Source organism: Pangasianodon hypophthalmus, chromosome 4 (assembly GCF_027358585.1).
Source record: "Pangasianodon hypophthalmus isolate fPanHyp1 chromosome 4, fPanHyp1.pri, whole genome shotgun sequence".
NCBI classification, from domain to species: Eukaryota; Metazoa; Chordata; class Actinopteri; order Siluriformes; family Pangasiidae; genus Pangasianodon; species Pangasianodon hypophthalmus.
The window spans coordinates 20,069,968-20,203,330 of NC_069713.1; the positions used below are offsets into that span (position 1 = coordinate 20,069,968).

Genomic DNA, 133,363 nt, shown 5'->3' on the forward strand with positions numbered 1-133,363 from the left:
GGCCTGTTTCCTTGTTGTTTCATGACAAATTAAGCAGATAAAAGGTCTGGAGTTGATTCCAAGCGTTGAATTTGCATTTGGTAGCTGTTCATGGGAACTCTCAATATGTGGTCCAAAGAAGTGTTGATGCAAGTGATGGAGGCCATCATTAGGCTGAAAAAAACCCCAGACCTATCAGAGAGATAGCAGAAACTTTAAGAGTGGCCTAATCAGCAATTTGGTACATTCTTAAACAAAGGAATGTACTGGTGAACTCTGCAGCACCAAAAGACCTGGAAGGCCATGGAAGACAGCTAAAGTGGATGATCACAAAATTCTTTCCTTGTTGAAGAAAAACCCCTTCACAACATCTAGGTATGTGTTTCATTATCAAAGACTACAATCAAGAGACGCCTTCATGAATGTAAATACAGATGGTTTACCTCAAGATGCATACCACTGGTATCACTCAAGAACAGAAGGCCCAAATTAGATTTTGAAAAAAAAAAAAACCTCTAAAAAAAGCTTGCCAGTTCTGATGTATGATTAACTTGTACCAGAATGATGGGAAGAGAAGAGTATGGAGAAGGAAGGGAAGGGCTCATGATCCAAAGCATACCACATCATCTGACAAACATGTGGAAGCAGTGTTATGGCATGGGCAAATATTTCTGCTAACGGAACTGGGTCACTGGTGTTTAATATAAGTAGCAGTATCAATTCTGAAGTGTATAGAGCAATACTTTCTGCTCACATTCAGCCAAATGCTACAAAACTCATTGGATGGGACTTCACAGTACAGATGGATAATGACCCAAAATGTACAGTGAAAGCAACCCAAGAGCTTCTTAAGGCAAAGAAATGAAATGTTCTTAAATGTCTGATGACCTCAACCCAATTAAGCTTTTCACATACTGAAGACAAAACTGAAGGCAGAAAGACCCGCAAACAAGCTGCAACAGCAGCTGAATTAAAGGGCTGGCAAAGCATCTCAAGGGAGGAAACCCAGCATTTGATAATGTCCACGGGTTCCAGACTTCAGGCAGTCATTGACTGAATTATTAAAAATAATAGTAATATTTATGACTATGTTAATTTGTCCAATTACTTTTGAGACTGTGAAAATGGAGGAACAATGTAAAAAAAAATGGCTGTAATTCCTAAACAGTTCATGCAATATTTTTGTTAAACCCCTTGAATTAAAGCTGAAAGTTTATACTTCAATCACATCTTCATTTCAAATCCATTGTGGTAGTGTACTGAGGCAAAAGTACAAAAATTGTGTCTATATATATATATATATATATATATATATATATATATATATATATATATATATATATATGATGTTATATTCACTGCATAACGCTGTTTGTAGACTATGTGCATTAAGAATTGTTACGAACAGCCAAGCATTCTCGTTATTATTTTTTCCTGTTAGAGTTGCTTTCAGGGGATGTTCACATATTCCCTTGGTGGGGTTTTTAATAGAATCCAGGTAATGGAAAACAGTGACTAAGAGGAGAGCTAAGGAGAGAAGGACTGCTGAATGTGTACTCTTGTCAAGTGTCTTCTGCAAACATGATGTCTGTTGTGCTATATCAATAGTTGCTACAGCTATTCAGAGAACAAAATTTTGAAACATATATGCATGCCAGAAGTCTGACGAAAGTTTAACATAAGAGACAGGGATGAGGGTCAGGATTATAAATAGCATGTCCATGCACAAAATGGTCTTAATTTTTGTTTAATGTTCTTGTCAATTCATGGAGTTGAGTTTAAATTCATGGAGTTGAGTACCGTTTTCCAAATATAACTCCTCAGTATATTCATTCATTCATTCATTCATTCATCTTTGGTAAGGGTTGTAGTAGATCAAGACCTTGTCCCTGGAACACTGGGCAGGCACACACCCTGGTTGGGACATCATGCACACACACATTCACACACTTATTTACACCTAGGGGCAATTTAGCATAGCCACCTGCTGGTATGTTTTTGGGAGGTGGTAGGAAAGCTGAGAACCCAGAAGAAACCCACACAGGGAGAATATGCACAGAGACTTTGCACAGACAGTAACCTGAGCTCAACTGGGGACCTTTTAGCTATGAGGCGGCAATGATACCCACTGTGCCACCATGCTGCCTCTCCTCAATACTGTATAATTAAATGTAAACTAAAGAAAGTATAAATATCACTTATGTACACTATATTGCCAAATGTTTGTGGACACCTGACCATCACAAGCACATACTGTATAGGTATAGATTATGTGCTTGTTGAACATCTTATTCAAAAACCATGGAGTTGGTCCACCCTTTCCTGCTATAAGGGCCTCCACTCTTCTGGGCTTTCCACTAGATTTTGGATCGTGGCTATGGGGACAGTTGGTGTTCCAGTTCCTCCCAAAGTTGCTCAGTGGGGCTGAAGTCAGGGCTCTGTGCAGGCCATTCAAGTTCTTCCAGACCAGCCTTGACAGACCATGTCTCAGTTGTGCACAGGGGCATTGCCATGCTGGAACATGCTTGGGCCCCTTAGATCCAGTGAAGGGAAATCTTAAAACTATAGCATACAAAGGCATTCTCTATAATTGTGTGCTTCCAACTTTGTGGCAACAGTTTGTGGAAGGCCCACAAATGGGTGTGGTCAGATGTCCACATACTTTTGGCCATATAGTGTAGATCACAAACTTTGCCACTGATTGTATGCACATTGAGGTCTGTATGTAAATTGTACTACCTTTTGTCTTGGAGTTTGTACACACAGTAGTCAGCTATCCTGTTGTTTAAAACAAGAAGCTTATTCTAGGAAGTTTCTGATATTGTAGAAAGTAGCACTAGAGAATTACTACTTTCTGTATTTTTAGAATTCAAAATTGTGATTTTTTTTTAAATGAATCATGTTCACCTTTAGTCAGGAGTAACTAAACTTAGTGTAGATAATTAGCTCTTTTTGCTAGAAAGACCAGCCAGTTTCAACATATAAGATGTAATTTAGCTGTCCAAAAGTGCAGTGTGAGGTAATATCTGAGGGGAAATGAACACTGTTGAATAATAAGCTCGAACATGTTTTTTCAGTGTCAAACAATGAAAACTTAATCATCTGTAAACAGAAAAAGGTGTACATGAATCACACTCATATCAAGACAAGTGCTAGAATTTAGAAAACACTTCCATTATTCACAAATCTTCACACAAACATTTCATCTTGATCTTTTTCTTGCTCTGTGTGTGGGTGACATTCACTCAAAATAGCACCTTCTATGAACAGATGAATCAACTGGGCACCTTACGCTTTAATTAAAGATTCACGAGTACTCAGTGCTGCTGCACGGCGGTTTTGGGAAGCTTCACTTACTCTCCTGATTAGAGTTATGTAACACTGGTTAATACTGCATGCTCTGATGAAATAGTCATGAGAATGGAAGCTGTGCGGGAATAATGTTGCCCTGTCGGAAAACGTGAAGCATGGCGTCCTGCTGATCTTTATAGATTTAAGTACTGTCTTTAAATAGCATCCTTACAAAAAGCCGGAGTACATCTGTCACTATTCTTGACATGTTGCCGTACGGTTGTCAGATTTCACCTTATGACAAGGGTATATAGACACTATTAGTCCACTGAAGAGTTAGAAAATATTGTGCATTAACCTCTGGGTAATTCTCATAAGTTATAACTACTACAAGTCCTCCTTTAGCCTGCAGTGTTGGTAAGATATGCAAATTACAGATTTTAACAGCTTAAAATTTACACAAAACTCTTCGCAGTGTAGAATTCATTAATATGGTAGCAAATATTTACAATAAATACATAGGATTTATAGACTTGTTACACAGAATAACCAGGATAGATGAATAAAGTAAAATGCAGTAGACACCCATAGCCATAACTAGCTATGAAGACACCGAGATTCATATGGATTCAATATGGAAACAGAATGTAGCCTACTATGCAGAAAAATCTGCATTCCAAGACCCAATCAGCAGTGATGATTAGTTCTCAATGCGATGCAACACACATCTGACATAGATATGACACAAATGTTTAAGTGTATGTGAGAACATACATGATTGTTTATGAGGGCAGATGGTGTTTTTCAAAATGCAAACTACTTGTAACTACGCTAGCCAAATCAGCTTGCTATTTGCCATCACATTAGCTGATCGCAGTAAGCTGATATACTACGTGTTAGTTGCAGGTTAGATGGCATTTTTAATATATGATTTTTCAATAATTAGGAAAAGCAAGAGAGAAAAGGAGGACTAACAGTATACCTTGATTCAGAAGAATGGAAGTCTAACAACAAAGATTAGAAATTAGCAATCAGTGAAGCATGCATCAGTCAGTTTGGTAGTATAATAAATGTGAAGTGTCACATTTCTGCAATGTGGACCTCACTAAAATGTTCGATTCTGGTCATGGCCCTGTATTTACTGTACACTCAATAATCCACAATAAGCAGGATACAATTAAAATGCAGTGAAATCCAAGTGAGTTTGCATTACGCTGAAATCAGCGACATGCCAGAGGGACAAACTCATCCGTGATGTATGAAGCTTGTTTTGCAGACCTTGAGTTGGACTATGGGGCATGAGTCACATTGTTTTTCTTATATAACATCCCTCCAGACCTAAGCATACAGGGCAACAGCCTCAGGAGCAGCTGAGCCCCAGACGGTGATGGATGTCCTGAGTGCCATGGCTGTCACATTTCTCCACAACACTCTCCTTCAGTTCACTCTACCTACTGCAGAGGTGCCTTTAGGGCCAGCATTTCCTGTGGGGGCTGCATTATGGATATAATATCTGCTCAGTAGATTCCAAGAAGCTTGCCATGGTACTGTTGCTGTATTTGTATTCATGTTCCAAATTGACAGTCAGCCTTTTACATTAGTGAAAATCAATCAATATACTTCCTTTTACAGCTATTAACACTGTAAGAGTAGGCTTAAACTGCCAGTAGAAGGAAGTGTCCATCAGCCGGCTGTATAATTATCCAATATGACTTATGAGCTTATGATTAGTTATATGATCATGCCTTCAATACTTCCAATTTGCCTGAGAGATTTGCCAGCCTCCTACATACATGTCTTTAAAGCAGATTCAGGTATTTTGACTGATACCACTGGTATGCTTAGTATAATTTCACTGTCAGCCCAGATTCCCATGTAACGTGTGTACGTGTGTGTGTGTGTGTGTGTGTCCAGGGAGTAACTGCAGTCTCTTATAGCACAATCACATGTTACATAAGTATACTTTTTTCACATGTGATTATGTTAATAATATGTGATCAAAAAACTATAAACACTGTGTGCGTGTATGTGCATGTGTGTGTGTATGTATTACTCACCAGCTGGCATCAACCAGCTGGTTTTTGCTAGTGATAATAAATTCAGTATGTTCCCACATCTCACATGCTCTCCCTCTCTCTCTCTCTCTCTCTCTCTCTCTCTCTCTCTCTCACACACACACACACACACAGACACACTTTTCATGTCTGGTACCACATCTACTGTGTCATACCGTTTTAAGCAACCTAAAATGGGAAACACTTTTATGACAAAGCAGAGAATCATGGCATGTGCTATAATGAGATAACGCAGCAGGTTTATCAAGAGGTGTTTCAGCTCATGGAACCACATGGACAATTTGATATGCAAACCAACATTAATTGTTCAGTGTAGTACTTACAATTAGCACAAAAGCTGTTAGCCTCAGAAAACAAAAGAACATACGGTATGTGTATCATTTTATTGTTCATTCTTCTTATACAACAGATGTCCTATAGAAAAGCTTGTTATTTTCAGCCCTAAAAATACCACAAGCTGTATAGAAGTCTGCAACTTTTTAATTTAATGAGATTAGTCTTTGTGTCCATATATTCTATACATTTCAATTCATCAGAGTCAAACCATGAAATTGTATACCACACTTGCCTAAAAACACTTTTGTATACTTACTGTATATTATTTTGCATATATTGTACATATATATCTTTTTTTTTTTTTCATTTTCCTTTTATTTTAAACATGCAGGGGAGAAGAAAACTACAAAGGGCTGTTTAACTAACAGTGCTGCTCTTGACAAGCTGTCAATCTGGCAGCAAAGATAACAGCACACACTGAGCCATGACACTTGAACTGTGCTGGTGTCTTATCAATTATTTATTGCATATCAGCATTGCAAATATGGCTGACTCTGATCAAACCGCTTCTTTGGAGTTGAAACTCAAACTCTCCTACCCTAAACTGGGGATACTAATTAATTCCAGTCAAAAACTGGATTGTTATTTAACATGTGGCTGGAGCTTGAGTCCCTGATATCAGGTTATATAAGTACCACAAATGCAGCTATGGTGTTAGAGCATTAATAAAAAAAAAAAAAGACTCTTTTCAAATGTGACCTCTTTGTTGTTATTGGCCTAAGGGGGTCCATCCATTTTTCCCCAGCACTAAGCTGAAAAGACTTTATTGATGTGATCTCATGGACCTTCCATCCTACTCCCTGACCAGTCCTTTTGGCATCAGGATGAAAGAAGCACCCCCATGTCTAAAGCAAAGGTTGACTGTGCCATGGCCATAGGACCCCTGCAATGAGCCAAACCATTCATCCTCTGGAGAAAGCCCGATTGTACACTACTATAAAATTATGAGCAGCGTTCTTTATATGCACTCCATTATTTCACTAATGTGGAATAGTTCTTCATAAATTTGCAGGTCCACATCATTCACCGGCAGAAAAACCAACTCATAATATTCACCAGGGATGTGCAATTTTGTAAAATATGGTTATACAATCTGTTATTGAAAGGCATGAAAACAAGTCAAAAACAATCTAAAGGACTCTTCAATTAACGTTTTGCAATTGCATTCCTCAATATTTTTACATAAACCTGACACATACCAGATCGAAAATGATTGCTGCCTTCAAACAGTCACACATTTGGAAAGAATTGCAACCTTACACCCAAAACAACATCTTTCCTATCATTTAGACATTCCCACATTTGAACTTGATTGCATAACTGTAGTCCGGCCTTGTGTGGGACTGCCTTTGGACAGGAATGTGCTGTTTACTTAAAAGGATGTGGGATGTGTGACTGTGAAAACTTAGATGCAAGACAAGAGCCATCTCATCCACACACACACGCGCGCACACAGGAAATTGCCTTATTTGGTAACTGTCGTCTGTTTCAGTTGGCTGTCGCACAAGAATGGGCAGGTGGATCACATCCACTAGCAAAGGTGACACAAGGGAACATTGAATTTTGGGCTTTGGTGCTATCAGAGAAGTTATTTTAATCCGCTGCCATTTCACCGAAGGACAATACCTCACAAGACTCAGCGTTTCCATGGCGACATGACTCACAATAACTCTTTGATCGTACCTGCGCCAGCTGGGAGATGTCTCACGGCAGCCATTTCACGCTGTTTGTTTGCCAAACAGCGCTCTGTTTAGTGGCTCCAGTGCTTCACAAATAACACCTCCCGCATAACTTGCCATGAAACACAGAAGGGAACAACAAGGCTATTGTGTGCCTTTAACACTCTTAATATAACTCTTCAAGAGCAGATATGGACTTTAATTACCGTGTGAAGATGGAGCATGAAGATATGATTATTATCAAGCTGTGGTGTCAAGGACTGTTTTGAAAAGGGGACAATTGTCATTTGCCCTGATTGTGACACGTTCCTCGCTGCATGTTTAACAGTGATTATGGGGGCTGATGTATCAGTAATGTGTTCCTGCATGTAAATACACACACGCACACGCACGCACGCACATACACAAACACAGATAATTGCCCACACCTACACAGCTGTTGTATGAGCAGCTTATTTGAACCTTCAGAACTTACCTCGGGCAGGTCATGATGGGGCACTGAGTTTTCAGACAGCTGTGGTGCTTTGCACATGAATACAGACCTACACATAGCATATGAAACAGGTGCTGGAACACCTGCTCAACTTTGTTGGTGGCAACACTGCTGTGCTGCATTGTGTATTATGTAAAACTGGATTTGCTCATTCTTTACATTAAAGTGTTCCTAACTAACATTAATTATGGGAAAGGTTGACGTTAAGAAACACTGAACTGCACATAAGTAATGTTAATGTTAAAATACCCAGTAGTTTTGTTAAATGATGTTTGTTTGAAATGCCGCTAAATACTGATGAAGTCACCAGGTGTATATTTTGAAATCCACCAATCGGCCTCATTTATAAGCCAAAAAACCAGCAAGAACATAGTAATCGATTTATTCGTGTTGGACTAATTTTTAGTCAAAAACCAAAAGGTCAGGGTTGCAGTGGAACTGGACTCTGTCCTGAGAATACACCCTGGATGGGATGCACACACTTATTCACACCTATGAGCAATTTAGCACAGCAATCCATATACATGTATGGATTGAGCGGGAGCGGGAGGAAACCGGACAATGAGGACACGGGGAGAACGAATGCAAAAGTGCACATAGATAGCAACCCGAGCTCAGGATCAGCAGCGACCCTGGAGCTGTAAGGTAGCAACGCTACCCAATGTGACACCGTGCCGCCCTAGCATTATTTATACACATATTAATTAATTTTTAACATTATTTATAATCAATTATTGCTGACATTCATAGAATTACAAAAGGACATTAGACATTGGGTTTATAAACAAATGGTTATGTCTCTCTGTCATGATCCCAGTTTGTGCAATACTCAAATTGCACTGATGCAGAAGAAAAAGGCCTGCTACAATTACAAATACAGTACAGAAAAATGGATTTGCCATCTTAACTCATGAGATTCTTCACTTGGTAGTAACATGAGAAGATCCGATACAGCAAGATTTATCTTAAGTAGATAAATCTAGCATAGAATTCAGATCATGCCTGGACTGAAACTATTGAGCTTGGCACATTCATTAAATAATCCCACACATGAGATCTTTGGCCATTCTATGAAGATGACTCAACTTATGAATGCTCAACTTATGTACATTAAATATCATGTAGTTAAGTTTATGATGCATTTTCTTTGTTGGAAAGATCTCCCATTTCCAACTGGCAAAATATGACACATACCACTACAACCCTGTAGTGTCACTCCCAGTACATTAAAAATACAATTTCTGGTCACTTTGCACATGGCCTCAATCAGCAACACAGCAATGGTATTTGAGGAAGAAAAACATTACTGAAATGCAAATTAGGCCTATTTCCACTGCATAATAGCCAGTAAAATTGTACTCCACAAGGTGCAGATGGATTTAGAGTCTTTCTCTGCATGTGCTGTGTGTAATCAGATTCACTCTGCTTAATTAAGCAGGAAACTTCTGGTGGCTCTACAGGTTGTGAAAGCTATTGCATGTACCTCATACGTGCTCTTCAAGATAGTATAGATTGCAAAATGAATTCAGAAATAACACCTTACACCCACTACAAGCCACCTTAGATACATAACATAAATATTCAAGCCCATGAACCACAACAACATGAGCAGGAAATTGTGGATCACACTGAAATAATCAGGGGCATAATGCAGCAATGTTTTAAGCAGCATCTCCCACACACATACAGACAACATATACATATAACACAAACTTACTCCTATCTTTGCAAATCATCAAAGTCTAGACCCATGAGCATACTGCCATGCATACTGTGCAGGGTCCAGGTTTACTGAGCAGGGTGGTGAGGGAGGCAAATAAGAACCTGAAGATGTTCTCAGAATTCCATGGTTTGGTTAATGCTTGGGGTTGCCAACCCCACACACTATTAACATGTTTGGCAAAAATGGCCACTACATATAAGATAAAGCCCCCTAACCAATGTAATATAAAGAGGTGAATCAATGATGGTCTGGGGCTGTTGGGGATGTTTTGTGACTTGTGGTAAAGAGACTCTTGTGAAAAGTGATGGTATCAGGAATTCATCTCTCTGCCAGAAAAAAATCTGGTTCTTCTGCCAGGAGATTGTGTCCTAGCTACCGTTGGATTGTTCAACAACATAACGACCCCAAATATACGTCCAAATAAACACTGAAATGATTGTGGGACACAGATTTGTCAACTCAGTCTATGGATTTGAAAACTGGTACAGGATAAGGCTCAGTCAATAGGTTGGGAGTCTTCACCAAATATTAATTGTGGGGGTACTGATAATGTTAAAATGAATATTTTAAATAAATAAACTTAAATAAAACTTTACAATGCCCCTGAATGTTTAAAAATGTTTAAATCACCTACTGCGTAATTATTCATTTTCCTTATTTTCATGAAGGGTGTCAGTTATTCTGGAGGTGAATGCAAAGCCTCTATTTATGGATATTTATTTATAATAAATGAAAATTATGTAGTTAGTGTTCAGTTATCGCTTCTGCTGTATTTACTGCTATTTTGTAGATGCTCCTATAGTTCTATGAAATGTCACAGAACTGAACAAAACAAGTTATTCCCCACTCAGTCTGAATGGGTATTATGCCCCTGGCGAAAGTGCTTTTCTGCTCTAGTGTGTAAATTCTTTTCTTCCTCAGGGTGTTAGATATTTGAGACAAGACACTCAGGCAAACGGATTGTATAGAAGAAGACTCCCCATTATAGTTCTATATATAGCACACTGGACTATTGGACAGCTGTAGCAGACTAGCAGCCATTGTCTGGCTCATTTTATATTCTGTATGTGAGACTCTGGTCTCGCACTTTCCACAGAAGCCTATTGACTCACAGCCGAAACCGTGGCTTAAACTCTGAAACTGCTAAATGAGGTGTTATAATTGATAATTGAATACTAGCTCTGTGACTATTGTGTGTCTGCTGTAATGTGTGCCAGTGACCAATAGCTAAAAATAAGTTCCTAGGTTTACTGTCATTACTGAATTGTTCATAGTGACTGATTAATAAGCCTGGAGTTTATGTGTGTAAATGTAATTAATCTAGGATGGATTTTTTCTGTTATCTCAGCTATTGAAACTGAGGAATTTTCTTTTAGATAATGAAAATGCTACGCTCCAGGGAGAGTTCTGTGGATAAGTGGGATGTAAATGTTTGAGAATTATTATGCTTATAACAGGATGAATCCAGTTGCACATTATTGATAACATAGTTCTTAATTATTAAAATGTGTTTTTGTATTGTAACGTGAAACATTTTGTATAGTGCTATATCACTCAAATGTCGCCTGTAAATCTCCTCACATTGTTGTAATTGTGATTACAGTACACAGTTGCAGGAGTAATGGGCCTGTTGCTCTGTGGCCCCCCACGGTGGGTTGTTGTGTGCGCATGATCTGAGCACAAAGCGCTCGTGAGCTTGACAGTCGCATTGAGTTCGCGCTGAGAGAGACACACAAAGGAGAAGAGCAGTCTTGGGAGGAGGCACTTAATGCAGCACCAAACTATAACCAATCTGTTATCATTGTAACAGAAATGCATTGCTCAAGAGATTTGCGCGCGACTTTCAGGCGCTTTGGGAATTAAACCGAGACACTGGCGCGCGCGCTTGCGGTTCAGAACGCTGGACAGCGCACTCAGCGCGCGCTTCATCCCACTTTTTTTGGAGTTGATATATGCATTTTTATAAGAAGATCAAGACGTGCAAACTCATGAGGAATCATGGATGTTCCGACGTGTTTCCGATCACCGGGCTTGGGCGCACCTCAGCGAGACTTCTGAAGTGAGACATGGACTTGGCGGAGATCCTGCTGGCACTTTTCATCGTCGTAGTCGCGACGGTCTCCTTGCTGTCCAACTTGCTGGTCTTGCTATGTTTCGCGCACAGCAGCGAGATACGCAGGCAGGTGCCGGGCATTTTCACGACGAACTTGTCCTTCTGCAACCTGCTCATCACCGTGCTGAACATGCCGTCCACGCTGGTCGGGATCGTAAAGGACCAGCAGCCGTTCGGGGACTGCCTGTGCCGCGCGGTCAGCTTCCTCGACACGTTCCTGACGGCCAACGCGATGCTGAGCATGGCGGCGCTCAGCATCGACCGCTGGATCGCCGTGGTCTTCCCGCTGAGCTACTCGAGCAAGATGCGGTGCCGGGACGCGCTGCTGATGGTGTGCTACGCGTGGCTCCACTCGCTCGCCTTCTCCGTGGTGGCGCTGCTGCGCTCCTGGCTCGACTACAGCCGCGCGTACGCGTCCTGCACCTTGCGCCTGAACGCGGAGAGCTCCCGCACCGACTTCGCCGCCTTCACCGTGGCCTTCCACGGCGCCAGCTTTATGCTCTCGCTGCTCGTGTTGTGCGTGACTTACTTAAAAGTGCTCAAAGTCGCACGCTTTCACTGCAAAAGGATCGACATTATAACCATGCAGACGCTCTTCCTGCTTGTTGATATACACCCAAGGTATTCATGTCGCTTCTTCACATAGCTTCTGCACACTATGGTTGTCATTCTTGTCGGGATATTTCTCATTACGTTCCGTTTCTTTTGCAGCGTTAAACAACGTTGTTTGGCCGAGCAAAAGAGGAGGAAACAGCGCGCGACCAAGAAAATCAGTATATTCATTGGATCATTTATTATCTGTTTCGCCCCATATGTCATAACCAGGTAGGTGCTATTCAAATTAAAATAAAGTTTAGACGTTGTGACACGTTCAGTTCGTTCATTCCTAGTGTCGTGACGCTCTGAATTCTGAAGCAATGCCTATTAATAAGTTTTACTGCTTTTTTAATGGCGTCATTTAATTGAAACTTGTAGTGACGTAAACGCGCACCATAAAAATCCACGCTTCTAAGAATAGCCGGTGTGCACCAGAGGTGATAAGACAAGATCACTAGTTCTATCAATAGTTTCTGTTTCTCTGGGGATTTGCACTTGATGCCTTTGTATCACGCTCAAGGCATCTTAGCATCTTCCTCCTCATCCCTTCCTCTCTATTTCTACCCTATGTTTCTGTAATTCCTGCTGCATCTTCTTCTCATAAGGCCAATTCTTCAAATCACATAAAAAAAAAATTCATCAAATGGATACAGAAATATAGAAACACACACATAGATCTTGGGATGTTTCTTTGATAAAACAATTGCAGAATGTCTGATATCAGTTTATCCCCTTAAACCTTCACTTAAATATTTATTTATTCTCCTTAAAGCAGAATATTTAGCAAGGGCTCGGAATTATTTACTAAAAGCGTATCATTACAATGGAGAGGAGTGTAAGTCTGGGCCTGGCAACAGGTTCTAAGCGTTTAATGGGTTAACGTTCAGTTTTGTCTCCTTTTCCCCCCTGATTGTTACTGAGTTGTTAATGGTTGCTGCTCTCTGCTTTCTAGGCTGACAGAGCTTCTTCCCTTTGTGGATATCAACCGATACTGGGGCATCATCAGCAAGTGCTTAACATACAGCAAGGCAGCTTCAGATCCATTTGCATATTCCCTCTTACGCCAACAGTACAAGAAAGTACTAGTAACAGTGGCCAATCGCCTACTGAAACGTGACTTATACCCTTCCTCTGGACACAACAGCTCACTGGACACAGAAAATGACTACTGCCTGCAAAGAATCAGCTAGTGGCACTTTCCTTACACTGAAAAATCCTAATGCTTAGACATCAAAGTATATAGGAAGAGAGAAAAAGAGTGAGAAAGTGAGAGAGAGAGAGAGAGAGAGAGAGAGATGTAATGATTATCACTTAGATATAGCTGGAGATGCTGACTGTTTGAAGCACATGTAGATATGTGCACCAGACAGCAATGATAAATATGGACAAAGGCAATATGTGACTAAGTGGCCATGTGCTCTGTCCACAACACCTTCGTGCACGCACATACACACACACACACACACACACATACAAACTAACATCAAAGACAACACGATAATTGAACCTCAGCAGACATACAGACACACCATCATCTGCAAGTGTGTGCTTTCTTCAAAGTTTTTTTTTTTTTTCCAAGATTATCAAACAAGTCAGTGGAAGGTGTCATATGATATGATCTACCTTGGTGCACACACAGTATATTAATGGCATTGCTGAACCTCTTATAATGGATAAAATGTGTTATAATCTTTAGATGTTTCTACTGGTAGGCAGTCTGGTCATTTATATATTATGAAAATGGCTCTAATTCTTAATCTAGTGTGAATTCATTCTGAATTCACTCATTTATAATCCCAGATCAATCACTGGAAAATACTGCACTTTGTTCTTATAAATTATTATTTGCTATTAGTTACCAGGCAGCCAAAGTTGAATATCACACTATATTACCTAGAACAGGTTGTAACTGAATGTACTAGATTCTTTATACAGCAGCATATTGTGCACACTAAGTTGTGTTTCTACAGGTAAACATAGTGTACATACTTTGCACAGTATAAAGTAATTTATAATGTAAATTAAATTGTTTTATTCAGTATGGCAGGTGTGTGGTGTGGGGAATTATGAACTAAAGAAATGATAATGAAGTGCTTTATACAGCCATGTTTGTGCCAGTTTTGTTATACATGTACTGTTTTGTGAACATGGTGAACAAAGGAGAATATACATGAAGCTAAATGAAGCTATGTAGTATTTTAAGTAAATGCATGCTTCCAATAAACAATAAGAAAATCACAGTCACAGTGGCCAACATCCCTTCAATAGCGAAAAATACATCAGTGCCAACTTGCCCCCAAGGAGACTATTCACCTATTAATGTAAAAACAACAACAACACTGCCTTGTACACACTTAGTGGCTAAGGTTCCACAATGATGTGGAGAAGCAAATGAATGGGGATGATGACTAATACGGAGAGTCTCTCCGGCTAATGGGCAAAGCAAAGAAAGCCCACTGATCTGTCATGTTAAATTCTATTTTTGTCTCAGAGAAATACCTTTCTCAGTAACTGCAATGGATAGAGAAGGGCATTAGAACTGACAGTTCTGGGCCTGACATTTAACATTACAGCTTTTGCCTGAAGGGATTTGAAGACGTTACCTTATGCCTGAGGTTTTGCCACGTGCCAGATAGCACATAGCACATACCACAGTCTGCAGAAACCCTTTGCCTGGTACTGTTATTCTTGCTACGTACTTGCTAAATTGCCATGGATCTTCAGCCTGTAAAATAACCCTAAGAAACCATTCAGAATGGAAAAATCATTCTGGTGAAACTAACCCTACAAAAACTTACTTTAAATTGGTTCAGAGGAAATTTTTAAAGTGCATACACATTTGGACTTGAATTAATCAATCAATCAAGATGTCTGCTCCTTTAGTTATGTCCTGGCCCTGACATATTAACATGTAATGGAAGCTTATGACCTCATATTAGCAACATACAAACTATGCTCAAATCATCATACACGTAACACACATCAGTATTCAGACTGTGGTCCCAAATGTGGTACCTGGCACTGTGACACACTGTTCCTTCTAAAAGTGGACTATCCGTACACTCCTCAAGGGTTCTTCAACAGTTATTTAAGCGTTCATTGGACAATTAATGATTCTTAACCACCAAAAAGGGTTTTATTTGGAATAATTTCTGATACGGACACACTGTTGTCAGGTTCTACACAGAACCTTTAAGGAAACTCTTCAGCATTATAATTTTGTTAAGAGCGTAGATGAGTACTAAAGGGTAATGGCAACCATTCTGGACCCAATATAAAGGTTTCTGTTTTTAATGAATCTGTACAAAAGGTGCAGCTGATTTTAACATTCAGGATGCATGATGCTAAGCAGAGGTATTCACTTGTTAGCTACATTAGCCTTCCCTGCTGAAAAAAAACAATAGAAACCATCACAGGAATTCTAATAGTTTTCATTACAAAGACAATTACAGACCATCAGCTAACCATTAAAACTGGTCCTTAATGGTATCCACTAGACATAACATGCCACCAATAGAAGGCAACAAATTACCAGTAGAGACCCACAGGGACCATTAGAGTTTCCATTAAAACCAATACAATTACCATTATAACCATTAAAACCATTACAGATTCTATGAGGGTTTCTATTGTTTTTTTTCTTTTTTTTTTTTTTTTTTTTTTTCAGCAGGGTTGTTTCCTCTAAGGCAACAGACAAGTCCTTTCTGACAAGTGTCTATTTGAGTTGGGAAACCTGTGAAAATATGATTATCTTCATTGTTTAAAAAAAAAGGTTTTTGTATTTTGTTTGTGGTCTAGGCTGTGCTCCTAATTTGCCATTAAAAAAGTCAGTAAAGAATTCAAACAGTTTTCATTGTTTCATCATGTTTTATTGTCATTGTCAGAGTATGAGTACAAAGACAAAGAAATGCAGTTAGCATCCCAACAGTAGTGCAAATAGCAAATAAGTTAAAATGAGGTAAGAAGGTTATGGTGCTATAAGGTAACAGTGTACAGTGATAAACAGTATGATGCATACCAGCAATGGAAATGGCAATTAAGTTAAATGGAATAAATAAGAATTATGGTGCAGCTGTTTGATATAAACAGTATACAAGTAGTAGTGCATGGTGTATGCAATATGATGCAGTGGATACATACAGTGGATAAAAAATACAGATGTGCAAATAGCAATAATGTGCAAATAACAGTCTGATATAAGTAATAGTAATAATGAAGTTTAAGTATTTAAAGTCTCTCTTTACAAGAGATCAGTGGAAGAGGACATGCCACTGTATATTTTAAGCTTCCTTTCAAAAATCTCGTATTGCAGTTTGTTGTTGTGTTTGTGTAGCATTGTGTAGCATTGTCTTTCACACACAAACTCGCCATAAACTCGCCTCATTTGAGGTTTCACCCAAAGTTGTCCTAGCGTTCAGCTGTTTGATCTGGAAAAAGAAAAATATACAGGCATGCCAGTGCCTCATCTCGGAAAGAGGACAGCAAAAGCAGCGAGACGTTAGTGTTTTTCCTCTTGATTTCTTCTCCTTGTGTAATCTGAGAGTGCTGTACAGTCTGAGTGCACACATCCGGAGCGCTGAGGGTGAGAACAGCGCGCGCTTCGGACTGACTAACTGACTGACTGACACACTTTACACTTTACACTTTACTAGCTGCATGGATATAAACCTGGACAAAATGAGAGGGTTATGGACGTTTCTTTTGCTCAACATCTTGGGAAGAGCTATCTGGGGTTTCCCGCAGCGGTGTAAACCTGGCAGCTATCTTCAAGGTTGGTCAACTGTATAACTGATGTTAACAAATGTAAAGCTATTGCATCATTTAATCCGAGACATGAGTTAGACACTATATAGAATTTCAAAGACCTGCAGGAGCTCAGAGTTTGGGGTCAAACAGAATTTCTAGTAATAAAACTTGGCAGTCTATTGGATGTGCATATAGACAGGCTGTGTGAATCTGTTTTAAAGTGAATGCCTGACCCCTATCTCCCTGTATATGTGCACTGCACTGGCTATAAGGTGATGACTTTTACTTCTTATAAAGTGCACCACATCTTACACATGGAGCCAGTTAGAAATCAGGCACTAATTTCATTTTCCGTATTTTACGCCATCTAGCGTTTTATACACTATAATATTACCCGATTTTTAAAATAAATATTTTCTCCCACACAGGACAGTGCAGAAGTCTTCCTGAGGAAAAACGTGAGTTGACAGAGTTGTGTGTTTGTGTATGTGCAGGGTGGGGCTTCCTTATGCAATATTCCCATACATCTCACATGCTAATTACATGTGATCACGTGAAAAACACGTGAAAGTGCATTTCAAAGCCTGCAATTGCACGTGTGAGCACATGTGACGTGTGAGTAATGTGATCACGTGGAAAATGGGAAATAAATGAATTATGTGTGAAAACTATATTAATAAAAACACGTGCACGTGTGAAGCGTCCATCTGTGAAAATTTGCACATTTCTGAATCATGTGATTATTCACATATGAAGCTTTTTTGGAACAGGTCTACAGTGTAGTAGTCACAGATGTAGTAAAAGTAAGTAAGAGTAAAAGAAAGTAAGCGAAGGAGCTTGATCCTGCTAGCTGAAGAAATTGGCATTAATAATGACAGATTCAGCTGGTATAAAGCCTCATTATGTATTTGCATATGTCACAATATATGATTTTGCTTGATTAAAAAAAAATAATTAATGATAATAAATATATTTATATATAATTTTATAGCTCTCTCTCTCTCTCTCTCTCTCTCTCTCTCTCTATATATATATATATATATATATATATATATATATATGTATATATATATATATATATATATATATATAAATCAATAATAATTAAATTAGTGGCCTATACCACTGATATTTTTAGAAAGCATTTGGATTAGTTTCTTCTATAGGCTATATATAATATAATACATGTATAATATAACACACCACCAGCATTAATGAAGTCTATGTGTTTACCATACAGATGTTAACCTTAACATCTGCAATAAGGCCTGTTTTGTTTGAATTATTCAGAACATACAAAATGTCGCACTGAAAAGAAGTGAAAAACATCTATTATTTTAGTGCTTCAGTTTTTTTTTTCTGCAAGACAAAATGGAAACCTGGTTGTCCAAGAGATCTTGATATTGATATATACAACTAAGCATCTGGGCCATAATAAGAACAGTTTCGAAAGTGTCTGAAACAGTTGAAAATTTGCCAAGAAGAGGATACACAAGTGAGGCTGCCAGTCATGGACTGTATTTCTCACTCGGAATCAGTTCTCAGTCAGAGAAATGTGGACCAGTGAAGTCATGTTGGAACACACATACAGCTTTTTATTGTACAAGGTAGCAAACATAGTGCAGATATCTCAGGAACAGCCATTGCTACTGCTTTAAGTGTCATATAATGTAACCAGAAAATACACCACAACAGGTATTATAGTATATTTGCACACAAATTACAACCTATACTGAAACATGTAATGAAGCACTTGAATTTTAGTTACTACTAGTGTTTTTATGTTTTGTGTTTTTCTTTTACCTATCTAGCCAAATGTACAGAGATCATCTTGACCTACTGTAAAGATCTGCCCTACTCCACCACCATGTACCCTAACCTCCTGGAACAAAAAAGTCGCACTGAGGCTGAGCAGAGTGTGGAGTATCTGCTTCTGAATGTAGTTCATTCAGTGTTAAATGGGGAGTGCAATCCAGATATACGCATGCTGGGCTGCTCCATCATAGCGCCACGCTGTGAAAACAACAAGATCCTAAAGCCCTGTCGCAGCGCCTGCGAGTCTGTGCACAAAGCCTGTGACCACATGTTTGAGCGCATTGGAATGGCTTGGCCCTACTATCTAGACTGCGACCGCTTTTTTGTTAGTGAAGAAGAGGGCTGCTATGACCCACTGGAAGGCCTGAGAGGTAATGTTTAATCTGGTCAATTGTTTCATACTTTGTATGAACTTTCTTTATTCTTCGTTCTCATTTGAGTGCACAAAATTCTAGGTATGTTCGTTGTTTGGAAATACAGTACCTGTCATGTGATATCACGTATGACCCATTGTAAATACATTCTTAGAAAAAAAGGGGTTTGCTCAGTGCATGGTTAATGGGTTTTACTTAGAATGTTTTCTGAAAATAAAACCCTCAGTTCTACTGTCCTAGGGTTCTACATAGAACATTTAATGGTTCCCCAAGAGGGACAAACTGAAGAATGCTAGATCAAAACTTTTACTAAGAATAAAGTAGTAATCCTAATAAACATATTGTGAGTCCACATTTATAATCAGAAGCTTGTACTTCCATCTAGCACCATACAGTGTTCATTGATTTGCCCCTGAGTAGGACAGGTTCTATGTAGAACCCTTCAACAATGAAGTTTCTGAAAGGTAGGACTCTAGCTATTAAAAGAAAACGTCTCCAGGTTACGTATGTAACCATGGTTCCCCGAGGGAACGAGACGCTGCGTCACGAAACGCTATGGGAACGCCCCCGCGTGACCGCGCTCTGAATCACGTGTCTAATCCGTCCAATGGATGGGCGAGACGTCACGGGCGGGGTGACGTAGCGACCCGGAAGCATAAAAGCCCGAGCGGCGAGCCCCGCGTTAGCTTACTGGAAAATGAAGCAAGCGCCGCAGGGACGCCGGAAGTGTGGCACCGAGACGCAGCATCTCGTTCCCTCGGGGAACCATGGTTACATACGTAACCTGGAGACGTTCCCCTTCAGGAACTCGAGCTGCATCACGAAACGCTATGGGAACGAGTATACCCACGCCGCCAGACTTACAAGTCCCTGCCTCCAGGAGGAGGCAAGCCTAAGGCACAAGGACAGAGGAGCCGGGAGTGGCTCGGGTATCTAGGTCATAAAACCTGGCAAAGGTCAGGGGCGTGGACCATCCCGCCGCGTTGCAGATGTCCTGTAAGGACACACCTGCCAGAAAGGCCTTAGAGGCCGCCACCGCTCGGGTAGAGTGAGCCTTGACCCCCAGGGGACTGGGGAGACCAGAGGACTCGAAAGCCAGAGAAATGGATTCTACAATCCACCGGCTGAGGGTCTGCTTAGAAGCAGGAAAACCCCTCTTAGGGGGACCAAAGCAAACAAGCAACTGGTCCGCCTTTCTCCACAGGGCAGTTCTGTGGACGTACGCGTCCAGTGCTCGCACTGGACACGTACAATTGAGCTTCCGATGGTCGGGCTCCCTGAAGGGAGGAGGACAGAAAGCCTGCAGCACGACCGGCCGTGGTGCCGAGGAGGGGACTTTCGGTATGTACCCCGCTCGGGGGTACAAGAATGCTTTGGCCAAACCAGGCGCAAAGTCTAAATAGGAAGGGGCCACCGAGAGGGCCTGAAGATCCCCCACTCTCCTAAGAGAGGAAATTGCCAAGAGAAAGGCAGTTTTCAACGTCAGAAGACGGTCCGAAATCTCCTCTATGGGCTCGAAGGGGGGGTTTGCAGAGAGCCTCTAAAACCACGGCTAGGTCCCACGAGGGGACCCGAGATCGAGCTGGAGGTCTGATCCTCAGCGCACCGCGGAGGAAACGTGTCACCCAGGGGTGCCTGCCCACTGACTGGCCATCGAGAGGGGCGTGGCAGGCCGCAATAGCCGCCACGTACACCTTCAGGGTGGAGTGGGTCAGTCCCGCGGAGAGGCGGGCCTGCAAGAACTCCAGCACTGTACCAACTGGGCAGTGAACAGGGTCAAGCCGGCAGTCTCCGCACCAGGAAGTGAAAAGTTTCCACTTCAGGGCGTACAGTTTCCTCGTAGAGGGAGCTCTGGACCGGAGGATGGTCTCCACAACCTCGGTTGAGAGACCGGAAGCGCGGAGTTGTGCCCCCTCAGAGGCCACACCCACAGCTTCCACAGCTCCGGGCGGGGGTGAAGATGGCCCCCCGCCTGTGAGAGGAGATCCCTCCTGATCGGAATCTCCCATGGGGAGCCGTCTAGGAGGGAAATCAGGTCCGAGAACCATACTCGGCCCGGCCAGAACGGGGCTACTAACAGCAGACGAATTCCGTCCTGGCGCACTCTCTCCAGAACTCCCGGGAGCAGAGCGACCGGAGGAAAGGCATACAGACGCAGCCTCGGCCACGGCTGTACCATGGCATCCAGTCCAAGAGGAGCTGGATGAATCAGAGAGAACCAAAGGGGACAGTGCGACGTCTCCTGCGTCGCAAACAGATCCACCTGGGCTCTGCCGAACATACGCCATATGAGCTCCACCACCTCCCAGACCCGCTACGTTGCCGGGCGAGAACTGGGAGAGGTGCTCGCCGGAGACCGCTGCGCCCTGAAGCACCATAGGTGGCAGGGTTGGCAGATCGACCGCCTGAGGGCACTGGGGGGACCCGGGCACCGTAAGATGAGGTGTACGCCGCGTCGCCCCAGAGGGGCCCGCCCTCGGAAGCCCTGGGCCAAAACCATCAGGGCTTCTTAGCCGCGGCCCTTCTGGACATGAGGACGGTCCTCAGATCCGCCTTAGTGCCCGAAGGGCCGGGCCCAGAGCATCGACGCGACTCCTGCTCCCGCCTCGGGGGAGCACGGGAGGCGACGCTCTGCTTTTGGGCCTCCCTGTAGGAGGGGGCCGTACACGGAGGGGGCTGCCCCCGCCCAGCAGCCCCACGAGCTAGAGAGCGTCCAGCTCTTTAAGCAGGTCGGCCTGGTACGCCTGTAACACCGCCATGGGGTGCAGACACGCACCGGCCTGACCTGCTGCCGTGTACGCCTTGCCTACCAGCGCTGAGGTGGTCCGCAGCGGTTTGGTAGGCAACGCCGGAGCCGTCAGGGACGATGCAGCAGCAGGGGACAGATAGCTGGCTAGCGTCTGTTCAACCCTGGGCATCGCCCTGTAACCGGAGTAGTCCAGCCCCGCCACATTAGCGTAATGGGAAGAAGTGGGGCTGAACAACCGGGCTGAAAACGGCCTATTCCAGGACCTCGACACCTCAGTGTGGAGGTCCGGAAAAAAGGGCAGGCTCCGGGGCGGAGGTGGCGGCCTACTGCGTAAAAAACGCTGTCCAGTCTAGAGCCCTGAGGCTCAGGCCGTGACTCAGCGGGCCAGTCAATGCTAAGCTTAGCGACTGCCCGCGTAACCACCTCGAGCAGCTCCCCGTATTGAGGAGACTGCGGCTCAGGGTCGACGCTCTCCACATCGACCTCCTCGGAGGACGATAGGTGGAGCGCCGAGTCTGCTCCCCGGGGGGAAGAAACCGCAGAGCGTGCTTCCGAGCCCAGGGAGGGGACAGTGGACCTGGAGGGTGAGGAAGGAGAAAGGGACGGGCCCGTCTCCATTCCCTCCGCCAGGTCCATCTGCGAGCCCCACGAGCGCAACCGCCGCTCTGCCTCGGCAGAAGCGGGGCCGGCACCGCGAGGCACGCTAGTGAGGGCTCCCTCCTCAAAGAGAGCCCAGCGGGAGCGGAGAGTGCGCAGCGGTAAACGCTCGCAATGTGCGCAGCCGGCTCCCTCGAGAGCCGACTGAACATGCTCCGCTCCCAAACAGGCAACGCACAGACTGTGTGTATCCCCGCCCGTAATATATCGCGGACAGGGAGGAACACCCAGCCTGAAGCGCTGCCCGCTCTCGCCCTTTGTCTTATCCTTGGCTTTAGGCATGCCGCCGATAAAACACAAACCAGACGGAAAATAGACAAACAATCAACATAGAGCGCTTGCTGAAAACAGGAAGCTAACGCGGGGCTCGCCGCTCGGGCTTTTATGCTTTCGGGTCGCTACGTCACCCCGCCCGTGACGTCTCGCCCATCCATTGGACGGATTAGACACGTGATTCAGAGCGCGGTCACGCGGGGGCGTTCCCATAGCGTTTCGTGACGCAGCTCGAGTTCCTGAAGGGGAACTTTTTTCATACAAGTGTAAATAGAAATGTTTTTAAATAGCATGCACTGACAGTTATGGATAGGTCTACAGTATATAGGCTACATTGGATATAAAAAGTCTATACACCCCTGTTAAAATGACAGATTTGTGGGATATAAAGTAAAAAAAACAAATAGGAACATTTTAGAGAAAAAAGACTTGGTTGAATAAATGTGCACACCCCTTAACTAATTTTATTCCACTGTTCTGTGAAAAAATGCTCCAGAACTATCAAATTGAGATGGGATCTCCTGTGCACTGCCCTCTTCAAGTCATTCCACAGGTTTTCAATAGGATTTAGATCTGTGCGCTGACTGGGCAACTTTCCAAATGTTAATCTGCTTCTGAAGCCATACCTTAGTTGACCTAGTATTTGTGCTTTGAGTTTTTTTATGCTAGAAGGTAAAAATTTCCAGCTGTCTAACAGAGGCCTGCAGGTTTAGTACCAAAATAGATTGGTATTTGGAACTATCCATGATTACCTCTATCTTGAGGCCTAGCTGAAGAGAAGCAGCCCCATAGCATGATGCTGCCACCACCATGCTTCACTATGGGTATGGTGTTCTTTAGGTGTTTTTGCACCAAATCCACCTTGGTCTCATCAGACCATAACACATTTTGCCACATGGTTTTGGCAAACTCTGGGTGAGAAAGGGCTTCCATCTCGCCACTCTACACCAGACATGAAGAGATTGTTGTCACATGCAGGGAGTGACCAGTACTTGCCAGATATTCCTGCAGCTCCTTTAATGTTGCCATAGGTCTTTTGGCAGCCTTTTTTTTTTGTCTTGTCATTTCAGTAATTTTAGAGGGACATCTTATTCTTGGTAATGTCACTGTGGTGCCCCATTTTCCACTTTTTGATGGCCTTCATGGTGTTTCATGGAATTTCATTTGTACCCCTCTCCTGATAGATACCTTTTGACAATGAGATCTCATATATGCCTTGTAAGCTCTTTGCGGACCACGGCTTCAACAGTCAGATGAAACCAAGAAGATGTCAAGAAAATCCTACAGAAACAGCTGATCTTTATTTGGTGTTAATCAGAATCACTTCATTGATGACAGGTGTATGATAATTACTTTTGAAAATGAGTTTTGAACATGAATATGATTGATTAATTCTGAGTACAAGGGTGTGCACACTTATGCAACCAGGTTATGCAACTTTTTTCCATAAAGTATTTCTTTTTGTTTTTCACTCAAATTTTGTTCCCAATCAGAGAGGGTTTCAAATAGACCCACTTAACTATCCAAAGTACCCTTGAGGAACCCTTTTTTTCTAAGATTGGGTAGTCAGCTGATTTCCTGATTGAGCACCACCATGTCAACTGATTTGATTGAGCACTACCATGGCCAACAAAAAGTGAACTTGTATGAAAAATACAATAGTGTGAAGTTCCATCTGTGAGAGGTGCAGTTCATTGCAGTCAGAATACAGAAAGCAGTTTAGAGAATGGGCATTTGCTTAAAAGGTGACTTTCCTAGCTGATCTGAGTTCACATGAATTACATCTAGGTCCTGCACAAAATAAATAAATAAAAATCTTGATGGATGCTATTAATTCAGTTCAAATGGTGACAATCTGGAAAGTTGTACCATCAAAAGAGCAATATCTTCAATGTGTCAATCTTAGGTAGGTTTCTTATATGTATGCTTATAAAATTTTTAAAATTCTAATTTTTAAAAACTTTTTAAACTCTTTTATCTAAAGAGAAAGAGGAGCCTGAACTGGATAGCATTCCAATAGAGGAGTCCACATCAATAGTGCCGTTCATGTATCACTCCAACACACAGATGTTCAACATCCTCAATAAGACAGCAGAAGAATGCTCTCATATTTCAAGAACATACAGCATTGGACAGAGTGTTGAAAAGAAAGACCTGCTGGTAATTGAGTTTTCAAGCAACCCTGGAGAACATGAACTATGTAAGTGATTCAGAAGCAATAGCAGTAAGATGAATCAGTAAATGCAGTGGAGCAGAAATGAAATCTAACATCTTGTTCTGTAGAGCACAACCCTAGGCTACATTTAACTTTTTCAGGGGTACTTTATAAAGCCTCCAAAGGCAACACTATAAACACACAACACAGTAGCTTTTGTAGAAAACAGATACCAAACCAAATATTTGATGATAGTGGCCTATTTCTCTGCAAATCTAATTGTTCTTCTGTGTCCTCTCGTTTGGTAAGTGGAACCAGAGGTCAAGTACATTGGAAACATACATGGAAATGAGGTCATGGGCAGAGAGCTACTGATTTACTTGGCTCAGTACCTGTGCTCTGAGTATCTGGTGGGAAATACACGGATCCAGGCTCTCATCAACACCACACGCATCCACATTCTGCCCTCCATGAATCCTGATGGCTATGAATTAGCCCATTCTGAATTGTCCAGAGTTTCTGACGCAGATTATGATGAGGTGAGAGGTTATTAACTCTCATTTTCCATAGATTCCAAGTAATGCATTTACTATTGACTAATGTCACCATTTGAAGAAAAGTTCTACTTTCTATCCTAATGGAGGAAGGAAATGTTTATATTTTATTGCATTTCGATCTAACCTGTTCACAATCAAGCCATCTGAAGGTGTCTAGGATTTCAAGTGTTCAGCTACTTTCCTGCAGACTTTATATCCATGTGAACTATTGGACAAATGTCTTCAACTCCACTGATGTAACATTAGTCTTACTATCTGTAGCTTCAGAAGATAGTTTTACAGACATGTCTTTGTCCTGATGGGGGTGATACACAATGTTGTGTTGTTACACAAGAAATTCAACTTATTACTAAAAGACCATTTTGAGAGTTTATGATGCCTTTGAGGTAAACCACTGAGGTATGCAAGGATTTCACAGAATGTTTTACAAGAATTTGCAAGCAGTAGGCACATCTGGTTTTAATCATCACTACCCCAAAAACACTATTACTGAATACTTTAAAAGAAACATTAAAAGCATTGTCCAGATAACAAACCCCTTTATTGTCATATTAAATCTACAGGACGCCATATACACTGGGTATACAGCTGGTCGTCACAATGCCCAGAATATAGACCTCAATAGGAATTTCCCAGACTTGAATTCTTTTGTCTACAACCAGCGTAGACTCAAGTACTTTCGCAGTGACCATATTCCCATCCCAGACTCATACTGGCTTGGTAAGGTAGGAATTCTCAATCCTTGTGTACAGCAGCACCACAAAATGCATTTATAACTATATTTATTACAATAGATCAAAAAATAAAAAATGATTTATTTGTAATGATTTTATTTATGTAAATAGTTACACCGCAGTGTAATGTGTGTGTATGTGTGTGTGTGTGTGTGTGTGTGTGTGTGCATGCACCTATATGAAGGTTGCTCCAGAGACGTATGCTGTTATGAAATGGATACGGTCCATTCCATTCGTTCTGTCTGCTAGCTTTCATGGAGGAGACCTGGTGGTGTCTTACCCTTATGACCTTTCAAAGCATCCTCTCGAAAAGAGCATGTTCTCTCCCACTCCAGACGAGCAGGTGACTCCTGGCAGCTAATAGGCAAATTTCATCACTGCACTGTTGTAACACTGCCATGAATAAGTACTAGTTACAAACTGCAGCAAGCCAACTGATGCAACGCAAGCAATACAAAACTCAATACAAAATACAATTGCAGCAGTGTTACACAAGACATTTGAATTACAGGTCTTCAGACAGTTGGCCAGGACTTATGCAAATGCCCATGCCACAATGTCCAGCGAGGACACAGACAGGTGTGGTGGCCACTTTGCTGATAAAGGGGGGATTGTAAATGGGGCTCAGTGGTACAGCATACAAGGAGGTAAGTATGGTGAAAATACATTATAGGCTATTAATTTAATTAATGTTGCCATGATCAGGTTAATACAAAATTAATTCCCACCTTCCTTTTTATGGCAGGAATGGGAGACTTTAATTACCTCCACACAAACTGCTTTGAGATAACAGTAGAGCTGGGCTGTGACAAATTCCCAGCAGAGGACGATCTATATACAGGCTGGAGAGAAAATAAAGAGGCTCTCCTGACTTTCTTGGAGTCGGTAAGACAATCTTTGCATAAATTTTTTAAAAAGTGTAATTATATATAATAAAACTGCATAATGTGTAGTTTATTGGATACATTAAATGCCAATTTGTTAAAAAAACAATTGTTACCTGTAACAATACCTGTAATAATTATAGAATAAAAAGATTAGTTACTTAATTTCAAACTTCTTCTTGACATTTTTCTGACCCAGAAATTAGCCCTGTCCTCAGCTCAGAGCTGTCCATCTCTTCAACCTTTCTCAACCAAGCCACTAGTTTCAGTTTTGTACACTCTTTTCCCCCTCAAGCACCAGAATCCTGAATTTTGCAATCTCTCTGAATTCCTTCTGTACACGAGATTCAAGCAGGAAAACAAATGTGACATGATAAGCTTTTTGGAGCAAGTTATTTACTGGAGTGGAAAAAGTTCACAGAATCTCATCTTTAAAAGCTACTGAAGTGCAGGTAGTGGTGTATAAATTCGATAATCTCATGTGTTTTGTAATGAGCTACAGGAAAAGGTCTGTGGTTGTTCTTATCCCTGTTTATTAATGCAACATACCAGACTCTTGTGCAAATAAAGACAACAAAAGAATAATGACTCTTCAGATTGTTAGGGCATTTGTATAGCTGTATTACAAAACAAAGTTTTTCTAAGGTACTTTTGAAGTTGTATTATTATTATTATTATTATAGGTACTGCATATAAAATGACATAGTAAGTTCTTAATGCTTTTTCTGTATTTTTGATATTTAAGTGCAAATAATTTGACACTTCTGTTAAGTAGTATTCTCATGATGTGCGAGTAAGCTATCTTTTACTTAAGTATGGCTAAATATGTATGACTAAATAAGTATTACACTGTCTAAATGTCATATTTTACTGACCGTCAGTCCTGTATCTTTTAGATTTCAAGCAACACTTATAATTTTTGTCAAACACGTAGTATACAGTGCCCTTGGGTGGGAAAAGTCATGTTCAATCTTTTAATATAGTTATGGATCCTGGCACTGATTGAGTTTGGTGTTATCTTTAGACTCCAGCCACTGACTATTGACACTGAATGCTATAAATGCAAAATGCAAACAAAGCAAATGTATATTCCAGGTGCATATGGGAATTAAAGGAATTGTGAAAGATGAAGATGGCCATGGCATTAAAGGAGCCATTGTGTCAGTCAGAGGGAACAGGCATTACATCACCACAGGTACTAATGTAGGAAAGGCTTTACTATGCTTTTATGACTTACATGTGCATGCCATTTCCAATCAACTCATTTCCAATCCATATATAACGGTCTGTCTATTCTTGTACTTAGTATTGACTTTTGTCTAAATGTGCATCTCTCCCTGCATTATCAGCTGAAAATGGTGATTATTGGAGACTGCTGACACCAGGCACCCACATTGTCAGTGCCTCAGCACCGGGTTATAGCAGAGTCATGAAGAGGGTGCACCTCCCTTCTCACATGCAGACTGCTGGTCGAGTGGACTTTGTGCTCAAGAAAGTTCCACTGGAGCCAGATATTCATGAATTAAACAATCATTTGGATAACTATGAGCGGTTTGACCCTTATAACCAGCTGGCACGGTATTACACAAGGGAATCTAGGCAGAGGGAGGAGGAGAGGGAGCAGAAGCCGTGGTGGTGGTCCTATTTTACACAGCTGAGTAACCAAAACCCCTCCTGGCTCCTGAGGAATTAGCTCCATCTAGTGCTCTGAAAGTATCTTCACAGCTTGCACGTTGGTCAGTTTTAAGAGCATTATTAATGAGTGTATTGTAGACATATAAAGCAGAAACACAACCATATATATCTACTGCGATTTCACAGCACGGTCTACGAACTTCTCTACAAAAAAAAAAAATATAGCCTAAACAAGTCAATATATTTTCACCCCAAATATCCATTATCTATATCTGTATCAAGACAAAATCAACTTGAATATGTATACTTTCCAGTATTGCTGTTACACTACTTTAATATAATGATGTGTGGAAAAAGTACTGAGAAATTATACTTAAGTATAGGTAATGTGTCAAAATCTTACTCAGTTAATGGTGGAAGTATCCAGCCAAAAATGCACTCAGATGAAAGTAAAATCGTGGCTACACTGAAGTATTAAAAAGTAAAATAAAAATGTTTTAACTGATAAAATTAAGTGACTTTTATAACTCATCTAAAACTGTTAGAAGATAATTGTCCTTTTAAAGCATCTACGCAGGTTTACCTGGAAACATTATTCAATCTCTGTAAGTTTGCTGGTCATATGCTTGGCTAATGTTATGTAGTTTGCTAATGAATTAATCAGGAATAAAATACCTTAACTATACAGTAAATAACCAATATTTACTATTAGCTATTGGTTTGAATTTACAGAATTTCACTTGCTAGCCAATTACATTACATACTGGAATCTAGGCTCATCTAACCTGGTATTAGCAAAGGAAACAGGCTAACTTAGTTAAATATAGGTAGGTAATATTAGCAAATTATATTTTGTATGAGTCTTTGCTTACTCCAGCATACTAAAACATTTTACTAAGATAGGGCCAGGGCATTCATCCTCAAATTCCACACTGCAGTCCAGTGGCTTATCCTATTATCTTCAGATGCACCTGAATAGCTATAGCGCTACATTGTGTGAGAAAGTTACAGCAGATGTCAAATTAGCATGATATTTGATAGTGTTTGACATTGATGAACTTGATTGGATGTTAAACTGAAATGATTGGATGCTAAATTGAGCCCATTCTATTGGTAAGTAGTGTACAGGCATTGGTTGGATGAGAGAAGAAGAGACTTTTAACATTTGTAATGAGTTCTTCGAAGGTCTGCATAAAGATGTAAGGAGTACATTTGGAAATGAAATTAAATAAGTGTACAAGTATTCAATTTCAGTAATACTGGAGTAAAGTATAAATATGGCAAAATAAAGTAATACATAGAAAAATTACTCAAGTATTCATCCCTGAATATAACGACCAGTATACTTACAGCACTTGATTTGGGATGGTAAAGTATACAATTGTAAATTGTATCAGTGTCAAGACATGTTGGCTGGAGAGAGAATAAAGTTTGGGTTAAGAAACTACAGTGTGTATCTGTTATGTTAGTGCAAGAGATTTTTTTTGTCCACTAATCAGAAAGTCAGTCTTGTGTAGCTGAGTTAGTAATGAATAGAGTCCATTATTAATAGAGTAATTATTAATAGAGTAGTAACAGAGTAAGAGTAAGTCCATTAATTAATAGAGTAAGTAATAGTAATAGAGTAATAGAGAGTAATATAGAGTAAGTCCAATATTAACAGAGTGATGAATTTGTGTCCATTATTCCACATGTGCGGCACATAAAAAATAATTACATCTACAATCTACAATGAATGTTAATCCTGTTTCAAAAATGTTATAGTCTCTTACTCTCAGTGATCCAAAGAGACTCTTAAGAGACTGAGAAAAGCAGAGGGTGATGGAAAGAATCAATAATTCCTCATGAGGGTGCCAGATGTAGTCAGGAGGAAAGGAAAAGCAGATCAGAATGTGTGTGTGTGTGTGTGTGTGTGTATGTGTGTGTGAGTGTGTATGTGTGTGTGTTTGTGACACAGTTATTATGACTGTCATGTAGTGTAAGTTGGTAATGATTCCTCCAACTGTAAAAAATGAAGATATACATGGCAGTAGGAGGAACTTAGTTAGTTTAAGTGTTCAGGCATCAGACTTTTCTCTTCCTGTTGAGCTTAGCCAGTGCATATGGCATATGCTCACCGCATTCAGATTTACAGGATGATTTATTGCCCATCTCATTAGCTTTCTTCATGCTGTCCAATTAAATACATGAATATATCTATATGCAAAGCTGTTCCTGAATGTTTGGGGGCCCTATGTGACACCCTACTTTCCCCTCCACACCCCCAACTGTAATCATTCCTCTCAAATTGCAGAAAACACAGGGTTCCCCTGTGACCTATGGTGACAAGCATGGGCTCATTGTCCCTTATCAGCAAAAAACATTAATACAGTAAATTAATATATTATTTTTCATCATTGAAGCTAGCAAATACACAAAAAGTGGATAACTGGCATCCATACTAATAGAATGAGAGCATTAAGGACATTCTAATGATTTAATTAAAAATTTGTTTTATTAATAATTTACTTTCAGTCTATAATCTGGGTAACAAAGTTGTACTTTCAAAATTGGGTCATCAGTCAATCTCGAAATATCACTGAAAATAAAGAAATAAAGAATGAGAGAATTTGATTTCCTTCTTCCCGTCATCTTCAGGAGATTTGGATAATGCAACTTCCCACTGAACATGTGACTTGTGGAATATTTCAAATATTTCATAAGGGTTTCATTTCACTTCAAGTAACAGGGCTGGGTAAAAGTCGAGGGACACTGTTTTTTTTATAATCTGTAATGTATGGCTTGTGGAAAAGAATGTTTTAAGCATGAGATGTTACATGGATTCACACATTAATGCAAAAGTAATGACATTTCAAGGAAAATGTATTCATAGGGAGCTGGAACCGGCAAAATGATGTATATAGGTTTTACTGATGTTTTAATTTATTTATCTGAAATGTGCACATAGGTTGTCATTAAGGTCACTTTACCCATGTTAAAGTCTTTTACATTAACTTTACATACATATCAGTGTGACACACATGGTATCCCAACAGTGGAATTATTTGTTAATGTTGAAGTATAGCCTAGGTTAATAGCATTTAATAATGTTACAAGAAATAATTTCTATGCAAATAATTGCTATGCTATCGAAAGCTCATTTAGGTTGAGGGCATTTTGGTGCAAGTATCTGGGAGTGTATCTGGACAGTAGACAGGACAGAGTTGGGAACTCTCAGACTCAGTACAAAAAAGGTCAGTGTAGACTATAACTTGTGAGGAGAGGAGGCTATGATGTTTCAGTGTCTGCAGAGCTGTATGTTCTACCACTCAGTGATGGCCACTGTGGTCTTCTGGCATCTGATGCCAGTAGGATCGACAAACTGTTGAGAAAGGCTAGATCTATTTTGGGTGAACAGACTTGCTAGAGGAAGTGGCTGAGAGAAGGATGCTTCAGAAACTCCACAGCATCATGGATAACACTGCTCACACACTCCATAACACAGTACTCCGTCACAGCAGTATTTTCAGCAAGAGACTCAGGCCACTCCGAGTAATACAGAACACGACAGGAGATCTTTTCTCCCAGTGACTGTAGACTGTATATCTCCTCACCTTTCTGCACGGAAGTGTTTCTCCAAAACCTAAATGCTGCTTACTGTCGAGTATACTTTTCGCACATGTAAAGAATATTTATAGTTTTATTACTCACTATAGGTTTATAATCGTTGTTAGTTGTTTATTGTTTATTGAACAAACTAGAGCCATTAACTTTATCTGATCTTTTAGCTGATAGTTAACAGCAGTGGGCACTGCTATACTAGAATTATTGTAATACAATTCACTAATATTTCAGGAATCAGTTTCAGGTGTGCAGTTATTTTTTCTCTTTTTATAAATTCTATAGGTTTTATATAATTTTATATAAATTATACATTTTATAAATTAGCTGCCTAACCCTTCTGTTAAATAAGTGCATGTATGGCATGCCTGGATGATGAATTGTGTAATAATAAGTAATCCAATAGGGGGCCATGTTGTTCCACTAAGTCAATTTCTTTAACAGATTTCATAGACTATATGTATGAAGTTGTATTTTAGTAACTGGTTGTTGTGGTTGTTGTTGTTGTGGTGGTGGTGGTGGTGACTTGGCTTAAGACTTGATATTGTTACTTCAGTAGATTTCATCAAACCACAAGAAGGCAGCATTTTATGCTTGACCAAGTGCTGCTTCATGACCCCTAAGTATGTGACTTAACACTTAAAGTGTCGAGTCAGGCTAAATAATAGTCAGCCAGACAGAATTAACATTCAGCTTCTCACATCTCAGTAATTTCACTTAATGTAAAACGTAAAACAGATGGTTGAGTTTACTATATTTTATAATACTGTAGCTATATAAGCACCACTTTCTAATTGTTTTACAGTGCTATTTTTGAATTGATTTATTTTGTTATATAGCATGTTAGGATTTACTTTTTTTCATCACCCTGATTCGAAATCAGTATTTTTATGTCTGCAATGAAGTAATGTATATTCTAAATGCAATCATTCTTCTGTTTCCTTGTTGAAAATCATTTTAGATTCTAACAGTCCAAAATCTCTCGTAGCTGTTGAATTGGGTTGAGATCTGGTGACTGTGATGGTATTAACACATGATTTACATCATTTCCTATACTCATCAAACCATTCAGTGAGCTCTTGTGCCCTGCAGGTGGGGACACTGTCATCCTGGAAAAGAGCACTCCCATCAGGATAGAAATGTTTCATCAAAAGATAATGGTGATCTTTCAGGGGGAAAAAATGTATTTCAAATCATAATTTCAGTTTTCTAGATTTTTTTTTACATAGGTGAGCTCGATTATTTCAACCATTTGTAGTTTTAATGTGAACTGAACCCCTTGTCTGGCTTTTCAGGCTGTGTGATTGTGAATAAATTACCTTTTTTTTATGAGAGTCACCAGAATGATTCACTGTGCTCAGCCAAATAACATAATTACAAGAACAGTGTTTGATTCATCAGTAATAGCCCAGTATCACCTCTGATTCTGCTTGCTCAGCGGCAGCAATTACTGGACTGTAGGAGATAATTACTTCAACAGGAGATAATAAGCTTGTCTCTTTGTTAAAGACCTTAAGCAAAATTGAGCAAAACACATGAAGCAGGGGTAACATGGCAAGTCAAGCATGAAGCTCTAGAAATGCCTTGGCTATATGAGCAAACCAAGCTGTGTTAAAGCACATCCTCTTTATTGGTTTGCTTAATTCAAACAAAATATAAAATACAGTTTTTTTTCACACAGAGATCATCTCCTTCTACAAAACACATTTGCTAACACTAATAGCTTTAGTGAAGTTTATTGTAGCCATGTTTTATTTGATTTTCTGTCCACAACCATGACAGGTCATTGCGAAGAATAAGACTGAAGCTTAAGCTTGACTCTGAGACTAATGTATTTGTTCAAACTTGTCATGGGTCAAGTCTCTGTTTATGTACATTAGTCTTTTCCATCTGTTGTTGTTTTGGTCTAGTGCACTTCTTTCAGTGACGCTAAACTGTGTTGTGTGTCAGGTGGGCTCAGTCATTTGAATACATTTTTTTGAAGTACAACTGTCCTTATTTTATAAACTGCTCTGAAATGAACATCACAAGTACCCAGGCCTAAGAGATGGTATATACATTAGTTAGAAATAAGTTATTCTTGCACTGACTTATTTAGCCTGACAATGTCTTGAGATTGTGAAATTGAGTAGAATTATGCATGTGGAATTATGCAAGTGCTAACATCTAAATAAATGTTCTTGATTTTAATGGACGTTATGACCACACCTCCACAATAAAACATTTATTGTGAGAACTGCTTGTAACAGTGGGAGTAATGAAACCAGGACTCCCGAGAATATTTCTTTAATACAGGAAACTACATTAGATGTCATGAAGCAAAAGCAGACTGCACAGTAGAATGAAAAAAAGTTTCGCTAACCACTGCCTACAGCTTGATCTTATAATAAGACCCTTGGCAAGTGTGAGGCAGAGATTGTCTCTGGATGTTGCGTCAAGCCGAACTTCATAATCATATCTGTCAGCAAGAGAGCTACAGAAGAAAATGCCTTATGATGGCACTGCTCAGCCACTGCTCCCAGACAGAAAGAGAAAATAGACAATGTCATAAAGTCTTGTGAGAAGACAATGCGGGAAATACAAACTATGTCTCGAGGACAATACACATCCGACACCAAAACAGTGATGTTAAAAACCACAGAAGAAATTAATCTGATGCAGCCACAACTAGCTTTTAGGGTTGCCTGTAGGAAGACAGGAACTGAAATATGAGATTGTATGTGACATTCTCTTCCACAAGAGTACAATGTCTGTTTCTTGATCCAGCATTACTCTAGCAATGCATTAGGAGATGTTCCCATGTTGGCATCTAGTGAAGAATCATAATTCTATGAACAAGTTCAAGTGACAAATTGCTGCAGAATAGCAAGCATGGTGTAGCTACTCAAGAAACTAACCAAACCGGGGTGAACTTGCACGTGAGCTTATTGATTTGGCTCTGAAACTTGTGCTACAGCATGGTAGTAAAAAGGGAAAACAAACAAACAAAAAAACACATTTAAGCAGAACAGAAAATTTTCAGTGCTTTACTTCATTTTGGCTCATGACCACACACTCCTTCAGCTCAGTGCTCAAGGGAGAAAGAGAGAAAGGAACTCAAACAGCTCATTTATAACAGTACAGAAAAGTGTCAGGTGTGTCACGTTAATTAGCTCTTCTCTATATAGAACCCACCCACTGAAGACTCCTGCTAAACCACGCCCCATCTTCTAAACCACGCCCCCATGAGCAGAACCGAAGCAAATTAGTTCTTATACCTCTGTTTTAGTAAATTGTTTTCTGTGTGTGTGTGTGTGTGTGTGTGTGTGTGTGTGAGTGTGTGTGAGAGAGAGAGAAGTTGATACCAAGAACACTGAGCTCTGAAGTTATTTTTAGTAAGAGCCACCTCAGCTTGATACACAGACAACACTGGCATCAAGAGGCAAAGGGTGAATTTAACCTACTGCTTTTTAATAGCATCCCTTGTTCCCATCCAATTCACTGTCCCAGTTTCATCTTTATATATGAAAACCTTCCATGATCTTCTGTTGGCTATGAGGCATTAACAAGTATAAATAATTAAAGAAAAAAAACAACATAAAGTGTGTTTGTAAGATATTGGACCACCATGAGCCACCAGAAAAGCTTCACTGTGCCTTGTCACAATCTCTGGAAGTCTCTGGAACTGTGCTGGAGGGATGAACACCATTCTTCCAAGAGTGATTAACAAAATTTTTTTGATGATGATAGTGCAGAACAAGTCATTCCAAAATCCCAGTGTTCAACTGGTTTGAGATCTGGTGACTGTCAGAATAACTTTGTACTGATTTGCAGTAATGCTATCCTCTAAGGGAACAAGTTAAAATAAACTGTGCCAGCAAAATGATCCCCACAGCATGACAGAGCCACCAATTTTTCCCCTGTCTGTCACCTGTCTGTAGGTAGCCACTATTATTAAATATGAAATCTGGAATGCAGAAACTTGCCTTAAGTGCATTAGCATTTTCTGCACCACAGATGTTAATTAGGGCTAAGCCTCTTTACATGACCTTTAAGAATGCATTACTCATCAAAAGCAATATGGCATAGGCTCCTGAGTGGAGAAACTGAAAAGCTTTGCATAATTGCAAGGCAGCATGCTCAGCGCCCAATTTAGCGCCATACAGTTATTACTGCAAAATTCAAAACTGGGAACTACAACAACAGAGGCCCATTTGGGTAGGAATCACTCTGCTCCATGCCTGCTGTATGAATATTTTATTTATGAGTGTGGAAGACAACTGTGCCCCAAGAAATGAGAGTAAATCAGCTTTGGAACATCAGCTTATATCTGTCGAAAAAATATTGGTCACTTACTTGAAATTCCAAATATATGGGGTTGTAAATGAGGAATTTATTAAAATTAACATTTGTTGAATGGCTGATGTACATGTATATGCTTGGGCTTGGCCCTACATGCCCCTAAGGATAAGCCACCACTTGTGTGATCTGTAAATTCATTTTCAGATTTAAGGACATTTTGAGATTTAAGATTTGAGACATTTAAGATTTTAAGATATAAATCTTCTAAATTTGTATATTGTAAACAGTAGTTTAAATAAAATAAGCACATAAAAAAAACAATCCTTCATCTCCAAATAAAATGGTTATTGTACTTTTGCAATTTCACCATTGAAATGAAAAAATCCTAATATTATTTAAACTAAACTATAAAATGCATTTTTGCAATGAAGACAGAACTTCAAATTCTAAATGTGTAAAGACAGGCCATCTTAATTTCAAACCATATTAATTTTTAATGTGGTAAATGGGATTGGGATTGAGAACAACTGGACTATGAAAGCTTTTTTTAATTATTAAAATGTGGTTTATATAATAAAATATTATTTTACTGTGTTATATATGTGCTATCAGTTATTACACAGAAATGAAACTCATTGAAATGGATGAATAAAGGTCATGTAAAAGAAGAATGTAACTAGGGAAAAGTCTCTGTCGCAGTGTAATTGCATTTCCTGTGCTTATCACTCATTTAATGCAGAAGCCCGATTATTAAATATGCAAAATTAGCCTTTTAAAGTAGAACATCTTAGTGTGAAGTGCTCTGAGGCACTTAAGCTCACACATGCATATAAAATGCAATCGGTCAGTTCAGCAGCTACTGTGATGATGATGGGACAGCAGATACACTGAGTGCTAAAAATCAAGTCGTAGTTATACGTATGTCAATAATGCTGACATAGTGCATTTGGAAAAAACGCATATTGGGTATCAAGACTTAAATTATTTGGGAGATGTCCTAGAAAGAAGCTGTAACAGAGCACTATTTATCCTCAAAGTATTTAAGGCCATGATTATCTGTTTAATTTCTCTGAACACCATAAATGAGCATACGTGGATCTCAATGTGCTGCCTATGTTCTCAAACATCATAAGTTGTTCATATATTTATAAATATACAAGGGAAAATAAGGTTTTATTTAAGATTTATCTTTAACTTTATCTACAGAAAGTTACATTAATTATGTATTACTGACTTATTTCTCCTCAACCTCCAGGGAGAAAAAGGTGATTAACATTAATAAGCATTCAATTTTAAAAGTGCTGAGGACAAAAGAGAAAAGCATGATGTCTCAGGAGACAGTGAAATTGAAATGTGCAGAAGGCTTTGGAAAGATAAGTCAGACACAGGAGTCAGATCATAGATATACACCTGAAAACAATTTACAGCATAAACTTTATTTATCCGGTAAACTTCATTTATCCTGGCTACAAACCATGTCACCCTACAGATGGAAGAAAGAATCATTAGAGATGGCACTTTTTCTTTTCCGATACCGATACTGAAACCTTGAGTATCAGCCAATACTGATACCAATGTTGTTTTCTTTTTTTTTATTTTATATATTTTTTTACACAAAATCACCAACATTGTAAATATGATCATATAACAAAGTATAAAGTATAAAATATAATAAAAATCAATCCTAACAAAAGAAAAACCAGTCAAGTCTCTTTATATGTACATATTTCCAGTTCCAGAAATAAATTTCTTTTCCAAAACCAATTCCAATCTTTGTTTTTTTTTTTGTTTTTTTTTTACAGGATCCGATAGTCAACATATTCTATCCAATCCAATTTTGCTGGTATCAGAATGATACTGATACTGAGTATCAGATTAATGCCACCTCTATTAATTATTCTTTGGATTTATTGAACATGAATGTGCAGATGAAAGAATCTTCAAGTCCTGTTCTGACCTGCATCAATCATAATATATATTATAGGTGTAATCCTTGGATAAATTAGTGCTTTAAGGATCAAACATATCTCCTATTAAACTATTTCGCAGAGGTTTATTTCATGTGAGAGGATTTATTACCCAACATTTAGGTCTGATTGATAACTACGATAATGCATCACATGCCAAAATAAGCTCAATCCTTAACCCTGCTCTTTCACTTTGTTGTTCCACAAAATAAAATGGTGGTATTAGGAGTCAGCAGTGTAAACCAAATTGGATTTAATGCACTATTTAACAAGTGCAATGAAAACAAAATTAACTCACTATTTAACAACTGCAGTGAAAACAAAATTGTGTTTAACGCACTATTTAACAACTGTCATCAGAAGAATGTTACAACAATCAACATAATTGTGGAATTACTAAGAAATAAGCAAGGGATACTTTTATCAAACCTTAGGCCTTTAATCTGTGCTCTTGAAGTGGAGATATGCTTTTTGAATGTTATTTCACATTTAATTGTGAATGACATGAAATGAACCCTTGTATTCATGGCCAGGTCAGTTCTCTGTTATCAGTTAGTACTAAATGAAACAAGTTCCTGTTATTATTTATATTACAACTGCTGGAAACCATTGTTAATAACATAGCTTGACATGTTTCCAAGAAACTGTGAAGACATTCCAGTGTTGGAAAACTGAAAAAAAAACAGCCTGAACAGCCTGTTAGAAAGCACTGACACTGGAGTCTCCTTCCAAAAATGCTAAATAAATGTTTCCTCACTGAAAACTTCACCATATCAACAATTATAACTACTATTGTTTGATGTTTTCCAATACATTTAAGGATAGCATGGGTGTTGAGCTGAGATAAATGTGCTTGTGATTAGTATGAGGTGAGGAAACTTTCTGTATGCAAAGCAGGACATCACATTTAATTGATTTGAAAGCTTTTGTTTTTTCTTTAAAGAAAAAAAAAAAAAAAGCTAATGCTAATGCTTTTTTTGCTGTGATCTCTGGCCACAGGCCCATAGGGCACCATGGCTATAATCAAATGCAGATTATTATGAGAAAGAGAAGACAAAAACACCATGAGAGACGCCTTTAGCCTGGTAACAGAAACCATCTCAGAGCCAAAATCATACTTTAGAGTTTACTCAATTCCCTGATGACCAACCACTGCAATACTAAAGATCACTGTATTGCTTATACATACAGTCAGGTCCATAAATATTGGGACATCGACACAATTCTAACATTTTTGGCTCTATACACCACCACAATGGATTTCAAATGAAACGAACAAGATGTGCTTTAACTGCAGACTGTCAGCTTTAATTTGAGGGTATTTACATCCAAATCAGGTGAACGGTGTAGGAATTACAACAGGTGCATATGTGCCTCCCACTTGTTAAGGGACCAAAAGTGATGGGACAATTGGCTTCTCAGCTGTTCCATGGCCAGGTGTGTGTTATTCCCTCATTATCCCAATTACAATGAGCAGATAAAAGGTCCAGAGTTCATTTCAAGTGTGCTATTTGCATTTGGAATCTGTTGCTGTCAACTCTCAAGATGAGATCTAAAGAGCTGTCACTATCAGTGAAGCAAGCCATCATTAGGCTGAAAAAACAAAACAAACCCATCAGAGAGATAGCAAAAACATTAGGCGTGGCCAAAACAACTGTTTGGAACATTCTTAAAAAGAAGGAACGCACCGGTGAGCTCAGCAGCACCAAAAGACCCGGAAGACCACGGAAAACAACTGTGGTGGATGACTGAAGAATTCTTTCCCTGGTGAAGAAAACACCCTTCACAACAGTTGGCCAGATCAAGAACACTCTCCAGGAGGTAGGTGTATGTGTGTCAAAGTCAACAATCAAGAGAAGACTTCACCAGAGTGAATACAGAGGGTTCACCACAAGATGTAAACCATTGGTGAGCCTCAAAAACAGGAAGGCCAGATTAGAGTTTGCCAAACAATACCCTCAAATTAAAGCTGACAGTCTGCAGTTAAAGCACATCTTGTTCGTTTCATTTGAAATCCATAGTGGTGGTGTATAGAGCCAAAAATGTTAGAATTGTGTCGATGTCCCAATATTTATGGACCTGACTGTAAATGTATTAGATTAAATGTCTAATGTCTAAATGTCCATTTTTATTGTTTATTTTCTACTTTCATGAAAATCAGCACATGGTTAAAGCAATATTTAGGATAGTAATGTTTTCAGGTCAACCAAAAAATTTCAGTGAATTATTTTAACACTGCAAGACACACGCACAACTCAGAGACAAGTCCAGTCCTTCATGTGTTATCTCATGACTTGTTCATCTCTTTTGTGCAGATGGCTATGTAGCTGTCAAACACAAGTGGTGCTTTGGCCATTCACATGAGCATTTGTGCTATCCGCCCTAAATAACACCTCTTGTGAGTGAAGTCTGAGCAGAAGTGGCAGGCTTAATTAGCCTTTTCAATAAGCAATAATTCATACTTGGCTCATTCACTCTGGAATGATGTGATTCCTTCTGTCATTTTGCTCTAGGCAGGGAAGGCACACTGTTTAAATGTGCATTAAGCACAAAATCAAAAAAATCTAATATAGAGCTCTTTAAGTATTTATTCCAACAGTTCCTTCATGATTTCATCTGAGAAAATGGACTGTGAGATTCCATTATATTAAAGACTAAAATTCAAAGATGGGTCTTTCATGGACTGTGAAAAAAAACCAAAAAAAAACTTTTTTTCTAATTGAGCTAAAATGCTTGTTTGAGAATACAGGTTCTTTTTTGTAAATTTGATTGACATGTTTGGGATTTTTAATGAAAAGGTGAAGTGGAAGCAGATGAGTTAAATTGATGGCATGTGATATCTATTGTGAGTTTTTGGTGTTTGTAAACTTCATCAGGGATTAAACCTGCTCCATATTTATACAAACAGAACATTTTGCCCATCATTGGATCTCCATAGGCCTCTCAGCTTGGTAGCACAGGCACTCAGCAGTTCTAAAGAGTCCTCAGCCGCTCCAGTTAATACGATGTGATGTGAATAGAGCAGACAGGAGAGAGAAGTGGGTCTTCCAGTCATGCATAATGCAACTTGAATATGACTTTATCATAGCCTTCTAATGGTGACATAACAATCTGTTAAAGCACTTCTTACATCTTACATGTAGGCAAAGAGCAATATGTATATGTACTGTGTGTGTGTGTTTATATATATATATATATATATATATATATATATATATATATATACACACACACACATACACACATAGATATATAGCATATATATATATATATATATATATATATATATATATATATATATATATATATACATACACACCAGTCAGCCATAACATTAAAACCACTGACAGGTGAAGTGAATAACTTTGATTATCTCGTTATAATGGCACCTGTCAAGGGGTGGGATATATTAGGCAGCAAGTGAACAGTTGGTTCTTGAAGTTGATGTGTTGGAAGCAGGAAAAATGGGCAAGCGTAAGAATCTGAGTGACTTTGACAAGGGCCAAATTGTGATGGTTAGACGACTGGATCAGAGCATCTCCAAAACAGCAGGTCTTGTGGGGTGTTCCCGGTATGCAGTGGTTAGTATCTACCAAAAGTGGTCCAAGAAAGGACAACCGGTGAACTGGCGACAGGGTCACGAGCGCCCCAGGCTCACTGATGTGTGTGGGGAGAGAAGGTTGATGGTTCAGTAATCCAGACTGTATCCTCTTCAGTATAAATAAACCCCTGTTTACTGCAAGTGCTATCAAACATCCATGGATAGCTATATCAACCTCCTATTAACCAGTATGTTTACTGAAAAGGGAGATTTTTGGTTTAGAATTAAATTATCGTAATAGTACAGAGTTAACATGAGCAATATTACCTCAGGTGTACTTTTACTTGGTTAACTGAGCTCTGTTACAGGTTTTACATGGAATGGAATTAGGACGGTTTTTAAAATGACATCATTTACATTGAACTCTGAATAACAGGTTAATTATTAACAATCATGTATATTCAATACTAAACTGCATCCCTGCACCAGATATCATTTCAAAACCATCTTTACGTAAAGCCTGGTGCCATTTTTGATCGTAGAGTAAACATTATGTCATTTTATATTCCATGACAGCATTATAACTGTAAATATTTTTCAGGACTCTATTTCTGTCTAACTCTGTAGATTTGAATTTGTTGATGGTTGCAGTTACTGTGAACTCTGACCTTTAGAAAGATCACTCATTCTTTCAAAGGCTAATGTTAGCAGTCATGTTAATCATGGCATGAATTGTCTGTGACAGATCACATCACAGTTCATTGTGCAGACTGCATGCTGCAACTAGCGGGAGATGCTCATTTGAACCCCAGGCTTCTGTCATGTTTGTTAACACTCATGGGTGAAATGTGCTGAGATGTAATAGTTCGCACTCTTATTCTTAGTGAGCTTGCTTACACGAAAAGTAAATTAATATGAAACCAGTATGACCTGGGTTTTTGGGGGCATTTACTTTACTACTAATTTGATCATGGATTTTGATGACACAATCGTTATAAATATTAGAGAGATGTAGTTCTACAGGAAAGATGTAATCACATAGTCTATAACAACATGTGAGTTTCACTCACTCACACACTTTCAGTAGCTGCTTTAACTGCAATTTTAAGTAATGTCTCAAAGCAGGTTCATAGTATATAAAATGTTATCATTGCTGCTTAATCAAAAATCAGGACACATTTAGTTAGCATTGTTACCTCAGCATGTAAACACTGGAATGAGGTTGTTCTAGGGTAAAGCATAATTTGAAAAAAGTATTTCACTGACTTGTTACTCACGAGGGGATACAAGTCTCTGAATATGTGTATGAGTCAATGACCATTACATGTTCTCTAATGAAAGAGACAAGCTAATAGACTGCACTAATGCACTGCTGATACACTATTGATCTGTAGCTCAGAGAGAAGGCCTCACTCTCCCCGAGTGACACAATATAGCACTAATGTTCTGATCAAACCCAGTCGATAATCATCCATTAAAGGCAGATAGACTGTCACACTGTGACCCCTGGCTTCAGCCAGCCACATAAACACAAATTTAACCCCACATCCATGTCTTGGCTGAGCCACATCCATTAGTGCAATATCAGTTTTCACCAACTCATAATATTGATTTTCTAATATTTTTGCCAGGCTATGTACAATGGTCTGAAAACATGAAATCTTCGATGAACTGAGCAGATTGCTGTCACCAGTGTAATGTGAGTTGGTCCCATGTTGTTGGTCAGATGTCAGCTCCACAAGGGGTCCAAGTGCCAAGAATGAGATTATAAAGGCCTGAAAAACATGCAGCTCTGGGGAGGCAAGAGGTCATTGCTTTTCATTTGACATGTCTCAATGTTATTAGCCATATGTAATCATTAAACCAATAGCAGTGCTTCTTTTCTTTCAACACAAATGACTAATAGTTCAGTACAAAATGGAGAATACAGTACACTCTGGAATAGAAAAATAAGTTTATATAATTTTCCAACTGCCTTATATTGTGTAATCATTTTGTTGACAACCTTGATTAATCATTTTAATCATGCTCTCTATGGTTTCTTGTTTTATTTTTTGTTACTATCTACTTAATAAATTAATCAAAAATAAAATTCATATTAATATAATACAAACATTTATTCACTGAATTTCATTGAGAACTGTGATTCTACAGGGACGTAACAAAGTGCAATTACTTTGTTATTGTGCTTACATCTAGTTTTTAAGTATCTGTACATTAGTTTTACTTTTGCCTAATACTTTGACTTTTACTCAAAAATCTCTGCTTTTACTCACTACTTATTTGAACACTACATCACTATATTTCTATTTATAAAGGCAGTTTGTATTGTGACTGCTAATTATTAGCATTCAGCTAGTTTGTATAATCAAAGTTATTATCATATTAACAAACATTTGAAAGATTAGGAATTAAGCTTTTATCAGTTAGATTCAGCACATTCCTTGGTGATCTGAGGCAGATATCATTTTCTTTTATGAATCTTTCTTGTATTTGTATTTTCATACTTTCAAGTACATTTAAGAGTTTTATTTTTCTACTTTATACTTTATATTTCGACTATATTTTTTGAGTGAAGAATGTGAATATTTTACCTTTTACCAGAGTATTTAATTATATGAGGAATTGCACTTTTATTAGAGTAAAGAATTTTTTCCTGGGCTTTTATGTATAGCTAATTCATGGCTACACTCTTTTATAGAAACATACTTCACTTTTTCAATTACTCTATCTAGATTATTTTATACTCAAAGGCTTTGTCTAGAATAGAGACTAGTAACTGTACATACACACACATCAGCAACAAGTATGCAGATTAGCTAAAGTGTATTTAAGGAAAGTGATTACAATCATTAAATACATTTAAAGCATAACTTTCATGTGGGTTCAGTATTTAATAAACCCACTGGAGTCCTAATGTCAAAGCATTAAGTCATGTCAGGCTCCCGGGTTGCTCTAAATCAATAAGCCATTTGAAGATCTTATGGGAGGATTAGGTTTACCACAGTTCTCGTTTGGTTTTAGATTTTAATGAATGGGATGTTGTTTATGTTGTAAATTACTTTCATCAACAAGGATTTTGCTGAACTCCTCAGCACCATCCTAGAAATAATCATCTTTTCCTTTACCTAAAGCCACTCATAATACTTCATTCTGTAGGCCTGAGGTTTTAGACAATGAATTAAATTTTAATGATGAATAAAGTGTTTGTTATTTCTACTTTTATTCTCAGCTTGTTTACTCAATAAAAAGAACACGTCACACACATTTCTCATTAATTTAGCAAGAGATTGAGATCCGCATAAATGGATGATCTTTTTTTTACATCAATTTTTTGTCCAGTGAATAATGCAGTTATTTGATTACAGTTTGCTCATGTAATTTTGACAGTATGAATGTGGTTTTGAATAAAATTTCATTGGTATTTTAGATATTTTTTCTGCTTTGTGTGTATGATTTAGATTTTTTTAGAACATTTATATCATATAGTATTTAATGATTTATTTAATTGGGCACATTGACAACAAACTCCAAGACAAGCCTTCAGTATTTGGATTTCTGCAGCATAAACCAGCATTTCTACTTATTTTTTCAAATAAGTGGAATCACTGCATACAGGCTGTTGATCCACTGTGGTGCTCTGTACGGTCCTCCACCTCTGTACGGCTCAGTTTGTATCACCAGAAAAAAGGAATTGAGCTGTTGTCTTTTGGATGATCAGTTTTTTCCACAAATGCTCTCTTACGTTACACTACAAAACAGCCAAAAGTGTGTCAACACTGTTCATAACCACGACTAAAAGTCACAGGACCTGCCCTACTACTTTCACTGTCGTCAGTGAATAATATGCTTTAAAATGAATAACTGAAAAATAAGATGGAAGTTTAAGATGTGTTTTTAAGAAATTATCTACACTCTTGTGTCAGTGTTATGTCTTGTTTTCTAAGGAACTCCTTAATTGTTGGATCTTTAACCATTTTTGTTGGTAACACAAAGAAGTAAAAATACCATTTTTAGTTCTCCATGAAGTTTGACGTTATGTGGAAAATTATTTAGTTAACTGTGGAAATTGTGAAAGGGTTTTAGGGAACAAAAACTGTTCTTTAAGGAACTAAAAGTGTTTCTTCTATGACTTCAGTTTAAAGAGTGTTTTCTGGCTCATTTATTTATTTATTTTTTGTATTTATGCAATGAAAGTAATTTGCTAAGAAGTAATTTTTTTCAACAAAAACAACAACAAAAAAAATTCCTATGCAAAGTACATTATGCATTTTATGACATCATTAAGTTTATGCCTTAGAATCTTTCTTGCTATTCATTGCCATCTATTTCCTCAATAAAGCATTAAGCATTAAAGTTCATGTATGTAATATGCATAAATAATATTATCATCATTCATTTTGAATCTAATTCAGTTTGGTGAAAAATCTCAGCATAGAAGCTCCTCAGTAAATGATATTTCTCCTCGATAAATGACATTTCATAGGAATAAACTGTTTATAAGTGTTATTGCTTATAACACTCATTGCTGCCAGTCATCTGGATGTGAAAACCAGTAAGCATGAAATGATGAATATACTGTACCTGCTTTGGTGGATCCTTATATTATTGTTTGTATATTATTTGTCTTTTATTACCTTTGTAACATCTTGTGAATATTTTGACTATTTTGAACCAGAAGGAATATAATATTTTTGTGTAAAATTTTTTAAAAGGTTGAAGTTAGGGTTGGTGTGGGTTCAAATTCAAATTTAGCATTCATACCGTTTCTTACATCTTCAACTGGACTAATCAAACAAAGCCCAAGCTCATCGCCCTTGAATTTGTATGCATTTTTCTCGACATCATGCTCTGTGCACATATAATAACGTAATTTATCAGATTCCTGCATAAACATGCTGGTACCTGGCTTAATGATGGATAAACATATTATATCATCTAAAGCTACAAAAAATAAATATAATGTACATTTATTTAGATTTGACCCAAAAAATATAAAATAGTTCAACAACAGTACGCTTAAAAAGAGTCATTGTCATTTTACACCAAGAGGAAACATGTTCTGTGGCTCAGTTTTAGCCAGAACAGAGCAGTTTCAGGCTTAAATCTCCATTTAAATATAAAGGAAGTTGTGGTAACTTTAGTGAACCCAAAAGCATGTGTGTGTATACTATGTAGAAATGTGTAGCAGTAAGTCAATAGCTTGTATTAAAGTGCCCACAAGCCATCGATATCACTAAATGAGTGCATATGGTATCCTGGCATTAGGAGCCTTTCATCAGGTGAAGCATTTAACGGATTTCTCTTCTCCTCATATACATGACTCCACATCGCAGAGTGGCTCAGCAACTAGAAGGTCATTTATACCTTGAGGTTCTAGAGCAAAGAGCAGAGCGGCATTGGGTAGCTCATACGCCACCAAGAGTCATCGCAAGCAGAGCCAGGAAGTCTGGCGGCTACACTCAACCCCGCCCCAACACACACACACACACACACACACACACACACATACACACACAAACAACTATCACACCGTTATCAAATAAACAATGTGTCAGAGGATTACACGGCAGATTAAAATCAACAATATCCCATTATACCATGTTCATATCATGTCAGAAATATAAGCAAATTCACATATTCCACTTTGTCCAGCTCTGCTAGTCCTCTGCTTGTGTAAATGACTTACCATTGGATAGGTTACAGTGTGAGTTGATGCAGATGACAAAGTTGTTCATGCAGATGATGCACTTTTGGCTGAATTTGCTGCTGGTGGTACACCGTTATTCTGCAGCTCCAAACAAAAGTAAACAGTCCTGAATAGGAGGAAACAATGGCTTAGCCAAGCATTGTGCTAGGCAATAAAAACATAAAATTAAATAAAAATGATTATAATAATAAAACACATGCCAAAAACTTTAGAAAAACTGTTAAAAAAAAACAAAAAAAAAAACTAACTTTGGAAAGACTGTAGAAATAAATATTTCATTTTGTTTGCAGCAGTATTGTAATATTAATTTATTCTTTCTATGTTCTTATTCTTAAAATCTACATTCATCAAAATATTCTCTTTTAGTTTCACTGATAGTAAAATATTCATACATAATATTGCATTCATAGCCTATGGAAATTCTTATAGAAATCCTTTTGAAACAGCTTGGTAAGAAACTACCTGTACTTCTCTTTAATTAGATAGAAATTGGATTTTTTTAATGGGTTGTTGTAAAATATTATAAATTCACTGCTTGCTTCTATTTCTTTGGACTACAGTGTACCAGACTGGACTAATCTCATCATAAACAGGCTATATTTCAATTTGTTATTCATATCTTCAGCTCTTAGTTTTTAATCCAAACAGGTAAAGATTCATGTCCATGTTCTTAGCTGTTGAATTATATTTTGAGAAGGCTTGCCTATTGTATCCTACTATATACTACTGTTTATTGTACACTGCAGAGAAAAAAAGAATATTTTCAGGAATAATAATAACTACATCACTAAAATAAAATGTAGAATTTTCCGAAGAGCAATGGTGCTATACAAACTAGTACAATCAACAAGAAGAGGTTATTACTCTGAATGAACTTCATCATAATGCTGCATTTATCCTTGCTTTCATCTGACTAGTCCTTTTAGCCTACAGAAAATGAGACAGGTACATCCAGTAGACATCTAATTGGATTTTTGGTGAGATTGTGTAATGTGTTTGACTGCATGGGAGAAAATCAAATACAACCACAAACTGGGCAAAAGTTCAGGTTTATTAAAATATTTAGATTTTTATTTTATTTTATTTATTTATTTTTTACATTCTTCTTTTGCAGAAACCATTGAGTGGCCTATAAATGAGACAGTGTACATAGATGTAATAGTTTTGTGCTTAAAAAATTAACCAAAACAGAGATATAGGTTAACTATATCTATAGTTACCTATAGGATGGTGTAGGTTAACACTGACAAAAGACTATAATGATCTGATATTGTCCTTTTATTTGTTAAAATTGTAATGAATCTTTAGTGAAAACAGTCTCTTTTCTGAATGTTTTTATCAAAAACAATAAGAGTCGGCTATTATGGGATGATAATAATAATAATAATAATAATAATAATAATAATAATAATAATAATGAGAATAAGGGAGCTACATTATAAAATACAGTATTGAAGTGGCTCAGTTTTTGTTAGCACTTGGCCTTTGTATCGTTGCATATTTATTTGAACACAGCAGATTTGCCAGCAGGTACATGAGCATGAGGTGTAAATGATCAACACTAAGTATTTTCTTGGAGGCTGTATGCACATTTTGGCTGGACCAGACACTTAATTTTCTCTGAACGATGGAAGCAGAGAAAATCTAGAACACAAAAGAAGTAAGTGACCTGGAAAAATCAGAGAACGAAGCTAGCTATGGCCTTTGAGGACGCTCTCCAAATAACGATTTTTTTCCCCCTGCTCAAATGCTTTAAAGCTATAAATGTATTTAGTTATTATAGATTCTGTATGGATAATTGTATGTGTTTCTTTGTATGATTACAGCCAAATAAATCCAAATATTTTCTAAAATGCTTAATGACAATTTAGATTTTAATAATATCCATATCATTAGCTTAGGCTTAGATTATTCACACACTTCATTAGATAAGAGTAATAATGCACCAAGATAAGAGCTAAGAGATATTTTTTATATTTAGAAATATTGCCCAGTCTAGAAATGCCAGAAGTGTAGCTATTCAAGAATAATATATTTAACAAAATAATGAAATCCAAATATTGGTATCCAACACTCTCCCAAATTCCATTTCTGTTATTACATTAGCTCATATTTAAACTGTGCAGTCAGCAGCCTGTAGTAGTCTAATGATTTACAGTTTAATTATATTGATTAAAAAAACCACAATATGTTCTTCTTATAATAAAAACTAACTTCTAAAATAGCAGATCCTTTGGCAAAGATCTTGATTGTCCTTTAGCAAAGCTGTATTTTGTCTTTAAATGATGTGATTTTTTTTCATTGTATGACTGTCACATGCATGATAAAGCATATTAGGGAATTGTTTGATGTTTCCCTTATTAATATCTTGCATAGTAAAATAGGCATGATACGATTACTGTTCAATCTTATTTGTGCAACTGTTATCACAAGTTAAATAACTTCCAGTCCAGGATTGTGCCTCCAAATGTTTGCGTATTCTCCATGCAAAAAAACAGTCTGTGCTTTGAGAAATCACGTATCTCCATTGAAAAGGCTGAGATATTTGCTGGCATGAGAGAGATACAGGTAATGTGGATACAGAAGTGAAACAGGCATCGGCAACAAACATCCTCCCAAAATATTCCTCCCAACACTTCCTCCGTACGACCCGTCCGAGTCTGTGGAGATCTGGCGTTTCAGTTTATTCCTTCTGTTTTGGAACCAGATTTTGACCTGTGTCTCAGTGAGCTGTAAGGAGCTGGCGAGGCATGCTCGCTCAGCGCTGCTCAGATAGCGCTTCAGGTCGAAAGTCGACTCCAGCTGCAAGATCTGTCTCCTGGAGAAAATGGTGCGGGTTTTCTTCTTCGCCAGTGGTTTGCTCTTCTTGTGGTTTTGTTGATGCTTAGACAGATCATCTCTGCTGTTTGTACTGGACTTGCTGGGAAACTTGCCAGTTATTTCATCCATCGTGATGCTCAGAGAGTGGCCATAGCCGTCGTTACCTCTGTGCTCTGTCACAGAAACACACTGCGCCATTACACTGAAAACAGAGCTCAGGAACAGAAACCACAAAGTACTAAACTTCACCTTGCTTTGTCGCTCAGGTGCTACTGTCAAGCGCACACCTGTTATACATTTAGTATCTTTTACCTTAGAAAGCCGAATAGTGTACCTTTAAATCTAAAAACATAAAGGTCTTCTTTGTACCTTAAATTATTTCAAATGTATATATCCTACTACGGAAGCCCTAAGAGGCCATGCATATATTTTGATTTCTCGTGTTCTCGACATTGGCCTAACAAAATAGTTGCTTTCTCGTAATTTTGACTGTGATCCCGACTTAATTTTCTCGTGATCTGGACTTAATTTTCTCATGATCTCGACAAAACAAACTTGTTTTCTCGTGATCTCGACTTAATTTTCTTGTGATCAAACAACAAACAACAAACAAACAGTTGTTTTCTCGTGATCCCGACTTAATTTTCTCGTGATCTCGACATAAACTTCTTTCTGGTGATCTCGACTTAATTTTCTCGTGATCTCGACATAACAAACTTCTTTCTGGTGATCTCGACTTAATTTTCTCGTGATCTCGACATAACAAACTTGTTTTCTCGTGATCTCTACTTAATTTTCTCGTGATCTCGACATAACAACAGCTGTTTTCTCGTGATCACGACTTAATTTTTCTGCGTACTCGACATAACAACATGTTTTTATTGCTCTGGAGGCAGCAAAAGCTTCGCGCAATCCCGCAGCATGATGGAAAAACAAATTCGTTGTTACTTTGATCAGAGCCTCACTCAGGCTGAAATAACTCTATATGTGTGTCAGTGATTGACAACTTCCACATTAGTGTGTGACTCTTGAGAAGGAGGCTGTCAGGTCTACATCTCTCTCTTCACAGGGCTTCCGTACTTCCGTATAATATCCTCATATCAAGTGAAAGCTACACACGAAAAGTACAAATGTTGCACGCAGCAGTGACAAGAAAAGCCTAGTTTAGTACTATTCTTTTCCTGAGAGTGTTAACTAAAACGAGAACTAGTTTATATTAGCATTAAAGCACAAAACATTCCACTCAGTCTTTAAAAGGAGTGCATTTGTATTACCTGTTTCATGACATTTCTGATCTTCACATGATGCACAGCTGCTCTCTGAACTGAGGTGTGAATTTTGGCGATTTACATCCAAGTCCTTATTAAGGATGTGATCAATAGTGAATTTCAGCGCTGCTGGTCGGCACACCATGTCTTCTTCACCCATATTTTCCAAATCCAGCTTACTGTTAGTTTCCTAAAGGTCGCTGATAGATACTGGTGTGAGAGACACAGAGGCTGTGCAGGGCGCGCGCAGCATCATTCCGTGTTCAGCGTTATACTGCGTCCTCCACACGCGCGAGCGCTGACCGGAAGCGCGAGCTGCTGCAGCATCCGATTGGCTGAAACTGGAAAAGTGTGACGCAAAGCAGCAGCAGACTGGCCTTTCAGGACTAAAGGGCAACATTCATATCTCAGAAGTCTCAGAAGTAGCAAGTTATTAGCTATTACTGAACATCGCAATAAAACACCTGAATAAAGCCAGGAAATTAAACGAGGGCTGAGATACTGATCATCTGCTTAATGCTGAACCATTTTTTCTCTGCTTTTATTTGTTTGCTTGTTTAAACAAGCATTTTTCTTCTTTAATTTCATCTAGTGCTTATGGTATATCAGAAACAGTAGCCTGAGTGGCAAATTAGGTCTTCGGTTATAATAATAATAATAATAATAATAAAGTTTGTGAACTCTTTGGCTTTGCCACGTATGTATAAAATGTCTTGTGGTCTTTATAATAATAAATAATGGGCATACACAAAACTCTGCAGGACCACACATTTCTTTAAAAAAAAATTGGACGAACCCAGAAGAGAAGTTTTAAAGCTCATAAGAACCGACTGTTTTGTAAATTATAAACAATTATTTATGTGTTTATTTCCTTATTTCTTTTGCTTATTCATGCATTTATTTCTATGTTAATTTCCACAACAAGACAATAATAATAATAATAATAATAATAATAATAATAATAATAATAATAATAATAATTTTTAAAAATCATATATTAAAATATATTAAATTATTATTATTATTATTATTATTATTATTATTATTATTATTATTATTATTAATAATAATAATAATGATAATAATAATGACCACTGTACTTCAGACTCACATAAGAATAGGGCACTGAGGAATGATGTACTGCTGTTTAACTTATCAGACCCCATTAGACCCCGAATATCCACGTTTAAAAGGAAAGATTCTCCAGTGCATATAAAGTATATTAATGCAGCCTGCTACTGAGTACCATTTCCATGAATGCCATTTCTCTCGAAGGTTTTTTTTCCCTCCAGCATTCCTAATTGTACTGACCTTTGGAAAATGATGACACTTTATGCTCAGCTTTGGCTGCATCTTCAGACAGGACATCACTCTTAAGCATTGCCTGCTATGGCTTCAAAACCCCTCAGATTAGATTTACAGTTTTACAGAGCTGTGTTCAGCCCTGCATCCTGGAGCAGATCAGGGAGATGTTAGAGCCTATAGTCAGTCCTAAAGCTTATCGAGGTCATATTCCCACAGATGGAATGACATGAGGTTATTTTAGCTTGTCCAGCCCCACCACCTACTGTTTATTTCTATCACTGCAACCGAGTCCTGCCATGCAAAGCGAATGTCTGCGTGTATTTGTAGGTCATTCTGCTTTCATGTCAGTAAGAGAAACTGAAAAAAATGAAAACATGAATGGCTTTTTCTGCTCCAGGCAAAATCCAAGAAGGAAAAATGAAAACGTAAATTACTAGACCAAGTGCAGCCAATACACCTATGAGACTTTAATCAGTGTATCATCCATTCAGTCCATATCCATATCCAGCCTTAGCTACGAATTTATATATATATATATGTATATATATATATATATATATATATATATATAAAGAGAGAGAGAGAGAGAGAGCCTTAACATTAACACTGATCAGCCATAACATTAAACCCACCTGCCTGCTATTGTGTAGGTCCCCCTTGTGACACCAAAACAGCTCTGACTCCTCGAGGCATGGTCTCCACAAGACCACTGAAGGTGTGCTGGAGTATCTGGCACCAAGACGTTAGCAGCACATCCTTTAGGTCCTGTAAGTTGCGAGGTGGGACCTCCATGGATCGGACTTGTTTGTCCAGCACATTCCACAGATGCTCAATCGGACTGAGATCTGGGGAATTTGGAGGCCAAGTCAACACCTTGAACCCTTTGTCATGTTTCTCAAACTATTCCTGAACAATATTTGCAGTATAGCAGGGCGCATTATCCTGCTGAAATTGGCCACTGGCATTAGGGAATACCATTGCCATGAAGGGGTGTACTTGGTCTGCAACAATGTTTAAATAGGTGATACATGTCAAAGTAACATCCACGTGAATGCCAGGACTCAAAGTTTCCCGGCAGAACACTGCCCAGAGCACCACACTGCCTCCACAGACTTGCCTTCTTCACATAGTGCATCCTTTAAGTCCACATGATGTAAAAGAAAATGTGATTCATCAGACCAGGCCACCTTCTTCCATTGCTCCATGGTCCAGTTCTGATGCTCATATGCCCATTGTAGGCGCTTTCGGTAGTCTACAGGTCAGCATGGGTACTCTGACTGGTCTGTAGCTACATAGTCCCATACACAGCAAGCTGTGATGCATTGTGTTCTGACACCTTTCTATCCTAGCCAGCATTAACTTTTTCAGCAATTTGTGGTACAGTAAAAAAGAAATCAATCCTTAATTAAGAAACATTGCAACTACAATGTACCCTCTAGTTATATAACATTTTACCACATGTGAGTAATACACTATATGGCCAAAAGTATGTGGACACCTGAACATAACACCCATATGTGGTTCTTCCCCAAACTGTTGCCACATAGTGAAACCTGTTCCAGCATGACAGTGCCCCTGTGCACAAAGCGAGCTCCCTGAAGACAAGGTCTGCCAAGGTTGGAGTGGAAGAACTCGAGTGTCCAGCACAGAGCTCTGATCCCAAGCCCACTGAACACCTTTGAGATGAACTGGAACACTAATTGGAACACTAACTGGAACCCGGTCCTTCTCACCTGATATCAGTGCCTGACCTCACTAATGCTCTTGTGGCTGAATGAACAAATCCCCACAGCCATGCTCCAAAATCTAGTGCAAAGCCTTCCCAGAAGAGTGGAGTTTATTATAACAGCAAAGGGGGACTAAACATACACATATATGGGTATGATGGTCAGGTGTCCACAAACTTTTGGCCATATAGTGTATATAGCCTAATAGCATAAGGAAAAACATGTGAAAGTGCACTTTATTCAACATGTCATCCTGAAAATGCACATCAAAATGAAATAAATGCATGTGACCATCATGTAACAATATGTGAAAAAGAATTCATCATACTGTGTCTGAAAATCATATCTGAAAATTCATCGTATCTCAAAACTGGTATGTGAAAGTAATCCAACTTGTGGAAAAATTGACATAAAAATTGAAAATAAATGAATTGCGCAAACCCCTGCCCCCCAATCACATAGTGTTTGAAAATGTCCCAAGTAAATGTTGACAAGCCCAAAGTTACAGCTACAGTTTATTACTTTATTTATTAACAAGTGCTTAAGTACTCTAAGCCATATGATAGTTATCATTGATTGTGAAGCTATAGTAAGAGCCAGACGATCTGATTTATCAGTTATTAACAACTCAAATCTTTGTGTACTTCTAATTATATAATTATTGACCTAATGATAAAAGAACACTAGACAAGAAAATGATTCTATTATCTCAAACTTTATTGAAAGAGCCCCATTCCACTAGGTTTCAATAAGTTTATAAAGTACAATCAGTTACATGATTCTTTGATTATTTAATCTATGAGAATGAATAATGCTTACTATGTAATTATGAGAGACTTATATGGTTATGCCCTGTAACAAATATGAAGCTTATATTATGAGTAGATACATAAATGTAGGTAGATAAATGCAGGTACATAAATGATTATACCAATATGCTTCAATAAATGTAAGACACTGAAAACATGAAACTGACATTAGAGAAGCAAAAATTATTGTGTTGTGTACATTCGGAACATATTTTGTGCATTCTTGGATATATATATACATATATATCATTTTGTGCCCCTCAAAGTAAGGTTCCAGAAAACATTATCCTTAAATTTTTCTCGAACACTATTTTCCAGCTGCAACACAACAAAAAAGAAACATAATTAATAGTACTGTCTATCTAAGTGTGTGTATTGATAAGAAAAGAATCAATGCATAGACAGACAAGCTGCAAGATGCATACACACAAATGAACACATTAGGATTGTGTTTATTTGACAATTCACAATTATAGGCCACATGAAATTACTCTTTTCGTTGGACACCATCCCAAAAAAAAGCCTTTCTTGCTTTGTTTTTTTAAAGGCAAGTGGAAAGTAAAGCTAAAAATGGACAACAAAGAGTGAAAACAAATCTGTAGAAATAGGCAACACTTTCTTTTCAAGATCATAGATATTCATTGTAGAAAAGGCAACTGAATCTAGTACAGTCTGGATTCTACATGGAAAGAGGGAAAATTTTACATTGAACAATACTTCCTGAAATTAAGCCTGTGTTTTTTGGTGTCTGGTTCACTGAGGGTTAAGTCAAATTTTGCAGTCATTGCTCTACAAGAACATAAATTCTTAAAAGGACATAATAGGCCCAAGTAAGCAGTTTATAACAATAAAAAATGGAAATTACATCATAAATTTTTATTTAAATATTGGGATGTGGTGCTCATTTGATTATTCTGACCTTTTAGTAATGTTATTTTAGTCAAAATTCTTTACTGTTAATTTATATATTTGTCACTCACCTTTTCTAGGACATATGCCGTGGTGCTGGTGTTCATGCAGTAAAGTTGAGTGGAAGAGGAACACAGCATTGTAAGGGTTACATTTCTAATTTCGGGCTCTGCACAAAAAACAAATTGGTTTTTATACACAGTTGTATTGGATAGAGCCATTTATAAGTGATACAAACAGTAATAAAACTTCCTGTCAGAGAAATACCACTGTGTCTTATATTTAACTCTCAGGGATCATAACACCATGTTTGTTTTTGGGACATGCCATAGTCATACTCTATTTTCAGTATTTTACTTGCAGTGTATTACCACATCAAACTGAAAACAGTTCCCCTATCACACATAAAATGATGTGGATTCAGGTTCCCTGACCTGAAAACTGTTGATCGTAATTAATAACAATTCATCACAGTGTCTCAGGAATTTTACCTGTGACTGATTAATACAGGAGTCACAACACTTCTAGTAACATGAATTATGTTATTTGAAATTAATTAACTATGGCATTTGTATTGCCTAAAGTGGGGATCTGCACATAAAGAGGACCAAACTACAATTACACAGGCCATTAAATTTGCAGTAGACATCATTTTTTTCCAGAATTTTGACATTTTACTGGCAGTGTGATCTGGGATTAACTGGATAAATTGGTGAATGTGTTTGCTGATATAAAAGCCTCTATATATGGGGCCTTTTAGTGAAAAATACAGTAAGAAACCAAAAACAGAACAGCAAATTCAGAAACACATCTATATTAACTCACAACAGAAAGGGCAGGTTCTTATTTAACATCACCCTCTCACTACTGATTGGACACGGCGTATGAGTATTACAAAGAAAAAGAATTAAACATTTTCAGTCTGTTATCCAGGTAGCCTAGCGAAAACAATTTAATGCAAAATTGCTTGTTATTACAGTGAGGAGTAATTCTTTCTTCTGCATAACCCAGCTTCCTTTATTTCTCATATAAATGGCATGCAAAGCATGAGTAAAATAACATCATATGAATCCTTGATGATGGATGGATAAATAAATAAATAAATAAATAAATAAAATGTATATGCTGTGTTGTTGCTTTACTGTTGTCTTTTTGGTTTGATAATGCATTTTACACTTATGGACCACTTTATTTGTTTTTTTGCACTTGTAAGGCATTTAAAAAAATCGTTAAATGCTAAATAAACAAGAATAGAAATTTTTTTTAATTGCCCTAAATGAACATCCATAATTAGCATATTTTAATTTAGCATATACACTGTGAGACTAGACTTATAACAGCAGAAAATAAAGCACCTGAGCTCTTTATGTGAGAAGGCTATAATTTCCTTACTTGTAAATCCAATGGTAGTAGAGGGAAGACTCTCCAACACTCCAGCCCAGACTGTTATGTTAAATGTGTACTTGGTGCCAGATTTTAATCCACCAATGACGACAGAGTTATTTCCAGTTAAGTTCAGGCTTCCAGGATCACACCAAAAATCAGAAACATATTTCACTGAGTAAGATATGTTTTTAACCCCTTTTGAGTCCGCCGGGATTTCCCAACTTAAAAATACTGCAGTATTGTTTAAGATTTGTGCACTGGCATTACCAGGTGAAGTCGGTTCTAAGAACACAGAAGCGTTAATAAATAGATAGATGAGAACATATACACACAATGTAGCTTTTTCTCATTCAGTCTCATTCAAGATAATTTCCGTGTTTTTTCAGCTTTAGAAGTTGCTCTATAAATTATAATATAATAAATAATATATAGTTGCGGATAATTTCCTTGAATCAAAAAGTAGAACTGTAGTAGAGCTGTTATTTAAAATTGATGGCCTGAAAGTTATTCATACTTACTGGTAAAAATGGATTTAGTGACTGCACTGCTTGGATTCAGGTCTTTGTTCACATAAGTAACGACACTAACAGTGTAAAGTGCTGCTGCTTTCAGAGATGTGAAAGTATAATTCAGACTGTATGTAGGTTCAGTAGGAGATAAGATGTCCGCACTCATGGAGCTAGAGATAGTCACATTGAACCAAGCAAAATGTGCATTTGAATGGTCCCAAGTTGCAGTAATACTGTTAGCTGTACTGTCCAGTCGAAGGTTGCTCACTGGCATTGGTGCTAAACACAGTAACATAAAAATGACACACATTCAACATAAAAAGAATACAATTGAAAACACACAACACAATAAAATTTTCTCACAGCAATGCCAGCTTGAAAAAGTTTGTATAATTGGTTATTTACTCTTCAAGAGGTTAAACAGTATGCGGTGTCAGATAGCTTGAACATTGGGGGTGGCTGGTGTAAATGTGCTAGATGGGCTAGCAGGGCTAAGCCACAAATACAGTTGTGGGGAGGTGGATTATTTGCTCTGTCATCCTCCCCAAGGTACCTTTAAAAAAGAAACTAAAAGTAGATAGACTAAGCACAAATTTTCCTATCAAAGCACAAATTAGGCAAAAGGATGGATGACAGAACCATAAGTTTAGTGGGGGTTTTTTTGTTTGAATAAACACTTTTCTGTTTACTATGTTGAAAAACAGAGCAGGAACCCAGATTACCTGCAGACTTGAAACACTAGAGAAATTAGAACTCACAAATACAGCTGCCCATCAGTGTCTGAGTGTGTGTGTGTGTGTTTGTAATAGTTTGCTCCACATCATTCTTATTCTGCTATTGATGAGACCATGTGATATAATGCATTGCTCAACCTGAATAGTTTCATTGTCAGGCTATTGGTAAAGAGTAGATTTTAACCTTCCTATCTAATACCAGCCATTACTGTTTTATAGTCCTATATATAAAACATATGTAATAAGAGTGCTAAAAAGGGAAGAGAAAGAAAAAGAAGAATCTCTGACTCACTGGTGTAGGCAGTGATGGAAGCTGCTTCTCCTTCCTCGAAGCAGTCTGGAAGGAGAACACTTGCTGACACGTTTAATTTGTATTTAGTACCAGGTATGAGGGAGGACAGTGTTGTGGTTTTAGAACCGTTTCTCTCGTACTTCATATACATATCTTGTTCTTTAGTCATATTGACCAAAGTAATGTTATAGCTGTATTGCAAGCTATTGATATCAGGCGAATCCCACGTTGCAGTTATGGTGTCACTAGCATTGTTAGAAGAAGTAAGGTTCATCACTTTAGAAGGCTCTGTAAAATTAGGTTCACATGTACACAAGGTGGTAAGGCGACAGTTTGATTTTTAAATTAGAACATATTGTGTATCTAAAGCGGAAGAAATATTAGGAACAAATACCCCATATAACCACTTTGTACTAAAGGCAGTAACTTTTAATTTCTTCTATTAAAAATGGGCAATGGCAGATCAATTTAAAAAAAAAATTTGTACAATTTTTTAAAATCTTTTTTATTCTAATAAAGATGTCATATTCCGTGCAAACGGTAAATATTGCATCTTCACGTCAGCACCTTTTATAGATTCTGAACAATTTACAAACTTACGTGCCTGAATATTATGAGTATTTGCATACATTATTTTCTTAGTTTCAGACTAATCAGTAAAAAATCATATATTTTTAAGTAAATACAAACTGCATATTATGAAAGGTGGTACTATTGTGTTTAATAGGGTAACTGCATTACTCACTGGTGCAAGCAAGAATGTTGCCTGGCTCTCCAAAAATAGTTCCATTGACCACAGCTTTAACTATGAAATTGTATCTTTGTCCTGGTTGTAGACTGGTTATAGAGCAATTCTCGGGACAGCAATGTCGTTTTGAATCTCCTGGCTCAGTATTTACTAAGTAGGATACATTAGTTCCACTTGATGCTTTCCAACTGAGCCTGATTGCGTTTGTTTCCACACTCACTTTGCGGAGATTTATGATCTCCTCTGGCACTAGGAGAAAGATTTTGGGGGGGAAAAAGGTGCATGAGGCTCTTACATAAAACTACAGAAGTGTGAAAAACAAATGGATTACTTAAAAAGCTCAAATAAGTGATACAACAGAAAATGTCAGATAAAATAAAAATGCAGAGAATGGTGCTATGAATACATTAGACAACAATACTATTGGTATCAATGTTCAGGAAATAAACAACAACATAAAAATATCAAAATAAATAAAATTTGTAAAACATTTCACATTTAAAATAGACAGCTTATGATACTGGCTGCATGCTGTTCATACATGCAATGTATTGTAAAAATAGACATCGAGTCATCTCTCATTATGATAATCTCTATACTGCTGTAGTAAAGTCTATGGTATGTCACTCAATTTTTAAAGGGGACTCAAAAAAATTCTATATTCTAAAAAAAAGCAGGCCAATTCCTTTGTTCCAAGTGTCACAGATGGATCTTAAAGCCAAAATTGTGTTGTTATTCCTGACAACAGCAAGTGCTGATGAAGTTAAAAAAAAAATACTACATAGAAATACTCATTTAAAATCCCTAGCTCTCTAACAGAGAATGATGGATGTCGATTAGATTTTTACTCACATGTGTAGAAGGAGATATTCTGAGCATTGAGGTCCCGGGAACACTTCACAGGGATTATTTGCACTCTGTACAACCTTCCAGGAGCCAGGTCTTTAATCTGGTAACTTGTCACGTTTGTAACATTTGCTGTGAAATTCCCATTGATCTCTACTCTGTAGTGAGAAATACTTATGCCTGCCACACTCCATGTCAGCATACCTCCTGTTTTATTCACGTTGGAAATGTTCACATCACCATAAAATCGTTCTGCAGAAAATGGGTACAGCATGAAGAATGAAGGCTTGTTTGAGGGAAAAAAAGCTTTTCAGTGGGGTGAACTGAATAAGCATTTGAAAAAATGCAGAATTTTAAATTACAACGCAAAAGCATTTCAGTATATGATATGCTGTATGAAGACAGGTGTCACTTTGAATACAACAGTATATGTACTGTTATGTAAATGTTGTTGAAAGAAATTAGACAAAAAAAATCTGGTTTTAAATACATAAAAGCCATCAAAACAATGTTTCCCGAGATATCTCATGTACTGTGCTCATTATAAAGTAAACGTGGCTGAAGTCTTAAAGACAAAGAAAATCTAAAAAAAAAAAAACTTAAAAAGAAATGCTGTCACACTTACCACACTTGTGTAACAAGTCTGTATTGGAAGTATTGGCTCCAATTTTTTTCACTACTTTAGCCAAAGCATTAATATACTATACTATACTATACTATACTATACTATAATATAATATAATATAATATAATATAATACATGTTATTTATGTATTTGACACTATTTTATGACATTGGTAAAATAATGATTAAGGGAAATGTTTTTATTACTTTGTTAGTATAAGAAAGGTTTAAAAATTCTTCAGTTGTCCCTCTGGGAGACCCCTAAAAGGTTCTATGTAGAACTTTACAACATAGTTTCACTATCAAAAAGTGACTTCCTTTTTAGGAGTCTAAGAACCATTAATCGTCCAATGAACACTTAAAGGGGGGGTGTACAGCACACCCAGTTAATGTTACTACTATAATAGAACTTGCTATAATACTCTTACACAAAAAAAAAAAAAGGAAAAAAAAAACCCTCAGTGTGTTTTGTATTTAGCTGTGTTTACAATAAATACAATTATTGAGTGATATCAAGGGAGCACGATCTGAGATTGTGCTGTGAGAGTGTAAAGGTGTAACTACATATATACTTTTTCTGCATTCAGTGGTGCACAAACACACCAATAACCAAAGGAGGTTAATCATCACTACAAATGACTGTGTGCTCCTCTGATTAAAAGATCATCAAGCAGGAAGTTACAACACAATCTCTCACTCATGTAGACACACATCCATGTGTGTCATAACCATATAATAAGGATTTTGTGTTCTGTTCAACTTCCTCTTACACCCTGGCATTCATCTGCAGTATGTGATTTAAATATGTACCAGTTATGCAGATGTTTCAGAGGCATCTGTACAAGGCCATGTAGCTAAAATTATTCAACGGTTAAAGCATAGTGTTCTCCTGGTGGCTACAATGTGCAGTTTGCTAGTGTTGTGCAGGAGAAATGTACTTTAACCAATGGTGGTGCTGCATCTTGAGGTTCATGAGGTATCACCACCAAGAGTTACCAGCAAATGGAAATATAATCTTGTTTAAGATGTACATACAGTATATTTTCAATTATATATATTCATAGTAAAGGAAATATTTGCCTTTAATTATTTGCTTCTAATTATTTATCTTTGATTCTATAATGATTTTAATAAAAGTAAGTCTCTGTTCATTTATGTATTCTATTTCATATTATGCATGACCAGTTATATCTAGGCTGCTTCTAAAGATACTGTATTTCTCATTTCTTGTGTTTTGGTATGATGTGTCACTGTTACTGAACATCTCAAGGTCAGATCTCACTTCATTTCTTCTCTGTACATAGAGTGGCTTTTCCCTTTTGAGAAGCTGGTGAAACCTTTCTGAAGTTATGCTTTTATTGGTTAAAAAAAAAAAACTCATCTGAAGATTCTTGAAGTGTGCAATAAACAGTCTAAGGTCTAAGTCTAAGGATCAACACCAGTCTCCTGGACCCTGACTCATTTTTGCTGAATTTCTAACAACTTGATTTCGTGATGGCTCCCCCAGATGGTACACCAACACCTCTCTGTTGAGTTACGCCATAATTTACAAACCAAGAGAAAGGTTGGCCGGATCCTTTCCTTGAAAGATAGGAGAGAAGGAGTCAGAAGTATAAGGGATATTCTCTCAGGGACTGAGAGAAGACCAGTTTTTGCTGCTGTAGCCAGGTTAGTGATCCTGTTACCTCACCATGACCAGGGAAGGACTAAAACCAGAGAATTTAGGGAAACATTCCTGAAAGCCAGTACAACCAGTACATTAGTTAAGGGAGGCACAGAAGTGCCTAACTGGACTGAGTTCAAATTTAAGAAAGTAATAGATAAGGTCATGAAAAAGAATGTTCCTCACTTTAACACATCCAGTTCACCAAGTTCAGGCTTTTAATTAGCAAATGAGTTGAATCAATTGTTGGGAACAGGAAAAAAAAAAAAAAGTGTAAGGCATGGGTGATTTTCTTTCTTTGCTTCCTTTCCTTCTAAGCTCCCAGGACAGAAGAAAGTAAATAAGGACAGGAGGAATCGAGAATGCATTTGCCAAATAAATGTCATTGCTCACTAAAGCATCATTTTGAAGTGACTTAACTGAATTCATATTGATAACATGCTTCCCAGATATATTAGGCTAACTGTATAACAGACCTGCATAGATATAACATTGAACACACACTTGACTACCCTTAAACAAAACATTATTGTGTGTGTATAATATATATTATATAAAGTTGTTATATAATAAAATGATTATCTCACACTAAAATAAAGATGTCTGCATAGGAAGCACCCTCTTATCTCCTTGCTTCTTGATTCCTCAGAGTGCAGAATGGCTATGCCCATAAATATTGATTCTTTCAACTGATTTATGGATTGTGTCCTGAAAGTAGGATCAAGGATTTAAGGAGGTATCAGTTAGTCTTGGAATTCACCCCCAGGCTTGGATTTAAAAAAAAAAAAAAAAAAAAAAAAGAGCTAGTCATCTTCAGTAAGAATTGAAACACCCAGCTCAGTATGATGACTAACTTCCAAAGCCTGCTTTTGTACCACTGGCCATTTCATATTTCACAATTCCAGCTCCCAACCTACATACAGTACATCTGACCAGGTATTAGAAGTTCTAATTGAACAAAAAAGAAACAGCATAATGACCCTTAAAAATTGGAAAATCTTTCTCTATCTGTAACATTTAAAATCAAGAGTCCATAGTTTCTTAATACACCACAAAAAAGTTACCTTATTCTAAGCATTCACTAACCTGTATTTTTAGTAAATAAAGAATGCCTTGAATGCAAATATTATATATTAGAGTCAGACTGAGGTGCTATTTCAAAAAAAAAAAATGAAGTCCTTACCATCATAGCAGATGTAGGGCAGGAATTCATTGCACTGTTTTTCCTGCCACATGCCAAAGCTGAGCAGGGCCACGCAGGAATCCTCAATATATTCAGGCTCTAAATCATTACTCGTGGTACTTGTAGGGGAGCTGGTAGTTACAAGCACTGTAGGAGTTGGGCTTGTAACGGTGGTGAACACCGTTGTGGATTCTGTAATGGAAGTTTCATTGTCCTCAGATGAATTTAGACAGGCACAGAGCTTTGCCAAAGTTGGACACCACATCATCCCCGTCACTGTACTGTTAATAGTTGTGTTGAACATTGTTGTGGATTCAAAAATCAAATCTTCATCATTGCCCCCAGATGCATTTAGACATTCACAGAGTTTCGCAAAGGCTGGGCACTGCATCACCTCTGTCTTTGTATTGTTAATTGCTGGTGGTGTTGGACATGTGGGTTGTGGCTCTGGCTTTTTCTTTGGGACAGGATGACCAGGATACCAGTTCTGGTAGAGGACAGGCTCACCGTTGGCCCATCGTGACCAAAATTTTGAACCACTCATGTTTTGGCGCAGGCCAATCCAGTAGTCTGAGGTAAGGTTCAGACCGAGGACCTCTGCATTTGCCAGGGTGATGGTGGTTAAGTCTGTGTAACAGGCCTGACAGTAAAGCCTAGCATTATCCCATGTGGCAGGACGAGGTCCGTGAAAATACACCCTCTCCGCGCATATAACAGACACTGCTGAAGAGACATAGGCAAGAAATCATGTGGGATTTTAGGCATTGGATATTAAGCCACGAACTGTGTAACTTGAGCCCACAAATTAATATGTTGTGGGAACATCTTACTTGTCTTAAGATGGCTTCCAGTTATTTATTTGGCTAGAACAGGAGAAAACGTCTATACACTATGAGAATTTGCTTAAGGTGACACAGGCTAATGGTATATTCATGTCGCAACACCAGCCACTCCAGTATGCTTCACGAGTCATTCCAAGATTGAGGTAAAGTATATTATTGAATATCTCTATGCATAGGTTCCTGTGGTCACAATGGTTTAATTCAATTGATTTCTATTTCTCTCGCTCATTTTAAAATATAATAATTGCCACGAATTAGGACTGAGTACATTAATATACTAAATGTTCATTTGTGGCCACATCTTATTAAAAATAACCACCATGAGGCATGCACCTCTGAGGCATCATAGTACAGTGATATTTAAGTCAACACTGGCAAATATGCCAAAGACATATGGAAACAGTAGTACATCTCTACACACACTTTCACATTTCCATCCAGCAACACTGAAAGACATTAGAATTCTTAGAAATGTAAGCATGTGACTTTTTGGTTTTTACTTGTTGTTCTTCAGGGTCTTTCATGCAGTGGTGTCAGACAGTGAGGGAAAAGTCGCCCATAATCTCAGCCCACGTCTTCTTTTCCTAATAAGTTACCATTTTGTCTGCAATAGCACTGTATGTTCTTCAGTTATGACTGCATTTTTTTTTTATTTAATGCACACACTTGCACACAGTAAATTCCATTACAGCACACAAATGAAACACAACTGCATTAAATTATTCACAGCACTCAAATTTTATGCTTTACTGCGTGGTATAGATTAGTCTTAATATCACATAACCAATCATCTCATTCATCAATCAACCAGTTTATATCAGCTACAATTATTATTACTGGTTTTACACAGAAAATGTGTGCACTAAAAGCTTTTTTCTTGCCATAATGCACAAACTCACTAACCAGAACACGCAAAATGTTTAATAAAGTTCTTGTCCACTGGCTAAACATGTACTTCACCACAGAAAGGTACACCAGAAACATGACCCTAGCCTACACATATTATTATATATTATAAATTATATATATTATAAATTAAATTACAAATTAATGACTAATTAATGACTAATACACGGAAATGTTTTAAAGATTAGTCTGCATGTTCATGCAAATGACAAGGTATTCCAGGAAGTGTAATACAGTAATTTCTTAGAATCGTGGTCTACATTCATATTAATATTACATGGTAAATGAGTTAATAAATAATTTTCTTTCTAACTTTCTCTCTCAGGAATTCAGTATACATTCACAGTAACTTTATATGGTGAGTTAATTAGTAACATTTTTGTTTTTGATTGTTTTTGTGCTGTAGCTAATTTGTTTTTGGTAATTACAGGCAAATAATACAAGTTATAATAGTAAAAGACAGTTAAAGTTACAACTTACCAACTAAAAGCAAAGACCCCAGCAGTGACATCTTAAAAAGTGTCTGAAATGCTGAAAGCACTTAGCTGACGGATAGATGACGGTCACTGCTCCAGTCATAAAACAAAACAAACAAATAAAAAAAAAAAAAAACCTCAAATAAAAGTTTTAAGTACTGTAGAGAAACAAGAAATGAGCAATCATGGACCAGGACCAGACATGAATCACACACACAGTAAAGCTCAAAGTTATACCTCACCTGGTAAAACATCCCACTTGACTGACGTAGCGTATGGTAAAGGGATAAAAGCACAGGGAAATTATCATCAGTATATTTGCATTTGGCTGAGGACTGATGGCAAAACAAGCCTATTTATTTGGCAGCCTTATTTATTAGAAATGAGAATAGCCACAATGTTCTTTTTATCTGTTTATTTGTTTTTATGATATTCAATTTTCATATAGCAAAAATATCAAAAAACGGTTAAACATGAACAGCTGTGAAGATTTGTATATGTGGACATAAACGTGGCTTAACTTGCATTTGTTAACAATAAACAAGGAAGTGTGCCTACAGCAACAAAGCCCTACTTCGTAAACATCAGAATTACAAAAAAAAATGGCTTGTCATGTAAAAAAAATATCTGGAATGACTAGAGTAAATAAAAAATAGAAGGACATGGAAAAATACTCTTTAACATCTGCCCATTACAAAAACTGACCTGAGAGAGCTGACAACAATTAGCACATGATCACCTATAGCGAAGCACCAGTGATAAAAGCTTCTCCATTACTGCAATTTTAATCCATTTAACCCATCGCAAAGGAGTTTCATCAAAATGTATTAAAATAAGGCAAAAATGGAGCACTGACATGAAATCTAGAAAAGCTTCCTGTGCATTAACAGACGGGGGACAAATTAAAGGGAAAATCTGCAGCTTTGTTATGGCCTGAAGACATTTTGGCAGCACTAGGTCCATGTGTCCTTCAAGGCAAATCAACACCACAATCCTAAAAACAGCAAATTCTTTTGGGAAAATGGTGTTCCATTGCTCCAGTACAGTCTCAGGGACTTGTAGAATCTACACCAACATGCACTGAAGCTGCTCAAGAAGGCTGTTTATTCCTTTAATTTGTCACCCATCTCTAAGTTTCAATAAGGCAGTGGATACGCTGAACAGAAAAAGCTAAGAAAGGCTCATACGAAACAGAACAATAAGAGAAAGGGCTCATATTCAGTCAGTGTCTGTCTTCTCATCTTTCTGAAGCAGCCTTTTCCCAGGACTTGGCTTTATGAAGTTCCTCAAAGTGCTAGAAGGAAAGAAATGATAGGGGTCAGATCTGAAGCTGAAATATAGACAAACTTAATTCCTGTCAACTGGATATAAACCTTATGAAGGAATAAAAGAGCTTTTACCGTTTCTGTCTGTATTTGTCCTTATCTGCAGCAGGCATCAGGTCCATTAGCTCCAAACTGTCATTAATTGTTTTTAGCATGTTGAATCTGTCTCTCCCACGAATCTAGGGTCAAAGAGTAAAAGTTTTTCTGTATGACTTCACCAGTAGGTAAGTTGTAAATCTTTGCCAAATTGGTAGGAACCAAGATCATAAAATTGAGTGCTTGTAAAAGGCTGCATAGTTCTCCACTCACTTGCAAAATAAAGATTTCCTCCTCAGAACTGGAGTCAATCTTGATCTTTTTGCTTGATTCAGCATTAGGAGTGACCTGAGATTCCATGCCTGGAGACTCTACAATGACAGGGGAGTGGATGTGAATTTAAGGAAAAGGGGGTGGGGGGGTGATCAAGTCAGAACAAACATTCAACTGCTCATTCACATGCAGAGGCTCATCAGGGCTGGACAAATCAGTAGCCCAGGACAAGCAGATTTCATATCCAGGCTGTCAGTGTATTAGCTTTGTTTGCCTGATTTTTGAAGCCCTACAGAAAAGATAAAAAACTATTCCTTATTAACTTTTGCAAAACAAGTTCATTTGGTATGTAGGCTTGCTGTAAACAAGATGTTGTGGACAACTAAATCATTTATCATGATACTTTAAAATAGAAAAGCATGATCAGGCAAAAATCAATATCTCACAAGCCTAGCTCAGGATCAGAGGATAGCCTAAGCCCCATTCATATGTGCTTTTCATGGTATCCACTTCCCATCTGTTCCCTCACTGGCTCTTACTTCTCTTAATTCCTGAGGCTGTCTTCAAGGTTTTTTTGTTCGAATTTTCCTCTTCAGTCTTGCGGTCACGGCCAGGGCAGGCGCACACACGGACCTCGAAACAACGACGACCTAAAACCTGCCCACTGACAAGCAGTAGTGAACAGACATTTGTGGTTTTTACAAGGCCAAAGCAGAGAAGGAGCAGAGCAAACATCAATGAAGGAGCAAAGCAGGACTCACTCATGTGTTTCAAGAGTCATTATGGTAAGAATGGGCCTGCGGTTCATGCCTCCCATACAGCTGCTGTTGCACATGAAGTTCAGCAAGACCGTGGTGCCCTCTGAACCCAGCTGCAGGCAGGGACAGAAAAAGAGCCAAAGAGTGACAGCACGAGAGTAATTATTATTATTTTTTTTATCTATCTGCCATTAAAAATATCACTTCGTGAAACCACGACTGCACTGTATCCAAGATGATTATGTTCTATTTACTTGGAACATACATTAGCACGTACATCGTGAACAGAACACAAATCCAATCAGGAACTAAAGAAAATTATTTAAAAATGCTAGACATAGTCAAATTTACATCCAGATATAGTAACAGTAACTACTTGCTTGACATTTAGATTCAACAAACCACCTGAGGAGTCTCATAGGGAACGGTAACACTCTGTCTCTTGGTATTGGGGTCCTCTAGATACTGAGCCCTCTGAATCCCCTCCATACGGATAAGATGGCTGCGATGAGCCACGCCTGTGAGAAGAACAGGAATAACATAAGACCTAAACAAAAAAAGGCCCAATTTCATGCCCATCAGGATCATGCTGCAAGGCTGAATACAGTGTGAGGCTGTGCAAAATTACACAGACTGTCACGCTGTTCTTGCTGGCTATGTGTGGCTAGCAACTGTATCTAGCTAGAATTTTATAATACACTACTGAGCATAGCAGTTTATCAGTACATCACTTCAGAGTTAGGACAGCAGAGCTTATATTAAACCATGTGTGACAACAGTGCCATTTTGCATACTTGCAAATTATGACACTGGTCAGTGCTGTTTGTTTAAGCCTTAGAATATACTTAGAAATATGTCTAAAATGCACCAATGCGTCGTGCCAATACATCATACTTTTGACTGTCAATCATTGACAGAAAGTCAAAATATAATTGCATTTAACTACATATATTTCTAGAATCTCCATTGCTAGGTTTGAGTGATAAATCACATTTATTGTACCCCAGGCTTTAAATGCTTAAAATCTTCACAACACATAGTGTGCACTAAGCCAAATCAAATACTGGCACATGCCTAGATAACCTCCAGCTTCTTCTAAAGAAATGCTGTGTCCAACGTAAAAAGAAACTACCTTCATTATTCTCAGCGATATTTTGGTGATGAGGGCAGCGCAGCACCACCTCGGACACATGCTCAGGTTTCTTATAAATGGGAGTGGCCCTGAGCACTGCTCCCTGAGGAGGAACTTTCTTCAGCAAGACATCAACCGGGCACGTCTTAGCCAGCTGGCAGTACAGTTTATTCAAAGATGTGGAATACTAAAAGGAAAAGAGAAAATCTACATTAGTGTGCAGCTCTGGTTAAAACCATCTTTCCTATTTACAAGAACATTTATAAAATCTGTCACATGAATTCCCCATGAGCATCATCACCTGAACTCTTTGCTTTCACCTGCCTATTTAATAAATAATAAATATTTATAACATTGGGTAACTAACTAACTAACTAACCGTAGAGGTAACAGACTTGGTTGTGCTGGACTGGTTGAAGCGGAGCTGGAAGCCATATTCTCCAGGATAGTCGCTGGTGGAAGGTACGACAGCAGCTGGAGGGGGCAGACTGTCCAGGCCTGGAGACATTAGAGCAGCTATACCAGCACTCTCAGGGGCCTCTGAGAGCTCCAGGTCATCAAAGTTCTCATTGAAGGTGCCATTGGGCAAGGCCTATCAAATTAACAGCATGTTAACATCAAGAGATATTTAAAGATGAAGGAGAACATGCAGAAATTGCCCAACTGTAATCATCAATACTTGTATGTGCTAGTTAGTGACAATTGAAACATAAAGGATGAAGAAAAACTCACAGCAGTGAGCCAGGCATCACTGTCTGCTCTTGGCAGCTCTGCAAGCAGGTGATTCAAACCCCTGAACACGAACACAGATGAATAATCAACAAAAAGTTACAAGATACTTTGCGAAACAGGTTAATTCTAGTTTGACAACTGGCCCAGTTACAGAATTGGATTGTTCAGAAAGTGCTGATTAATTTTCTATAACAGCACAGTTTTTTTTTTTTAAAGGGTGTTATTTTATCACTGATATGATGAACATTTATTTAACATTTATGGAAGGAGTATCATGTGTCAGCACTTTGTAACAGTCAGTAAGTTACATGACAGAGTAACGAATGATTTGAATTATTTCATTAAAGTTGTCATCTGCTTATTTTTATAGCACATACATTAAATTACATGATGTCACATGAGAAGCCTTTTAATAATAACAAAAAACAGTTTTCATGGCAATTGCCATATAAAAAAACAGTCTACATTCTTAGCACTGCTGAGTGACTAAAACACTGTCTACCCCACCTGCCACTAGGCTAAGCTACATCTGCTATGGGCTGGTGTGGCAGCAAAGGTGTGATCAAGTACCAATTTGTGAATGGAGGGCAGAGTCAGGAAGAATGAGTGGTTTGGAGGAGCATGTACCTGAGTGTAATTATACTAATAAGTGTGCCGAACTGAAGTGTGTGTCTGTGCATGTGCGTGTGTTTATGTTGGTGTGTGTCTCAGAGTGAGACCTTGAAGTAGAAAGTGCTGAAATGTGCTCTGAGCAACAGGAATGAAAGCACTCGAGTTGTTCCAAACCTGCCTCCCGCAGCAAACTGCTGCTGCACATCTGTGGTTCCATACCTGCTGTTTATCATCGTTTGCACAATTCATTACACCAATCATTCATCTTCCCTGGGGTTAATACTCCAGCATTGACTCAAATTTACTCAGAAGACTGTATACATAAGGCGACACTCACTTTACAGTGTGTGTGTGTGTGTGTGTGTGTATATCTATATATATGTATATGTATGTGTGTGTGTGTATATGTATATGTGTGTGTAAATAAATAAAATATTTTATAATTCTGTACTGAATGGGTTTATTTTTTTATTTTTATTATTCCAAATACTCTTGCTTGCACACTCTACTTTTTGGATTGCTACTTTAATCTTTGAATTTCCCTCTGGGATTAATAAAGTGATCAATCTATCTATCTATCGTCCTCATTCCCATTTCAACCCGAAAGAGTATCACAAGTGGAAAACAGCAGACACTATCGATTCAGGGCTGATTTAGATATCTGGGTAGTAGTTGTGGTGATAACACCTGCCTGGTGTTACTGTGTCGAATTTCGAATTTATATATAAAAAATTGGGTTACCACTTCACCCAGAAAACTGAACTTACGACCCACATCCAATCCAACCCATATCGTGTGTTAACTTACATGTTAGAGCCCGCATCATTCCACAACTGCTCGAAGGTGTCCTGGCTCATGGAGAGGGGGATCTCCAGCTCACTCATGGCTGATCTCCGTCACTGCAGGCATGCAGGTTCAGAAAGCGTCACTGGAAAAGCAGAGAGGCGATGGGAACTGCAAGGAGAGAGAAATGGTCCAACTGGTAGTTAGAACATATGGGAAGAAAATATGTTTTAAATGCATGCTAGATAAAACCATTTAAATATAGTTACAAATAGTTTTAAAATGCTTAAGATTTATATCAAAGAGTTCAGGATTTGTTTTTACAGGAAAAAAAAGTTCAGCACACATGCATTAATATTTTCATCTGCACGAGAACCTGTACTACAACAGGTTTGGGGTTTTTTGTATCTCTGAATGTGCACGCACACACACACACACACACACACACACATATCAAGCTAGCAAGTGGAAATGATCAAATTAAAAACAAGATCCCTAAGTACAACCAACATTTTTTAGAAATGCAATTACTCAACATCAACATCCTGCAAGGGACTCAGTATCACCATTATCATCATCATCATCATCATCAAACTAGTGTCATGAACATTTTGGGTGAATTGCTACTCATTGTGGGGTTTGTAGGAAGATCTAAAGTAAAAGAAACAAATGAACACGTGTTAATGATGGACAGACAGAGACACAGTAAACACACGAAGGAAACGGAAACCAGTCAAAGACCATTAAATCATGAATCGTGTCACTTCATCTGGCAGGTCTAAGTGCAGCCAGGTCAAAACCACCCAGTGAGAGGTACCAGGTCAGATTGCTGCACATGCAATCCCACAAACTGTATATTCAGTGCTGTAAATGTGGCTCTCATATACAACGCGTACTGCCAGGAAGAAACAGAAGGTACACTCACACCTGACTGCGGTTTACATTTGGTTATGATAAACAGGCCCACGCTGACACACACACAACAAGGCCCCTCAGTAACAAAGACGGCTCAGATAACTGCCACTGAATTCCCGGATAAAAGCTCACGACTAATATCTAGGGCGGTTAAAAGCACCAAAACGTTAGCGTGCCAGGCTAATTTGCTTAATTTACCTTTCCAAATATCACACTAGCTCACCCGCCAAATAAATGGTTCTACTTCCTACTTGGTGAGCTAACTGTGTGGCCTGCTAGCGTTTCACTTCCATTCATGAGCTTTACCTCGCCTCCCAGTGAGGTTTAACTCCCAGTGAGAAACCGCTTTAGCGTTCTGCGTTTAGTCACAAAAGAAGTCTTGAGAAAGAGTCATTGAACGCTGTGTGACTTTCTAGAGCTTTACAGTTTTATATAGCTCTCTCAACGCTACACAACAGCGAGCGGCAGCATGGCGAGCTGCTTCCTCAAACAGTGGGCGGGTCCAAATGACGTGACTTCATACAGCCAATCAGCGGCCACCACTCAGTAAACGTTTACTTTTAAATTTGGAGAAACGTGGGCTTGTTTTCCATCTACTCGACAATACAAGAATATTTATATATATGTCAAGGAATATGGTCTATGGATTATCTACACTTGAACAGAACCGTGACCGACTACTTTCTCAATGGCCTTTGTTCCGGAAGTAAATGTTACATTCATTAACTCAGGGGACACTTCGAAAAATCTTTAAATAGTTAAACCGAATGAAACTGCTTCAAATTATTCATGAAGGTATAAAGATTCAGTAGGAGCAAAAAGTATATTTGTGGGGGAAAAGCAAAGGTTCAGGGTTGTGCACTCATGTCTATTAGATTAATCCAACAAGTTGTGAATGACAAAGAGCATCAAATATCACGTGACTTTGTGTTCTGTCGTCATATAACAAAAAGCTCTGCATTATCACGAAATCACATCATATGAATGGTTGATGTTATGCAAAGTTGGTAGAAATACACAAAAAACAACCGAAAGGAAACAACCTGCTGCTTTGAAAAACCCAAGTGTGGTTTAGTACTACTTCTCAAAAAACGTGTGTGTGTGTGTGTGTGTGTGTGTGTGTGTTTGTCGCATTAAGCACATGGCTAGACTGATCCATGAGAGCAACTACAGATCAGACATCTTGAACTGAAGGCAATAATTGGAAGGTGGCAGGTGCCCTGACTACAAAACCTACTGTACACTGTAAATGACTACATACTTTAAATTTATATTTAACTAAAATTTACTTCTAAAATGTTTTTTTTTTTTTTTTTGCTTTTTAATTTACTACAAAAGTTGCTAGTAAAGCCATGCTACAAATGTCATGCCGCTGTTAGTCATGCTACTTATTTTGCAGTATGTTATTCATTAATCATAAAATATACTGTAAGTGTAATAAGTATAAGCAATAAGAAGGTTAGACAAATGTTACATTTACTGCCACAACAGACCTAACAATTATTCACTCAAAGAGCTATACTTGGGAATAGGACTTTCTAATTTGGTCATTTGAGATTTGAGAGATACACATTTACATTTACATTTACATTTATGGCATTTGGCAGATGCCCTTATCCATGGAGAATTACAGAAGTGCTTTGAAGTCTCTATCAATAAATACATCCTGATACTAGTTCACTAGGTCAGGGACTACAAACACAATCAGTCTAAAAACTCTGTTAGGGAGGTAATATAGTAAAAGAAGCAAATTTAAGTACTTCAGAAAGAGGGAGGTCTTTAGATGTTGTTTGAAGACTGCCAGTGACTCAGCTGTTCGGACATCTAGGGGAAGTTCGTTCACCACCTAGGTGCCAGAACATGCATGCCTTCCTTGTACCCTGAAAGGTGGTGGGACCAGTCGAGCAGTGCTAGAGGATCGGGGGGAGTGTGGTGCAGTGTGGGGTGTGATAAGTGCTTTGAGGTAAGTGGGTGTTGGTCCGTTTTTTGGCTTTGCAGGCAGGCATCAGTGTTTTAAATCTAATGCCGGCAGCTACAGCAAGCCAGTGGAGGGAGCGTAGCAATGGGGTGGAGTGGGGGAAGGTTGAAAACAAGTCGCATAGCTACATTCTTGATTAGTTGCAGAGGTCGAATGGTGCTCAGAGGCAGACCTGCCAGGAGTGAGTTGCAGTAGTCCAGTCACTAAATGACAAGAGACTGAACAAGCATCTGAGTGGCCTGTGTGGATAGAAATCGAGGAATCCTTCTGATGTTATAAAGGAGAAATTGACATGAGAGTGTCAGATTAGCAATGTGAGAGGAAAAGGACATTTGATTGTAAACGGGCAGTCCCTGTACAATGAGCCGCTTTGAAGCGAGTCTGGTTAGGAGCTTGGAGCTTGTTCTGTGAGATAGAGAGACAGTTGATTGTAGAGAGTGTGTTCGAGGATTTTTGAAAGAAAAGAGAAAAGAGATACCGGTTGGTAGTTGCTGTTGTCTGAGGGATACAGAGTGAGTTTTTTAAAGGATGGGAATAACCCATGAGATGGTCTGGAGCATTGCGGAAGGGATTGGATCCAATGGGCAGGTGGTAGGATTGCAGAACAAGATGACTTGCAAGATGTCTTCTTTTGCTAGATTAGAAAAATGTGCCAGTGAAAGTGAAGGGGAATCCTGAGGGTGTGGTGTAGGAGGTGGGGTAGACAGATTAGGAGAAGGTCTGACAGATTTTTTCATTCTTCCCATCATAAAAGGTGGCAAAGTCTTCAGCAGTCAGAGAGAACAAAGCAGGAGGAGCTGGCAGGTTAAGCAGTGAAGAAAAGATGTTGTGGAGCTTGCGAGGATCTTGCAGAAGTTTCCAGCTTTTCTTTGTAGAAGGCAGTCTTAGCAGAAGTCACTTCAGATGAGAATTCGGACAAGAGAGCGCGGTAAGAGGCAAGAGGTCCATGGATGAGGAAAGTGAGGAGAGGAAAGTGTCTGTGGCTAACTCCAATGGTAGAGAGGGAAAGGATTCAGGCTCTGGAAGGGATGATAGGGAGCAGGACACTACATGATAGAGAAGGGGAAATAGAATGGAGGTTTCAACGAGTGAGAGAGAGAAATATTAGTAACTGGCTGTAGGCAGGATAGGGAGGGTGATGGTGAAGGATACCAAGTGATGATCAGAGATGTGGAGTGGGGTAGCATTGATGTCTCTAGCTGGAGAATAAATATATTAATAAATGAATGCACTGGTGATTTCCACCTCACAGTGTTCTCCGGATAGCCTCCAGATTCACTGCAACCAGGATAAAGTGGTTATCCTGATGAGGGTAAAGTGGTTAGGGAAGATGAACGAATAAATATTTTGTGTTCATCCTTTATTTACAACCTATATTTTGAGAGTGGTGAAAGCATGGTTTACTCTCAACATATTAATTGACCACAATGGGATGAATTACAATTACAGTAAGTCCACTTCAATAAATCCCTGAAACCCAAAGTTAAAATTGCATTTTAAGAGGCATTATATATAGTCCCTTAAGAGTGTTTTATCTTCATCTATGAAGAGGACTATAAATATTTCCAAAGCATTTCCTTCACTTGACTAAATCTGTCACCTGTTTGAGCAGCAGTCACATGACCTGTTTGTTTGACTCCTGTGTAAGTGGGTGTGTGTGAGAGGGTGTGTGAGTGAATGAGAGAGAATAAGAGGCTCTTTCTGTACTTTTTACTTTTTTTGACCATCTAGTCTATCCTTGACCTTTCAGGTTGGAACTACAATGCCATGATGTCTATGTGATGTAACTTTAGCTTCACTGTTCTACACTTATTCAAATTGTCACTTGTGTTTGTCCTGCCGCTGCTCATTTCTGTACTGCGCTGTGGGAGTTGTCTATTGCTGGGGTGGGTAAGCGGTATTAGGTTTCTCTGGGTTTAGTGAGTAAGCTCCACATGACGCTGGCTGGGGCCCTCACTTCAGCTGACCGGTGTCAGGTTTAGCTGCTTCTTCTGAATCAGGACACATCGTGTGATGACAGAGGGAGGGGGCAGGGATAACAGGACAGCCAGTACTAGATGTGGAGGCATGCAGTGGGCGGTAAGAGACAAAACCAGTCTTGACATTTTCCACTGTTGTAAGACTTCTCTCAACCACTGAAACTCACTGACCCCAGTCCTGTGGGGCCACAGTGGTACAACCCACAATCGAGGAACACCTGTTATGCCATGGGGGAGGATTAATCTTTTTATATGGGCTTGGAGTGAGTTGAGAAGAAGGGGGTTGGCTCAGTGTGTGACCCCTTTGGCATGCAATCTAAAATAGTAAGGGATTTGTGTGCAGTGAAAGACAGACAATGGCAAACCATCAGCCCTGTCAAAAGCACTTGGCCTGAAGTTCTAACTACATCCCCGGGGACACTGTGACTCATCTTTCTGGTGCATTTTGACCTTTTGAACCTGGTTCACTTTTCTATTTTAGAAACCCAGTGTGACACTTGCAAATTACTAACAATCAATTATGCACAATTAGGATTAGTGTTTGTACCTCTTCATGTGAGTATGTGTGTAATTGCATTAGTGTCCCTTTACTTTCAGGGAGTTTAAAAAGAAGCAGCTTCTCTCACCTCACTATGGTCGTGGCTTAAACAAAAAAAGTGCCTGTGGCTCAAGGCTGTGTGGCTCACTGTACTGTACGCGCACATAATACACCCCTCGCTCCTTCAGCCAATGACAGAGAAGGTCAAGACAAAGTCTCGGCGCAAGAACAGGACAGAAGATGACCGGCTGTGGCGTTACCGCATGCAGCTCCGCACTCAACAGCGCGGCAGGTGCACGTGGACGCGCACAAGCCAAAGTGCGCGCGCACTGGCCGAACAGACAGCTAATGTTTGCGCTTACTGTGTGTGAACTCTCCTAGAACTCAGTTTAGCGCTAGACGTTTTTAAAGAAATTGGTCTGGAATAACTTTTTTTTTATTTCTCCACGTGGAGGGGGAGTGACTTCAGAAAAAAACGAGAAAGCAGAAAAGATTCAACCATGCCGCCTGGATTTCAGCAGCTTGGAGGAGAGGTATTATTATTATTATTATTATTATTATTATTATTATTATTATTATTATTATTGTGATTATGATTATAATGATGATGATGATGATGTGATTATTATTATTATTATTAGTAGTAGTACTGGTAGCAGCGTTATTATTATTATTATTATTATTATTATTATTATTATTATTGTGGGGACTGATTAACTAATGACTGTAACTTATAAGAGTTGCAAAATGTTTTTTTTTTTAATTTACATATTCTGAAGAAACTGTGGTATTTGTAATCAGCGTTAAACCAAACACAAGTTCTCCTCCACTAACAGAGCACACAGCAAAAGCCCCGCCCACTTACACTAACAGGTCACCTTTTGGAAATAACTCATCTAGCCTCTCAAAACCTCATTAATGAACCGCTTTTTGACACTTAAATCACTGCTTGGGTTTCACTCCGTAAAAAGAATCTTGCACTGCACTCTACATGTGATTTGTGCATACACATACACAAACACAAACTCTACTTTAAACATGTCAGGCCCTTATTTATATTAAGAAAGTGACCTTCACAAGGAGAGCAGGCTTGTAAGACTGGTCAGTGCTGTTCTGTTCGCAGAGTACGCAGTATTGTGGTTAAATGGGATATTTATTAATATCTTTATCAATCTTTAACATCATATGAAAACAAGGAATGAGGTTAAGCACTTAATGATGTTGATTCTTTAAATCCCCATCTTATTCTTCATCTTAAAGCATTTTTATTAAGGAACTGCTATGAACTATTCAGTAACTACAGTGAAACTAAAAAAGGAAATGTGTGTAGTTTAATTCTGGACCTGTCGACGATTTAACATTTAAGGGGTTAAAACTTTCTGGTTAACAACACATTTCTAGAAGTCAAATATGCTGAGGCTGAGAGCTTCAGGAGTTCCTTTGTACTGTGGTAAGGGCCAGTGGACTTGATTATTATACCCTCAGTTTAGAGGGTGTTAATGAGACAAGAACATAGTCACATGTGCTAAGGTCAAATGTTATTTAAACATGATAGAGAGCTTTATCACACATGATAGGCAGCAACACAACTCTGACAAATCTAAAGCACTAAAGATAAGCAGATACTACATCAGATATACATATATATAAAATGTTACCGGTATGAAGTTTTTCAACTTATATCCAACATTATTAAATCAATTTATATCGTAAAGTTCCTCAGGTGAAACATGGTAATTTGACGTGTCATTGCTTTTTCACAAAAAGTCGAGAGCAGTGTTTTATATCCATACAGTGTATTTTGATACACATTAAATGCTCATTGTGATAAATGACCTCAGTGTGTGAAGATAAGGAATTTTACACAATAAAATAATAATGAGACCATGGAGACAGATAGTAAACATCTTAAGTGCAGAGGTCAGCCCCATGGAGAGACTACAAAAGTAGTTGTGTTGCCAAAATAAAGTATTTGACGGCATGTCTAAAGCTGTAGTGCCTTGCTTAGCATAGAGCATCTCTTCTTGCACTGCTGTCACTCAGTGCTAGGACAGGTGTGGAAGCTCCACAGTGAACACACAACGTCAAACTACACAGCAGTGGTCTACTGAAAAATATTAAAGACTGAAAATCTGGTTAATAAACAAATTTTTTTCTGTCTCACTTACACTTTTATTATCTATTACACATAATGTTACGCCTCTACTGTTCATTGGTTTACTATGATTTGTTAAAAATCATATGTAGGAACAACAATATAATAATAGTTTTTATTTATATAAAGCACCATTCTCAGTCTCAAAAAGTAAAAATTTGTTTATATCTGAATGCTTGATTATTTGAATGCTTACCATACTCTTGCATGCAAAAAGATTATCATTCGTAAATGGCTAACTTCTCTCAGATAGTTTATTCAAATTGCGTAGATTAGTATTTTGGTCAGTTTTGCCACCACGCCTCCAATTTCACACCTTTTCATTGAGAAACTTGAAAAGTGCTTCTATCTAAAATTGATTTCCATATATATGTGCTAGATTTTAATTCACGTATCCTGGCCTGATATTATTAGAGGATGATGCGCTAAAACAGACACTTTCAGCTGCAGTGGTATGCTCGCTGGCTAACTAACCTGGCTAACTTGGTTTGTAATAAACAAAATTTTGTTTGCTATGCAATGATTTGTTCAAGTTTGGCTACTGTTTTGAAATAGGCTGAATATAAAACCGTGCAACTTGAAATGCAGATACTGAAAACCCACTTGTGTTAAACATACCTATAAAAAATGTGAGCTAGTTTACCGACTAACATTTAACTAGCTATGTGCTACATAGCGACGGTACCATACAGAAGTATTGTGAGTAAACACTGTAGTACCATGCTGATAAGTCAATAATTCAAAGAATTCTGGTGAACAAATGTCTCCATTTAGAACTCTGAGTCAGTGTGAGGTTCACACATACAAGATGACATTTCTCCAGCGTGGCCTCTTGCCTGTTGTAATTGCAGAGTACATCATATCAAATAGCATAACATAACCAAATAACATAGCATACAGGGTAGGGAGGAATTGTTGGGGTTGTAATTTATGCATGCATATTCAGTAATCCTTGCATTTTTATTCGGGTAAATGTGTAGACATGCTCATATGCAAGTTTAGTAGGTTTTTTTAATTATTATTATTTTGTTTATTGATATGTTTGAACACAACTATTAAAATTATTAGTCTAAAACGATATTACAGTGAAGTGTTAAAACAGTACCACATTTGACATAACACATTTTTTAAACAATTTGTGCAATGTTTGTGATGTTTCTGTTCTATTTTTACAACTAGTGGTCATATTCATTTTCATAAATGTATTCCATGATACAGGTTGTTTTGTTGATACTTATAACCTCCTATGAAATAAAGTCATAAACTCTGCTTCAGATTGTGTGTGTGTGTGTGTGTGTGTGTGTTCTACAGAGAATAACTGGAACTCTTGCACTGTCAGTGTTCACAGCAGTTTTGGGCTCTCTTCAGTTTGGATACAATATTGGAGTCATCAATGCTCCTCAGAAGGTAATGTCTTGATGTACCGCTTTGACTGATTTTGTAAAAGTTGGTAATCAAATAGGTATAACCACTGCTTGTACATGTTCTACGTTCATTTTATTCACTCTGTCATCCAGCCTTCACAGCATCCATTAATTTTAGCTTGTATTTTCACATTAGCCTGATTCCACAGTTTCTTCACAGTTTTAAAAAATGCATAGATAGAAATAAACAGCAGCCTGATATAACAATGCCAGGGCAGCCTTAAAATACAAATGGAGATTAGGTCGAAAATATTTGTGCTTCCAAATAATCAAATAATTGTATTAAGGGTTAAAGATGTATCGATCATCACCACTTCTGCAATATGTTGGACGTTGAGAAAGTTATTATTACGAAATCTTTAATGCTGTACTATGTATAAATCCCCATAAACAATAAAAAAAAACATGGCATGTGTCATATAGTAATCATAAGAATCAGAATTATGATATAGTCCACCTCTTATTGTATTATCTATTTATGACCTGCTTTGTCTTTCTGTCTTCCAAGGTTATGTTCGTTCTTATGTCAGCTTAAGTTTTTAAAAATGACAACGATATTTTAATTACATTTACAATATTTTGCTATATATTAATATTTTAATTACAATTACTAATAGCTTTGAGACAAAAGTAAAAATACAAGTAAAGGAATAAGTAATAAAATATATGAAATCGCACTATAGGAAACAATGAAGAAACAGGAGCTTGTATTGTCAGCATTATCAGACACCAAAAATATCCCCCCAGCTGTCTACACATCCACAGACAGACAGATACGCATGCACCCCTCAAGCTCAGGCGTCACAGAAACATTCAGCCACGCTGGTGTAATGGGGAAATCCTCTCGAGCTCTTACAGACAGTCAGGAGAATAAGGCATGCACTAAACACTGAAATACCGAAGATTATACTGAAAATTATAATTCAGTCATCCTATCACCAAGGTTACGCATACACACACACACACACACACACACACACACACACACACACATATATATATAGTAAATGTTTTCTGTATCAGTCTATCACATGATTTTGGAGAAATTATGGTCTCTTCTTTACAATGTTGCTTCAGTTCATTGATTTTTGAGGGCATTCGTTTATGCACAGCTCTCTTAAGATCCCGCCACAGCATCTGAATGGGGTTGAAGTCTGGACTTTATTTGGCCATTCCAACACCTTGATTTTTTCCTTCCTTAGCCATTCAGATGTTGATATGCTGGTTTGCTTGGGATCATTTTCCTGCTGCTTGACCCAATTTCAACCCAGCTTAAGGTGCTGGACAAATGTCCTCACTCCTGTCTCAATAATATTCTAGGATACAGTGGAGTTCTTCGTTTGTTTCAATGACTGCAAGTTTCCCAGGTCCTGTGGCTACAAAACAAACCCAATCATCAGCCATCCACACCATGCTTGACAGTTGGTATGGGGTGTTTGTGGTAATATACTTTGTCTGGTTTTTGCCAAATATGGTGCTGTGCATGATGACCAAACATCTCCACCTTGGTCTCTTCAGTCTAAAGGATATTATTTCAGAACTGTGGTTTGTTCAAATGCAGTTTTGCAAACCTAAGTCATGCTGCCATATTCTTTTTTTCCCTAGCCACCCTTCCATGAAAGCCATAATTGTTCAGTCTTTTTCTGATTGTGCTGTCATGAACATAAACATTTAATGTGCTTACAGAGGCCTGCAGGTCACATGATGTAGCTCTTGTTTTTTTCTTTATATCTCTGAGCATTGAACATTGAAATTGTCTGATTTTGGACTGAATTTCCTGGGATGCCCACTCCTGGGAAGATTGGCAACTGTCTTGAAGGCTCTCTATTTGTAAACAATCCTTCTCACTGTAGAATGATTGATTTCAAATTGTTTGGAGATGGCCTTATAACCCTTCCCAGATTGATAAGCAGCAACAATTGCTTCTCTGAGCTCATGGTTGATGTCTTTTCTTCTTGGCATGATGTAGACACACACCCGAGTGCTCCAGAACACCAAACTGCCAAATGTTCTGCTTTTATAGAGGTAGTCATACTTCTTGATGATGAACTGATCTTGTGCATTTCATTAGTAACACCTGGCTGCTTATTACTGTCATAATGATTGTGGAAGTAGGAAGGGTGTACTTATTTTTTTCCCACCATGTTTGGTTTATTTTTGGGAAAAAAATATGACATAAAAATCTAATAGTATACAGCTTAATAATATTATATATACGTATGTAATAGTATTAAGGTATGAATGAACTATTTTCCAAAATGTCTCTTGTATAACACACATGTAGTTCACCACTTTATCTGCTAAGGGCTTGGTTCATAAAGTTTCTTACTTATGCATATCTACATGATAATGGATGTGTTAAAGGAAAAAAACAACATAAACTGTTTCAGTAAGGTGTTGGGTCCCAAATGAGCCACCAGAACAAATTCAGTGAGCCTTGGCACAGATTTCACAAGACCCTGGATCTGTATTTTGGGGATGAACACTATTTTTCCAAAAGATATTCCCTTAGTTGTTTTTTGAAGGTTGTGGAGAGCGCTGTCCAAAATCTTCCATAGGTGTTCAACTGGGTTGAGATCTGGTGACTATGAAAGTCATAGCATATAATTTGCATCAAATCATTCTGTGAGTCTTCGAGCCCTGTGAATGGAGTCAGTGTCATCGTGAAAGAGACCACTCCCATCAGGATAGAAATGTTTTATTATAGGAAAAAGGTGATCATTCAAAATAACTTTGCATTGGTTTACAGTAAAATATTGCCTTCCACAACATAACAAAGTCACTAAAGTTTTTCCTTTAATTTGTCACTTGTCTGTATGTCAATGTATTTGTCTTTATTTCTAATCACTTTGTTTATGTAAGCATCATTTTCTTTCTGTAGATTTTTTGAAAGATGGGAAACAGAAATTACAACACAATTTCTAAATTGCTTTTCTTGCATATTTCACCTCCCTTACTTGATATTTTATATATTTTGAAGAATGCATTTTCCATTCACATTTTTGAAAGACAGATTGATGTTTCATTAAAATAGATTTTTTTAATATCAAGTTATCTTGAAAAGAAATGGCATGTACACTTTGTCCGTGCCATATAAACACACAACATACTGCTTGTGTGCGAAAGTCCTATAGCATGGAATTTTTTGACAGGAAATATTCAAACTACTATCACAGTACAATTTTGTCTAACAGTACATGTCTTTCTTCACTGGTGAGCCCATATCTATATTAATACAACTCTATGCAAATAGGGTACACTTTATTGATAATACACAGTTTTATAACTTTGAAGTACTAAGAATGCTGGGCTCATTCTGTTAATAAGTAAGTAATAAATTAGTAAGTAAAATAAGTAAGTAATAAGTAACTCAGCCTTCACTTTTTCTTTCTCTACAAAGGTTTTTTAAAATCTTGCTTTTATCGAATTTGCTGTATATCTAATGTAATGTTCCTCCACACCTTCCTCTCTTCCTCCTCAGATCATTGAGAATGAGTATAATTCAACATGGATACAGCGTTACTCAAATCCCATTCCCGAGTCCACACTCACTTCTCTCTGGTCTCTCTCAGTGGCCATCTTCTCTATCGGAGGCATGCTGTCCTCTTTCTGTGTGGGAATCATCTCAGAGTGGCTCGGCAGGTAAGAGGGCTTCATGTACTAGTATATATGTGCACATTAGGGTGTGGAATAATATTGATGGAGCATGTATTTCTATTTCCATTACTTTTGTTACTATGTGTATTGTATATTGTATTTTGTTGCCTATATACAAATAATGCCACTATTGCACTCTCGTATTAGTTACAAGCAACACTGCACTATTATTAGTACAGGATTAGCTACTCAAAGAGACAGAGGAATAGAAAACCGAAAAGGATCAAACACTCAAAAACCAACTTTATTTATTCATTAATTCGTCTTCAGTAACTGCTTCACAGTAGTGTAGTGTCACTCAACTCTTTATAGAAATGCAAAAGCTGTGCAATGTCATTTGGCCCTTTAGCAGAACACAATCTTCAGCTAGTGAAGCCATCTAGTGATAAATCATTAGTACTACACACTTATGTCAGATTTACTAAAGCCTATGTTCATATCCCATCCATAATATTGCTCTCATTTCCTGATTTCTGTTTTATATTCATAAAATGAATAACTGTGTTTAATTTTGAGTTAGTGGGTTGATTCTTGTAATTCAGTTTCCCATTACTAAATGTGTATTCTATAGTGATATAAATTACAAAATACTATTTTAACATGTATTATTTGCATTTTAAAGACACAAAGCCAAAGACAGTTTGCATTCATTCATTCATTCAACATAATTCATTAATATGACTAAAAATCTAGACATTCAACCAATCTAAGTATAAATCATCTTAATATGCTTCATGAAAAATGTGTGTCTGCAAAATAAATCTTTTTCCACAATATAAGTTATACAAGATATCAATTTTCTCACGTCAATTTTGTGTAACTCAAACTTAATGAGGCCCAGAACCCCACAAATCTACCTGCTTGCTTGTCAGGAAGTTTTTCCTTGCCATTGTCACCGCTGACTGATTGATTTCTGGAAAGCTGCTTTGTGACAGTGTCTAATGTTAAAATCACTATACAAATAAAGTTGAATTAAATACAATGAAATATTTTAAGTTCTATTAGTCACTTATAACCACTGATGAATTATAAAACTTACTAAGAGCTCCAGCACTATGTAGTGTCTCTAATTCAATTCAGAAAGGGTCAGTATTTAACCCGAATCATTCAGATCGAGCTCCTGCTTGATCTGATGCAGAATATCCCAGAATAGTTATTGTATGAAGTTGAACACACCTGTAGTTTTGGTAGAGCGGTTTACAGTTTACTGGGTTTAAAATGATTGTATATTGTGTGTTTTGATAGGAGGAAAGCCATGCTCATCAATAATCTCCTGGCTTTCATTGGTGGCGGCTTGATGGCACTGTCTAAAATCAGCAAATCATTTGAGATGATGATTTTAGGACGCTTTACGATTGGAGCATACTGTGGTATGTATTTTAGTAAAAACTAAATGAAATTGAAGGAAGGATTGCATAATTCTTGAATTTACTTAAATGTATTGTTAATTTCAATATATAATTTAACATCAGATCATATTTGACAAACTGGCAGTTATGGTTTCATGATTAACAATAACATTATTTTTCTTCTTAGGATGGAACATATACATAAAATGAAATACATATACTTTCCATTATAGCAACACACAGTAAACATGATCATGTTTGGAACTGAAGTGCTAATCATTGATTTTTATTCATTAAAACTGCCCTTCTCAGTACACTTCAGACATTAGCTTGATAAAAGAATACAAAACGATAGGATAATTGCAATATCCTTTATATTCTTTAGTTGTGTCTATTCTATTTTAACGTTCATTTGGTCTGATAATTACGTATACTTATTAAAAGGGATACCAAAACAAAAACCAGCCTCGACTATCAGTTGCTTAGTGATAGTCAAGGATTTGAGTAGCAGCTGAATAGCAGCTCAGATGGTGTCATCTGGCCAGCTGTTTTAACCTGGTTTATCTGCTTAAGTATGATCCAGACTTTATTCAGGATTGTGTAATTTTACATTTGTTTTCAGAGCAAATTAGAATTAGTTCATTCTGACACACACCTCTTTTTGAAAGCTGTTGTATTCAAAATGGATAAATTTGATATATAGTCTGATGTGTTATTAGGGCTGGCATCAGGGCTGGTGCCCATGTATGTGGGTGAAATATCTCCCACCAGTCTGAGAGGAGCTCTGGGCACATTACACCAGTTAGCCATAGTCACTGGCATTCTCATTGCTCAGGTAACCTCATAATCAATTTATTGCCAAAAGCACATAACTCCACATTATTTACGCCTGTAAGAGTTTTAATAATTTTTACACACACATGGCTGTAGTTGCTTGTCTTTGTAATGATTTGTTTCTGTGCAGATTTTAGGTCTGGAGACATTGCTGGGCAGTGAGGAGTTATGGCCTGTGTTATTGGGCATTACAGTGATCCCAACGGTCCTACAGATGGCATTGTTGCCATTCTGTCCAGAAAGTCCTCGCTTCCTTTACATTGTCCGCTGCCAGGAGCACCATGCCAAGAGCGGTGAGGTGACACACCGAATAAATCACACAGTGCTAAAAGCAAGTCTTCACGTGTTCAGACGCTGTACTGAACTTCTTTCCTATCCTCTGAGCAGCCAGACTGCCTGTTCTTCTTGACATGCACTGCCACACCCAGTACTAACATTTTTGGTTAAACTCCTAGAGCAGGTTTAAGAGAAACAGGTACTGTAACTGGAAAAGTCTGATTTGGATCACTCTAATTAAGTACCTAGAACACAAAACATACTGTGTGTTAGTTTTACACACTGTCCAATCACAGCTTAAAAACCAGTATACATACACTAAATAATGCTTTATTAAAGTCTGGTGCACTTCCAAAACAAGTAAAGCGTTATTTAGAGTCCCATTAGAATCTGAGAGTGAACAACAAATAAGTCCATAAATACAAAGACATTGTTGTTGGACACACTTTTTTTTGGCAATAGTGGCTGAACTGTAATAATAAAAGAAAAACAAAAACTATGGTAAGGTCTGGAGATTAAGAGGTTCATGGCAAACCTTTTCAAAAATAATTTTCTTCTGAGTTTGCCTTATGATTTGGGCTTATCAAAGGAGACACCCACATTTCATTTTTAACATTTTAGAGTTTTATTTTTGTACTTACATTGCAAAATACAGATACAATTTCTCATTTTCTTTCAAAAAACCAATCCAGATACAATTTTTGAACTTGACTATAAAAAGAAATCATATCTAATTTGTTTTGTAATATATCAAAATATATCCAAATTACGTTGTGATACTGTAAAAAGAGATTAGAATTGATTTTAAGATAGCATTTTGTATAGCTGCCTGTAATTTTTAGCATTACCTCCTCATTTAGAATTAGTAATTAGTAATTAGTAATATATACATCGCAAGCAAGAATCCTTTTGAGATGAAGTGGATGAGTTATTAAGCATCATGTGACTGACATAACCCATCTCTAAACAAGTCAGGTCAATGTTTGCTTTCTGGCCCAACAATGCCAAGTCTAATGAATATGGATCTCTTTTATTATACAATTATTATACGATTATTTTTATCTTACCGTTACTTTGTAAAGTGTTTTGTTTTCGCCTTTTCCCTGGCGGCATTAGCATGTCCTGAGTATGTTTTATGTTTTAACCAGGCCTGAGGCGTCTGACTGGACGGCTGGAGGTGAGTGATGACCTGGCAGAGATGAAGGAGGAGAAGAGGAGGATGGACATGGAGAGGAAGGTGTCTATTGTGGAGCTTTTCCGCTCTCCGCTCTACAGACAGCCCATCATCATATCCATCCTGCTGCAGCTCTCCCAGCAGCTGTCAGGAATCAATGCTGTGAGTAATGAGAACAAATGCTACTGAATGACTTGGCTTTTCTTTATAATAGAGACTTTTAACAGTGAGCTAGTTTTCTCAGACATTTTCCACATACTCATGTGGCCAGCCCATTGAAAACCTGAATGAACACTCTTTCCATGATCTCACATTTAATACTTCCCTTTAATCAAGATATCAGTTACTTTGTGGGTGATATGACAAAATATGTGTGGCAGCCTGGGAAACCCCTTGACTTGGGGAAGTTTTCAACATTTTCTTCTATATATCGTTCTGAAAACTACAGGTTGAACTGAAATATTTCTCTTTTGTATGTCGACCTCAGTCAAAGTTATATGATTTTAAATTACCCCAGAACTGAAAAGAGAGAAAATTGGCACAGTTGCTTTGGGGGCATTTGACAGCGAGTATCTGATTATTGATTTGCTGTCTACAAATAAATTGATTAGACTTGTGTTCATTTAGCTATGACATGTGGATATACACCATATGGCAAAAGGTTTGTGGACACCTGACCATCACACCCCCAAACTGTTGCCACAAAGTTGGAGGCACACAATTGTATAAAATGTCTTTGCATGCTATAGCATTACAATTTCCCTTTGCTGGAACTAAGGGGCCCCAAACATGATCCAGCATGAAAATGCCCCTGTACACAAAGCAAGGTCCATAAAGACATATTTTGCCAAGGTTGGAATTTGAGAACTTGAGTGTCCTGCACAGAGCCCTGACCTCAACCCCACTGATCACCTTTGAGGTGAACTGGAACACTGACTGAACCCCAGGCCTCCTCACCTGACATCAGTGCCTGACCTCACTAATGCTCTTGGGGTTGAATGGGCAAATTCCCACAGCCATGCTCCAAAATCGAATGCAAAGCCTTCCCAGAAGAGTGAAGCTTATTATAACAGCAAAGCGGGACTAAATCTGGAATGGGATATTCAACAAGCACGTACATATGAGTGTGATGAGCAGGTGTCCACATACTTTTGGCCATATAGTGAAAACCAACAGGATCCATACCTGACATTCACTGTATATGAGAAAATCACACTTAGCTTGCCAGGTTTTGGACATCTCTAGCCTAGGTATGATTAAAAAGTAAATAAAAAATATTTCCACTTTGTTTTTGTTAAAATTTATGCATGTTTTCTTTAAGTAGATGTCAGTGTACGTTATATGCAAAAAAAAAAAAGTCAAAACTGAGAGCAAGACGGTTAAAAATATCTTTTTAAAAAAAAAATCAGTAGTGGAATTAATGTTTATATTTGAAATCTGTACAAAATCTTAACATTTTGTTATTTTAAAGATCCAGTGCAAAATTTTAGCATTTAATTAACTGCTTCTAATCAGAGTTTGTAATGGTTATAAATATCCTGATAATATCTGTGATATCTCAGTAAATAGTATTGTGATATAATTTTTCACGATATTATCGTATAATCATGTTTACAAGCACTAATAAGAATGAAAGTTTGCTAAATATACTGTAGATCACGTTGATGACTGGGATTATTATTGATAGACATTTACAACCTTCGGGAACAAAAAATACTAATATAATTTTTTTTATCCCCAGATTTTCTACTACTCAACCAGCATATTCCAGAAGGCTGGAGTGGAGAGCCCAGTCTACGCCACCATAGGTGCTGGAGTTGTGAACTGTGCCTTTACTGTGGTCTCGGTATGAACAGAATACTCATATCCCATTACTATTTAACATCTTATCTAAGAGCAAACAAGATAAGAGGGCAAAATGTTCACTGCTTTACTAGGTCATGGCATTTTAATGCCATTGGGTGTGATATAAACATAGGTAGCAATGGAATATGCTACCTGTTAAAAACGTATATAAAACTTATCCCCATGGGTTTGTAAAAGTATTCTGACCCTACTTATGGCTATGAAGTTTAAGAATTTTACAGAATGAAACATACAGCCACATTTACACACTGTAACTGATATACAGTGATATTTGATGCTGAAATTGAAGTTCAGGTATATAATGCAATGAGAAAGTCAGAATAATTGAAGAGGAAATATAAGCACTGGACTCAATATGTAGCAGGAAAAAAAATAGTAACATTTATAGCGTCAACCCTTTTAAGTCTGTACAGTTTTGCACACTGACATAATCACCATGTTGTTCGTTCCATTTGTTTACTCACTGTTTCTTGGATAACTTTCAACACTTTAGACCATAGCAGAGGACATTTATTTATATGTAGCTTTCCAGGATAACTTTTCACATGTTTTGACTCATTGTCCAGATGAGAAATTAATATATTTGGTAGTTTTATGTCTAGTAGACTAAAACAGGGCTTCTTCCAATATTTGCTGGCATTCTGTTCATTGGTCCTTCAAACACAACAAGCTTTCCGTTTCTGATGTACCTGTTGCATGATGCTACCACCACCATGACTTCTCCTTCGTCTCATATGACCTCAGCAGCTTTTGCTCCACTTTTGCACTTTTGTTGCATTGAGGTGCTGATTTGCTTTTAGCAGTTATTTGCTTTTTGCTGCCTTGAACTTGTCCTCTGAATAGTGATCCGATATTCTCCAGTCTGTTGTCAAATTCATAGTAGACAACCTTACCTGTTCTCTGTCATCTCTAGGCAGTGTTTGGATTATATGGTTATGCATTTGGGTGTATAGAGAGCACACGGGATGCTAAGAGGCTTTCATTTTATCCTTTCCATGATCTGTACTCATTAGTAACTTTATGTTTGATTTGCTTTGAATGCTTATTGGTCTTCATCGTTACTCCATTAGATCTCAGCATACGTATAAAAACTTTTAAATCTAAAATGTGGTAGCTTTTATATTTTGTGGAGCAAGAGGCTGTTCAGTTTAGTGTATTCTATAGTGCAGAAGTTGTGCACTATAAAGGCTAGTTTGGTTAAGTGTCCTGATTTAGCTTTGAAACAAAAATTTGTATCTGAGTTTGAGTAAAATATTACTTTTTTAAAAGCTGTTTTACCTTATTTAGGCAGGGTTTCTGCCGTATTTGTTCATTCGCTCTTTTCATGGAGATGCTATAAACTTGCCGATTAGCATAAAAATTAAATGGCCAAATCTTTAAAATAAATTCGAATTTTCTTTGCTGTTTTCAAACCCTTTGTCTACTGACCAGCTTTTCTTGGTGGAGAGGATGGGCCGACGGACGCTGCACATGCTAGGACTGGCTGGGATGTGTGTGTGCGCAGTAGTCATGACAATTGCCCTCAGCTTACTGGTTAGTACCTTTTGTTCCAAGGCTTTGTGTTCCAATTTTGTCCAATTTTATTTATTTGAACTGACTAAACTATGCTTTGTTTTCTTTGAAACATTTTCACAAAGTTTCTGTTCTCCAACCATTACTCAGTTTTTCCAGATGATTTTTTTTTTTTTTTTTTTACTAAAACTGAGTTCATTTCTTAACATGTGCTTTGTGGGGTTTTTAAACACTCCTTAAAATTTTTCCCATTAATAACTTACCTGTTCATCAGGAAAGCGTGCCATGGATGAGCTACATCAGTATGCTATCCATCTTCGGCTTTGTGGCCTTTTTTGAAGTGGGACCAGGACCCATTCCCTGGTTCTTTGTGGCCGAGCTGTTTTCTCAGGGGCCCAGACCTGCAGCCATGGCCGTGGCTGGATGTTCCAACTGGACAGCGAACTTCATCATTGGCATGGGATTCCAGTATGTCGCCGTAAGTACAAATATGTATCAAATAAATGAAACAAATTAAGGACACTTCATGCATATACTTAAATTCACTATACTCCTTTTTCTTTTTCCTTATACTGCAGAACCTCTGTGGTCCATACGTCTTCCTCATCTTTGCGGCACTCCTCCTGTTTTTCTTGCTGTTTACCTTCCTTCGGGTTCCTGAAACTCGAGGAAAGACCTTCGACCAGATTTCTGCCGCTTTCAACCGCCATCCTGAAAGCATGCTGGACATGGATCTGAACATGGAGCTAGTAAAGCCCAGTACAGAGCTGGAGTATCTGGGGGCTGACAACTCAGAGCAGTGAGGCCCAGCAGGCGGAAGATCTCATGAAGGGATACATACTGGAACAGACACCTTAATCTCTGATGGTGTTTAAGGGGAGCAGAATGTATATGAAAGAAGGAAGGATGACAAAAACCTGTGATGCTGCTTGTTAGAGTTTTGTGAGACAGGTGTTTCGGGGAGACTTGGATTACTGCACTTTATCTACACAACAAAGGTTGACAAGAAATGCCAGTTATATTTGTATATTTATATTTACACTGACATGCTGTGCTAGTTTCTGTAATACTGACATATATTCAAGATTACTTCATGAATTTCTCAAATCTTCAAACGTTCAATGGAATATGTGACTTTTTTTTTTTTTTTTATTGTAGCACAAGTATTACCTTACTGTTGAGACACACACAGACCAAGGTGAAAATAAACCTCAACACCACTCAAACAGATGAATTTTGTATTTGTTGTTATTGGGGAGTCCCAACAGAGGCTTTACTCCAATTTTTGTGCTTTAAGTAGCTGTTACACATAACGCCCATATCATATTTGACTTGAGAAAAATGAATGGTTATTATAATTATACCAGCAAACCCTTAGGGATTAATGTGTATAGAGTGATTTGACTTTAAGATCGGTAAGAAAATTATTAGTAAAAGGTTTAAAAAGAAATTAGCATGCTCTGTTTGCTGCCAATATTTGATTTTATGCAAGTCAGTCTCGAACAAGATTTACATTGTGGTATTAGGAAATTAGGGAGAAACAAAGGACCTATAATTTTGGTATTTGATGCCATGTTCAGTATGTATGGTGTGTGTGTGTGTGTGTGTATAATGTAACTGAAATATCAGTAATTCTATATGGTGGAATTAATGTTATATTTGATAAGTTATATAAGAGTAGTTTGACACTAGGAAGTGAGCTGTGTGTACAGTTTTCCATGTTTGCAATAAAATAAATGACAATGAGCTGTTTAACCAGCCCTTTTCCTGTCACATGCTGTGTGACTGATCAACTCACAAGTCGTTGATGTAGGACTGCATGTTAAGACATTAACACCACTTTTGTGCTAAATTAATTAATGAGTTATGAATACTCTTGCCAATTTTCCTATTCCAAAGGAGGAGTCTCCTTTTAGGGGCTGCCGAGTTGATAGCATTATTGCCCTTGGAAGTATGTGAACACTGTTGTAAATTTGCACTTTCATAAACTACAGTAATTAGGCAAACAAAAGGTCAGTCTTATCTAAACAGTTCCAGTTACACACAAAGGACATTTTCTTTTTGCAAAACCTTCCTTTTCAACAAAGCATGACAATAAGATTTGAGACACAGAAATTAGGACTGTATTGTTCTGCATGGTTTTATAGATATTTCACTTTAATGACATTGCACATATTCCCTTCCAAAGAAATCCAAACCAAAAAAAAAAGAAAAAAAAAAAAAACGAACAAAACAAAAACAAAAAACCAACCAGTTTGCATCTTTTATGATTAGGCCTATTGCATTTCCCCCACATTTAGCCATTGGTAAGGGAATGGAGACATACTCTATACACACAACCCCTCACACGTTCATAGTTTTTCCCCCAAACTTAAAGGGCCAAACTGGTTCTTATTTCAGCTGCTCACACCCATAATCACTGAATTAAATGGGAGACAATGCAAATATATTGGGCTTTCCGAGCAAGTCTATTTTTTGATCCCCCTAAAGACATTAAAGTCCAAAATATATTCGTCACTCCTCTTCCCTCTCGCTCACCAAATGAAGGGTCCACACTAAAGAGTTCAGGCAAGAGGTATGGAGGAGGGAAGGGTAGTGTGCATCAGTTGTGGGTTTGCTGAAACACCACCCCAGCTCATCCAGAAACCTATGCAAAACAAGAGATACAAAATAAATAAGGAATGTGACTAATAAGTGAGGAGGGGAAAAGGAAAAAAAAAATGATCATGTGCCAGTTCTTTGTATGTCAATTTTATATTTAGATTTACTAATGGTGACAATTTCAAATAGTTTGTTTCATCAGACATATATAACATCAGAAATGTTTTATTTCTGATACACAATGAAGTAAGACAGTTCAGCTTACTGTGGTTATGAGAACAAATCAGTTTAATACGACTATGCCAGGTTTTTGCTCATATAAAGAAACAGTGCACACAGATAGATGTGGTTCAAACTCGCTTTTGAATAGACCAAGTAAAAAAACTAAAATAAAATGTATGCAAAAGTCCTCCTATAATTATGCTGTAGATGGCAATGTCTCACATCCCCATGGTAACATTAATTAAAGTGAATTTAGTGTCTGTCGCTAAGTCTCCAGAGACTTGTGGACTACATAACCAGTAAGCTGCTTGTGCAAATCATCAGCACTTTCTCTAGAGGAGAGCACAAATTAACCAAAATACAGAAAGCTTTAATTAACATGAGGACTCTCAAAAACAACTGTAATTGTGCAATGCTTACAAATGCATGGTCTAATCTTGTTTATACTGAATAAGTCTGGTCTTTGGTAATAAGACTGTCAACAGCTTTCTAAGAATGGACAATTTTAGGAGTGTGTCAAATCAAACTCAGCTAATCCACAAGAACAGGACTCATGTAGGTAATGATAAAGGGGACCAAAAAGGGCATAATTAAAAAGAACACTAACATCTGAAAAGAACTAATTAAAAATAAAGAAGCGATCAGAAATGCAATAAATAAATAAATAAGCAGAAAAAAATATTCAAAAAGTATTCATTACAAAATGGTGACCATCTTTAAGCTGACACAAATCAGCTTAAGCAATGCAATGTAAGGTTTTAAAGCTTTTATTTGACGAAAAAAATAAAAAATAAGGTCGGATGAATGAAAACAGACATTTTACTGTTTGGTGGTTGCTTTTAATAATATGGATTTGATGATAATTTGACAAAATTCTTTTAATAATTTACAGTTATACACAACCCAATTTATCATCCAAATAATCATTTAAAATGTACATCCGAAAGAAAAGTCTGATTACAATTTGAAACAATTTGTTAAATAAATCACTACCATGTTTAAAGATTTGCTATTCTATTTCCTGGATCAAGCAGAAGTTCAACACAGTTGAATCAACTGAACCAGGCCAAGTCATTCATCTTAAACCATCCATTGCATTTTAGCTGCAGCTGTTGTATGAACATTGCAATTCTATACCCCTTGGAACTATTGCACCAGTTTAGCTCAGAGTCCCACCTCTTGCCAGGGTCATTAGATTTCTTCCAGGTCATGGAAGTCACGCCACAGGCATGGCATCAGGAGCCTGTGGAGAAGATGTTTCCAGAGTGTTGGAGAGAGCCACCAACCATAGGTAAGAAATAAGTAGATTTAAATGTGCTATTTAAGCTTAATGCTACTAATCAGCCATTATTACAGCTTATTTTTTATTTTATTTTTTAGGTGCTCATTATTATAGCACCAATAAAAGCAGTCAAAAGTCAATGCGATCAAGGCTACAAATTCCTTTTAATAATATGCAATTGTGCATATTGATATGAAATAATCATTAAACTTCGCTGACTGGTGCATATGTCAACATATGGTGAAAATATGTGAAATGAAACAACAAGAAAGCATGCAGTCAAAACTAAATCTCTACTACTCACCTCAGCTGCTTTTGGGGAAGCTTTCTCGGATTGTTTTGGTGAGGTTTTTGGGGAGGCTTTGGCATCAACTGGTTTAGAATTCATAGTAGGTGAGGCAGGCTCTGCTTTGTCAGACTTATCTGCACCATCCTGTCAAGAAATAGACAGTCATGGAATTCATGGAATTTCCCTTGTTTGGTGTGCACAGAGATGTAACGTCCAATTCATTTTAATAAACAGCAACTTTAACTTACTTATTTAACCAACTAACTTGAAACAACACATAATACTCAGACGACAAATCAGTCTTATATACACAGACACACACACAAAGTATCCACTATATAGCCCACTGACTTTCCAAGTTGCCTTTCCTTTTTCTAACCATCACATTAGAGTAATAAGAGTGGTACTTTACTTTAGAGGTTGTAGAGTCAGAATTCCTTTGTCTACGGCGGCTGAACTGTCGACGTGATTTCTGAGCCTGCCCATCAGCCTGCTCTCCATTGCTCGGACCTTCTTTGGGAGTTTCCTTCTGGTCCTCTGCAGGAGTGGCCGACTGACTCTCTCCAGGAGGTGGACGTGGACGGAACGGCCTGAGAAACACCCACAGATTTCAATACGTCAGTGCCTCAAAAAGAATTCTAGGAATGGAAATTAAACTGCAAAAGTCTTGATCATACCCTGATCAGTGCTTAGATTCCCAAAAAGATGGATTTAGTTGTAATATTTCTGAAACCCATGAAGCCTCACCTGCGGTATCGAGGTCTGAACCTGCGTGGTGGCGGTCTCTGTTGGCTACCATCTGCTACCTCCTTCTGCTCACCTGCTGATTCTCCCTTTAAAATAATTATTAAAAATCCAAATGTATACTATAACTGAAATGCACTACACTTCAAATATAAAAAAAGATGAGCATTCTGTGTACCATAACCCAACCAACATATGCACAGCAGCAGCTTCTGAATGAACAAATAAAGCTGAGACATAACTAGCAACATGAATCAACCCTTAATGCGCTATTAACCAAGACCATCTTACACTGACAATACACAGAATATGCATTTTTATCAGAACCATGGAAATACAGGTACACCGAGCACTCACCTCAGTTTGTGGCTGCGTGTCTGGTCTCCTGCGCTGACGGCGGCGCCGTGGCCTGGGCTGTGGAGCTCCATTTTGTCCCTCCCCTTCAGAAGTGGGACCAGCAGAGGAATCGCCCGTTTTCCCATCATCCTGTGCCGGCCGTGCAGGACGGGGAAAGAAGCGCCTGCGGAATCTGCGCTTGTTTGGGGCGTAGCGGCTGCCTTTAACCGGAACCCCACCTGGACCAGTCACGTTAGCAGCTTCTGAGCCCTACGTTCAATGAACAGAAGTCAACAAGTTACCATATACTGCAAAACCATCATCTGGGGTAATACTAACATTAAAACTGAACATCACTTACCTTGGCTGCCTCAACAACATCAAACTCCACAATCTCCCCATCCCCTACACTCCTGAGAAATTTTCTGGGATTGTTTTTCTTAATGGCAGTCTGTTAAAAGTAGAGAAAGTAGAAGCATTTTTGTTGCCATATATATATATATATATTCTACACACACACACACACACACACACACACACACACACACACACACACACACACACACACACACACAGGTTGTTAGTTAAGTGCGTATGTCTGGTTTCTGGGTTTAACGCATAAAATTGTATTACAATAAAGGCATTATATTGGCATGTTATATAGGCATTATATTGCAAATATACTTGAAATGGGAGCTGGGTTTCTCATTTCAGTATTTTGTCCAAGTTGCAGTGTGGAGGAGTTTTTGTTAAAAAGGAAGGGAGGAAAAAACCCTACTGAATCAGGGGAGACAAAATGCTCAGTAATACAACAGATGTCTTGATCTTGACATTTATGTAATAGTATTCACCCAAGGAATAAAATACGACAGGGAGTGCGGTTATAGGGAAATATTCAACAACGAGGTGGTATGATGTGACCTGATATGAGGCAGAGTTCCTGTTACCACCCCACCCAGTTGCTTTTTCCCACAACAGCACATCCCAAAATTTTTATTATTTTATACTACAGCAATTCTTTTAATTAAAGAATGACATCATGTGTTTTGTCCATTTATACTTACATTTTTAAAAAATAGTTCCTGTCATCAATTATGTTATAGTAGCCTTAAAAAGTAATTCCCCTCACTTTCTCTTGAAGAAAAAAAAAAAAAAATGGAGCTGGTTACTGAGAAACCAAAAAGCCCTCTTTCCTTTGACTTTCCTTAGCAGAAAACTTATATAATCTGTACCTCTGTTAAAGTGCTGACACTGGAGACTCCTTCCAAAAATATTAACTGTCTCCATACAGAAAGCTTTACCATATCAATAATTAGACAATTTTTATTAAATAATATTTTTAACTAGTTTTTTATAAATTTTAGTTTTATGTGGAACATCCGGAACACATTTCCCTGGGTTAAGTTACTGTGGAAACGATGACGTATTAGAATGAGGGCATTAACATAAACCTGTGATTTGCCTTACAGCCGGAACTACTGTCGAAGCTAATGATAGAAAACACCTTCTGACTGAACAGAAGAGATAAAATTTCGCTGTGGTATAAAATATTATACTACAGCACGGTGTCAAAGGTGTTGGTCAGAATTGGCAGGAAATTTATACGCATACCTCATGCGCCAGCTCAGATACGTCAAACATCACCACGGCCCAACTTTAGGTACGAAAGAAGTCCGACTACATGGTGACAGACAGCCAATCAGGGGAGAGAAAGGGAGAGTGTGAAACAGACAAGATAGTCAATGGGGAAAATGGATTTAGGACTTTTTAAATCAATATGTTCAGTTTTTTCCCCTGGCAGAACAGGTAATTTGTTCCATAATTTAGCATGAAGCTGGTGAATAATAAATAGCCAATTTATCCTTGTTGGGGAATTTGTATCATAATCCAGTTGTGAGGTGTTTTTAGCAGACTAACTCATGATAACCATGAGTCGGTTTTTTGATCAAGTTTTTTGATCTAGTGACTAACAAGTGGTGTGTTTTTCTGTATTTTTACATTTCAAGCTGTTATACTGGGTAAGAGCGAGTTATCGGGGGGGGGGTCTGTAGTGCTTAGTGTAAAAACACGGGCTTGTCACTGAAAACAAATCAGGTTTTAAAAAAAAAAAAAAAAAGAAAAAAAAAAGAAGAAGAACTATAAACAAAGATGTCTGTTCTCCAGCTTCCATTTTCAATAACTAGCTATCATCAGTGCTGTCATAGCTTCATAGCTAACCCTAACCCTGTCATAGCTTCATAGCTAACCCTAACCCTCCGAGATGTGCGGCGCCGTCGCCGAGCTGAGACTGCAGAACAGCAAGTAAGGTTTTGCACTTTCACTTGGTACTCAGTAACAGACAGTCACATTGATGTGCACGATCAAGTTTATGCTTCTAAAGTTGATGCTTCTGTAATACTAAAGAACTATATCCTCATAGCATGGGCAAATCAGCATGGCTTGGCAAAAATCAGGTCGCTGACAAAACCCTAATACATTTTCTTACACATGAGGTTTGATAGTGATGGTTACATGGCAACCACACACACACACACACACACACACACACACACACACACACACACACACGAAGTCAGGACACTGAATTCTTTCTTACCTGATGGACAAATACGTCCTCTTTGGTGTCATTTCTACAAGGCACATAAAATGTTTGAGACGACACAGATTTTCACAACAAAATATAAACAAAATTCTCAAGCATTCAAAGATGAATAATGTATTGACTAAAAGGGGTCACAAGTCTTTCCCACGTACCTGTTGATGAAGCCATAGCCATTGCGTACATTGAACCATTTCACAGTTCCTTGCACCAAAGTAGCTGCAACAGCATAAATGTAAGGCCTGGCATAAATGACTGACACTTTTACATGAAGGATTCGTGAAACACAGCCAACCACACTTTCAAATCATAAGGCATGTTGTACCAACCAGAGAGCTCAGGCCCTGAGAGTAAATCATTAACCACAAGCTCTGATAGAGCTGTACATGCTTGTTTTAAGGCAGGACAGCATTCACCTGAAGTGGCCTAGTCCACTTCACCACAACCAAATCTCACAGCATGCAGACGTGATTTGATTAAGATGAGACATTCAGAGACAGGCCAGAAATTAGTTAAAAGATGATCCCCCCCGCCACCAAAAAAAAAAAAAAAAAACCTGATCCTGCGCAACAACCCCTGCGCAATAAACAGCACGTAGGCGACTGACTAAAGGCCTAAAGAACATTCAGGTCACACAGATAAGCAACAACCTGCTCAGGAATCTAGCTTTTCCACGAAATGCTGTCTGCAATAAACGCCATTATGGCTACTTCAGCGTGTCTGAGGTGTTGTATTGCTTGATCCACTGTCATAAGGACAATGTTAGGGAATTTTTAAAGAAGAGTAACTTTCAGCTTTGAGCCACAGTAAGCACATAACAAGCCTATATTAACTCTGGTTAAAAAGAAGAAACCGAACAGCTAGCATGAAAGCGTAATGAAAGCAGCGCACTAGAGAAGACAGAGTGGTCAGGAAAAAGCAGCAACACGTGGAAGTAGGCTGAGTGTTCCTCAGCTGTGGCTCTGTAACACCACCACCACCACCACCGAGGCGTTCAGCCCTCAGCTCAAACTGAAACTTACACGCCACTCTCGAAAACTCCAGTTAAAACATTATATGGTACAGACACGAGGAGTGAAAGTTCAAGTTAAAGTCAGTTTAAGACACACTAAAGCACGACATGTTAACAAGTCCATTAAGTTTGTGTGTTTTAGTGCGCGGATACGATTTTTAACATGGGTGGCGTTTCGTTTTTATTTTTTAACAGGACGGACTTTAGTTGAGGCTGAATTGTTTGAGAAATTCCTACCAATCACTTTTCGCTCTGGCTGAGCTGGTCCGGTCGCTGGGGCTGACAGAGGAGCGCCTTGCACTTCTGTGTCGGTCATTTTGGCTCATTTGTCCCCCTCCCTCCTACTCGCCAAAACTCCCTACAGCCGCCACCTCAATCGCTTTATCCCGAGTCCATGACTGGAATGAGTGCGCGAGCTGCACTCCTATTGGTCCGCCGCCGACCAATCCGCGAGCAGCAGCTACGCCTTCACTTCATCAATTTGGAGTGGGGAAATAAGTGATAAAGACCATTATGGCTTTTGACTTTACTAACTTTTCAGCAAACTTCAATCGGCAAATGTGCCTAAAATTATTGGCTGTAAATTAGGTTTCAATCTGCTATATTAAAAAAAAACAAACAAAAAAAAAAACAAGGAGCGTTACCGGATTTTTAATCCAATCCCAAACATTATTCATGCTAGATATATTATTATATAAATGCGTTAGTGACAATAAAGTGATCGCGAAGTTATTCTTTATTTATGGAAATATAGATAATTGGACAAGACCATGTTCGGATCTTTGTGCCCAAAACAACAAACAAACAAAAACAGCATGCTTAGTAGCACAATATATCCGTTTTATTATTATTATTATTAGTAGTAGTAGTAGTAGTAGTGGTAGTAGTAGTAGTAGTGGTAGTGGTAGTAGTAGTGGTAGTGGTAGTAGTAGTAGTATTGTTGTTTATTTAAAATTGTATGTATTGTATGTATGAAGGACTGAACATCAGATGTCATGGTTTGGAAGGGGCTAGTTTTTTTTTTTTTTTTTTTTTTTTTTAGTTTTTGGTATTTGCTTATTTTTTTATTTTTTAATAATTTCATCTTTTACACATTGCATGTATGACGTAAAGTGAACGTAAGGAAAATCACTTTATACGGTTTTCTAATTGTTTTTGGTTTTGGTATTTGTCTATTTTCAAGTCTTTTTTTTTGGCTCAGAACTGATGTGTCTGTGTACATGCTCAGCACTTTGTAGACTCCATTCTGCTTTATTGATCCTATCAGCACTGATCTCGCTAATGGCTTGTTAGTCATGTTATTAAAGAAAACCATGATGATGTTTTGTAATGACAGCGGTGTATCATTCCCACACTGCACTGCACCAGCCATCTGTTAAACACATATCAACTCGTCCAGCCGTCAGTGAGAAATTAGAGCAGAGTCTGGGCCAAATCACTGAGAGCAAACTCTAGTGTTGAGCTGAGGAAAAGGCCTGTCCTTAGCCTCCCTTACTCTACCCCCTTCTACCACTAAAAGTTCTCCAGACTCAAGTTTCACACGGCTATATTTATCCAAACAACCCCAGACTGGCAACACTGGGCCGACCATGACCATGCCTTATGGCCTACATTTAGGCTTTTCATCAATAGCTCTCTGTTTTCTGTGTCTGCAAGAAAAAATGAGTTTTAAAAGAAGAAAATGTTAATTTTGTTGCATTCTTTGAGATTGCAAATACAAAAACAGCAATTATCGGTTAATGTAGGGTGGAAAGAAGTATATTTTTCTTAAAAGATAAAGCCTCATGCGTACGTATGCCAGTGTTTCCTTTGATCTCATCCTAAATAACTACTATGCACATGCACATATGCTAAAGCTGTGATCATGAACGGAGACGTTAATGCGCATGTCTGAAAATGAGGAATCGTGGCGTGCGTAACACAGGCTACGTAGAATTTTGAGGAATATGGTTTTTGCCGTATCTTTCCGCCCCTAACTAGCGGAACCCATCTGGAAGAATAAATGGGGGAGAAACAAGAACGTGTCTATAGAGAGGAAGCAAATCGGACATGTTTAGTAGACAGTTTACACAAACCACTGTAAAATGCCTTTCGCTCGTATTAATGAGAAATCGCAATAATGAGAGGTCTATATTTCACCGCTAATGGATCAAGCGGCCACGAGGCAGAGCGCGCGCTCACGCGACCGCGCGCCCCGCCCGACCTATAGAATTTAAAGAGCGAAGGGCGAGCGCGCATGCGCAGTGAGGAGGAAACTGCTGAGGTTCGTTTCATGGCTATGTGTGGCTGAGTCAAAGAGAGTGAACGAGAAAAGCTAGCGAGAGAGACAGACAGAGAGAGAGAGTGAGTGAGTTTGGGGCTCACACTTCTGTCGGCTGCTGACCTGTGCGTGTGGCCTCGTCAAAGGCTCGGACCTGCTGTTGGAAGAGGAAAGACAGGGGAGAGAGAGAGAAAGAAAAAGAAACGCCTGGAATGACGGTAGCGTCCAAAGAGCTGATTTAAGGCAGAACAGGGGCAGTGCGCAGCCACGAGCAGCCGAGATAAGCGAGCAGTGAAAAGTGAGCCATCCAGCAAGACTAACTCAGTTGGTGGATTGCCCCATAACGTCTAGGGTGGAAAAGATCGCAAATTAGGTGAGTAGACGAACTGAAGCTTTGAAATGAGCTGGTAACATGGCGCGATCTCGCTTTAGAGTAGTCTCCTCCTTCCAAACACTCGGTCATCTACAGCTACTCTTTTTTTTTTTTTTCTCCATATTGCACACTGACTTGATCCATTTTACACTGCTAACTTCACACAAAGCGGTTTTCCGAGCGGGCCTATGGCTCGGTGTGTTTGCGCTAGTAATTTTGGGATGGGAATGTCGGGATGACGACAACAAAAATTTCTTTAGGCCTCAACTTCAACTTTGCGGAACTGCAAAATGTAAAAATACATCTCCGAAGATCTAGTCGAGTTAAAACGTGCAATCTGGCAAGAGATCAAATGCCTGGGATCATAAGTCAAGTCCATGGCGGGCCATGCAGCGTCCCGGATTAGCGCAGCTCGCCGCCGTTACAGCAAACCTCGTGTTAGCTTTATAGGCGTTAACAGGCTAAAGTTGGGCGCTCACTTTGAGCTCAGCCCGTCGCCGTGTGTAGCCGTGTGTGCACCGGAGTGGCCGCGGTGAGCATGAGCTCGGTGGGACTCGAGTGAGCTGCAGTAGGCCGCAGTGAAGCAGACCCAGGCTCTCTTCAGCCCGCTTTGTTCAGCAGTGTGTAACTCAAACAAGCGCTTGAGCGGGCCTTCTCAGTCTCGCCGACTGTCGTTAGCATGTTAGCATGCTGGCGCCGGCGGATTACCGCCACAGTATGGAAATGGAAAATTGTGACCGGTTTTGTGGGTGCCCCAAATGTCAAACTATCATATTTAATCTGATGAAAAATTAAAACGCCTGACACGCCGTGCAGACTTGCTAACAGGCTGTTTACGGCGACGCGCTAATAGCATGGAGACAGCATGACTTGACGTTTGGGCCCTTCCACGTGAGCGCGTGCGCGCCGACATACACCGCCACTGCAAGCAATATTCACTATATCTGTCACTAGCTGCTGGGAAATCTAAGATTGCACAGATTTTTATGGCTAATAATTAGTTTAGAGTAATTTGGGGGAAAAGTGTAGTTTGAAGGATTTCTGCAGCAGCATGGCTAACAGGTGCCATGCCTGTGTTACCTAATTTAGCACTCCTGTTCGAGCTAGCGACACACCACCATTCAATTTTATACCTCCAAGAAACATTTACTTTTAAAAACACGAGACTGCCTAAAAGTTATATTAACAACTTCTGACTCTAAAGTGGTCAATAAAGTAGAAACACTAGATGCATCATGGCAAATTTCCCACTTTTTTTTTTTTTTTTTTTTTTGTCAAGTTATTCCACCAGCATGATGAACATCAACTCCCTAACCTAGGAGCAGAATATAGTGTCATATTTAATGTTTGTCTGCCTTCAGGATACAAAATGGCAGATGCAGATTTGGACTTCACGACAGGTGATGCTGGGGCTTCCACCACCTACCCCATGCAGTGTTCTGCCCTGCGCAAGAACGGCTTTGTGGTGCTGAAGGGTCGACCATGCAAGATTGTGGAGATGTCGACTTCCAAAACTGGCAAACATGGACACGCAAAGGTGACTGGACAGAGTGAATTACACTTGACTAGTCTCAAGTGTGGCTTTGTTTCTAGGTTCAAATCTCCTTTAGAAGCCGTTAGAGATACTAAGTCATTTAATTACGTGCATCTTATTGTATACCGTGTGTTACTGAATGGCTAATAGTTGTATGTGTGGACACCATGCAGTTTATCAAAAGGTACAATAGGATGTCTAAAGGTTTGAAATGAAGATCTTTAACTCTTGTTTTTGTTAACAGGTCCACATGGTTGGCATTGACATCTTCACTGGCAAAAAATATGAAGATATCTGTCCCTCAACTCACAATATGGATGTCCCCAACATCAAGAGAATGGACTATCAGGTAAGGGATGTCTCATAAACCTCTGATCAATTATTAATATTTCCCCTTTAAGAACAAAATAACCAGATTAGGAGAGTTGTTCATGTTGGCTGTTTAGAAATATAATGACCGTTTGAGATGTTTAAAAATGTCTTTCTAACCCTGTCTTGAATCCTCTTCCTATCCACAGTTGATTGGCATCACGGATGGCTACCTGTCTCTGCTCCAGGACAGTGGTGAGGTCAGAGAAGACTTGAAAATGCCTGAGGGAGACCTGGGCAAAGAGATCGAGAGCAAGTTTGATGCTGGAGAGGAGATCCTGGTAAATGCCTTTGACTCTGCTCTACCATCAACCACATGTCTTTGTTAGAGTGCTTATGTAACTCTTGTGGACTAATTGCTTGCTTTGCCTGTTTTTCAGATCAGTGTCCTGTCTGCAATGAATGAGGAGGCTGCGGTGGCCATTAAAGCCATGACTAAATAAAACGCAGCAGGTACACGGAGCTCTCGCGTGTGTGTGTGTATGTGTGTGTATGCATGCTCACCTGCTAGCTGAGAGTAACTGTGCTACGCTAGTGTGCCAACAGCAAAGCACTATTCCAAGTGTTTACGTTATATTCCAGCAATTAAATTTTTTTCAGTCAAATAATTATCCATGTGGTGATCTCAATAAAATATACTATTTAGTTCAAAAACTCTTCAGTGTGTTCACTTAACTGTGTATTCTGGGAAAATATTTCTGTACGACACAATGTATAGAGTTCACTATAAAAAAAAAAAACGGGACGATGATGGTTTGCTCTTTGCACACTGGTGCTTGCATGACCACCATAGTAACACAGATAGTAAAAGATACATCCTTTGTATTCACATTGTTCTGTACACCATAACAGACATGATGGATGAACAAATTGTACATAGGATGTTATGTATGTTCTGTATTTTGTACTACCTGTATTACATTTGGTCTGTTAACATGGTGGGGTTAATTGTTAAAGAATACAAGCATTAAAAGGCTGCTGCTCTACAGAAGCTGTTAAGCCTTAATCAGTGGTGTATTTGGCATGAATATTAGAATGATCCCTGTAGCCACAGCAAGTGTGTGTGCTAATTTATAAGCTTTGTTTAACCACCTGATTGATAAATGCTTGCACATACGGGCCTTTCTAAAACTCTGAACCCAGCTACCTGACATTCAGAAAATTTTCATCATCAGAAATCAAAAACATCGACACATGTCTGGTCAAGTTGTCATTCTGGATTTATAATGCTAAGTGTTAAGACCATAAGTTTTTTGATAATTCTAGTTACTCATGCTGTCCACATTTTCCTTTCCTTTCCCTCTGGTCTTTTTAATTGTAAATTTTCCTCTTTATATACATTCCTCTTTCTTAGTTGTACTCAACCCCTTTGTTTTTCATTCTGACTTGTGCCCTTACTCCGGCCTGTTCTTCCTCTACCTTCCCTTTCTCACTTTCTCTCAGGTATTGGCAAGATGCACTGGACCTGGACAGAAGGAGAGAATTACGCCTCAGCAATGCTATTCCCCCTGTTTTTTCTCTTTTATTTTTAATTCTTTGTTCTCTCCCCTTCTTTATGTACTTTAGCCTGTCTTTGGGTTGGAAAAATAGAAACAAAAAATAAATAATTGGAAATGGTTGCAAATGGACAAATATCTCTGTAAATACACTGAATATACATTAATCAACAATATTTTGAATGTATATATTAGAGGAAAAAAGGCAGAATGACACATGAGCTCTTTAGCTTTGGGAACTGTAAAGGCACATCATATGTATTATACTAACATGGGTGTCTGTTCTCATTTTGTCTTTGGCTTGTTTTTTCATTTCCTTTTTTAATATTTACATTTGTTCCAATTACCACCCTTCTTTTCCATTTTAAATTGGGCTGTTGTAAGTGCAGAGGCCAGTTCTAATACAGGCACTGTGGTAAAAGGCAAGACCACCATGTGTAGTAGGATGTGGTGTGGTCTCCTCTCTTCTTCACCCACTCCTTTATCTTCTGGTAGTCGAAATATAGAAGATGGGGGAGCCATCCTGATATTGAGTAAACAGGTGTATTTAGTGAGAAGTAAAAAGGTTAATACAAATGTCCTGTTTACACTTTTTTTTTTTTTTTTTTTTTTTTTTTTTTTTAAACATTAGTCAGATTTAAGAATCTGTTTTCTTGTAGAATAATGGTTTCACCAAATGTTGAACTGTAGTCTTAAAATAATTGGTCTGAAAAAGGTCATTGGTGGGGGAGTCACACTGTTACTTAGCCTAAAAAAAAAAAGAAAAGAAAAAAGAAAAGAAAATAGGGGGAGTATAGCAGGCAATGCTTTTGGTCTCAGTACATTCTCAGGCTAAGAGATAACCACAATGTACAACTGTCATTCCCTTACCACCTTTTAAAAGGGGCTATTCTCCAATAATGATTTTAATTTGGTGAATCCTTATCCCCGTGAGTCTGGCTTTCTCTGCTGGCTCATATCTGAACTTGGTGTTAAGATAATTTCTTTTTACTTTCATATTACCTAAGCAGATCTTTTGTTTGTACCCTGACTGTGATAAACAGCTGTATTAAACCAAGAGATTCTCATAACCTAATATTAAAATGAGCACCTACATGTTGCCTTTTCTGTTTCAGTGTCTGATGGGCATTCATTATTCATTATTATGCTTACATTGTACAGAATTATTGGAACTCTTGATGAAAACAAGCAAAATATTTGTATTTACATTAATAAAAAGCTATTTAAACCTCATTAAAATAAATAGACTGGAATAATAATCTTAGTTCTAAGGAAATGTAGTGTGGCTTTCTTTCAGGTCCTTTTAGGTAGGACATTTGATGTATAGGAAGTGAAGTTTAAAAAGAGGTGATTTTGACCTAACTGAGAGAGGCGAATGCTAAAAAGTAAACTCGCATGCAACAACTGCTGTTAGAGCAGCACACCTGCAGGCTTAGAAATGTGTAAGCAGTAGGCTTGTGTGATATTGATTTTTTTTCCTGTTTGCAGTTTACCATTTTAAAAATTGCAATAAACAATTTAATTGACCAGAACCGAAAGCCTAAAAAGGCAGCAAAACAAGCATTTCCACCATTTCCATTTTAAGGATAGTATGGTAGGGTGTAATATTACTGGCTGTGTAGTTGGGAACTGCTGGCTGGCAGCACCAAGTGTGAAAACTCAGCTGCATGGTGGATTATCATTCTAATAATGTTGATGCAGCTGCCCAAAGTGATTGAACGTATCTTAGTGCTGATCGGTGCAGTTCTCTCCTGGGCAAAAAACAGAAGTGTGGTTTTTCTGACCATTTTCAGATGAAATATTTTGGTGGCAGCCCTAATAAATATAGTTAACTGTTATGCTTGTCTAATGTTAGCTACATTGAACCTCCATTCTCCATTTACCTTTGCAGAGAGCGAGAACTCCCTATGAGTCCTGAGAGCCCTGAGAGTATGTGAGATGGGGGAAGGGGGTGGGGTTTCCAGGCAGTCAGTTAATATCTGAGAGTTCAAAACCTGAACACATCATTTCAGATTTACATTGGCTCATGTGCCATTTTTACTGGGGAGAGAAAGAAGCTCTTTTGTTGTATTTTTGAGTGCTACTCCATATTAGCACACCCTGATGTTAAACTGCAGGGCTCCTACACAAAATGCGTAAAGGTTGGCAGGTCTGCTGGCAGGGTAATATTGTGTAGAGATGATTAAATCATTATAATTGCACAAGCCTAGTAGACAGAATTTTTCTTCCGCATAAATTGTTATGCTTGATATGAAAACACTAACAAATACACGTCATACCTAATATTAACTGGGGAATATGGACTGTTTATGGAACATTGATAACTGATGATTTGGGGATTTTTTCCTTGCCAGAGGCCAAGGCACAGTTTAGTACATTAATCTAGTTCAAGGACAGGCTAGGCTAGCTTGCAAGGTCTCAGCCTAGGTGCATTTTTTTTTTTTTTTTTAATAAAGAGGAGCGCACTTCAGCACCAACAGAAATGTCTTAGACAGGCCATTTCAGTCTTAACAAGAATCTTGAAATTTTGTGCATGTAGTAGTCCCTCCTAATCAGCTCCAACTTTAAAACCTTGTTTTAATATTCAGAGCAGCCTCCCTTGAATCTTTAATAAGCTACAAGATGTTTTACCATGGAAGATGTCTTCTTTTTCTAGTTTTCCTCAGGGTTGTCAGTGATTTTGGATCGACTGTAAATTAAGCAGTTTTTGGCCAGGTGACAGCAAAAATCATACTCAATTATGTAAGAATCTTCCAATACAAATAAAATCTAGCCATGGTTGTCAAATATAATTTTTGTGTAAAAACAACTGGAAAGTCCTCTACAGTGTTCAATAAACATCTGTCTCTGTAAATGTTTCCAACTGGCATCTAACACTTCTATTTTGCAACAGTCACGTCAATTTGAAATTATGTATAGGATATGCAAAAATCACTCAGTGTTCACACATAAAAGTATATTTTTATTCAGTCTGAACAAAACTGACAAGAGCTACCTAGACAGTTCTATCATACTTGAACAAATGTCTTAAATCTATGAGGTCTAATCACTTTTGACAACAGATGTATCCATTATACAAAAGAAAAATCCAGTGAGCAATGCTTCATAGATGGAACCCCCCCCCCCCCCCCCCCCCATCTTTTTAAGAGAACCCACAAAATCTCTATATGAAAAGTGTATTTATATTTTTGAGACCATCCAAATCAGACCTTATAAACGTTATCTGACCCTTTCTAACCCAGTGTGATGGTCATTTTGGTTACTCTCACATGTTGAGATTTTTTTTATGTGGTCCGCTTTTGGTTACTTGCTATGGTGATAGAATCTCTGTCCAGCTTGTGGGTGGGAGAGGAAAGTGTGACGGGGAGCTGGCTGAGGAGAGCTCTGAAATGGGGCCTGTCAAATACACACAGAAATATTAGTGTTAAGCAAGTAAAATGCAAATTACACACAAAATATCTAAATTACACACACACACACACACAAACACTTTTACAGAAAGGGTAAATGGTATAAGGTGAATAAGGGAAAATTAAATGACATTACGTGTGCCAAAGGAAACAATATGTACGTGGACAATGAGAAATCATTTTTAAAAATGAATTTAGGGTAAATTATCAAATAAGGCTACAGAGCAAGATTTCATTGCTCAGTGAGCTCACCTTTGCGGCAGGAATTTGAACAGCCAGTGAAGGTGTAGGCAGCAGTCCTGCCGCACTTACATGTAGAGCCTGTGCATGCATTGGCCTCAGGGCACCCTGTAACACACACACCTAAAAACATGTAGACATTCCTTTCTCGTCAAGCAGTGTATACCAATTTGATATGAATATACAGCACCTATTGTGTTCGTTTTCATATTTCCTTTTTGCGCAAATTTAAACAGAACAAATGTCTCTAGTAGTCAAATACTACACCATGAATACATAAGAAATAAAACCAGAAGACAAACGCATCACTTCCCTATAACTGCACATGCAGGCTACAGCTACAGACAACAACTGACTCAAAAATAGTGTCAAAAATGAAACCCAGTGCACTCTGATGGTACGCTGGCTATGAAGTTTGTCAGACATTAAACAGTGTTCATGAGGACTTTTTGGTATCTAACAAAAATGCCCCCTCACTGATTCAGCGCATACAACACATTGACAGAAAGCACACCAATACATACTGATGCATAAAAATCATTCGTGCTTCAGTAATTTAGGTCAGTGTTGAGCAGTTTACAGTTCACATCCAGGGCTGTATGTAACAGTGCGAAAAAATCTATAAGGACAGCTTATGGCAAGCCTTGGCTTGTCATGCGTGTGTGTGTACACAAGTTGGGTTAGAACAAACCACATATAACTATAACAAACCAGCAATACATACTAGTGCCTATTCTCAGGACTGTCAAAAAAAAAAAAAAAAAAAAAAAAACATTGTGAATGTAGCCTTAAGAAAAATCTTACATGTAATAACTGAAGATCTGAACAGGCACTACAAGCTTATGCAAAGGTTCTACCACCATCACATCCGTTGGTGTAAGTAGGTTTTTTAAGAATGATGTGAAACCAGAAATCAGATGGTTTTACCGAGTCAGTGAAGCCAGACTGCTGATTGGCATGCTCCAGCTGCTTCTGAAGGGGTATACCGGCACTGGGGAGGAATCCTGTTATAGGCAACAAAAGGGTGTTAACAGTGAATGAAGCATGGATGATCATTAATTACTTACTCATAACCAGAAAAACACCAGTTAGCAATAAGAAAGAATAGCAGCAAAGAATACGTTATAATAACAATAAGCTTGTGTCTACCTGGCTGGGAAGCAAAGTGGCTGTGGACAGCGTAACCCTGTGGCTGATGGGGCAGGTAGGGCATGGTCTGGAAAGCTGAAGCACCTTTAGAGAGTAGTACAAAAACATTCAGTGAGCAGCAGTTCTGTGGGTGGAAACTGTGGGTGTAGGTGAGAGAGGTCTGAGGAGAATGGCCAGACTGGTTTGAGCTGGCACGAAGTCTATGGTAACTTAAATAACTACTCTTTATAACTGTGCTCAGCAGAAAAGCATATCAGAACATCCAACACGTTCAACCTTGATGCAGATGGGCTACAACAGCAAAAGATCACACCAGGTATCACTCCTGTCAGCCTAGGACAGGAATCTAAGGCTACAGTGGGCTCAAATTCACCAAAACTGGACAGTTAAAGATTTTTAAAAAAAAAAAAAAAAAAAAAAAAAGGAAAGAAGAAGGAATTCAGAATTCAGCAATCTTGATTTCTACTCCAACATGCAGATGGATGGCATCAACAGCATGAATCCATGGACCCAGCCTGTCTTATGTTAAAAGTTCAAGCTGGTGGTGGGGTATAATGGTGTAGGGGTATAATGGTGTGTTTTCTTGGCACACTTTCAGCCCCTTAAAACCAGTCAAACATTGTTTGAATTCCACAGCCTATCCGAGTATTGTTGCTGACCATGTGCATCCCTTTATGGCCACAATTCTGTTTTGTAATGGCTATGTCCAAAGCGATAATACACCATATAACAAAACACAAGTCATCTCAATCTGGTTCCATGATCATGTCAATGGCCTCCCCAGTCACCAGATCTGAATCCCATATTTGTGTCTGTATATATAAAAACACAAATACAAACTCTATAGCTGAGCTAGTGGATGAAACATGGGATAACATACTATATTGTAACTAAACTACCATAGTAACTAGTATGGATAAGAAAACGATTTGCCACGAGAGTCATTATGCACACAACAGTAGAGTGCAAGAAAGCCTGGTATGCGCTACTAAAATGCTAACCGCAGATCACAGCATTTAAAAATCCTCAAGTGGATAAAAATAAAAAGGAGCCATGTTATGTTATTAACTTATTGGTGTTAAGTGTGTGAGTAAACATGGAGTAACTGGCTAAGAACAGAAGCACTTTATAACAGAAATGTGAGTTTAATAACGTTTACAGTAACATGACATATTGATTGTTGCCATTTGCTTTAGAAATCAAATAAAGACAGCAGCCAGAGGACCATGTGGCAGGTCCAAAATGGTTGTGCCATTTCATTATTTCTTATAGTGTTGCTGGAGATATTTTATTTCTATACGAATATACCTTCTTGATCAGGCCGGTACATCTTTATGAGCTCTGCATTGTCAGTTATTTGCAGTAGGCCTACATCTTTACGAGCACAGAAGATAGTGGGTGCACATCTTTTCTTTTTCAGCACTGCTACTATTTGCTACTCTTATCAGTTTCAGACATCTCTGAAACACTCCTAAATACTCAGCTATTTAACAAACAGTACTCCTAAGGCTAAAGAATTTGTGTACTTTCCTCTTATTTCTTGGTCTAAGTGTGAAGAGAAAAAAAAAATTATTTCTTCAAAGTTTTTGCCACTTTAAGACCAGCTTATACTCCGAGTAGCTTTATACATACCGGCCCTGATCTGCGTTCCTGAGAAGCTGATGGGGACCGATGCAGCTGGGCCGTAGGTGGAAGGGTGCTGAGCCTGCGTGACTGCATACGCCTCATGAACTGCAGGGCTGGCTGCAAACTGAGCATGCTCAGTAGATCCTGGAGCGAAAGCAGGTTGACCAGGGAAGTGACGGCCCTAATGATCACAAATAATGATTGGTTAGAGACTTGCACTTTGATAAAGACAAGCATATAAACCAGCAGTATAATGTACAGCAGTTGGCAAAACAAATCTGACTCACAGGGATACCAGGTGTCTGAAACAACTGTTTACCACGTTCTGCCAACAGACCTCCAGGCCTACTGTGACTCACAGGACTGCCTGAAAAATAGGTACATATACAGAACATAAAGAATAAAACCATACATCTCTATAAGGCACATCGCGAAGAGACCACAGTTTACATTCTGATGATGCTACGGCCGTCCGTAGTCAAGAGCCTAGGAGCATGACCGCTTCCAAAGACTCTTTCACAGACAGCGACAGCACTAAAGGCTATACGACAAGTATACCATTTTTTAAAGTGATATAGCTTTTTAAAACTAGTGCATCTTCTAAAACCATGAAACACATTAATGTGTCTTAAAACTCACCTTGCAAGCTGAGCAGGTGCTGTCCTGAGTGCAGAGGTATGCTGGATTGGTAACTGGCTGAAGTCAGTGTTGTAATATCACTGTCGATTAGAACAGATGAAAAGGGTGAAAACAGAGAACTCAAGTAAATAAATATGAATTAGCCCCTGAAGATTAGCACAAAATTATGATGCAGGCAAAATCTCTGACCTTTGCTCCTTTCTTCGTCGCTTTTCCTCTTCATGAAGGACTTTTTTAAGTTGCAGGAAGAGCTGATGTTTCTCCTCCTGCAAACCCTGCAGTTTCTCTCCCATCTTCTGTACCTGCAACACAGCACAGGAACATCAGAATACATTCTCTTTGCTACAGAAGCAGAGTTTTGGCCATCGAACATGTGTCCTTTGCTTGAGCAATACTTTTGGCAACTTCCATCACTTTATGACCGTATGCCGAAATGCTTTTTTTTTTTTTTTGCAACATTTCTCAAATGCAGCAACAAACAACAAAATATTCTCAGGAAAAGTGCTCAGTGTTTATACTCATAGAGCAGCTGCATTTTTATTGGCTCTTTATGAGAATTCTTTTCAGTCTATGAAAATAATTACTTAAAGCTGCTGGATGTGAGATTTTGGAACTCTGGTAGAAAAAAAATGCTATCACAATCTACTTGTGGGAGAACATTTCGTAATGTGGGTAGCGCTATACTCTTCCTCTACTGTGAGCTAAGAGTGAGCTGAGTGCCAAGGAACACACTCAGGGAGAATTCAAGGTCTCAAACCACATAATGCGCACTAAGCAATATGTCTAAATAGTAATAAACTAATGCCGTGGTGACATACTATTTAGTATGGCGGTATGCAGTTTGGGATGCAGCCCAATTATTCAAGACTCGCAATTGCTCAGTATTACAGAAGTATGAGTACTATGAGAATATAAACTTACATGTGCACATCACTGTGACTGTCAGAGGGACTGAGTATCAGATGAAAGAGCAAAACCTCTCAACAAGAGCATATCTTTTAGCTATCGTCAACCTTGTGTTACTGTCAAACAGTAGTGTCTGTGCATCGTCGACATGCCGTGGTGTAATTGTGCCTTAGCTGGCCAGCTAAAATACAGTATACAGAACAGCACTAACATTGTTAGCATTTGCCAAAATCCCACACTAGAAGATCACTCACTCTCACCTGATATAACTGAGTTTGAAATACAAACGATACAACTACACAACTGAGTAAGGATACAAATTCCATAATGAGGATGAATCAGATCACCATCATTCACCAGCTTCCCATCAAAACACAGAACAAATGCCTCACCTGTTCAGCAAGAAAAAAACTAAAACTCCTGAATACATTTTCCACTTTTAATATAATATCAGATTCTCTTACTCTTTGACTTCCATTTGCTTTGTTTCCTCTCACTTTCTCTCTCTCTCTTTCACTCCTGCCTGTCACTCGGTAGTCAGACTTCTTTCAAGCATAAAGTTTGATGTGTTTGTATGTGCATTATTTCAGTTCAACCAGACCCCCTGATACAGCACTGACTGTAAATTACTATAACAGGATCATCAGGGAGACTCACAGCAGCCCAGGAACCTCATACTATACAATACTTTATTGTCCACTGATGCAATAATTATGTTTATTCAGTTAAAAAGAACACACTGTAGCTTTCATTTTCATTGTAAAAATAAAACATGAGCTCGGTTTACGCACAGCCCAATCGTTACCAGATTGGAAAAATGGATTTCCACAAATTGTACTTTTAGCTGTAACAATCTAAATATGAGCTTTTTGGTTGATTCTTGCTTAGTTGCTAATAAACAGCACATACTAGCAAACAACAGACCAGTTTTTACTAACATGATTTCCATGTAGGTCTTGCTAAGAATCACATGCACTTCCCTACTTTCATAAACTGGAAAGAGATTCTTCCAGAACCTGAAAGAGAAGCCAAAAAATTGATTACAAGGTTGTAACTAATTCCACTTCTAACTTTCTCACCTGCTCTTTTGTTTCCTCCAGTGACATTCTTTCCTCCATCTCTTTTGTCCTTTTCCTCTCTTCTTCCTCTTTCATCTTCTGTTCCATCATTTTGTCCACTTCTTCCTCCTCTGCAAGCAAGTCAAGGGGATAGTGCAAATCTGTGACTTCTTTTTCTCTATATAAAGCTCTAATGAAAATCCAGGCAGTGGTAGTTGAGCAGTTAAAGTTGTGAGTTCAAATCTCAGGACTTTCAGAAGCATGGTCGCTTGGGTCTAAGGCCAAATTGGACCAGTTTTCAAACAAGTTTGCAGATGCAAAAAGCAAGCTTATGGATTGGGTTTTTCAGGCTAGTTTAAAAATAGGCTTTGTTCTTATTTTAAAGCAAATAAACTATTCAACTTCTGCAAGCAGGCTATGGCAAACAAAGGTAAAGTGTAAACGCAGACCGTGTCTATGACATACAGAACCACTTCTGTTGTAGTGGGAACTATACAGATATTACAGAGATTCTGGTCAGATGGTTTTTGTGTAGGGTGAGGAGAGACATCTAATCTGAAATGAGGGGGGAAGAAAAAAAACATTGTACATAGTTATGTTAACTTGGTCCTCTTTCGGCTGCTCCCGTTAGGGGTCGCCACAGCGGATTGTTGGTCCACGTATTTGATTTGGCACAATTTTTACGCCGGATGCCCTTCGTGACGCAACCCTCCCCAGTTTTATCCGGGCTTGGGACTGGCTCTGAGAGTGCACTGTTGCATGCAACCCTAGTGGCTGGGGTTGGTTCCCTGGCCGGGAATCGTACCTGTGCTGCAGCCTGGCCTAACCACTAGAATTCCAGGGCCCCGTACATGGTTATGTTAAGTGTTTTTCCCAAATAAATTAAGATGGGATGTCACCAAGGGGAAATTTGGGGATCCAATGGGAAATAGGCCCAATGGGAAAAAGAGGGCCCAATGAAGAGGGAAAAAGAAAAAAAAAAAAAAAAGCTCATGCATTGTCATCCAGTGATTGAACATACTGTCACTGCTCTGTCATATACCGCCAATATTTTTGGGCTAGCTCCAGATCTTTTGCATAGGTTGGAAGTTTTTGCTGAGACCTGGCAACCCTGGTCAGAGAGCCATTGAGCTTGTGAGCATGGTCCTTAATTCTATATGAAAATAGAAGAAGCCTTTATTTGTCACATATACATTACAGCACAGTGAAAGTTTTTTCCTTGCATATCCCAGCTTGTTGGGAACGGGGGTCAGAACACAGATTCAACCATGAGGGTCTTGAGGGAGGATTGAGGGTCCAACAGAGGCAGCTTGGCAGTGCTGGGGCTTGAACCCCTGATCAGTAACCCAACGCCTTAACCACTGAGCCACCACTGCCCCTATGAACGAGCTATATATTGTTAAATATGTCTAAGCTACTGGTGTAAGAGGATGAAGGAAAAAACCGATAGTGCATGGTCTACCTTGTCTCTTGCGCTCTCTCTCCCTCATGATGTGTTTGTGTAAAGCTCTGGCCATGGCGTTGGACAGTTTCGGTCTCTCCAACAGGGCAGGCATGGTGACGGGGAGCGGAGGGGCCAGCTACAGACCACACAAACACAGAATTTACCCTCAACACCACAGTCAGATACTCAACAGATTTCATAGGTTCCATTACTCTTACCATTGTTAATCACCAAACCTTCAGAGTGACTTTTATGAAACAGAAAACAGAGCTAACGAGCTAAAGGTCAGTTATCTAACCCCATCTCAAACGTATTCTTGGGGTTTGGCTTTAAAATAATAATAAATAAAGCACGACAACTTACTTTCGGTTTCTCTTAAATCCCTGAAAGAACTCCAAATATTCGTTACCTTCACCTTAAATACACACGACTGACAAAAATTAGAATAACGTATATATTATATTGTATGCTGTTTGTCGCTTTGAGTTGTTGTGTAGCAGCGCGCAACTACTTCCGATGTCACGTTGGACTTCTGATTTCCTCTTCCGGTGCAATCATCAAAAGATTGATACAAACGTCATTTTATAGCAGTATATATTTTTTCGTGAATAAAATCCTGATAAATAAGGTCACGTAAATGTCATAGCCGCATACTTCGTGTTTTTTTTTTTTTGCAATGTAACTCTATTCATTACTAATTACAGATGCGCCATCTATTGGACAACAGGCAGTACTGCAGGACCAGAGTCAGAAATCACTGCACCAGAGGCCACGTTTCAGTACCATAACAACACAATAACACAATCCTTCTTTACCTGTATCCCACACCTGTACTTGTTTTCTCTGCAAATGTAAAAAGCATTTTTTCTGGCTAACTGTTCACTGCAACGTGAGTGTGAGTGAATTTGGGGAAAAAAATTCCAAGAGTACTAACCTATCAGAACAAGACAAACATACATTCTTTACATTTATCATGCTTTTAAGATGTAGATGTAGATTTGCTGATTGCAGCTCATTTTGATAAGAGATTGCAACTCATTTTTGCCTAAATTATGCAACTAGCTCAATCAGGAAAAAAGCTACTCTATATAATATGAAAATAACTTATTTATTCAGTCGTACTTAAAATATCTAGTAGTAATAAGTCAATGAGTGGATTTGATTCCGAGGCTTAGTTGTTAACACATTTGCCTTGTACCTCCAGGGTTGGGGCTTTGATTTCTGCCTCCACCCTCTGTGTGTGTGTGTGTGTGTGTGTGTGTGTGTGTGTGTGTGTGTGTGTGTGTGGAGTTTGCATGCTCCCCCAATGCTTCAGGGTACTCTGGTTTTGTCCCCCAGTCCAAAGTCATGTGCTGTAGACTGATCGGCATTTCCAAATTATCCATAGTGTGTGAATGTGTGTGTGATTGTGCCCTGGGATGGGTTGGCACCCTGTCCAGGGTGTTCCCCACCTGTGCCCCAAGTCCCCTGGAATAGGCTCCAGGCTCTCCTCACTCGTTCAGTGATTTCTGATTTCTTTCTTCATAGTCATGAATCCAATCACTTCTACAAAGAGCAAGAAAGATCTGGATTTGTTTGGAAAAAACAACTTTTTTTTTTATTGTGCACATATATTCCATTTTTATGTGGTTATATGGGTTCATGGTGCAGTTCTGTTTCGTAAAGTATTTATGATATTATAGGGAAAACTAGTCTATGATTCCATGCATCTGAATCTTAAAACACTTTTACATCTTCTCTTTGCATATTCTCTCCTTCTCAAGTATTTGCATATAATGATCTATCAAAGGTAGTGTGTGGTATCTACACAAGCAAAGTTAACTGGATTACTAATCATTATTACCATCAACATCTCAGTTTTCTTTATCTACTTGATTAGTGATTAAGCCCCAGTAATTGAATACTGCAGCACTGTCATTTGACCCAAGACCACACCCCAGCATTGGCTTAAAATCCGTAAAATATTTATATCTAAATGCACTGCTGTATACAGGTCAGTCATTTTTCTCTGCAGTGTTTCTGAGATGAGCTTTCCCTAAAGGAGAGAGCACTATGCTCTTACTGTTCTTAGCTTTTGCAGGTTACGACACAAAATAACTTTATAAATATGTTTAAAATATTTTTAGAAAATCATACAGGAGATAAGGCTGTTTTGCAGTAGTGACCAACAGTTATCACATCCAAGGTAAAATCTAAAAAGCAACTAATAACCAAGTGTCTGGATTACTAGTGAGGAATAATAATTATTCATAATAATAATAATTCTAATCTTAACATTGTCACTTTTACTCATCACCTGTATACTTCTCATTAAATCATAACAAACATCTCTTTCACACGGAGAAGGTAACCTCTGCAAGAGCAGATAATCTCTCTCTCTTTCTCAATCATTCTCTCTTGCTATCACTAAAGCTGAGGGTTTTTAAAGGACATTAAACCTATAAGATTAAGCTTTAATAACTAAACTATTATGATAGCCTCATTCTCTTCCCTTGGCCACAACTTACATACCTAATAATTTGGGATATTATTCAGACTTATTGTAATTACATATGAATAATTTAATCAACAAATCATTCAACTCAGTTTTAATACAGATTAAGCAATTTCCTTGAGATTTGTTTATCACACATCCAAACCTAATAAAGAGCTAGATATGTGAGGGTGCGCACGGCAAGGTGTGCAACTAATGCTACAGAGTTTAGAGACCCACTGAAGTAAAATAGCAATAGTTGAGACTAACAGACAATGCCGATGTTAAATTGTCTCGGAAGTCCGTGGCATGGTTGTTCAAACCAGATGGGCTGGTTTGAGTGTTTCAGAAACTGCTGATGTCCTAGGAATTTCACACACAACAGTCTTTAGAGTGTACACAGCATGATGTGAAAAACAAAAAACATCATGTGAGTGGAGGGTCTGCAGGCTGAAACACCTTGTTGATGAGAGAGATCAGAGGAGAATGACCAGACTGGTTTGAGCTGACAGGAAGTCTATAGTAACTCTAATAATCACTCTTGACAACCATGGTGAGCAGAAAGCATATTAGAATGCAAAACACTTCAAACCTTGAGGTGGATGGGCTACAACATCAGAAGACCACATCAGGTTCCACTCCTGTCATCCAAGAACAGGAATCTGAGGCTATCATGGGCTCAGACTCACCTAAACTGGACAGTTGAAGACTGGAAAAAGACCAGGTGATTTTTTTTTCTTCTTTCTAATCTTCAATTGTCCAGTTTGGGTTAAGTCTGTGCCCAAAGGGTACCAACCATGCCATGCTTGAAGTCAGAGATCACATGTTTTTTTCATTCTGATGCTTGACATGAACAGTAAGCTCTTGACCTGTATCTACATGATTCTGTATTGTGCTACTGACACATGATTGGCTGATTACATAGCTGCATGAATGAGCAGCAGGTTCCTATTACAGTGGAGTGTGAATGTATATATAAATAACTATAATGTGCAATATAACTGGTCATCCTTCAGTTAGGGTTGTGACAGGCCTACTATTGCCAATTAAAATAATTCACTAGAAATACACAAGTAAATCTGAGATCAGTTTATGATCATTAAAAAAAAAAATTTATTACATTACCCAAATTAGCAAACATCTCATCAACCCTCAAAAACCTCCACATTTATTAATTCTATTCACTGCTGTCTGAAGTGACATGCGTTTAGTGCCTCATTCTCCTTCACCTCAAGGTACTTAACAGAATTATAGTCTCAATAATACAATGTATTCAATTAAAATCAAATGCAATGAGGTTTGGTTTCTAAATTAACTGAATTGAGAAGTTCAATACTGAGCCATAGTCATACAGCCCTACTGCAAGAAACACTTACGGCATTGTTTCCAGGAAGAAAAATAAAAGGCATACAAGCAATTAGGAATATGTTTTTAAGGCAAAGACAGAACACGAGCAGTTAATACAGTGCACTAAGATTTATTTGAATAAAACCCACCAACTTTTCAGGTTCAACGCAAATTACCAATTAAAAATCACAAAGCACACTACACTTTAAACTTGTCAAAAATAAAAATTGGCTTCTCTGAAGCCATGTTTTGTTTTTTTGTTTAAAAATACCCCAGAAATGAGTAAATGCAAAGCTGAACACAAGGTCATGAAACTACCAAACTACACAAAAACACTTCTGAATTCTTCCAGAGCAAATCCTGAGACGCATCACACACACGATTCGCTGGAACAGTTACACAGTCTTCTGCTGGCCCTTCTTTCCGATCAGAGATTTGTGAATGTGAGGAATGACACCTTGAATAAACACAGAAGAAAACGGTCAATGTAAAAAATGCATGTATCCATGATTAAATATAATCCTTATTAACACGTATTCCATAACACTATCTAGACCAAAGGGGAATCCATCTCTGGACTGTACTAGCTTTAAAATGTTTAAGATTAAGAGGATTACTGTGCTTTTTAATATTGTATACACAAGATTGTACATGCACAACTTACCACCACCAGCAATGGTTGCTTTGATAAGTGAGTCCAGCTCCTCATCACCTCTGATGGCAAGCTGCAAATGGCGTGGAGTGATACGCTTCACCTTCAGATCCTTGGATGCATTTCCCGCCAGCTCAAGGACCTTAATGTAAGAGCAAAAGCTACTGAAGCATAACGAATCAGACAGAGCGGCGTAATCGTAAGTAATTAGACTGGCCACTTTTAGGCAGCTTGCCATTGCTTCCATATGGCATGTTCTGTTCACAGTCAACCCATTTCACTACTGGGGAGACTGGGAGGCACTATTCTAGATCCTTTTTATGGCCTATTTATTAGAAATATGCACCCCAAATGATGCATTTGAGTAATGCGCAGGCGAATACATGATAAATGTGATGCACTCAGATTTCACTAAATTCTGTGGATGGATGAAAGGTGAACATAAACAGCTTTTGGTTTGGTGGATTTTTTATTTATTTTTTGCATGGAGTATATAACCCCCTGGCACTGTGGGCCATCATGCAAGCTCACAACAGCTGAAAGTAGCTGGGAAGAGAAGAAAGCACACTTTACACAGAAACACTGGTTAGTGCTGTCCATGATCAGCACCTGCAGTTAAAGTGTCACTCTACCTCAGCAGTCAGGTACTCGAGGATTGCAGCACTGTAAACAGCTGCAGTGGCTCCTACACGGCCATGACTTGTTGTTCTGGACTTCAGGTGTCTGTGAATACGTCCAACAGGGAACTGCAAGGCAGGGAGGAGCACAGAAGGGAAAAGTTTCATAAGTTAAAGGTATAATGGAGCGTGAAAGCTTTAATTATCAGTTATCTAGATGGAGTTATTCCAGACCAAATTAAAAAAGCTAAAATTAAATAATTTTCATAAGTAACAGTTTCTATTAAAATGTTAGACTGCAAGAAAAACAGACCATAAATAGGAGCTAAATGTTAAAAATAAGACAGAGTTCACTGGGAGCGCGAGGAGCCGCGCTACAGACCTGCAGTCCTGCCCTTTGTGAGCGCGAAACCGCCTTAGCTTTCGCCTTGCCCGAGTCCTTTCCAGCTTTTCCTCCTGCCTAAAAAACACGAGAGACAATGCTTTTTAAACACACAGTCGCTAGTTAACAATTTCCCTGCCGTGCTTTAGATGAATTCAGTTAAAACATGTTACTAAAAGCACGGCAGCGTAACGTATGCCCTTGGCCTGCATCACACCATTCGCGTTAGCTTCAATGCTAACTAACGTTAGCTAAAATAAGCCGGAGACAATAGCATGTACGCTAAAACCGCCAAAGGACAGAAATAAAATGAACTACTAATGAACTCTGAAAAATGCGCTAAACGTAAAAATGAGAAAATAAGAAATTCATTACCATTTTGTGATTATATTTCTTGTAAAACGTCCAGACAATTCCAGAAGGTCTCGGTTTGAAACAGACTTCCCGCCTTCAGTGGGCTATATAGAGAGAAAGGCAGTACATCCGGGACACAGCGCTCACAAAGCAACCAATCAGCTTCGTCCTGCTGTCGTGTGGCGGTGAGGCACGTCGTCATGTAAACTAGAAAGACCACTGTAGTGTGATAGAAAAGTCTTAAAATATGATTATTAACATAGCTAGAGTTTAGTATTATTTCATATTATTCACCGTTAATTGTTATTTATTAAACCGGCTCTTATTAGTTTGATATTGGCTTAAAATTATGCCCATAATACTCTCATTGTTTATTATAGGAGGTTTAGGTTATTTCATAATCTAAAGTTCAGTAACTTTATTCAAACTAACATCAACAAGCATGACTGTAAATTCAGTAAATCTGAATTTAACTCCTTCTTTAAACAAAAGTAACAAAAATAGAAATCAGAGAAACTTCTATTAATCCACCAAAAGGGTAATTAGTGTTACAGAGAATAGTAAAGAATAATATAGTTAAAAAAACAAACAACAAAAATCCATTTTTGGGTTGGAAACAGGAAAATTCAAGAGACAACTAAATATGATGGTATATATGTATAATACACAACTAAGTATGATGGCATATATGTATGATGTACAACTAAGTATGATGGCATATATGTATGATATACAACTAAATATGATGGCATATATGCATGATATACAACTAATGTGTATGAAATATGTATGGCACATATGTATGAAAATCCATTTTTGGGTTGGAAACAGGAAAATTCAGGAGACAACTAAATATGATGGTATATATGTATAATATACAACTAAATATGATGGCATATATGTATTATATACAACTAAATATGATGGTATATATGTATAATATACAACTAAGTATGAGGCACATATTTAGGTCTGAGCCTCGTCACAAGCAATACCCAATGTACCCAGTGTAAATGTACAAATGACAAATAAACGACTCTTGATATGCGTCTAATGTGCTAATATTTCAATAACAATTATTAAAAATACCTGAAAAGTATCATTAACCCTTTAGACATCTGAATTTGCTTCTACAGGTTTGTAACAAGTGTAAATTATGTGTATTTCACATACGTATTTCAAATGTTCTGAAGCTTGTCTATAGAATGAGTATTTGTTTCTATGATAATAATGCTTTTCCTCATGTGGTCTCAACGTATTTAATGTGCTCAACAACTACAGTGTCTGGAATATTCATGTTACAACAGCATATCTACTGCATTTTTTATACTGTATTGTGTAGCAGTTATATTATTTTGTTGTAGTAATATTTTTTTTTTTTTTTTACTGGATTTGCCACTTTGTGTTGTTTTGTTGTATTGTATTGTACTGTTATATTTAATATGTACTGCATATTTGATGAGTTATTAATATGTTATAGCACTGATACTTCCTATTCTGCAATAAATGACAGAATGTTGAATTTAAATTAATTTTTAAAAAGCTAAAATAAATATGCCATGACCCATTTCTGGTTTTTCTCCTGAGTCAAGAGAATCACAATTCATAGATTAAAACAGGCCTGAAAAACCAAGTAAGCAAGATCTCAGTCAAGAATTAGACCATTGTTGAAACTGTGAAGTGGTCAGTTAAATGACTGACAGCCACACCAAGATGATTTCACACTTCTTTATTCAGCTCTCAAAAAGTCCAATTGCATAAAAGAGATATGTGACAGTCTGAATTAAAATGAAGTCTTTTCACAATCTTGGTCATAAGCAATGTCTTGGGGTTCTGGATTCAAAAAATAATGCAGTTAGATAATAGTTGCACTGTACATTTAATTCTCTGAGGACAATTTACAGTATTTTATAATGGTATAAACAAATGACCAATAAATATTTATTTCTCAGCAAAATGCATAAAAACCTATTAAAAATCCTATTTCCATGTTTTTTTTTTGTTTGTTTTTTTTTGTTTTTACAGAAACTCAGTCAAATTTATTTCATACGATGGAAGAAAAAGATATGTAAATGAATACATTTCCTCATATCCAACATATAGGCCTACTGTGTGTGCCTAATAAATACAATCCATTAGCACTGAAATTCAACCATTTTGACTGTATATGAACATACAGGTTATTGATTTGATCAGTGGAGGTAGTGGAGGTTCTTCAGTGCAATCACTGGAAGCTCCACAAGATGGCTGCAGGTGCCATGGTAAAGCTATTCTGCACCTGCTGTAACTCAAAAAGCAAATGGCTGAGAGTTGGAGTATGAGTTTGACGAGAAGGCATGGTCTTTTTTTTATGTAACAGGGTTTCACAGGAACACCTGCTCATTCATTTAATAGGAACACATTCTCATTCATGCAGTTATCTGATCAGCCAATCATGTGGCAGCAGTGCAACGCAAAAACTCATGCAGATACAGGTCAAAAGCCTGTTCAAACATCATCAAACATCAAACATCAGAATGGGGAAAAAAAATCCCAACAAACATCAGAATGGGGGAAAAAATGTGATATCTGTGACTTTGATCGAGGCATGGATGTTGGTACCAGATGGGTTGGTTTGAATATTTCAGAAACTGCTGATCTCGTTGGATTTTCACACACAACACTCTCTAGAATTGTGGTGTGAGAAACAAAAAAGGAAGGATATAGTAACTCGTATAATCACTCTTTACAACTGTGGTGAGCAGAAAAGCATCACAACATGCACAAAACATCGAACCTTGAAGTGGATGGGCTGACGGCCACATCAAATTCCACTCCTCTCAGCCAAAAACAGGAATCTGAGGCTATCATGGGACTGTTGTGTGTGAAATTCCCAGGAGATCAGCAGTTTCTGAAATACTCAAACCAGCCCATCTGGCACCAACAACCATGCCACAGTTAAAGTCACATTTTTACCCCAATCTGATGGTTGATGTGAACATTAACTGAAGCTCTTGACCTGTTTCTGCATGACTTTATTCATTGCGCTGCTGCAACCTGATTAGCTGATTGGATAACTGCATAAATTAGCAGGTGCACAGGTGTTCCTATTAAAGTGGGTGGTGAGTGTATATATACACTATATGGCCAACAGTTTGTAGACGCTTGAGCAACACACCCATATGTGCTTTTTGAATACGCCATTCCACCCCCTTTGCTATTGTAATAACTGCCATTCTTCTGGGAAGGCTTTCCACTAGGTTTTGAAGCGTGGCTGTGGAGATTTGTACATGTAGCTAGAAGAGCACTAGTGAGGTAAGGAAGTGATGTCAGGTGAGGAGGCCTTGGACGCACTCAGCATTCCAGATCATCCCAAAGGTGTTCAGTGGGGTTGAGGTCAGGGATCTTTGCAGGACACTCTAGTTTTTCCACTCCATCCTTGGCAAACCATGTCTTCATGGAGCTCGCTTTGTGCACAGGGGTATTGTCATGCTGGAACAGGTTTAAGCCTCTTAGTTCCAGTGAAGGGAAATTGTAATGCTACAGCATACAAAGATATTCTATACAACTGTGTGCTTCCAACTTAGTGCCAACAGTTTGGGGAAGAACCACATATGGGTGTGATGGTCAGGTGTCCACAAACTTTTGGCCATATAGTGTAATTACACACCATGAACTAGAGTGTATATTGTCAGAGCTAGTTACCCAATGAGATTATGCTTTCTGATTAGTCACATTTGGATTTTGAAAGAAAGTGCTCGTATAACACCATCTAACTGCTTTTAGTGAAGTTACATTGCACAATGCCAAAGCAGTTCATGAGTACTTACATTTACATTAACAGTTAGTTATTTAGCAGACACTCATATCTAGAGCAATGTACAAAATGTTAAACTCGTAGAAACTTCAGTATGCTTTAACTCCAATTTATTGCTCAAACCATGGTTAATAAAACTTCAATAGTTTTTATACTTGTTTATGCATAGCAGTAAAATTATATGAGGCAAATCAGGAAATATAGCTTAGTGTCTGTGAGACAAACAGTTAGTCTAGTGGGCAGAATGGCATGCCACCCAGGGCAAGAGCTGAAATCTGTTACTGACAAATCGCTGGCATAAAATTACAGACATGCTTGAAGTACTACCACCTACAGAGAGGTACTGAAAGATATTTGGCTGCTCTCATTACTGATTCAGCTGACCGTATGTGTTTCAGTGTCCACCACCCCCTCACACCTCTTGCATACTTTCTGCGCTTTCTCTTTCTCTTAGACACACAGAGAGAGACAGAGAGAGAGAGAGAGAGAGAGAGAAAGGGGTCAAACCTCAGACCATGATCTTACATTTCACACATATTTGCTCATAATCATAATGCTTCTGAGACTCTTTTGACCCATTTCTGCTTGTCTCTTCAGTCAGAAATATGAACACATGATCTGAGGAAATAAAAAGACAAGTCTTTCTTTGTCTCATGACTTTTTCAAGTGGTGATGCAAAGAGTGGACAAGAAAATGTAAACCTCAAGAATGCATTAATATCATGTATCCACTAAGGAGTAGTTCCAAACCTTGCATTGAGAACAGAGTCCTTTTTTTGCAATATTCTCTTAAAAATACTGAACTGTATCTAAGATATTGGACTACTGAAGTTATTAAGTCCTGTATGACATCTGAATTGATGAACCCAAATGTTACTCTTGACTCTGATTTGGCCTGGAGTATCTCAGGAATGATGCATGTTATTACTGATTGAAAACTCAAGTCAATTGAGACAGACAGACAGACAGACAGAAAGAAAGAAAGAAAGAAAGAAAGAAAGACAATTATCTCTGGTAAGAATATCACACAGTTATGCTTGACCTGATCTTTAGAGTTCCCACTGAGATGTGACTTGACACACACTTGCTAGAGTCCTCCTCCTGATTTTCTCCTCAGAAACCTCCTAAATGACCCTGTCTGTCTCTGGGCAAGATTTAGAAAATGCCACTTCACCAGCATTGAATTATATTACACAAATAAATACATTTCTCATTGCTATTTAAAATTAACCATTTAGTTACCACCATAATCATAACCATAATTAATTCCTGATTACCTCACTGATAACAAGGCCAACAATCAATCCATCAATCACAAAAAAAAACATACCAAATTTCTTTTTAGAGGTATTGACATTAGGACATGGCCTGCAAAAGAGAGAATCACATAAACAAGCGAGAGCTGAACAGGTCTATAGTTGTACTCTCTAATGCATATGACAGATACCTTCAACCTTTTATCATTCTCAACTCAATTAATGGCAATACATTAATATGATGACATTATGATGATATTACGATAACACATTAAAATTAATCTCTGAAAAAATTTGATGAGAAATGGTACTCAGTCCTCTCAGACACCCATCAGTTTACTAACTATATTTTTACTATCTGTACTATTACATATCATTTACAATTACAATATCTTTCTTAGTTCTAGAAAAAAAAAAGGATTTTGTTTGGGTCTATTTTTGCCATTTAAAGAAATATACAAGAAATCAAATATCTGTTTCTGGATACACTCTCTTTGCTCCTAGTCATAACAGGGTGCTCATCTCAACAGAAAGAGTAATTGCTGATGATTCATGTTCTGACTAAATTCAGGTCATTCTATTTTTGCAAGATCATGTTATTTTGATGTCAAAATCAAGTGTTATATACTGCATATCCACAGATTCACTGTAGTATTAGCAATTCCACATTTTGGTCTCTCATGAAAATTTCATGCAATGTACAAAAACCTACCACTTGCTATGACAATGTAGGAAACCTTGGAAGGGCAGATAATTCCAGGTCCTCCAACTTGGAGGGTTAACAGATGGCCTTGACCACATTCCCTGCAACCACAATCGCTGCATCCTGTCTCTTGTCCTCTGTAGTATCTGTGGTGATGCTAAAAGTGGTGGTCCAAAATTGTTTGTTGACATTTTCCATTTTATCTTTACGAACTTTGTTTTGGAAGTGGTGGGCAGTTGCAGGGGTAAAACACAGTATGAGCTGCTCCTTTTCTGACTTGAAACACGTTTAAATATAATGATGCTTCTCGTGTCCCAATTTTACTCAGTTGACCTAACCCAAAAAAGACCTGCTGTGTTGCTTCCACACAGCCTGTTCTGTCCTCGTAAATTAGCACAGTGTACTGCATGCTGAATTCCTCACTCAACTAGAGGAACTGCCTTGATGTGGAACGTTTCCCATATGAAAGTGCCCCCTGCATAGAACAGAAGGTCCTTGCTATGCCAATCCATACTCGCTAAAATATCAAATCATTCTTGCAACGGCAAAGTCCAAATGTTCAAAATCAAACTGAAAATTAAAATTCTATTTTATAGAGATTTTTTGACTGCATGAAAAATGGCAGTGTGTCAGTGCTTGTATAAAAAAAACATCTAATTATTCCCAATCCTTATGTTCTAATAGTTAAGGTGAGTATTTCTGGAAACATCTCTGTTTGAGAGAAACTCTTAAAAAAAAACCCACAAAAACATATTGTACATTCTGAAGGCAAAATGTGGTGAAATAACTTGTGAAAGAAACAATCTACACTCTTGCCTACCAGTTACATCATCCTGCCTTGAATGAGCCCTTCCTCAAAATGAACGCATGATTTGTCCAAATAAAAGGTCATGGCCAAAGAAGGAGCTCCAGAGCAGTGATTAGGCACAGTGAGTACCATCCATAAAAGTAGCTCTCAAAGCTAGCATATAGGAAATCTAATATGAACCTTAAATCATTTTAATGCTAACAAGAAATGTCAGGATACTCTATAAATGTTTACTAGACAACTAATAGGTGATGGCCCTGTGTTGGCCCACACTTGCTACTTTTATTTGACCTACATACCACTGTGGAATAGTGGTGAGGAACTCTGTCTGTCTGCCAGAACACAGACACAATGATGCCTGATGAGACTATGTCTCAAGCATGATATGAATGTGCGTGAAAACCGTAAATGTGACTGTGCCACTTTCATACCTTAGTATACTTGCCATTGCCGTAAATGACCCTTATGTGCCCAAAGCGTACCGTATTTGTCCTGGAATCGTCTGCTTTCTGGGCTTGGTCTTTATATAACTGCAGTTACATAATGGGAACTGTTCCTGTTAAAACCTGAAAAACATCCCCACCCAGCCAAAACAATTAAAGCCAGATTGGATACTCTGCATTAAAATAGCCCCAGACCCACAGCGATAAGTGCCTTTAAGTGGAAATGGGAAACTAAAGGTACTGTTGACAAAGTGTCCCAATCAGAGCCAGATTTAAATGAACCAGAAACACTATGTGTTAAGTAAATGCATGTTCATACAATTTATTTGTCAACTTCAAGTTTGTGTATAATATATTACTGGATAATTACATTTTCATGTTTTATTGTAATAGTAATTTAATAAAAAAAGAAGCATTACAATTAATACATAACACTGCCTTAGTTTTATCCAAAGTAAGCAAGCATATTGTTAAAAAGCAAATGAGCAAATGACTTTGGACACTGGAATGTGACATTGCAAAAAGGATTTGATATTTTTAGCCAGCGTATCCTGGCACACAGTGAGCCTTTTTTATGCAGTGGGCACTTTTATATGGAAAACAGACCTGATCAAGGCTGTTACTAAAGGTCAGCGCACGACCAGCGCCCACACAACCATCATCACCAAACACCACAGCCAGAAACATCCTGGGCCAAGAATTCAGCTCATCCCTGGAAGGAATGATTAATGGTTTTAATTCAAATGACAGAAAACTGGATGCCGTTGACTGAGAAGGTCAAGTGAAGCAAGAAACACTTTCCATACATTGCAGCCAGATTAACTGTAATGTATATCTGTAATGCTAAACTGGTCATTCCTGAAATCATGATATCTTGGAGTATTTACATATATAGCTTACAATAATATGTTTACAGAATCCACAAAATAAAATCAATTAAATATTGCATAAATAAGGTCTTGTAGGGAAAACCAGAGGCTGCCACCAAGACAGCTAAGAAACAGGAATGAACAGGAACTTCCCACTTCGTTCTGTTTCTATATGACCAACTTACTAAGTAAGGTCATATTTAAGGATATTATATACTATACTATATTGCATGGAAATTTGGTGGAAATTCCAATGAATCCAATGTCATAAATGACCTCCATTACACAGTCATGAACAAGGAGTTCCCATGAATTCCTAGAGATGCATGCATACACTGAAGACACCAAACATTAAGCCTTTATTTCAGTGTAGGTGTCAACTTGTAGAACATCCTGCTATTTTGCGAGGACAGTACAGGCTGTTTGGAAGGCTGTTTGCAGGGCAATACATTGACGAACAGTCTGTTCCTTACAGGAATGCGGTTATGCATTGAGGCAGTGGAAATGGGATTTTGTGCAATCAGCGGCAGGTTTTGTGGTGCTTTTGATGGAGGTTGTGTACAAGCAGTGTGCTTTATTCTGTATATTGAATCTCTAGTGCATTTAAACTGGAGACAGGACAGAAACAATCTTTTTTTTTTTTAAAAAAAAAAAAACAGTTTTTCCATTTTTGTGATCTTTGATATTTTTGTATTCATTAGCACAAAACAGAATAAACTAGACATGTACTTTATATTCTTGTCATTACTGAGCAGTCTTTATTTCTGCAGCAGCAGTGAGCTGTTGAAGAAGGATACTGTTGTTTTGTTAGATTAGATTACCTTCTTTCAGAAACCTATCAGCATGCATTTCAAAGAACGTGTCATGTGTGTAAGCGAGGATGGGTGATGTCCTTCCACCTCTGTGTAAAGTGCTGCATAGTTTGGCAGACAGAATGCTAAATCAGCAGCTATGTATTACAGCGGGGCAGTCTGACAACAGCTGCTGAGCACACACACACACACACACACACACACACAAGCTTGTTTTACTCTCTTTGTGAGGTCGTTAATTGTTACTGTAGCTAAATAATGATATGGCAACATCCAGCCTTAACCTAAGAGAAAGATTGTACTCACAATCTCTATAGTTTCATGCATTCCTATCTGTATGGGGACATTTGGTCCTCACACACACACACACACACACACACACACACACACACATACACACATTCATGCCAAGGCCAGAGCATATGTTGGTGTGTGTGAATCAGTTGTCATTCCTATAATCCAACCACAGATTCCAGATTCATTTCAAAGGTGAACTGCAGAATCGAACTCATCGGTGTAGATAATGCATTTGCCATGTTTAATATGATTAGACAGGAAATGAACACCCAAAGTTTTCCATCCCAGACCACAAGAACTGACACATTTTCACAAGCTCAAAGTCCACCATTCTGTAATAGCTGGAGACTTTGAAGCATTGAATTAGTGGGAGATATTGAGAAGGCAAATAGACATATTACTACTATGAAATAATATTTATATAATATTTTTTTTCCACAGTGGATGAAAAAAAAATCATTTGTTTTTCAAACTCAGCTGTTCTGAGAGAACGTCTGAGAGAATAACTGATACATCATCTCTCCCTTTGAGTGCATAAGGCATGTATATGTCTCTGGGTATGTTCTCATTTGCAATACTGAAACCTTATGAGGTTATCAGTGAAGTTATGTCCTGTGGTCCATGCAGCTGCATTCATTTATTCATTA

General features: G+C 38.3%; 10 protein-coding genes across 15 annotated transcripts; 4 read left to right on the top strand and 6 right to left on the bottom strand.

Moving 5' to 3' along the window:
• The first annotated feature begins 11,237 nt into the window (after window positions 1–11,237).
• On the top strand, window positions 11,238–16,109 carry gpr78b (G protein-coupled receptor 78b). Its single transcript, XM_026937115.3, has 3 exons — window positions 11,238–12,310; window positions 12,401–12,514; window positions 13,239–16,109. Exons 1-3 carry the CDS (start codon window positions 11,643–11,645, stop codon window positions 13,474–13,476), a joined length of 1,020 nt encoding a protein of 339 aa, XP_026792916.1. The 5' UTR covers window positions 11,238–11,642; the 3' UTR covers window positions 13,477–16,109.
• Window positions 16,110–16,796: 687 nt separating this feature from the next.
• Window positions 16,797–30,174, top strand: LOC113540663 (carboxypeptidase Z). Of its 2 annotated transcripts, XM_026937261.3 has the most exons (11): window positions 16,800–17,057; window positions 17,461–17,490; window positions 18,844–19,218; window positions 24,885–25,100; window positions 25,365–25,594; window positions 26,176–26,337; window positions 26,531–26,689; window positions 26,858–26,993; window positions 27,092–27,231; window positions 28,326–28,425; window positions 28,580–30,174. In XM_026937261.3, exons 1-11 carry the CDS (start codon window positions 16,943–16,945, stop codon window positions 28,921–28,923), a joined length of 2,007 nt encoding a protein of 668 aa, XP_026793062.1. In that variant the 5' UTR covers window positions 16,800–16,942; the 3' UTR covers window positions 28,924–30,174. The 2 variants fall into 2 exon arrangements, with proteins under 2 accessions (XP_053089756.1, XP_026793062.1); XM_053233781.1 differs by lacking the exon at window positions 24,885–25,100 and having other exon boundaries at window positions 16,797–17,057.
• An 18,833-nt stretch (window positions 30,175–49,007) lies between these two features.
• LOC113540492 (homeobox protein HMX2) lies at window positions 49,008–52,553 on the bottom strand. The gene is made up of 2 exons (XM_026937017.3): window positions 52,059–52,553; window positions 49,008–50,957 (listed from the first exon to the last, which is right to left on the bottom strand). Exons 1-2 carry the CDS (start codon window positions 52,210–52,212, stop codon window positions 50,479–50,481), a joined length of 633 nt encoding a protein of 210 aa, XP_026792818.2. The 5' UTR covers window positions 52,213–52,553; the 3' UTR covers window positions 49,008–50,478.
• Window positions 52,554–55,798: 3,245 nt separating this feature from the next.
• LOC113539975 (receptor-type tyrosine-protein phosphatase eta) lies at window positions 55,799–67,263 on the bottom strand. Its single transcript, XM_034304029.2, has 9 exons — window positions 67,016–67,263; window positions 64,788–65,510; window positions 61,324–61,569; window positions 60,469–60,720; window positions 59,724–60,011; window positions 58,707–58,976; window positions 58,195–58,470; window positions 56,874–56,971; window positions 55,799–56,211 (listed from the first exon to the last, which is right to left on the bottom strand). The coding sequence occupies exons 1-9, from the start codon at window positions 67,044–67,046 to the stop codon at window positions 56,140–56,142; spliced, it is 2,256 nt and encodes a 751-aa protein (XP_034159920.2). The 5' UTR covers window positions 67,047–67,263; the 3' UTR covers window positions 55,799–56,139.
• Window positions 67,264–67,411: 148 nt separating this feature from the next.
• Window positions 67,412–74,109, bottom strand: LOC113540585 (cellular tumor antigen p53). Of its 3 annotated transcripts, XM_034303434.2 has the most exons (12): window positions 73,884–74,109; window positions 73,199–73,313; window positions 72,687–72,833; window positions 71,268–71,328; window positions 70,915–71,127; window positions 70,536–70,722; window positions 69,809–69,921; window positions 69,407–69,516; window positions 69,185–69,309; window positions 68,646–68,743; window positions 68,412–68,515; window positions 67,412–68,305 (listed from the first exon to the last, which is right to left on the bottom strand). In XM_034303434.2, the coding sequence occupies exons 3-12, from the start codon at window positions 72,761–72,763 to the stop codon at window positions 68,230–68,232; spliced, it is 1,164 nt and encodes a 387-aa protein (XP_034159325.2). In that variant the 5' UTR covers window positions 72,764–72,833; window positions 73,199–73,313; window positions 73,884–74,109; the 3' UTR covers window positions 67,412–68,229. The 3 variants fall into 3 exon arrangements, with proteins under 3 accessions (XP_034159325.2, XP_026792957.2, XP_026792956.2); XM_026937156.3 differs by lacking the exon at window positions 73,199–73,313 and having other exon boundaries at window positions 73,776–74,109; XM_026937155.3 differs by lacking the exon at window positions 73,199–73,313 and having other exon boundaries at window positions 73,884–74,108.
• A 3,828-nt stretch (window positions 74,110–77,937) lies between these two features.
• On the top strand, window positions 77,938–93,549 carry LOC113540575 (solute carrier family 2, facilitated glucose transporter member 4). Its single transcript, XM_053233234.1, has 11 exons — window positions 77,938–78,605; window positions 81,539–81,634; window positions 85,133–85,293; window positions 86,554–86,678; window positions 87,377–87,492; window positions 87,622–87,784; window positions 88,916–89,103; window positions 90,683–90,787; window positions 92,239–92,340; window positions 92,594–92,797; window positions 92,898–93,549. Exons 1-11 carry the CDS (start codon window positions 78,573–78,575, stop codon window positions 93,120–93,122), a joined length of 1,518 nt encoding a protein of 505 aa, XP_053089209.1. The 5' UTR covers window positions 77,938–78,572; the 3' UTR covers window positions 93,123–93,549.
• Window positions 93,550–94,455: 906 nt separating this feature from the next.
• On the bottom strand, window positions 94,456–101,801 carry LOC113540670 (Y-box-binding protein 2-A). The gene is made up of 10 exons (XM_026937274.3): window positions 101,642–101,801; window positions 100,548–100,611; window positions 100,390–100,423; window positions 98,155–98,244; window positions 97,815–98,063; window positions 97,461–97,546; window positions 97,126–97,303; window positions 96,729–96,857; window positions 96,319–96,385; window positions 94,456–94,966 (listed from the first exon to the last, which is right to left on the bottom strand). The coding sequence occupies exons 1-9, from the start codon at window positions 101,718–101,720 to the stop codon at window positions 96,359–96,361; spliced, it is 936 nt and encodes a 311-aa protein (XP_026793075.1). The 5' UTR covers window positions 101,721–101,801; the 3' UTR covers window positions 94,456–94,966; window positions 96,319–96,358.
• A 1,840-nt stretch (window positions 101,802–103,641) lies between these two features.
• LOC113540207 (eukaryotic translation initiation factor 5A-1) lies at window positions 103,642–108,975 on the top strand. Of its 2 annotated transcripts, none has more exons than XM_026936525.3 (6): window positions 103,642–104,037; window positions 105,399–105,574; window positions 105,816–105,920; window positions 106,090–106,221; window positions 106,321–106,393; window positions 107,295–108,975. In XM_026936525.3, exons 2-5 carry the CDS (start codon window positions 105,407–105,409, stop codon window positions 106,381–106,383), a joined length of 468 nt encoding a protein of 155 aa, XP_026792326.1. In that variant the 5' UTR covers window positions 103,642–104,037; window positions 105,399–105,406; the 3' UTR covers window positions 106,384–106,393; window positions 107,295–108,975. The 2 variants fall into 2 exon arrangements, with proteins under 2 accessions (XP_026792326.1, XP_026792327.1); XM_026936526.3 differs by having other exon boundaries at window positions 107,384–108,975.
• A 1,402-nt stretch (window positions 108,976–110,377) lies between these two features.
• Window positions 110,378–118,496, bottom strand: LOC113539952 (G protein pathway suppressor 2). Of its 2 annotated transcripts, none has more exons than XM_026936096.3 (11): window positions 118,272–118,496; window positions 117,927–118,044; window positions 116,486–116,595; window positions 114,690–114,802; window positions 114,501–114,580; window positions 114,149–114,228; window positions 113,868–114,042; window positions 112,236–112,319; window positions 112,014–112,090; window positions 111,099–111,194; window positions 110,378–110,832 (listed from the first exon to the last, which is right to left on the bottom strand). In XM_026936096.3, the coding sequence occupies exons 2-11, from the start codon at window positions 118,018–118,020 to the stop codon at window positions 110,740–110,742; spliced, it is 1,002 nt and encodes a 333-aa protein (XP_026791897.2). In that variant the 5' UTR covers window positions 118,021–118,044; window positions 118,272–118,496; the 3' UTR covers window positions 110,378–110,739. The 2 variants fall into 2 exon arrangements, with proteins under 2 accessions (XP_026791897.2, XP_026791896.2); XM_026936095.3 differs by lacking the exon at window positions 118,272–118,496 and adding an exon at window positions 118,127–118,265.
• Window positions 118,497–121,842: 3,346 nt separating this feature from the next.
• Window positions 121,843–123,889, bottom strand: LOC113539790 (histone H2A.Z). The gene is made up of 5 exons (XM_026935840.3): window positions 123,755–123,889; window positions 123,380–123,457; window positions 123,013–123,126; window positions 122,393–122,522; window positions 121,843–122,185 (listed from the first exon to the last, which is right to left on the bottom strand). The coding sequence occupies exons 1-5, from the start codon at window positions 123,755–123,757 to the stop codon at window positions 122,124–122,126; spliced, it is 387 nt and encodes a 128-aa protein (XP_026791641.1). The 5' UTR covers window positions 123,758–123,889; the 3' UTR covers window positions 121,843–122,123.
• Window positions 123,890–133,363: the final 9,474 nt, after the last annotated feature.

Coding starts and splice junctions, on each gene's coding strand:
- LOC113540670 (XM_026937274.3), bottom strand. CDS start 101,720: ATGACCGACACAGAAGTGCAAGGCGCTCCTCTGTCAGCCCCAGCGACC. Junction 97,304..97,460: donor TTCAGACCTCGATACCGCAG/GTGAGGCTTCAT, acceptor GGTGTTTCTCAG/GCCGTTCCGTCCACGTCCAC. Junction 96,386..96,728: donor CTTCCCCAAAAGCAGCTGAG/GTGAGTAGTAGA, acceptor TCTTCTCCACAG/GCTCCTGATGCCATGCCTGT.
- LOC113539952 (XM_026936095.3), bottom strand. Junction 116,596..117,926: donor GAGAGAGCGCAAGAGACAAG/GTAGACCATGCA, acceptor ACTTGCTTGCAG/AGGAGGAAGAAGTGGACAAA. Junction 111,195..112,013: donor AGTCTGGCTTCACTGACTCG/GTAAAACCATCT, acceptor TGTGTGTTACAG/GGTGCCCTGAGGCCAATGCA.
- LOC113540207 (XM_026936525.3), top strand. CDS start 105,407: ATGGCAGATGCAGATTTGGACTTCACGACAGGTGATGCTGGGGCTTCC. Junction 105,575..105,815: donor GCAAACATGGACACGCAAAG/GTGACTGGACAG, acceptor TTTTGTTAACAG/GTCCACATGGTTGGCATTGA. Junction 105,921..106,089: donor TCAAGAGAATGGACTATCAG/GTAAGGGATGTC, acceptor TCCTATCCACAG/TTGATTGGCATCACGGATGG.
- LOC113539975 (XM_034304029.2), bottom strand. CDS start 67,046: ATGTCACTGCTGGGGTCTTTGCTTTTAGTTG. Junction 61,570..64,787: donor GCCCTACATCTGCTATGATG/GTAAGGACTTCA, acceptor CATTTTCTGCAG/AACGATTTTATGGTGATGTG. Junction 60,721..61,323: donor GAATATCTCCTTCTACACAT/GTGAGTAAAAAT, acceptor TCTTTCTCCTAG/TGCCAGAGGAGATCATAAAT.
- LOC113540585 (XM_034303434.2), bottom strand. CDS start 72,763: ATGAGTGAGCTGGAGATCCCCCTCTCCATGAGCCAGGACACCTTCGAG. Junction 71,329..72,686: donor AATGATGCGGGCTCTAACAT/GTAAGTTAACAC, acceptor GTTCGTGTTCAG/GGGTTTGAATCACCTGCTTG. Junction 68,516..68,645: donor AGGAAATCTTTATTTTGCAA/GTGAGTGGAGAA, acceptor CTTTGACCCTAG/ATTCGTGGGAGAGACAGATT.
- LOC113540492 (XM_026937017.3), bottom strand. CDS start 52,212: ATGGGTGAAGAAGACATGGTGTGCCGACCAGCAGCGCTGAAATTCACT. Junction 50,958..52,058: donor TCAGAAATGTCATGAAACAG/GTAATACAAATG, acceptor TTTCTGTGACAG/AGCACAGAGGTAACGACGGC.
- LOC113540575 (XM_053233234.1), top strand. CDS start 78,573: ATGCCGCCTGGATTTCAGCAGCTTGGAGGAGAG. Junction 78,606..81,538: donor TTCAGCAGCTTGGAGGAGAG/GTATTATTATTA, acceptor TGTGTTCTACAG/AGAATAACTGGAACTCTTGC. Junction 81,635..85,132: donor TCATCAATGCTCCTCAGAAG/GTAATGTCTTGA, acceptor CTTCCTCCTCAG/ATCATTGAGAATGAGTATAA.
- LOC113539790 (XM_026935840.3), bottom strand. Junction 123,127..123,379: donor CACAAAGGGCAGGACTGCAG/GTCTGTAGCGCG, acceptor CCTGCCTTGCAG/TTCCCTGTTGGACGTATTCA. Junction 122,186..122,392: donor AGCAACCATTGCTGGTGGTG/GTAAGTTGTGCA, acceptor TGTTTATTCAAG/GTGTCATTCCTCACATTCAC.
- LOC113540663 (XM_026937261.3), top strand. CDS start 16,943: ATGGATATAAACCTGGACAAAATGAGAGGGTTATGGACGTTTCTTTTG. Junction 17,491..18,843: donor AAGTCTTCCTGAGGAAAAAC/GTGAGTTGACAG, acceptor TTACCTATCTAG/CCAAATGTACAGAGATCATC. Junction 28,426..28,579: donor CAGGCATTACATCACCACAG/GTACTAATGTAG, acceptor CTGCATTATCAG/CTGAAAATGGTGATTATTGG.
- gpr78b (XM_026937115.3), top strand. CDS start 11,643: ATGGACTTGGCGGAGATCCTGCTGGCACTTTTCATCGTCGTAGTCGCG. Junction 12,311..12,400: donor CTTGTTGATATACACCCAAG/GTATTCATGTCG, acceptor TTTCTTTTGCAG/CGTTAAACAACGTTGTTTGG. Junction 12,515..13,238: donor GCCCCATATGTCATAACCAG/GTAGGTGCTATT, acceptor TCTGCTTTCTAG/GCTGACAGAGCTTCTTCCCT.